This window comes from Ceratocystis lukuohia (assembly GCF_044167205.1).
Source record: "Ceratocystis lukuohia strain C4212 chromosome Unknown Supercontig6_pilon, whole genome shotgun sequence".
NCBI classification, from domain to species: domain Eukaryota; kingdom Fungi; phylum Ascomycota; class Sordariomycetes; order Microascales; family Ceratocystidaceae; genus Ceratocystis; species Ceratocystis lukuohia.
The window spans coordinates 2,486,249-2,597,811 of record NW_027263525.1 but is presented as its reverse complement, the minus strand read 5'-3'; the positions used below and the strand labels follow the sequence as shown (position 1 = coordinate 2,597,811).

General features: G+C 49.2%; 22 protein-coding genes across 22 annotated transcripts; 11 read left to right on the top strand and 11 right to left on the bottom strand.

The window, feature by feature from the left end:
* Positions 1-4,257: 4,257 nt before the first annotated feature.
* Positions 4,258-5,632, bottom strand: HOO65_060614 (putative C2H2-type zinc-finger transcription factor orf8; the record flags this gene model as incomplete). Its single annotated transcript, XM_071003903.1, has 3 exons — positions 4,258-4,855; positions 5,023-5,088; positions 5,172-5,632. The coding sequence occupies 3 exons, from the start codon at positions 5,630-5,632 to the stop codon at positions 4,258-4,260; spliced, it is 1,125 nt and encodes a 374-aa protein (XP_070857964.1).
* Positions 5,633-28,174: 22,542 nt separating this feature from the next.
* HOO65_060613 (RNA-directed DNA polymerase from mobile element jockey) lies at positions 28,175-33,288 on the bottom strand (the record flags this gene model as incomplete). Its single annotated transcript, XM_071003596.1, has 2 exons — positions 28,175-31,611; positions 32,145-33,288. The coding sequence occupies 2 exons, from the start codon at positions 33,286-33,288 to the stop codon at positions 28,175-28,177; spliced, it is 4,581 nt and encodes a 1,526-aa protein (XP_070857963.1).
* Positions 33,289-39,338: 6,050 nt separating this feature from the next.
* HOO65_060612 (V-type ATPase assembly factor pkr1) lies at positions 39,339-39,956 on the top strand (the record flags this gene model as incomplete). Its single annotated transcript, XM_071001173.1, has 1 exon — positions 39,339-39,956. The coding sequence occupies one exon, from the start codon at positions 39,339-39,341 to the stop codon at positions 39,954-39,956; it is 618 nt and encodes a 205-aa protein (XP_070857962.1).
* A 1,695-nt stretch (positions 39,957-41,651) lies between these two features.
* HOO65_060611 (Phosphoglucomutase) lies at positions 41,652-43,623 on the top strand (the record flags this gene model as incomplete). The annotated part of the gene is made up of 4 exons (XM_071003783.1): positions 41,652-41,704; positions 41,830-41,927; positions 42,010-42,213; positions 42,317-43,623. The coding sequence occupies 4 exons, from the start codon at positions 41,652-41,654 to the stop codon at positions 43,621-43,623; spliced, it is 1,662 nt and encodes a 553-aa protein (XP_070857961.1).
* Positions 43,624-44,458: 835 nt separating this feature from the next.
* HOO65_060610 (protein-tyrosine phosphatase) lies at positions 44,459-46,667 on the bottom strand (the record flags this gene model as incomplete). The annotated part of the gene is made up of 3 exons (XM_071003736.1): positions 44,459-46,020; positions 46,086-46,400; positions 46,616-46,667. The coding sequence occupies 3 exons, from the start codon at positions 46,665-46,667 to the stop codon at positions 44,459-44,461; spliced, it is 1,929 nt and encodes a 642-aa protein (XP_070857960.1).
* Positions 46,668-49,444: 2,777 nt separating this feature from the next.
* Positions 49,445-50,401, top strand: HOO65_060609 (Transcription factor Pcc1; the record flags this gene model as incomplete). Its single annotated transcript, XM_071004001.1, has 2 exons — positions 49,445-49,503; positions 49,984-50,401. The coding sequence occupies 2 exons, from the start codon at positions 49,445-49,447 to the stop codon at positions 50,399-50,401; spliced, it is 477 nt and encodes a 158-aa protein (XP_070857959.1).
* Positions 50,402-51,023: 622 nt separating this feature from the next.
* HOO65_060608 (Phosphorus acquisition-controlling protein) lies at positions 51,024-53,391 on the bottom strand (the record flags this gene model as incomplete). Its single annotated transcript, XM_071003719.1, has 2 exons — positions 51,024-52,478; positions 52,747-53,391. 2 exons carry the CDS (start codon positions 53,389-53,391, stop codon positions 51,024-51,026), a joined length of 2,100 nt encoding a protein of 699 aa, XP_070857958.1.
* Positions 53,392-57,012: 3,621 nt separating this feature from the next.
* Positions 57,013-61,460, bottom strand: HOO65_060607 (Autophagy-related protein 11; the record flags this gene model as incomplete). Its single annotated transcript, XM_071003615.1, has 2 exons — positions 57,013-61,186; positions 61,390-61,460. 2 exons carry the CDS (start codon positions 61,458-61,460, stop codon positions 57,013-57,015), a joined length of 4,245 nt encoding a protein of 1,414 aa, XP_070857957.1.
* A 9,836-nt stretch (positions 61,461-71,296) lies between these two features.
* Positions 71,297-71,677, top strand: HOO65_060606 (Non-histone chromosomal protein 6; the record flags this gene model as incomplete). The annotated part of the gene is made up of 2 exons (XM_071004097.1): positions 71,297-71,575; positions 71,624-71,677. 2 exons carry the CDS (start codon positions 71,297-71,299, stop codon positions 71,675-71,677), a joined length of 333 nt encoding a protein of 110 aa, XP_070857956.1.
* Positions 71,678-77,651: 5,974 nt separating this feature from the next.
* HOO65_060605 (uncharacterized protein) lies at positions 77,652-79,778 on the top strand (the record flags this gene model as incomplete). Its single annotated transcript, XM_071003749.1, has 7 exons — positions 77,652-78,174; positions 78,235-78,296; positions 78,382-78,452; positions 78,721-78,983; positions 79,057-79,168; positions 79,245-79,375; positions 79,549-79,778. 7 exons carry the CDS (start codon positions 77,652-77,654, stop codon positions 79,776-79,778), a joined length of 1,392 nt encoding a protein of 463 aa, XP_070857955.1.
* Positions 79,779-80,378: 600 nt separating this feature from the next.
* HOO65_060604 (uncharacterized protein) lies at positions 80,379-80,900 on the bottom strand (the record flags this gene model as incomplete). Its single annotated transcript, XM_071001172.1, has 1 exon — positions 80,379-80,900. One exon carries the CDS (start codon positions 80,898-80,900, stop codon positions 80,379-80,381), a length of 522 nt encoding a protein of 173 aa, XP_070857954.1.
* A 1,358-nt stretch (positions 80,901-82,258) lies between these two features.
* On the bottom strand, positions 82,259-83,602 carry HOO65_060603 (Nucleotide exchange factor SIL1; the record flags this gene model as incomplete). The annotated part of the gene is made up of 1 exon (XM_071001171.1): positions 82,259-83,602. One exon carries the CDS (start codon positions 83,600-83,602, stop codon positions 82,259-82,261), a length of 1,344 nt encoding a protein of 447 aa, XP_070857953.1.
* An 843-nt stretch (positions 83,603-84,445) lies between these two features.
* Positions 84,446-85,350, top strand: HOO65_060602 (NADH ubiquinone reductase H+-translocating; the record flags this gene model as incomplete). Its single annotated transcript, XM_071004012.1, has 3 exons — positions 84,446-84,583; positions 84,854-85,095; positions 85,203-85,350. 3 exons carry the CDS (start codon positions 84,446-84,448, stop codon positions 85,348-85,350), a joined length of 528 nt encoding a protein of 175 aa, XP_070857952.1.
* Positions 85,351-86,001: 651 nt separating this feature from the next.
* Positions 86,002-89,728, bottom strand: HOO65_060601 (40S ribosomal protein S15; the record flags this gene model as incomplete). Its single annotated transcript, XM_071003631.1, has 6 exons — positions 86,002-86,071; positions 86,166-86,462; positions 86,815-86,891; positions 87,159-87,297; positions 87,600-89,226; positions 89,341-89,728. 6 exons carry the CDS (start codon positions 89,726-89,728, stop codon positions 86,002-86,004), a joined length of 2,598 nt encoding a protein of 865 aa, XP_070857951.1.
* Positions 89,729-90,478: 750 nt separating this feature from the next.
* Positions 90,479-92,106, top strand: HOO65_060600 (3-keto-steroid reductase; the record flags this gene model as incomplete). Its single annotated transcript, XM_071003843.1, has 3 exons — positions 90,479-90,546; positions 90,605-91,184; positions 91,297-92,106. 3 exons carry the CDS (start codon positions 90,479-90,481, stop codon positions 92,104-92,106), a joined length of 1,458 nt encoding a protein of 485 aa, XP_070857950.1.
* A 350-nt stretch (positions 92,107-92,456) lies between these two features.
* Positions 92,457-94,154, bottom strand: HOO65_060599 (Major facilitator superfamily domain-containing protein 7; the record flags this gene model as incomplete). Its single annotated transcript, XM_071003826.1, has 3 exons — positions 92,457-93,263; positions 93,336-93,797; positions 93,867-94,154. The coding sequence occupies 3 exons, from the start codon at positions 94,152-94,154 to the stop codon at positions 92,457-92,459; spliced, it is 1,557 nt and encodes a 518-aa protein (XP_070857949.1).
* Positions 94,155-96,153: 1,999 nt separating this feature from the next.
* On the top strand, positions 96,154-97,971 carry HOO65_060598 (ArfGap-domain-containing protein; the record flags this gene model as incomplete). Its single annotated transcript, XM_071003798.1, has 2 exons — positions 96,154-96,271; positions 96,377-97,971. 2 exons carry the CDS (start codon positions 96,154-96,156, stop codon positions 97,969-97,971), a joined length of 1,713 nt encoding a protein of 570 aa, XP_070857948.1.
* A 482-nt stretch (positions 97,972-98,453) lies between these two features.
* On the bottom strand, positions 98,454-98,832 carry HOO65_060597 (Protein transport protein sft1; the record flags this gene model as incomplete). The annotated part of the gene is made up of 2 exons (XM_071004098.1): positions 98,454-98,582; positions 98,698-98,832. The coding sequence occupies 2 exons, from the start codon at positions 98,830-98,832 to the stop codon at positions 98,454-98,456; spliced, it is 264 nt and encodes an 87-aa protein (XP_070857947.1).
* Positions 98,833-100,243: 1,411 nt separating this feature from the next.
* On the top strand, positions 100,244-101,716 carry HOO65_060596 (SH3 domain-containing protein; the record flags this gene model as incomplete). Its single annotated transcript, XM_071003880.1, has 4 exons — positions 100,244-100,280; positions 100,351-100,454; positions 100,572-101,557; positions 101,653-101,716. The coding sequence occupies 4 exons, from the start codon at positions 100,244-100,246 to the stop codon at positions 101,714-101,716; spliced, it is 1,191 nt and encodes a 396-aa protein (XP_070857946.1).
* Positions 101,717-102,395: 679 nt separating this feature from the next.
* HOO65_060595 (Protein MAM3) lies at positions 102,396-104,775 on the bottom strand (the record flags this gene model as incomplete). The annotated part of the gene is made up of 4 exons (XM_071003716.1): positions 102,396-102,883; positions 102,938-103,422; positions 103,537-104,433; positions 104,522-104,775. 4 exons carry the CDS (start codon positions 104,773-104,775, stop codon positions 102,396-102,398), a joined length of 2,124 nt encoding a protein of 707 aa, XP_070857945.1.
* A 2,187-nt stretch (positions 104,776-106,962) lies between these two features.
* Positions 106,963-108,331, top strand: HOO65_060594 (Lactoylglutathione lyase; the record flags this gene model as incomplete). The annotated part of the gene is made up of 5 exons (XM_071003905.1): positions 106,963-107,009; positions 107,177-107,205; positions 107,318-107,754; positions 107,820-108,093; positions 108,156-108,331. The coding sequence occupies 5 exons, from the start codon at positions 106,963-106,965 to the stop codon at positions 108,329-108,331; spliced, it is 963 nt and encodes a 320-aa protein (XP_070857944.1).
* Positions 108,332-110,466: 2,135 nt separating this feature from the next.
* HOO65_060593 (methionine-R-sulfoxide reductase B2) lies at positions 110,467-110,966 on the top strand (the record flags this gene model as incomplete). Its single annotated transcript, XM_071004085.1, has 2 exons — positions 110,467-110,521; positions 110,608-110,966. 2 exons carry the CDS (start codon positions 110,467-110,469, stop codon positions 110,964-110,966), a joined length of 414 nt encoding a protein of 137 aa, XP_070857943.1.
* Between the last annotated feature and the right edge of the window lie 597 nt (positions 110,967-111,563).

Below are 111,563 nucleotides of genomic sequence, written 5' to 3'. Positions count from 1 at the left end.
GTAGATCGAGACAAACAGCGGCTGCCAGCATTTGCGCCCAGCCACAACGTTATAGTTCATACACGAGGTCGCTCTGGAGACTGGAAGACTTGTCTCGAGGACAGCAATAACGCGTTCGAAGAAGAAGGAGAAGAAAAAGAGACTGAAGGGCAAAGGGGGGATAGAAAATAGAGGAAGCAAACGAGGGGCGTCATGGCAAGGTCTCTGGGAAGTCTCATCTACATCTTAGCGAGCCAAGCTTGCATTTGTCCTGCTGGCTATGGCTAGTGATTAGCGAGTATCGCTATAAAAAGAGGGAGGGAGGGAAGGAGGGAGAATAGAACAGGATAGAATGCCCTGGTTTACTACATCGTGGTGGTGCCATTTCTCGGACAGCCCATCTACCTCCCCAGTCCAGGCCCTAACACTGAGCATTTTAAGGGCAGCACAAGCCTACACAGCACTACATTCTAACCTGCAAGCTCATAGCTACTGATGCAGGCTCTAAGATTTTGCGACGTTGTATGTTGCATACACAACGTGGCTCGGAATAAAAGCTAGACCATCCATAGTCTTCTTCCCAGCCCCGTTTACAGATTCACGAATGAGGGGTTAGTTTGGACGTCACGAGCCTCGGGCACTCGCTCTCTATCCCTCTCTCCCCTCTGTTTGCCCAGTTGCACGCCTGCTTGAATGGCTGTTTTCAGTAGCGAAGCTACCATCTCCCCCGTACTTGTCTTGCTCCTCGCCCATTTTCTTACGCGGGCACAGGCACAGCCAGGAGCAGGAACTAATGATAAAGCCGGGTTGGGCGATTGGCAACCCATCGGCAAGTGCCTCCAAGGTACCCCCCTCCCCTCCCCTCCCCCTCCCATACTATGGGTTGACGATTGTTGAGCCTGTTTAGCCTCAAAGGAGAGACTAAGTGAGAGACTAGAGTGAATACTATAGCAAGGGACGGCAGTCGCTAGGCTAGCATGCTCTAGTTCCAGCTTCGCCAGAGACTTTGAAGCGAGTTAGTGTTGGCCTAGGCGGCAGATCAAGTGAAGTTAGCAATATATCTGCCTTCCTTTGCTACGATAAAGGACGGCTTGTATTTGAGCCAAGTAAGGCATTGCTTAGCCTGACTGTTAGTAAAGAATCCTTCGCAGATTCCAGGACATGGGGTGAGGGGCGAGGAGCCTCGCTTCCAGCTAGTTTGGAGCTCTGATATATGCACTAGCTCTATGCTGCTATGGCACAAATGGGTCTAATATAGTATGCTGTATGTCGGGTAAAATGGACCGTCTTCAATCCTTGACAGCAAAGTTGCGAGAGAGTCATCTCGAGCCAATCTTGCACAGGGAACTCACCGTCAACTCCCCAACCCTTGTGATAGAATCTCCAAGAAGCACTAGGAAGTAGCCAGCTGAGACTAATTAATACTGCACACAGCAGCATGTGCAAAACCTACTTAGTCCTATACCAACAGGTAGAACAGGACGGAAAGAAAGAAAGACAAGGGCGAGCCAACAGCGTCCAAGCCTTTGCTCAACAACAAAGCAGTATAAGGGAGAACTCAATACTTGGCCCTTATTGTCCTTTTCTATTCCCTTCCTCCCTTCCTCGCTTTCAGGCCATATCGGCCGTGAGCCCTGCCAGGCCAAAGCATCTTTGTAGGAAGCGGGACGGCCTCTTGAGCACCGACAAGCACAGGAGGGAAAAAAAAAGGGAAAAAAAAAAGAAAAAAAGAGAGAAAATAACAAAGGTGCTGTTATGGTGTGCTATGGACATGTCAATATTCTCCTTTCTTACCTTCTTACCTATCTTTATGTTTGTGCATCAGCATCACGGCGAGAATGGGAAAACGGGCACAGATCACGTTGAAGCGGAGACCAAAGCGAAGCCAAGACAAGACAAGGCCAGAGGGCATCATTTGGCCCTGATTTGGGTCGATTCTAGCCGGTTTGGCCTGCCACTGTAGATGTACATTGCTGCTCACCGCTTCTATTCACAACGGCCGTCATTCGTGCAGACCAAGATGGCATAGAAGCAGAGTCAGCCTAAATTAACCAGCCTAAGAAGAACAGGTGACGACACAACCACACAACCACACCAACCATCAACCAACCATCAACCAACGCAACCAAAGCAATAACACGACACAAGACAACACGACAACACGACATAACCTCGTTTATAGGAGGAGCACCAGGCGTGGGTGGGCCGCCGCAAAGAGGAAATAAAAGAAAAAAGAACCACGGTCACGCACACCCCAACAAGAGTGGAGGTGGGCAAGAAAAAAAAAGGCAACATGAAGAAGGGGGTGTTACTAGCTAGTAGTAGCAAGGGGGGGGGGGGGAGGGGTGGCACGTTCTCTCGATGCTGCTTTTTGTTCGATGGTAGAGAGAGGAGACGGAGAAAAAAGAGAAGAGCGAGAGGACTCTCCCCCCTCACCTTCTGTCTCCCCATCATCCGGCCGACTATTGGCTCTCTACAAACTGAACACACGGAATAACAAGAAACATGATCACGTCACGGACGGTAGCACCACTACAGCTCTGAGCCACACAGGAGGCAAGCAAAAAAATAGAAAAAAAAAACACAGAAGCAAGCTGCCCTGGAGCCACAAGCAGAGGCGAGGGCCCAGAGGCTAGGCAGAGAGAAGAGGGGAGAGGAAGAAAGAGGAACAGAGAGGAACAGAGGAGCAGAGAGGAAGGGGGAAGGAAGAGAGAAAGAAGCAGAGCCAAAGCCAGAGAGGCCCGTCAACCAGTCACAGGAACACTAGCACAAGGAACGGCTACCGACATCAACAGTCCCGAAGAGACAACCAAGACTCCACTTCCATTTCCACTCGCATTTTCATTTGCACTTTCTTTTACGTCTACCGTTGTAGCCAGCCTGTGATCCAAGGCCGTGGCAAAGAGCAACCGCAAGAAAAGCAGGGGGGGGGGGCAAGACAATAGGGCGGAAGGCAGGTCTAACGGTGCGGACAAAGATCCTGTAGAACCGTCATAGCAAAAGGCTTGTTCAATTGTCCATAGACAGCAAACGAGCGAGCAGGCGGCTGGCCCCTGTGTGCGTAGATAGAGATAAGGCTATACTATACATATGCCGACTTTACACCTAATAACGGTACGATTGCAAGAGTCTGTGCTATGAGCACATACACACATACCACAATAACACATACACACGCGCACACAAACGTCCTGGCATAGACATACACATGTGTGTACACTCGTATATTCATCTCTTTTATTTGACTCTTCTACCAACTACGCATTTTCGTTTCCTGTCTGTGCAGCAACTAAAGGAGCTTACTTAAACCTCAACAAGCTTCCCCAAAGGTTGAGAAGGGATAGAGAGGGGGGGGGGGGGAGAAGGACCGCTCAGGCAGGCCTGTCACCGTGCTTTTTTTTCGATTATAGCTACGCACGCCAGAAAGCAAGAGGGAAGCCAGGACATCCAGCAGGAATAAAAGAAGCCAATGGCAAAAGCTCCAACAGGAGGAGAGGGGGGGGGAAGGCTCGTAGGGACGACAGCCTAGACAGATATCCATCTCGACATGTTAATACGCCGAGTAGGCCGCTCTGGTTGAATAAAGGAACAAAGGCTCCCTATAATGCAGCGTGTCTTGTCTATCACGTTGTGCCCCTGCTCCAAGCCGCGCAGACTGCATCGGACAAGACACCAAGTTTTCCTTTTTGGTTTTTTATGTATGAATATATTTTTCTTGTACCAAAAAATAAAATAAAAGCAAAAACACCATCACCACCAGCGACAAGCCCCCGAATCACGTACAAAACAAATCCAGAAACAAAAAAAGAAAGCAAAACATAACGAAACTAAGCAGGGTAACGAAGAAAGCATAAAACGCAGCCACATGCCAAGTACCCTCCCATGTATATACAGACGCCCAGGTAAGGAAAGGAAGTTTAGGAGGGTGAAAGATAGAGATGGAGGGTCAGAGAAGATAGTAAGGAAAGATTTTAAGAGAAACGAAAAAAAGAAAAAAAAAGTACAAAAATATTGGCAATGCAATCAAGATCTCAAAGATGTATGTATGTGTATCACCAAGTTAAAAGGGAAAAGAGAGAAAAAGAAGGAGGAAGGTGGTGTGGAAGAGCCCAGATATCATGGACAAGAAGAAGGGTAAGAAAAAGGTGCCCCGAGTAACTAGATTGCATAAGCATCATGATAAGTTTTTTTTTCTTTTGCGGATGTCATAGTAGAGAGGCAGAGCATTCTAACTGTGATATAAAGCCAAGCTAGCAAGAAAATGCTTTCACTACCACTCTACTGCTGCGGCTGCTGCTGCTGCTGCTGCGGCTGTTGACCCTGAGAAGGGGGCTGTTGCTGAGAAGGGGGCTGCTGGCCCTGAGCCTGTGCTTGCGTCTGGGCAGGCTGGCCCGCAGGCTGGTTGGTGCTAGACGCAGTGCTACCGTTCGGCACGGGCGGATTAGGGCTTCTCTTTTTGCATTTGTCATGTAGCAGGTGGCCATTTCTCGCCGTCGTGCGCGTAAACTCGGCGCCACAGTTGGGGCACGTAGCCTTTGCTGCTTGGCCGCTCTTCTCACGCTGGTGTCTAAGCAGGTTGCTGAAGGTCGAGAACTGACGGCCGTTGCAGCCATGCTCCCAGCATTGAGGCTTGGGCCGCGTCTGTACCACACGCACGTGGTTGTTGTTGTTGGCTTCGGCAGCGCCCATGTGCGGAGGTGGCGCTACGGGGTGAGGGTGTGCCCCATGAGGGTGTACATGGCCGCTGTGGGTGTGGCTATGCCCATGAGGTGAGGGCTGCGGCATGCTAGGCGACATCATGGACGGAACAGCGCCGTACATCATGCTAGCATTAGGGTCCATGGGAATGTTGGACGGGGGAGGGTGACGGCCACGACTGAGGGTGGGGTGTGTTATGTTAGCTTGTGGGACACAGCAAGATTGAGGCGCATAGTGGGTGAGACAAAGCGATGAGCGGCGATAGACAGGGGGGATAGAACTGGTGTTTGACCAGAAACCATCAGGAAGCAAGAGAAACAAAGCAAAATGGGGACAGAAACTCACGCATATGAAGACTGGGGGTGTTGCTGGAAGCCAGAGTAGTCCATGGGCATGCCATAAGTCGATTGCCTAATGGATTTTCCGTGTTAGACTCGCAAAAGAAATAATAAAAGACAAAAAAAAGCAATTCGTAGTAGTGTATGCAAGCTTACATGTGCGGCGACTGGTACTGGTAATGCGACTGCCCCTCAGCCAAAGGAGGACTGTATGGGTGGAGATAGCTAGGACTCTGCATTGGAGCTCCCGAGTTCTCACCCATCATAGGCATGGAGCCAGTAGCAGGCGCACCAGCAGGGCTACCCGAGTAAACAGACCCAAGCCCGGCGCTAGGAGGGCCGCCGGGCATGTCGTTTCCATAAGGGTTGCTGTTCGCACGCCGTATCCGCGACGTTGTCTTACTATCACGGCGAACCTGGTTCTGCTGGCGCTTCAGCTCACGCTGCTCGGGTGTCATGCCAGCTCTGGGCGGGCTAGACGTCACGGATCTCGATGTGGTGGGAGGCGGGGTGATGCTAGAGTCCGAAGTGGTGTGGGGAGGGCCAGAGGGCGGCTGTTGTTGCTGTTGTTGTTGTGGGTGATGACTGCCGTGGCCCTGGGGGATGTGGTGGTTCATCATGTGGCTATGGGATGCATCATTTGAGGGAGGCACTACAGGTAGAGGGGAAACAAGGCCCCAGTCAGCAATGGGTTGCTTGTTTATACAGCGGGTGGAGGGGGGGTGTGCACGCCGTTTGTTGTTGGCAGGTGTCAACAGAGGGGATGGTGGACAAAAAAACAAAAGATAGAGATGAAGATGAGGACGAAAACAACAAGAGGAAGGAAGAAAGGGCAAGATTTAACATACTCTGTGACCAAGGCGCGTATCCTGATTGGCGGTTGCTCATGGTGGCGAAGCTAGAGTCGTAGTGAAGAGTTGCTAAGCTACAGACCAAGAAAAAAGGAAAGAAAAAAAGTCAGTATAAACAGCTCCCGTATTACATTGCAAAACAACATTGCAAAACAGATGGGAAGAGCGCCGCGGCTCACCTCATACTGGAATTAAGTTGGTGGTTGTTGGTCACGATGGATATTTGTTATGGGATTTCCGGCGGGGTGGGTTGAGGGTGGGGGGACAGACACAAGTCAAAAAAGGCCTGCAACTGCTCCTCTAGTTTAAAAGGGACTATCGAGGTCGAAGAGGCTTGAATCCCAAGACTGGAGGATTATAAGCCAAGCAGGGCTTTCAAAAGAAAAATGAAAGACAGATGGGAGGCGAAAGGCGGGAAAACGAAAATGGCGGACAGGCGGAATGAAAAAGAAAAAAAAAAAAAGTATACGTAAAGCTGAACGTTGCCGGTAGCGCGAGAGGGGGCGAAGAGGTTCAGCCTTAGAGAATACAAGAGTACGGAAAAGGGCGTTTATAATGTATATGCGTCGTCCTTGCTTTTTTTTCCTTACAGTTGCTATGGGGAGGCACAAAAAGGAAAAGAAAATAGGAAAAGAAAAAGAAGAAGAAGAAGAAAAGAGTAAATAACCAATAAAATAACAGCGAGATAGATTGGGCGTAGAGGGACCTTCTAGGGAGGACGTCTATTGCGGGACTGTTGATGAGGAAAGCGCCGGATGTGGTAGCTACGATATCAGATTCGAAGACCAAGTCGGATTAGAAAGCGTCGATCGAGACAGGCAGGTACGCAGAGAAATTTAATCCAATGCAGTAGCTGTCGTTTTTTATCTGCCGATGGATTGTGGTAGTTGCTTCTGACAAGGGACGAAGAAAGAGATAAGAACAACAACAAAAAGAAAAGGGAAGGAGCAGTAAATATGAGACGGTGAAATGGCTGTCTTTGATTTGGGAGCGTGCAGCAACAACGGGAAAAGATAGCAGAGCTCAAGAACTCTTCAGATCCAAAGCCACAAGATGGGGGGGGGGGGGGGGGAGGATGGGGGGACGGCAAAACGGACAAGAAAAAAACGACCGCAGCTCCAAAAACGCGAGAAGAGTCAATAGGCCGTTTAATGTGCCTAGGAAAGAAAAGAAAAAGAGGGGAAAAGGAAAGAAGAGCGTGATCACGACACAGATAGATAGGTAGGTGGGTGCCTGGGGAAAGGAAAATGATGGATAAAAGAAAACGAGGTTGCTAAATCGTGATGAAGTAGATGGAAGGAGGAAGGAGAAGAGGGATCGAGCGGATTATATGTTAACTTTAAGTCAAGTCTTCACGTTATGAAGTAGGTTTGTGTCTTTCGCTCTCCCTCTAACTAAGAGCACACACCCCTGGGGTGAAAAACAACGGGGGTGTGGTCTTGTGTCGAGGAAGGGCTTTCATAATGGTCTTGCCGTAGCGCTTCTAACCTTGCCTCCGACGCTTTAAGACCAAGTCTTCAAAAAATCAGACCAACCCAAGAAGGCAGATCGCTTTTTACTCTTCGCGCCTCACAGATAAAGAGAATTAAAAAACAGATTGGGCTGTTTTTTATTCTCAGTATTTTTCTGTGATTTTTCGTCCTTTAATCGGGCCAGTTTATATACATTTTATGTGGTTTTTTTTTTTTGCCTTTCTCCTCTCTCTCCTTACTAAGGTCTTGCCTCGCCTTTTTTTTTTTTTCCCACACCAAGCACACAGTATAATATGTAATCAGTCTGCTTGGGTAAAAGAGTAAATAAGCAGTGGAAACAACGGTCTGTCTCCTCACTTCCTTTTAATTCTCTGTCTATGGCCTGTATTTATGTACTGTACTATTTACTCAATATCAGACGACAAGAATAACGCACCTCTTGACCCAACGTCAACCTAAGCTGAAAAAGAGCAAAACATACAACACAAAACGAGAAACAAGCATACAAACACAGATACAGACAGGATTAAAAGTAGCCGGCTTTTTCCTTTGTACACCACCGTTAACTCGGCTATTGCTATCACCCACAACCTCTTCCACCTCAAGGGAGAGGGCCAGTAGAAGTTGGCGGGAACGGGGCCGGGGGGGGAGGGGGGGAAGAAACCCAGGGAACCATGGATGACTCAAGGAAGAAAATAAGGGCAGCCTGTAACCTGTAAGCCAGCTCTTGTGTTTCTGGTATAAAGGAATCAAGACAAAGATGGGGGGGGGGGGGGTGGTATGGTATATGGGAACGCTCAAGAAGACACAACAACAACATTATTATCATTAACAGCCACATAAAAGAGAGCCCTAAGTCTCAAGCCAGGCCGAGCGAGTGACAACAAGGAAAAGCCGTAGGCAGGCTCGGGCACATAGCTAATGACAGAGTTAGAACCAGACAGGAAGTCAGCCCGAGCTGGCGGTTTTATCGAGGCTAAAGCTAGACAGCAAAAAGAATAGTAAAATAAAAAAAGAGGTGATTCGTTCCTGGCGTAGGTCCGAAGGTTAGCGCTTTTGCGTACATCTCTCCGGCTCTTTCTTTGTTTTTCTTCCTCTAGATTCAAAATGAAAAGGTTGAACAGGCAGCCTTCCCTCCATCTCTCCGATAACTTCATGTGTACATGTTGTGAACTTATGGGCAACACTAGCCTAGCTTGGATGGGATTCTCTAGGCTGGAAGGATAGAAGCCCACTAGAGAAAGCGCCGAGAACGGTAGATCTTGGATGCGTGTGAATATGGAGAGACAGACCCGTGGCTTCGGTTAGGTCTATATGTGACGGATAGGAGAGAATCAGAGAGATACAGGGAGAGAGAGGGGGGATGTGTCAAGAGAGCAGCGAAGTTGGTGATGGGCGAAAACTCTGGGCATAAAAGAAGAGACAAGGCTAGAGAAGTGACGCAGGATGAACGACACTCCAATCTTGTCCTTCTCCCGGGCTGAAGGAGCATCCAATCCGCATGTATTGGAGAGTCTCAGGCTTGTCCGTGGCCACAGTTATTATCGTCAACAGAGCAAGCAGCAAGCCAGGGCCTTAATCTAGCAACCCAACATGCAGGGCCTCTCCCTCCCTTCTCTGTTCACGGCAACTTAGCTTGGCCTCATCATTTACGGCAGCATTCCGGTCTCAACATTGTAGCAGGGCATGTCAACCCAAGCCAGGCCAGGCCAGGCCAGGACAGACCAAAGCCCCCCCCCCCCCCCCCCCTTTCCCCTCCACCTTTCCCTTCACCCATGGTGCTTCTCTTCTCTCTTCTCTTCAGCTCGGACAAGCCAGTAACGTGCAAGGTGCCTTGATACGCCACTTGACAGCTTAGATCTCCAGCCAACTGACCTCCACTCGACTTGTTGCTAAAAAATCTCCATTCTAAGGGGTCCTTCCCTCGTTTCTTCCTGGCCTCGCCGACCCTGGTGATGGTTCCTGAGCCGTCCCACCCAGCAGGACTTCGGTTTAGCGTTAGAGGCACAAGGTGGCGAAACATGGTGCATTTTAGACCATATCGCGACGGCTCTAATGCTGTTAGAGATGCCAAAAGAGCCTTTTGGTTGGTCAATGGCCCATTAGATAGGCGTGCCTGGTTTTTTGAGTTTTTTTTTTTTTCCGTACCGCTTAGTTCATAGGCCTCTTTAACCCAACGCGAAAGGACAGGCTCAAACGTCATTGGTTTGAACTGGCTAGCACTATTTAGTGCTGCGACTAGCAAGGCGTTTCTAGTCAAGCCAGCTAGGCCAGTCAGGCCCCAATTCAGGAACACATTGCTCCAGCTCTTCCTTGTGCTTCTACGCGATGGTTTTTGTCTAGCCCAGTCCGTAGTTTAAACTGTGAACCCTAATTAGTGCACGATCGTGACTTCCGATGAAATTCAGCAATGTCCCATGTGTTTATCCGGCATTTACCCGGACAATGATGTAACCCTTGTGGCGGAGTTTGGTAGTGCACCATCTTATAATCTCACATGAGGCAACCTATTCTTCGAGAAATAGGTAGTGGAAGAATGCTATAGAATCGCGGCAATGACGACTTGCATCTACTAATGAGAAATATAAACAGGCCGGTCATCTTGTTGCCTCGTTTCGGCCAGGTCCTAAGTCATGCCCGGAGAAAGTTAGACAGGCCTTTTGTCCTAGACTGGAGACAAGGCGCTTCTTATTTTCTCTTCCGTATCTCCCTCCCGCCAGTCCTGTCTTGTTCATTTATCTCCAGGCCTGTATATCTCTGAAAGAGACACACGTTTGGCCTGGTCTTGGCCAAGTAGCGTGTGTCGTTTTAAGTGGGGTTAGGGTTAGCTACTAACATCGTAGCATTAAGGTTAGAATAACATGTGCCCACGTACATACGAACGGTACATAACACATACCACTTGCATTGATCAGTGTGCCAACCGCTGGAATCCCGTTTCGAGTATTCAAATAGCCACCGACAAGCACAGCGAGATTCCCTCCTCCTCCCTCCTCTTCTACTTGATGCTTGATGCCCGTCAGGAGAAAACATGACAAGTCAAAAGCTGCTCATTCCACTGATGGCCACAATAAAAGAAATCTTGATCAGCGCCAGGCGTTACCAGGGGCCAAGGCTTTTCTGCTTAAAACAGAAGCAAGACCGAATTATATATAACAAGTTGGGCAATCGCCCCTCCATCTCCCTCAGCCTTGAAATTGATAAGCTTTTTTTCTGTCTTCTCACCTCCCAGGAACCTTGCATGTTCTTCGACTTTTCTGTCTTCTCTGTAGGTCGTTGCGTTTCTTTTGCCTGTTATTCTCTCGTTTTGTTTGTTTCTGATACAGCTGAAGGCGTAGTTATTAGTAGTGCAGGGCTCATTTCTGGGCACATACCCAATTGTAATTTTAGTCTTTTTTTTTTTTTTTTTTTTCTTTTTTTTCTTTTTTTCTTTTCCTTTCCAATAACCTTGTCGTAAGAAATCTTCAACTAAAAACCACCACCAGCTTCGATTGGACAATCGGGCTTCGGACCGGGTATTTGGAGTTAGATAATGCAAGTGGCTTTTCAAGCCGTTGATAATGACACTTGTCTGTTATCGACCTTCCTTCTTTTTGCGTAGGACGCCCGCTCCTGCTTCCACTTGTTTCTATTTAGCAAAACACGTAAGCGGCGTGTACGGATCAAAGAGATCCCGAGTCTACTAAGCAGCTGACCGACCTTTGGTGCTTACAATGCCCGGGATGAGCGATGTTGGGGTATGAATAAATAATTGAGTGAGGCAACACTGTCTGTCCAGCACGAGTAATACTCCGTACAAGACTTGCCCGTCAGCAAGTAATAGCTATGATGACCTAGTGCGCCCATTACACAGAGGGAAAAAAAAAATTGAAACAAGTTCAAGGAAATCTAGGCTTGCCCTGTAGACGTTTGTGGGACGAACAAGTCTCCCGGCTTGTTGGAATGTCTTTAGTAACGACTGCAACTGGCTGCAACTCGAAAAACATACGGTCTCTGTTTGTGAAACTTCATGCCTAACAACACCTCTTGAAGAAAGCACGATGTAGAAAAAGAAAGAATAAAAAAGGAAAGACGAAAAGTCGAAAGAAACGATGCAAAGTTAATGCGCCACACAAGAAAACCCAATATTCGATATACCAGAGAATGATGACTAGCACAGAGAGGGGCCTGGGATTCTACGGTCTCTTCTCTTCCTCGCCACCATCTTTCTGTCCACAAATATATGGGAGTTTTTTTTCTCTGTGATACTCCCTTTGCAGGAGAAGGACATGTTGTCGGTCCATGAAGGAACAGGCTCCTTCTCCTTTGTTCTTTTATTTGAGTGTCACGTATCCTCCCCTCGTCTCAGTTTGTTGTACCCTCCATCTTTTGCTGGATTTCTGCATGGGATTTTGAGGATGGGACACTGACAAGTGGCAAGGCTGCGTGGATGGCCTCGAGACTCTGGAAGGAACGGAGACAGGTTCCAAGGGAAGCAATGTTAATATTTGCCTTGCATTGTAGAGGAAGCAGTGCGCCGGTTTCAGTGATAGTAGCTTGCTTCTGTATGTTTATTTCTGGCTTGTCCTCTCCTGGTTTTCTGCCAAAATTATTCTGATAGCTATATTATTTTCTCATTCATTGGTCTCTGGCTCTTCTTGTGTCGATTGTAAATAATTATCCGCCTAAAGCTCAAGTCTCCCCTTTCATCTTATGCAAAGTTATTATCCAGGCCAACTTCCCCATACTGAGCTTGCCTGCCCTGGGCCAAAATAACTTGACAGAACCAAAGAACCAATACAATAGGAACGCAGTTGGCAAGCACATTCAAGGCAGGAATGGAACACAGACAACCAGATAGAAAGAAGAAAACAAAAAAGAAAAGAATAAAAAAAAAAGAAATAGGAAAAAATACATTAAAAATAAAAGAGGCAACTGCTTTGCCCTACCCTACCTGCCCTGTCTTTTCATCGAGTCGTGATCCACCATTCTTCTCCCCCCCCCCCCCCCTCCATCCCCAGTTTCTTGTTTCTAGCAGCTGCCAATTTCAGTTGTTTAAGTTTTTTCAAGGTCAAAATGAGTCTTTTGGGAAGGAATGGCAGTCTCCGAGGGAGGATGCCACCGAAATTAAGGATATAAGTAATGGCTCCCCTGTATATAACCCTGCGCAAATTGTAATTAACCCTAAATATATTGATATCTCATTTACGAGGAACATCGTATAGCATTTTCAAGACCAAGACAATCAAATGAGAAACAATCCGGCCAGAAGGACTAATTATTTCCTATCTCGGAAGTCATGGCCGTTCTCATTTTATAGATGGCCTCTAGGCGAGCTATTCTCCGGGCTCTCGCTTAGAGGCTCTCTTGGACTTTGAACAGGTAGGGAAAAAGATCCCACTCAAGGCCCAACTATTCGCCTTTGTCTCTCCGGCCGAGTTCTTGAAAGCTCCGTTGTCTTTAAACTGTGACGTCCGACACCACACTGAAAGAAGGGCAACATCAGTACCCAGCCCTGGGTGGGATTCCAGCACAAGCCAGGCTACCTAACATGGCTTGAGGTCAGAGCAACTTCTGAAATGGCGCCTTTTGCTTTGGCCCCTACCCTAGCTCTCGGCCTGGCTTTCTTGCCCATGAGTGGTATTAGCAGGGTGTCGAATCCCATAATCATCAGAAGGTTTGCGGAAGAGGAGCCTGGGTTTCTAGCAATCTGGCAGGGCACTAGCCACCCACCTACCCACCCACGCTTTGAGCTCGAGTAGAAGAGGGGGGGGGGGGGGGGGAGGAACTGGGGCAAAAAAACAGAACAAGACCCAACAGAGGAATCTTTGTTCCTTCGAGATCTTGTCTACTACTGAAGCTTGAGATCCGGTTGGCTGTGGAAAGTGTATTCGCTATAAGCTGTATCACACAGACGTTGGCTCAAGTGGCTCCTCTAGGAACGGGGCAGGTAGAGTTATGTTTGAGTTCCCGGATATTTTCTCTTTATTGCCCCCTCTCACTATTTCTTTTGGGAGATGTTACTGTATCTAGCAGCGGCTAGATTATATTGTATTGCAGGTATAGAGACAAGAACGCACACAAGCTAGCCCCTCCTCTCCCCCTCCTCCCCCATTTATGTTTGGACCTTAGCCGGCGGGTTGGCTATTAATCGTCTTTTCATCGAAACCTAAAGCGTGGGTGGGAGAGAGAAGAAAGGGCCTTAGAACAACAACCACAAGCCACGTGTAGCAAGACTTGACTCTAGTTGGGCAATAAGAGAAGCAAGAAGCATTATGTTTGCAGATGGGAATTCGCTAGCTAGTCAGCCAAAGGACCACATTGTGGCCTAGCCATACCTTGGTCTTTTGCTATAACCTTTTGATCTGACTTGATTATGGGCTAGATTGGGTTGGAATGGGATTAGGTCGGTCAGCAAAACCGCGATAAACTCCGTGGCGAGGAGGAGGATGGGGTCTGCCAAAACCGCCTTGATATAATAGATGGAGGTAAATTTCCTTGTTGAGACATAATAGACAATATCCGGTGATTTCTTTTTATCTTTTTTTTCTTTTTCTTTTAGGGCAGCGGAAAAGAGAAGAGAAGACAGAAAGGTAGAGACTTGACTTTGTCTAGCATAGCACCTGTTGAAACGGCCCTTCTCTGGGGCTTTGAAGGAATATTGGCCTGAGTGTTTCGATGTTCATGTTCTCTCTTTATGGTGAACATTGGCCCCAAGTTCCCACCTGCCCCTTCCCTACGCTAGTGTGGGTGTTGGTGCACGGATATTCAATACTTTGACCTTGTATTTCCTCTTTGTGCTAGTATAGCCTAGCGTTATATTCTTTCCGTCCAGCTCTCTTCAGGAGCCTCTTCCTACCGGGTGTTGGTAGCATATTCTTTGCTATTTTCTCTCTCTTGCGAGACTTGGGGGCTGGTGTAATAGAAAGGGAAATAGGAGTGTAGAAGTGAGCGTGCAAGGCAATGTGATGTAAGAGAGAAGGAGAGAGAGAGAGAGAGAGAGAGAGAGAGAGAAAGAGAAAGAGAGGGAAACGAAGGAAGGGGTACGTGCGTCTGGAAGTCGTCATGTGTGGTTGGTAGGTACATGAGCAAGTGATCACATGCACAGAGGGAAAGCTACTGGTGGGGCATTGTGAAAGACAGGACTGTTGAGCAGAGGCCCTGAGGGGTGGCTGAATGAACACATCATACGTACATACACACACATACATGCACATGTACAGATGTGGAGAGGAGGCAGAGCATAATTGCGAGAAGGGAAAGAGCAATTATTATTTGGACACATGCACATCTCGGTGTTTCATATCTAGCATCAGCATCTTAGCTATTGTCATAATACAGCTAGATCACCATTTGCCAATTGAATGTGCTAAGAAGAACAGTGCCACCTGCTGATCAAATCATAGTCAGCTAGGTCTGGCATCAACATTTGGAACTGGGGTGGGGGGGGGGTTAAAAGAGATACAAGAAGGGAGAGGAGAGAGAGAGAGAGAGAGAGAGAGCGAGAGCGAGAGCGAGGGAGATAGAGTTACATAACAGCATACCACACCACAAACACAACTTAGAAAGCCTGGATAAAGCATGCTAGGGAGACAATAAGTGTCTTGAGGGCTAGACGAGCATAGCATGGCTGAGGAGATGTGATCCCTGCAACTGATGAAAAAGGACATCGCTCAAGTTGAAAGCGTCAATTTGGTTCCAGCCCAAAAGCCACTGACGAACGAGTAACATGCGTATAGAAGCAATAGGATCATATTGGGCTTCTGTGTTCGGCGCTGCTCTTTGCCGTTATGGGCCAAGCCTAGCCCAACCTCCTTGACACACCTCTCTATTTATGTCGGTCTTCATTTCCTCGGTGTGTGCGCGATGTGTGTGTCTGTTCCAAGTTGAGAAATGAAGGGTTGAGAGCTGCATTTGAGACCGGTGTGCACATACACGTCTGAAGCGGATTTATATTGTATGTTGTGTAGCAGGTCAGGTAGGATAGGCTGGCGATGAGAAGGACTCAGGGAAGGATGAAGAAGCAATAGTTTCCCATGTTCTTTTTTAGATTCGCCAGAGGGCAAGCAAAAAAAAAAAGAGTCTTCCCACCGGGATGGATTGAGGGAATAGGCAAGATGGGAACTTGGGGTCAAGCCTGGGGCTTGTCAGGCAAGAGTTCACAGCACACAGACAGCTTGACCACCGTTAAGAAGGTGGCATCCTTTAAGCACGACACAAAGAAAGAGGCGGCCTAGCAAACTTGTTTGGTGAACCTGAAGTAGATGTGATAATGTGTAGATTGTAAATAACGAGATCATTCTGGATGGCCTCTTCCCCACCTGGCTGGGTTCATTGCCTTTGATTTCCATTGGCGTCATATGGGAGCCTTTGCTCTCGCCCCCTTCTTCTGCATCTCGCTAATGAGAATGAGCAGGTGAGAAAAAACACACGCAAGCACGAGACCTCAGCTTCTATTTCGCCGTTTGGATGTATTTTTTTTATTATTATTTTATTTTTCATATCTATTTTTTTTTAATTCGAGGCAATGAAGGGGGGAGGGGCTGGGTTAGTTTTGGCACTGCCTCACAAGTTTCCCGTTTCTCCTAGCCAAAACGAAGAAGATAAACGACTACTATCTGCGCGCGCATCTCTTCTGATACTATTGCTACCAGCTCACACACATAACCGTTAGACAGCGGGCCAGGGCTTCTCTCGTAATAATATATTAGCGACTGCCGAAAGCCACGTCTGTGAAATTGAGGCGGACAAGGGAGAAAAGAGAGAGAGAAAGAGAAAGAGAGAGAGAACTTGGAGGAAGGAAGAGGGGGCATAGGCAAGGATGCCCCAGAGGAGGCGAAAGAAGCATAACATACGTCTTGTTTTGCCTGTCTGTTCTGGACTTGTGTCTGATGTTATATGTGAGGATTATTAACGAGACACCCTAGGTAGCTAGGGCAGAGAAGATTTGCTGCTGAAAATTTGCACATGAGAAAAACCCCGCCTTCCCCTCCTCAAGCAAGAAGATAAGAAGAGTCTATTGAAAATTGGACTGGCGGTGTACCATAAGATCGGAGAAAAAAAAGCTGAGGTGAAAGGATATGCCTGGTTCAAAGTTTATTTATTGCGTTGTTAAGTAGGCTATGACACGCCCAAAAGTCTTCAACATGCAAATAGGAAAAGAAAATTGAAGAATTGAGTCGAATTATATGTCCGCCGGCTAGGACAAGACGGTGAGGTCAATAAAGATAAATCCGTAAAATTACACATGTACAATTATTATTTCTGGACACTTTTTTTTTATTCTTCAATTTACCTTTTTTTCTTAAAAATATCACTTTATTCGGCCTCAAGGACTCGGTCTGATTAGGGCTAGATACTCGACTCGATACTCGGGCTAGGACTCGGAGCTGGATTGAGCCGGCGGAAAAGGTAGTTGCTTCATTTGGGTTGAGTCCTGGTCCACACCTGCCTTTTTTATGCTCCGCTCTTTACTGGCTCTAGCTCTGGCTCTGACTCTGACTCTGAGTCCGTCTCTGACTTGTCTGCCACCCCCCTCCATCTTACACCGGCGGGAGCTCTGATGCCTGGTATATAAATCTACGGTAATTTGCATTTTTTTTCTTGAAAACGTTCTCATGTTTCTTGGTTGTTGCAGAGCGAAACGGCCGGCCTTTTTATTTATCTACTTATTTTCTTTTTTTTTCTTAGTGTCCAACACTACTATAACGGCCCGAGTCCCAGAAAGTTGGGAACTTATTTTTTATCAGAAGGCTGGGAATAGTAGTCAAGCGTTGGGTTTAGGGGTCAGAAGAAGTAGCAAGACTAGATTCGAAGCTCCTGTCCCTTCTATCCTGGGGCTGATGGGAGAGTTTCCTCGCCAAGATGCATAATAAAAAAGCCAATAATAATCACACGATAACTGGTTTGCACCCCTACTAGTCTAGAACACATCTCCCTTGTTCTACTGGCAGTAGACTTATAGAGAAGAATGAGAAGAACAACAAGAAGAAGACAAAAATGCTGCCAGCGAGTGAAGGTGCAAGCCTCAGGGACCTTTGACTACTACCAAGATGCCGATCCAAGACAACTGCCCAAACTGGACGGGGTATACGAGCAGAAGAGGGAAACCCTCCGGGGCGTGTCTACAGATACGAATGGTCAGGCTGAGCCTTGCCTTTGAGGGGAGGGAGAGAAAGAGAGAACTAGAGTGAAAGAAAGAAAAAAAATGGGCATGCATACAACAGGGCTTAGTTGCTGTCCAAGCAAAAGGACGCGTATACCCTTGACAACTATGCAGATGTGGCTGTTACGGTGGTGGCGTCAACCTCTTCTACTTTATCTTCCCACAGTTTTGTTTTTCAATTTTTTATTTTATTTCAAGGGTCTGTTTTCGGAGCTCGGAACAATCACCTAAGGGAAGCACAGGTGGCCCAGCTGTGAGAAACCTGCCCAGCCTAGTATCAGAAACGAAGCAAGAAACAACGAGATGGAAGGAGGAGGAAACTATGGCCAGAAGACAGGAAGCAGGAGTGGGACGCATTGCCGGATAAAGAGTACATTTTAAGTTCAGGATTTTGGAAAGCAATAAAAAGCCAGCTATCAAGACGTCATCCCACAGACAGCCAGGTTTTTTTGATCTTGGGCTGGGAGAGGAGAGAAGAGAAGAGAAGAGAACGAGCGAGAGCCCTTCCTTGTTTTGCTTGGCCTGGGCTCTTTTGGTTCCGCCCACCTTCTTGATATTAGTGTAGTTATTCCGGCCCATTCACCCAATATATCCTTATATATTCTAGAATCCAGATTTGCAAGGTATACTAGCAGCTTCGAGTAACGTAGCAAGTAGAATAAGCCAAGCAGGAGCGTATCTCCACCTCCGGCCTATCGTGGCCCTGAGCGTAAAAAGAATATGGAAAGTGCCGCATGTTAAGTGTTTCCTTCTTCCTTCAGGCCGCAGACGACAAACATGAGGATCAATTAACCTCAATCATCCCGATTCTGTCTTGCTCGTTTCTGCCTTTCTTCCCTCATGTCTGTCTTTCTTGCAGCTATAGAATGTTGTGTTGGTGGAATGCTTCTTTCAAGGGGCAGAAGGGGGAGGGGAGGAGGAGGAGGAGGAGGAGGAAAAGGAAGAGGAAGAAGGACTGAGAAGGAGGTCTACCGATCTCTCTCCCTCAGCAGTACCTCCGTTAAGCAGCACACACACACACACACACACACACACACACGTCCACACAAGCTCTCCTTAGTTTGGCTTGTCAGACAGATTGTGTTTCTCCTTCCGGGCTCCTGGGTCAAAAAAAGCCCCTGCTCTCACATGTCCAATCCCAGCGGAATCCTGCTCCTTGTGAAGCCAGAGCCAAGGTGTTACGATGGAGCCTTTGACGACATATCAGGATATTAGGGAAGAGTTAGAGTAAGAGAAGAAGAAGAGAGCGCCAGTGAGTTCCTTAAGAAGGGGGCTTCAAGTCAGGGAGGACAGGAGAACGGCCTAGAACCTTCCGGAGCTTACTCTCCATTTTTGGTATGAACCCGGTCTCGGTGCTGTTTTGAGCAAGCTCTTTCTTGGGACCAACCAAAAGTACAGTAGCAGGCGATTAAGTAGCCATGTAGTTAACAGACATATCATAGGCTGTTGATGCTCTTATCACAGCACCCTGTAGACAAGGATAGTGCTTTTGACTAACCATCTCCTTCTTCTCTCCTCTCTTTGCTTGTTTATTCGTTTCCCGGTCCTTTTCACCGAATGGATACTGGCGCTTCTTCCTTTCGAAGCTATCCTGGACGTAGCCATGGCGAGAATATTGATTGAGGGGAGGGGAGGGGAGGGGAGGGGAGGGGAGGGGATAGAGAACTAACGATATAGTAAGAGCGAGAGAAGGCACAGAAAAATATATCCTTTCGTTGTTTTTTGTAGACATTAAGTTTCAGTCATGCAGAGTTTTTTTCTTTTTTTTTTTTTTTTTTCTAGTGATTTAACTTGCATGATAGTAGGCGGGTATGATGGTGGAAAGACGTGAAGCTCTACTAACGCCGATGTATCGTCTTTTCTTTTCATCCTCTTCGTCTTGCTTTCTTTCCTTCTTCTTCTTGGAGGTCAGGGTGTTTCCTCCCTCGTTTCCCCTTCTTTCTTTCCTTCTCGCTGCCTTTCTTCCGCCTTGTTCTCTCACCACGTCATTGGCCTGCTCTTTGCTCTGTGCCGCCACCTCCTGACATTTTGTCTTATGCACGGGTTTTATTGGAGAAAAAGAGACACGCCCCTCTAACCCCGGCTATATCCCAACCCACATCCCCTCCTTCTTGTCATGGCCCATGGTCTGAGCCAAGGATCCAGGGTTCATGTGTTTGGTGACTGAGAGAATTTGACGTGCTGATGAATTTGAGTGTGGGTCGCATTCGGCCGTGAAAACTCTTGATCAAGCGGACAAGTCTTTCTGGAGCTAGGGTAGGTAGGGGGTAGGGTGGCAGGTAGAAGGGCAAGGAGTTGTTGGTGTCTGTGGTCCTGTGTGTCTGTCTGTGTTTGTGCTTGTGCTTGTGCTTGTGCTTGTGCTTGTGCTTGTGGTGGATACTAGAATATGGGGTCTATTACTTATGTACATGCATATGCCTATATTGTATATATGCATACTGTACACGCACACACACACACACACACACACACTCATTCACACATCTGATCTCCATTACTGGAATCGTCATGTTTGAAAAGTGCGATGGCTGGGCGGCGGGGAGAGGCAATGAAACAATTTTCTTTTCGGGGAAAAGAACCATAAAAAAGACTTAAAGACAAAGTCATACGGACACGCAATGGAAGTAGCGCCTTCTATACTTCTTTTTTTGTCTTTCTCCCAAGTCTCCTAATAATGCCGACACCTGCGTACACGCAAACGCACTTCTCGTGTCTCCCCTCACTCTCTGGCTTGGCTAAAACGGGCAGAGCAAGTGGACGAGCGGCATAAACACTAGAGAAAGCCAAACGACAGTAAACCCCATGTTCCCTATTATAGCGGAGTTGCATTAAGAACACCGGCAGCGAGCCAACAAACAGTGTCATGTTACAGTCGCAGGTAAAATTCCGGAGTCATATTGCGGCCGCTGGTGCTGCATGTTAAACTGGAAGTGTATGTATATGTACATAAGAGCGGCACAGTGACTAAACACTATAATGCTGTTCTCCAAACGGGCACCATGTGTAGCAGTAATGCAGTAGTAACGAGACACGCAAATGGACGGAAACAAAGAGAAACGAGTCGATGTGTAGGTACAGTGCATAACACAGTAACTGATCCATAGATGTTTCCTTCTTTTGTTAGAGTCACAGTCTTATCACCAACACAATAATAAGTCACGATTGAGCTTAGCGGTAAATAAATCACGAGAATGGAAAAGAATACGACATGAAAAGCCGGAAAATTAAGTAAATTCCAAGTTAATTGGGCACAAGTGGCAAGGCTTGAGGTGAGGAGAAAGGTATATCCGACATCCGGAAGAGCAAAGGTAACTTCCAAGTTGTCTACATAGCAGCCGGCTTAACATGTCAGGCGATGACAAATACTGTGCACAAGTAAACGACTGGGAGCAAGTAATTACGAGATGATATAATTGAATTTTATTGGGCTGTTGCCTGCTAATGACTCGAGTAAGACGACTAGAACGGGGATAGAAGGGCCATGAACCGCAGTTGCCTACTTATGCTGTTGCCCTTCTAATTCTTGAGAACCAAGAAACAAAGAACTTGTACCATACAGTACAGTTACATCACTTTTTTTTTTTTTTTTTTTTTTCTCTCATTGTGTTTGGAGGCTAATTGTCGGATAAACATGACTGGCCGAATTGCGCTCGAGGCAAATCGGCGAGGTTCTTTCCCTCTGTAAAAGATAGGAAAACAACCTCACGTCTCTACGGGCGGCTCCTTCCCTGCGTTCAATCATACGATAATTGGCTTTGAGACAAGACAACATTGAAATTGAGCACTTTTTACCGGGTGCAATGGACAGACGAGGGCGAGCAAGAGGTTGTGGCTGTATTATCATTTTAGTTACAGAATAGCCGGAAACAAGTGGCTAGTACAGTATGGGAAGGACAAGGACGTTGCATGGGAAAGGCCCTCTAACACTTGCCGGATCACTTTGCCGGCTATTCCAGTGATGCTATCTCGTTTTTTTTGTCCAATTTTCTTCTTTTTTTATCACCTGTCTTCGTCAGATAAATATGTATTAGGCCTAGGCCATATCTAGGGTAAACTAACGTAAACGCCTACGAGAAAAGAAAAAGAAAGCCAAGACTAGGCTGGGACTCGAGCTCTTTCTCCTCCTTGAGCTCTTGACGCTTTACTCCCTTGTTCCCTTGTTCCCTTGCTCCCTTGCTCCCTTCCTCCCTTGCTCCCTTACTTCACCATGGCCTCTCGAACCTTGGGTCTTGGCCTATGTCTTGGCCTTGACTCGAGGACCGGGATATCAGAGATCTTTGCAGCTTGGACTTGGTCGGGCCAGGCCAGAGTTACATTGGCGCATCGCATCGCATCAGTGGGGCGGGCAACTCAGCAAAGTTGAAGTCCAAGTCTTGGCTAGGTCATATTCAAGTCGAGCTAGTCTAGCCAGTCAAGGGTTTGCGCTTCTATCGCTCTATACCACAACAAGGAGTATGGATGTATGTATGTGTGTACTGCAGAGAAAGTAGGGCACAACTGCAGGGTTGTTAGTCCGGCTAGATCGGCCTTGCACTATCTGTGTATGAATACATAATTGTTCATACACTTTTACTCAATTATTCCTCGAGCCACCAGAAGAAATGAGAAACCCTTGGTGGGCTAACGCCATTGGCGATCCTCACCCACTCATTCATCATCCTTCCCCTCTCGCTTTCCCACTTTCTTTCTCTTTTCTCCACGTATAGTACCCGCAAGGTGGGGGGCTCAAGAGACAGACAGAGGAAGAGAGAGACCCACCTCATAAATGCTTGTTGTATTCAAATTCGCTTTGGTTTTTTCCGCACCGAGTCCATGCCCTTGTCCTAATTGATTTCTTTTTTTTTTTTCTTTTTCCTTTTCCTTCTTCTTTCATCGACGAGGTAAATTCGCTGTAGCGAAGAGGCGAAGAAGGGACTAGGGGAGGGAGGGGCTGCTCTCTTTCTTTCCTCATGCAAGCGGATTGTTAGGGCCATTGCCTGTTTGTAGCATCTTCGGGGAGCTTTTCGACAAATAGTGATAGTGTATATGCACGAATATATCGTGATGACACAACTATTATGCCTTGGATTCATGCCCTTCTTCATACACAGCGCAGACACCAATCGCTCTGGTTTATGTGTTGCTTGTCTCCTCCTCGGTTCTATATTTTGTTTTCATTGCTAGCCCTTGGCTTTTTCTCTCGTTTGTATTGTACCCCCCCCCCCCTTCTTCTTCATAGGGCTAGCAAACCTGGTTGAAAGGATCAGGCTCTCCTTGAGAGCTGACCTGCTTGGCTAAGCCTATCATTTCCTATTTTCTTCTGTTCTTGTTTCCTGTTGCATATTAGTCCTAAACTTGAAACCTGGCCTTGGGCTTCAGGTCGATGACCACGTCCGTCAACTCCACTCTCCTGCTTTCATGCTTCCCCACTATCAATGTATCTAGATGGGGTGCAGGTGCGGGTGTTAGTTGTTAGTTGTTGGTTCGTGATTACTTGTTGGCTGCAATTTTGCAAGTTGTGTGTCATTGACCAGGACCGGAAACCGAAGACCCCCCAAGGCTTTAAAAATACTGTGCTTTGGTATCTCTTCTTCTCTCTTCCTCTGGAAATTTCCATGTCCAGCCATGTATGACGTTGTGACTGTGACCCGAGGGCTTTGCTATTGTTGGCTTTAGCTCCAGCCATTTTCGGCACTCATTGATAGTGATTGCCGCCTAGCCTTTTGTTTTCAGTTTCGTTATTTATTTCTTGCCCCTAAGTAATGATGTAGTATCTCCTCCCTTGCTCGAATCCCTAGCTTGATGCAAGCAGAACATAGCCCAGCTAGCTTGTGCACGCACATCACATATAAGAAATCCAAATGGAAGCCACTGTCGGCGACGGTATGTTCCTCAGCTGGCTCTCTCTTCTTGATAACCCCTCCCCCGCCCCTTTCTATATTGGGCTCATTGATCGGGTCTCTTCATTTCTGAAGTTTGGGCTTGGGAAAAATTGATACAAAGGCCACCGTTTTGCAGGCCTCGTCTCGGTATCCTAACATGGATAAGGCACATTAAAAAACATCGTTGCACTTTGGACGGGTCTCTTCTGACTTGAGGGGCCCGCCCCCTCACCTTCTTCTCGTCCTCTGTCTCCGTTTTTCGCTCACAGGATGGATAGGAAATGCACACTAGGTTATGCGCTACCTCTAGGTGCGCTGTTGCACTGCAGCACCTGCAATGCAACAATAACTAGACTGCGATGGGCATAGAAAAAAACTACCTGTCATATTATGTTGGTGAATTGGCCCGAGAGTGAGAGTGGATGAGAGCGAAAGTGGAAGAAAGAGAGGGAAAGCAACACCATCACCATAACTTCGTAGAAGCACTGACATCTATGTCGTCTTGTCTTCTGCTCTTTTCCCTTGCTCCCCCCGCCTCTCTTTCTCTTCTTTTCTCTCTTCTCTCTCCTTCCGAATTTGTCTACTCCGATGTACGCATCTTGAATCAAAGAAGAACCAAAGATAGAAAAAAGGCTCCTTATAGTACAGACCCTTCCCCCCAAGGCCTGGCTAAGCTCTATTCATCTAGTTGGGACTGGGCCAGCAGCCTAATTGACATGTTGCAGGCTAGTCGACTTGAGCAAATAGCGACTGTTCTATCTAGAAGTGTTACATTTGTGTACATGTGTACGTATGTATACACACGCACATTGGACGCATACGGTGTCATGATTGCCACAGGACTCGAGATCTTGTGACCTTGCTGCATATATTGACTGGTTATTTGCTGAAAAATGGGGTGTCTTTGTGCAAAAGCAGCTCACCATACCCACTCTCACATGCAATGCAATGCACACACACCACAAAACACGCATTCACTCAACCTGGCCTGCAACTAGACCTGCATTATTTGCTTCGCCCCCCTTCCCCTCTCTTTGTCTCTGTCTCGTCTCTATTAGAGCTGTGTTGGTAACAATGCATCTATATCACTATCGTCACCATCATCACACCACAATCTAGCAAAGAATCCTATTTATCCAGCTCACGTAGATCATCATGGGTTGTCTCATTGACAAGGCAAGCTTTCCCATTGGCGCATATTTCGAGTTTAAAAAGACACCGCTTGTAGATACTAGCAGGCTTACGTGCTGCATCAGTCACATTGAGAACCGAAGTTGCATCTATGGTGGGTGTTATCAGTGTTGTAATGACGGGTTGAGCTTTATAGCCTTCAATGCTTTTTGAGTCAGATTAAGAGGGGAAGAAGGGGAGAAAAAGAAAAACCCCAAACGAGATATCTAGTGAGAGATGTATTGTGCATATAGCGCGACCAGCCTTGCTAGAAAGACCCGAATGGCGTGACTGCTGATATGGTAGCCAAGTTGGGCGGATATAGTAATGGACAGATACAGAACACCTCTCCCTCCCCCCTAGGGAGCAGCGGCTTTCCTACGCCAAGGATGGGGTGTATGGCGGGCTTACAGGCAGCAACAGCAATAACGATGGAGAAAGAGAAAGTGAGAATCAACGCAGGTGATCCCCCCTCTCCCCCCCACAAAGAGACGACCATGAGAGACCCAAGCAAGGCAATGAGCTGCATTAGAAAAGGGATAATGAGAAAACGGCCTGTGTCTTGCGCCCACTCCCACAGAGTCAACTGCCACATGGCTAGGCCCAAAGGATTAGGAGGAGAGGCTGTGAAAAGAAAAAGAAAAAAAAAGAAAAAGAAAAAAGACGCATGAAACTGCAGTGTGTTGTGGAGTGAGTGGGTGGAGATTCTTTTTCTAGGCAAGCGTTTGGGTATGCTCATGTACAAACAGATAAACATGCTGCATGTTGATTGATGCCTTTTGGAGACGTGGGACGGAGACAAGGCGGCGTAGAGCTGAAGTAGAGGAACACATGTTACCAAACAACATTTGCCTCCATGATCACCAAGGCCCCACACTGTAGCCTGGTCACCATGTATTGCATTTGGGTGTAGCAGAGGGGACGTGATGTGAATAACCGGCTGCTTGATCATCGTCTAACCACTTCCATTCTGTGAATCACAGAGGGCGTGCAACCGCTAGTGTTGACGCGCGGGAGTCTATTTTAAATACTGGAGTGTCTTTTATAGGCTTGAAACGCGTCAGTATCATGATTGGCGATCTCAGCTTAGCTGTGATGGAGCATTGCGTGTTTGGAAGTCGGCTATAAAAACATGTATTGAACAGCTGGCAAGATGCGGGGTAGGGTGTATCGTAGGTAGACTGTCTGGATCCGGGTCTGGAATAGCGTCTTTATTTTGGTCAAATCTGATGACTACTTGGGCCTTGGGTAGAGACCGCCGCAGATGCTGATATTGGAAGAAAGTTGACCATGTGCGTACTAGTAGCATATCTTTGTGTTACTAGCCAGGTTGAAACCGACAGTAGCATAGATCATACTCAAACACAACAGTCTTATGCCAAAATAAAAATACGAAACCCAAAACCAGGTAAGTTGTGGGATAGTGACGTAGTGACACCTGAACCTCAAGGTCATGATGCTGATACAAACTAGCTCTTGTGTAACAAAGACCCGCCACTAGCAAAAATGGGCAAAAAAGGACATACAACACTGGGGATTCTCATGTGGTCACCCACCATAATACTAGTCCAGCGCTTTGTAGTTTAACTAGGGGAGAGCGGACGGGATCCCGTGTTTTCTACAAGCTATGGTCGTATGTTGGCAAAATCGTGAGTTATTGTGTGCTATAACAGAGGGCTTTTACGGTGTGATGGACAAAAAAAAGTAAGATCGAGATACATACAACACCGAGGATTCGCATGTGGTCACCCACCATACTACTGGTTCGGCGCTCTGTGGCTTGACTAAGGGGGAGCAGACGGGACCCCGTATTTTCCACAGGCTATGGTCGTATGTTGTTGTTGTTGTTGTTGTTGTATTTATTCTCTACCTAAAACTATCTAAGCTTGACCTGTTAGGAAGCCAGGGACTGGTAACGGAACACCGCTTCAGCCTTGCAGGAGCACGGAGATGGAGAAGAGACCAGCTACGTCTCGACTACGAAGGGTGGTGGAAAGAACAAAAAGGATACCGTCCGCTTGGAACCGGCGTCTCCACTGAACCCCCCTTCCGCAACTCCCGCTACAAAGGGCTGACTAGAATAGAGCTGGGCCACATCCTCGCGGCTAGAACTGGCGATGGAGACTTCGACAGATACCACGAGCGATGGGGACACAACTGCCCACTTGGATGCAGAGCCTGCAACCAAGCCAAGGAACGAGGACACTGGTGGACCTGCAAGGCACTACCCAGACCATGGAGCCAAAGGTTCGCGGACAAGCTCCTTAAAAACACGAAAGCGACAAGTTATGTCGCCAACGTGCTTCGCCGCAACCTAATGCTCCTTAAAGAGAAACAACAACCCGAGCCCGAGCTGAGCTGTCTGGACACCACAGAGGCAGCCCCCCCTCAAGAAACGCGTAGAGGCAGGTCACTGCCACCGCAGACGACAGGGGAGCGACCACAACCAGGGCAGCCTAGGATGACACAACCAACTCCACGACAGCAAGGGCAACAACGAAGAAGGGGACGAGGAGGGCGAAGTTGAGGGAGAATGGAAGGGGAAGAGAGAAGAGATAGGAGGAGGAAACGTTCGCAGGACAGGAAGGAGATGTCGAGGAGGGCTCCGTGAGAAGGTGTGGAGGGAGCTCTGCTACCAACCACCAGCAGAACGGGAAAAATATTAAAAATGATGCGGCAGCAGCCATGCATACGGAAGGACAAAACCGCTGTACTCTGCCGGGGCCTACCCCCGTGCCGATAGCCGGCGGCCTTTTAGACTAGATTACACGCGGTCGTCGCAGACCAAAAATACCTGGAACCCCGCAGGCACGCCCTAGGGCAATGCTGGACAGAGAGCCATCCTGGCCCAAGCGCCGGACCCTAAAAAGTCATAGGAGGCGCCCGAAATCCAAGCAAACCTGCAATTGCTGACCGCCCAGGAGGAGTCACGGGAAGCTGACATCAGCCAACGGCTCCTGTCCGGAATATGCCGTCGTATTACCGCGAAATAATTGGTAGGTAGACGTAAAATAATACAATACAATACAATATCTAAGCTTGACCTGCGTCGTGGCTCCGTGGATCTCTATGACGTGGGATCAGATCAAGAAAAATGTAGGTTTTTCGAGTCCAGACTTCTCGATTCGGCCGTAAGAAGACTGCTTTTTCGGTCGCCGTATATGGGCCTGTGTAGGTCATCAATCCGTCCTCCAATCCCGGTCACCAGCGGTGCCATAGGGATCTTTTGTTCGGGTCGATTACCTGACAGGTGAAGAGCAAAGCGGGAAGGAAAGATAAGAGCAAAAGGAACAAAAGCAGAAATGGAAAGCATTGAGGCAAACACATTTTCAAGCAGTCAAGCAGCAAAGAGCGAGATTGGGTGAAGGTTTGTGCAAGTAATAGATTTCCAGAGGGTGTTGAATGCGAGGGGAGTGGTTCCCTATGGGGAGAACCAACGGCTGTGTCAGAGGTGGGGAGAGGGGGGGGGGGGGGTTCGTCATCCGACTTTATCTCACCTAGCGGAAGCAGAGGGGAGCGGAGGCGGGCCGGGGTGAACGTCAGGTACTCGGCACTTTTCATTGGGGAGACTTCTGTCGGGAGTGGGATTTTTTTTTTTTTTTTCCTGGTGTCTTTAGAGTTAGTTGGGGCGGTTCACGCCACTGTTAGTTTTCTTTGATTGTCATGTCGGGCTTGACCGTTTGGCAATCGCGCCGATCAGAGACGTTCTGCCTTTGGAAGAGAGCAGCAACTTCTGCACGAAGGTATGGCTCCATGGTTTTGAGTTTTTCCGGCAGGTCCACTCGTGGGTTTCTTTCTTGTCGCTGCCACATCTGTGGCAGTGATTGCGAGTGACCGGGTGATTCATCCTTCGGTGGTATGCTGCGAAGTCACCGTGTCCTGATATCGCTGCCAGGATCTTTCCCTGGTGCTTGCGGGGGCCTTCTGGAACGCCCAGCTTGTCTGGGTGGGGGAATTCCATGAGTTTCCTGGTGGCATGGTGTACAACCGTTTTCTGATCCTTGAACCAGGCTTTGTGTGCTTGGTGGAGGTCCTCTCTCAGCCATCTCTTAGCTCTCGCTAGCGACATGGTATATTCAAAGACTTCCACTGCAGCACTTTTAGCAAGGGCATCAGCTTTTTCATTGCCTTCAATTCCCCTGTGACCTGGGACCCAGATGCAGTGTACCTCGAGTGAGGGGTGCTGCGCTCTAAGGTTCTGTGCTGTTTGCCTGGCCCTGTCGACGTCGAATTGAGATGTTCCCACTTTCCTCTGCATGGAGTTCATTCGCGTCGTCGCTGCCTGGTTGTCTGTGCAGATCCAGATGGTCCTGCTGTGCGTGAGGTGCCACTGTTTCAGACTCTCTAGTCCGTGCTTGATCGCTCGGATTTCGGCGTCTGCTACCTCTGTCCATCTCCCGCAGGACCATCCCCCTTCGGTGATGCAGTTTCCCTCGCTCTCTGCCCACCAGCCTGCTCCTGTCCAGCCGTTTTCCAGTTTAGAGCCGTCCGTGTACAGCCAGATGTCTGTTGGCGGACACCTTGCTTTCCAGGCGAGGTGGCTCTCTGCCGCTTCTTCCTTCTGGAGCCCTTCTGTTTTTGCCCCGTCTGGGGGAACTGATGTTGGGGGCGGGTTGACACACAGTGGGCCATACCTGGGGAGGGGCTTCGGGAGGAGTCTCAGTATTTCCTTCTGGTGTTTGCAGTCCTTCAGATCATACAGTGGGTGTGCTGTATCCAGTGAGTGCCACCTGACTGCTTCCCTCTTGACTGATGCGTCCAGTGTGATTTCTGCTGGTGGGCAGTTCGCTGCCATGTGTATAAGGGCCGTGGGAGTAGTGCGGTAGGCCGGGAGGGCGACTAGGAGTGCTCTTCTAAGAGGCTTTCCCAGCTTCTTCGATTTGCCTTTGTTGCCGCGTTGCTCTGGTTTCCACCAAGTTGCTGCCGCGTATGTCATAGTCGCCATGATTCCGGATTTGACTACCTGGACTAATTGTTTCACGGGGGCGCCGTGTCTACAGCCTCTGAGGATCGAGAGGCTGTTTACTGACTTTTCCATTCTTCCCGCTATCTCGTTCACGTGTGCTGTGAATTTGAGTCTCCTGTCGAAGCGGACTCCCAGCCATTTGAGTGAGCCGTTTCTAGGGGTGGCCTTAATCACAGGCGCTCCAGTCAGTTCCAAGTCTGGGTTGTCTTGGGTGCGTTTCCTTGTCATGTGTAACAGCTGCGACTTCTTGTGGTCCAGTTGAAGCCCGTTGTCTGTGCACCACCCAATGGTGTACTCCATGACTACTCTCAGGTCCCTGATGCAGTTCTCCCAGGTTCTGCCTTTTATCAGCCAGAGCCCGTCGTCCATATATCCTCTCAGGTAGTTGCTCCAGCTGTAGTATAACGGCGCCATGAATAGCATGTACAGGATTGGTGAGATTGGCGACCCTTGTGGGAGGCTTCCGCTCGTGTTTCCTGGTGGCTCTGTGGTGTCGTCCAGCGTTATCTGTGAGGTCCTCGATTCCAAAAAGGATTGAACCCATTTGCAAACGTGACCTGGCCATCCTTGCCCTTGGAGTCTCCTGACCATCCTGTTGGGGAGGATGCCGTCGAAGGCTCCCCGTATGTCGAAGGACAAGATTGAGGTTAGTTCTCCTCTTTCCATGTTTTCCTTGATCTCGTTTACCAAGGCGAGCGTTAGATCCGATGCTGCTCTTTTGGGGAGGGCGCATGCGTAGTTCCCGCAGAAAAGTCCTTTCAGCATCGCCTCATGGGTCAGTCTCTTGGCTATGGCCCTTTCCAGAGCTTTGCCTAGAGTCGGAAGCAGAGAGATGAGTCGGTATGATTTCGGGTCAGATCTATCCCTTTTTCCGGGCTTTGGGAGTGCGATCAGTTTGGCTTCCTTGAAACATGTTGGATGGATGCCCCTACGTAGGCATCCGTTGAATAGGTCTGTTATGAGATTTCCCAGGGCTGGCCAGCTCATCGCCAGGAGTTTGTTCTGGATGCCGTCATTTCCGGGGGCGGTGTTTAGCGGCTTTCTGATGGCGCTCTCGACTTCTGCCTTGGAGAGGGGTTGCCACGCTTCCCCCCTGTCGCCCTGCACCTCTGGTCGGTCGAGATCGGGGAGACCGCTCCCTGTAAGATGTGCTTCTCTCAGGGTTCGGATCTTGTCTTGTGGATCTGTGTGGGTTACACTATCCACAATTATTGCCTGGGACCGGGTTTTCTGTGGGCGGGAAAGCCACTTCGCTGCCTTGTGGGCTGCGGCCTGGGAGGTCATGTTTGCTGTCAGATTCTGGTAGAACTCCTTGGAGGCTTTCCAGATGGCCCTTGACAGGTCCTTTTTGGCTTCTGCGTGCTGGAGTCTGGCTACGTCGAGTTCCGTGTCGAGGTTCGTGGCTCCGGCCTTCAACATCCACTGGAGGGACCTCAGTGTCCTTCCGGTTTCAGTTGCGGCACGTTTCTTGTCGTGGCATGACTCGTTCCACCATTTGTATCCCGAGCCTGTGACTCTCTTCTGGGGTGTCGTGGCCTCGAAGGCGTCTTGCAGAACCCGAGTTATCTCCTTTGCCGTCGACTCCAGTGATCTGTCATGGTTTTGCCAGTTTTCAGGGAGGGTGCCTACCAGCGCTCTTGCCTTTGTCCCACAAGCTTCGATGAATGTCTCCTTGTCTGTGTCTTTGAGGCGTCTTGTGGAGTATGTTGGTCCTCTGGCGTGCGATGCGATGATCGAGATCTCCTGTGGGGAGTGGTCGCTTCCGCACTCCAGAGCGCCTGCCATTTGGTATCGCTTCACCTTGTTCCAGATGTTGGCTGCGACCAGTGTCAAGTCTAGGACCCCTCCTCCGTCATGGGTGGAGAGGCCATTGTCGTTAGCGCAGATTAGTCTCTTTCTCTCAATCCATTCTACCAGCTGTTCTGCTTTCGAACTGTTCCGGGTTATCGTGTCGTCCCACATCTGGTGGTGCAGGTTGAAGTCTCCCATGATTAAAGTGTTATCTAGCCGAGTACCTATCGTTGTCAGCATGTCCACAGCTTCGTTTGGTCTTACACTGCTTCCCCCGGCGTTGTATATCCCGATTACCGAGAAAGCGTCGTCACCTCGCTGTGCTGTGACTGCGCTGATATCTGGGTGTGTGGGTATATTTCCGGAGGTGAAGATGTTGAACGTTGAGTTTTTTCTGACAAAGCTTATTGCCCGTCTCCTTGTCTCTCCCTCTGTTACTTGTTCCGTCAGTGTGAACTGGGGGTGCAGTGATGTTCGGTCTAACCTGCACGGTGGTTCTTGGATGAGAACTATGTCCGCCCCCCTGGAGTAAGCTGTCTGCAAAATGCTCTTCTGTGCACTGGGCGTGCGTCGAACGTTTGCTTGGATCACCTTTAGCTGTTTCTCGTTGCCGTGGATTCGCCCATAGGGTTCACCTCTCATTCAAGGGGGGGTTGCCCGGCCTGGGCCCTGCTTGGAGTACCTTGCTCACTGGAGGTCTTGTTGCTTTCCGTTGCTTTGTTTTCTTGGTGTTCGCTCAAGCGGTGTGGCCCGCGGCACGTTTTGCACCTCAGTGGATAATTGCAGTTTTTGGTTTGGTGAGTGCGGCCACAGCGGTCGCACTGCGGGGGTGGGCGGGGTGTGCCGTGCGAGCTACGGACTACCCGGGTCAGACCTAGGATTTCCATGGTGCGGGGGATCTTTTCCGGCTTGTGTACTGCCACTCTGAGGCCTTTCATCGTTGGGTCCCGCTCGTATTCTCTCCAAACCATACTTTTGACCGTCCCCCCAAAAGCTTCCTGGACCTCTTTTCTCACATCCTCCAGCGAGGTACGACGTGAGACCAGCTTATTGTTTTCCACTGTGTTGATAGTGGCAGGGATATTGGGGATTACGAATTTCTCCCAGATAGATTCCATCTCCAATTCGGCCGCGCTGAGGAAATTTCCAATCCTTTCCTTCATTTCTCTGTCAAGGGTGCCGTCTTTCAGGGTGATCGCTAGGCCTGTTCTGGTCTCTGTTACCTTGGCCACCTTGTCTTGTCCTTTGAAGATTACCTGGTTCAGTCTTTGTCTCGTGACTGAGGTATTCACTTTTCTCCACTTGGAGTCCTCGTAGAGCGTTGCCAAGTAGCGGTTTCCCACGTTTGTGTCAAGAGGCTTTGCCTGTGGTTTTCCTGTATCGGTGGGTTTGGCTGGGATCGCTGGTGTGGCTGTTTCCTTGCCGGAGGCGGCCTTTTGGGCCCAGGTCATTTGTGTGTCAGTTTGCTGACTTTTGGCCTTGTGGGTGGGCTGCGTCCTTGCTTGGCTGGGGGTCGTGCCAGCCAGGTTTAGGCGGAGCCTTTTGGCGACCAACTCCTTGACTTCCTTTAGGAGGTAGTCGACCTCCAGGCGTGCTGTTTGGTCGTTCTTGTCTAGGCCCGGGTTTACCTCGAAGTTGTCCAGAGCCAGCATAAGGGCCGCGGCACCTCTTTTTTTTGCCTCTCTTTCCTTGTTTGCTTCCTTCCATACGGTGTCCAGCAGCTTGCTGAAGCTACCTTTCGGTTTTTTTGCCCCATTGTCTGTGGGGGTCGGGTCTGTGGTGGTGGTTCCAGTAGTTGTTGCGGCGGCATCCGTTGCGGCTGGGCTCTGTTGTTGAGCGACCGAGCCTGGTGTCTGGAGGGGGACTTCCTTCTCGTTAGGGGGTTCTTCTCGAGGGTGGTCGGGGGCGGTGACGGTTAGGGGGCGTAAGGGGGGCATCTGGGAGGGAGGGTCGGGTGGGTGGGGAGACGCAGCCTTGCAAGGCTGACGCGTCTGATCTACCATGTCGGTGTCCTCCATGGTAGAAGGGCGTGTTTTGGGGGTAATTCTGCGATGGGTTCTCAAAAAAAAAACAAATGAATTAATTATTTAATGCACTTATTTGGCTAGTTGCGCCCGTAAATCTGTATATGGTCGTATGTTGGAAAAAACGGCCCCAATCAATGTCTATAAGGGCCTGCAAAAGCTGACCGCACATCAGCTGCTTCTGTGTGACCAAGACAGAGCGGAAACGAGCAACAAGCCAACTTGGGAGCAATAGCGCTTTGCTCGTCAAAACTCTATAGTGAACCCTGCAGAGGGTTAATTCTGCCCGGTAGCTAGTCCGGCGTCGTTTGATTTCTGCGATTCCCGTACACGTTAAAGATACTCAAGCTCAAGTTTAGGCACACCGGCTGCGTCAACTTGCAGCGAAATAGCAACAGGTGGGCGTAGTATAATACAATAACAGTACATGCACAGCAGGCTAGCCGGAACGCGAGGAGGGCGATAAGCTAGCTACGTATTGTGTAGGGCTAGCGGCGGAAAGAGTAGCAAGAATGTTGCCCACTTCAACACCAACGTACTCTCCTGGGGCCAGAGCTTTATGCTGACGGTTGGCGATTAAGTAGAGTTTAGGGTGGCACAAGCAAAAAGAAAAAAAAAACGAAATTGATCTGCAATTGCTAGCTACTCGAGAGTAGTATTAGAAGATGACATCACCCAAGCCGCTTCCGCCTAGCAGAATACACTGTCGTATTGTCAGGTGATATACACCTAGTGTTAAAAGGCATTGAGGACAGAGGTCAGGGTACAGAGCGCGGAGTCTATAGTGAGCCCATTTATGTCACACAAGAGTGCGCCTGGTATGTTGAACATGACATTGGATAGGGCCTCGAATAGAGAAAGGAAACAGAAAAAAAAAAGCCAAACGTTACATGTGCTTGAGCCAAAGCCGCATAATCCGAATCTGTGGTGCAAACAAGGCGTTATCGGATATGAAAATACCTCTAGGCGCTGGCTTGTTAATAGGTGCCTAGAGCCGCCACGAACTCTTATAATACAGGAACTACAGTATTCTCATGATTTACATCATCTATGAGCAGTTTGATCCCGGAATTTGGAGGCTGGGGCGTAAGCTAGATAGCACGAGACTATGATAAAGGGTAGCAATGGGGGCGTAAGCCTCTTTAGAGGTGGTAATCTGGAGCACTTTTAGGAAATCGGCTGACTTGTTCAGGTAGTTGGTTTGTAGTTCTTCTTACCCCGCGAAAACAGTGAAACAATTCGGTCATATGCATAGCAGACTCTACTGACGGATCAAGACGCTGCAACATTGCCAGGCCGAGGAAAGTACCACCTACTGTGTCTCCGACTGTAGTATATTTTAGGCCTCAAAGGCTTATTGAAGACTAGTAACATATGGGGGGTAAGATGTGGCGTTACTGTGCAGGGCTAGAAGGTTGTTGCTAGTGCATGTAAGTTGATCATGGAAAACTACACTTCGCTCCCTTAGGACAGCATAACTGGGGTGAGGTCTGCTGGGAGCCAAGTTGCTACGGCTAAAGGCAAGATGGCTTGCCATGCTGGAGGAGTGGAATTGTTCGGTATGACAACTGAAATCCTGCTACTAGCCTGTGGCTACGTTATAATCTATCATGCGGCACAAAGACTAGTGGCCTAGTATTAGGTGTGCCAGCCGCTGAAGCCTGTAAGGAAAAGCAAACGCAACTTGGTAGCTTTCCTCCGCTACGTCAGTCACAGCTATCCGAGAGGGTGTGCTTCAGAAAGATGGCTAACCTAAAGCTATTTGAGGCTATGGGCATGGCTAAAGATGACGCTGCAAAGTCGCCGAAAACTTGACATGCCAGTTGGCGATCCAAGAACACGTTGAATCGCATCGTTCATCGACGCCCCTGTTGGAAGCTGCAACTAATTACTCTCCAATAACAAAGGAGAAAACAGCAAATACGGCTACGTGGATCTACACACAGCGGACTACACAATGGGATACTTTCTTAGAGAGATGAGAAGAAATCTGTGATCTTTCGTCCCCTGGTTACCCGTTTGCTTCCCAGCCCGTAGTTCTATCTCAACACTAGATGGAACACGGCAAGCCCAAACCTGATCCTGCTGGCGGCGAAGCCGTGTTTTGCAGTTGTCGGCATACAGCCGTGGAAGGAATGGTCAAACACCTCTCAGAGAAGGTATATAACGGCTCGCCCCTCGCTATCAAGGCATCCTAGAATCCAAAGCTGCATAAATATTGAGAACGCAGATGCATCGCTATTCTGGCCGTATGGCGCAAACATCTGCAGGTGCTGATGCTGGTGCAACACAGCCCTCCGAACGGCCTGTTAACGTCACCTGCCGGAAAGCACAGGCAAAGGCAACCGAGCAGACCAGCTTTGTATATACAGCGCTTCCAACCATGGAAAGATCCCCCCTTACACGATCGGGTACGGGCCACCACCCAGGCTGGCTTAGGACTAGCTTGTCACATGGCCGGACTCGGATTTATAGCCAGCTCGCGATGTAATTAACCGGGATGGTAAGAGCCGCGAGTTTGCTTGAAACAGCTCGCCAGTGCTGTTGTTACCCAGGCGTTTTCCCTGCATGATGAGCAAGGGAACTCAGTATGGGCATGTATGTACAAGGGGGGGGGGCTCTTGTTTCCCTCAACATTGGAGACGATTCTTTCTGTGTTCCCAAACTTGATTTCGAGGAAGGCTGTGAGACACGCTTGCATTGTGCATCTGTTGCACAAGTCTTTGCCATTGTTCTCTAGCCCACTCGATCAACACAAACACCCCTACTGCAGGCTTGGCAAAATACGGCTCCAAGTCTCTACGTTTAGTGTGTGGGGGATGTGATGGCGTATTGGGGAGAATCCCGGAGACAGTACGCAAAGAAAAACGCGCATCACCCTATAAACTACAGCTTTGAAAGGGATCTAACATGCTTCCTCTCCGGACAGTCTCGGTGGCAGCCTACAGAGCGGATCACGAAATCCGACAAGTCACGGCGACGACAACCATGCCTGCGATGATATTCCCTCACCCACCGCAGACTACACTAGGAGATAGATCAGCGGCCCCGAGAGATACCCCGTTAAGCAAGCAAAAATGTGGCAGCGGAGCTTAGAAAGGACAGTCAACCCGTCAGCAAGGAATCCAAAACAGGCTATCCTGCACCCACGGGCGCCTAAACAAATCGGCGCTTGGTGACCCAATGGACCAAGAGTCTCCTGATTCCGTCCATCCTCCATTCCCCCCGCTCTCCTCCCATAGTTGATCTCATTGAACCTTGGTGCTATGATGGTGATATTTTTACACACTATCTGCTTATGAGTTACGCTGGACAGCCAGCCTTCAAGTATATCAAACAGGCCAAAGCAGACACCATCGGCGAGATCACCCCCGTGCTTACCGCACTCTACAAGTACTAGGCTCCTCGCTGCGATGCCGAGCTACGCAATATTATCTACGACGTGCGTGCTAGCATGAGTATGGCTGTGAGTCTAGAGCGGGCAAGAGTTAGCCCCTGCCAACCTCTCAGCACTATCAGCTCTTGTATTTAGCGCTGGAAGGCAAAGCGGACACTGATCAAGGAGAGAAACTATAGCCTTTCACCCAAGAACTACAGGTATCCATTGCAAATAAGCTTGTAGAGAGGTGTCTAGAGCCGCAGCGAGAGCCATATTGCAGCGACTCGGCTATCTTCGATGGTGGAACGGGGCGGTGGTGCTTATAAAAGAACAGATAGAAAACACAATGCCTAATATATTCCTGCCTCCACAAGCACTCTATGGAAAACAACAATTGGTAATCTAGATCCTAGACGCCATTTCTAAAGCTGGAAAGCTAACTTCACACCAACCAATATCAGGCCATGGCAAGGGGATAACAGCAATCACCAAGTTTCTGAAGGCTCAAGTTTAAGCCCAACAGCCTGAATATGGGAGAAAAATGGATAAACACTGCCTACGCAACTGGCTAATATAGAGTAGAAATCCATCACCACTGCGTACCCACAGGTGAGCACTCTTTTCCGGCTTCCTCTCGTCGTAGGTCTGCAGAAGAGGAAGAAAGTAGGGGTGTGTCTGAAGCCAAAACACAAGAGGGCTGTGGAAATGCAGAGGGGGCATGCATCTGAACAGTAAATGTAAGCATCTAGCCCGATAGGTGAAATCGCTAATGCATAAATGGGCCCAGGCACGATATACATTGCAATGCACTCACTATGCAACGCCCTTTTGCCGGTAATATCTAAGCACCTCTTGAGAGCCTATACCCGCCCAATGCACCAGCGGAAACTTTCTAACAACCCTTATGCAGTAACACTACATTTTTGGATCCCACATGCTATCTATCATAATCTAGATGTCATACGATCGCCACTATGCTAGATAATCTGCCGATATTATGCCTGTGCTAGGATTACACGCCTGTCGTTCGTTTGTACCACCGTTTCACGCTTCTCGGGCATCTTCCCAACCAACTAGAGAGCCACTCCTCTGGTAGTGGCTCTTAAGCCTACTGTACATAAAAGCAAGAGACTGGGTAAAGAGCAGGGCTGCTCAGGTAGTTCCCGTGCCTTGGAATAGACTATACTTCTTTCCTGCTACTTGGGTGGTTTCTAATGGCTATAGACTGCCGCCCCGCTGCGTTAGAGCAAGCCTGGATCTTCTATATCAAGGAGTCGCCGAACCCTTGACTTTATAGCGGTTTACTGTCATTCGTGTTGATGACTTCTCCATCTAACACAAAACTCGGCTCTCAAGTTCACCAATCGCCAGGCCAATTCTTTGCCCTCTTTGGCGAAGAGCGCCTCTACGGCGGCGAGCTGCATAGTATGACATTGTATGGTCTCTGATGGACGGTTCCAAGTATTTTCCAAGATCTCGATTACATGACTCCTAACTAAACTATTGATGTTAGCAGATAGCACCTATTCTAGAAGCAGCTCGCAGCATAAACACAATGAGAGAAGAGATATACAGCAGTTGGCGATATCTCCGGCATAGACGGCAACCCTTCTTGCTTAACAAACGGGATCTCGGGCAAAGTGAGAGATGACATAGCCCGAGGCTGCAAATCGCGGTATTACAGCGTCTACGAAAGCCAAAACTCTCAGTGCCAATTTCCAGACGAAAAGCGAGTCTATCTGGGGCTCATCGAGACGAAATGTTCAAGTGTGGTGTCTGTAGGGTTGATAACCCTACAATATATGAGGCTCCACAAATACGGCTACGATATAGCCAGTCTTAAACCAGCATGAAATCGTGGGGAATCATCACGAACTAGCCTTTTCTTATGCTTTCCCATTGTCGTCTTCATCTCAAGGCACTTTCTCATCTGAACCAGATATTTGGCACAGTTCCTCTTTTTTTTTTGCCAAAGCTTACAGCCTCCAAACTTCTTTCGCCATCCATCTTCTGATCTATTGAACATCTTGGGCCTTGCTATTCCTTGCTCTACTTTGCTGTTCCCCTCACCAAAAAAGCCGCTATCCGCTAGCCGACATTTGCTGCCATATTTTCACCACTTTCAGCTAAACCACAGCGACGATCGCAAAGACGAACATTTTTTCCGTATTCTTTGCTTAAAAGTTGAACTAGATCTGGCATTATTCTTACCAGCCCTCCCTGTTGTACGCGCCTTTCCCTTTCTCCCTTCCATGTCTTTTTTGATGGAGGAGGGGGATGCCATAATTACTATGACAGAGACGTCATAGCCCCCAAGACCGCGTTAATCTTGACCTCGCCTTGTTTCTTGTCTGCCATACTGACTCTTCGTTCTTCTGCTTTCATGTCTAGTGCCACCCACTTTCGTTTCTTCATTGCTGTGCCTAGTCGTAGTCGTGCCCATCGGTTTCGTCGCCTCTCTGCCTAACCAACTAGCTCTGCATTACGCAACACCGTGCCACACACTTTCCCGCCCTTCCTAATTGATTAGTCTCTATTCACAAGAGACTCTTGTCTCCCAATCGAACATCCATACCGAAACTGGCTGATTCTCTGTCCGCAAACCCTTATCTGAACCAAACCCGGCCATATATCCTCCTCTCCTTGCACTCCCTCGATACCTGTCATGGCCTCCTTTGTTGTAGAACTATGGGAGTCCATTTTCACTCCCGGCCCAACTCCCGTGCTACTTAAAGCCACCAATGCAACATTTGCTGCCTTGCAACTCCTGCTACTCCTTTTGTTACTGAGCACTTATAGCATCCACTTTGTCGCACTCTCCATAATATCTGGAGGTCTCTGGTGGGCTATTAACTGGTTTGCGGCCGAGCTTGCTATCCACCAGGCCCAAGAAGATGCCAAGTTGAAACAGCAGCAGCAGCATCAAGAACACCGACGCTCTAGCGGGCTACCAGACGAACCTAGTGCCAACAACACTCAGCCGCCACCCAGTGATGCTGATGACGACACCGAGGTCGATGAGGCTACCCCCGCGCTCGTACGAGTAGAAACGCCAATCTCAACGCCGCCTGCCACTTTCGTGCCAAAAGAGGATAAGGCACCCCCGCTTGTATTGATCGGCCAGACCCAGGATGCAGACAAGCCAACGCTCAATAGCCGGAATGTTGAGCCAGCCCCTATGACTGGAGAGCTGAAGCAGCGTCTAGATACGTCGGGAAACCATTCCAGTGCCAGCACTGAGGACGAGTGGGAGCGTGTATCGGAGTATGAAAAGGATAAGTAAAGGGTTATTAATGTACATGCGTGATGCATGTGCATACGGTGGCTCGGGGGTTACCTTGTTCTTCTTGATGTGCATTTGTTCCCATTTTGACTTCGGACGCTAAACTAGACATGTTTGATGAATAAATGACGATAGAAACAAACAAGTTGGCCACTTGCTATCTTATAACTAAGGAGGATTGTGTCTTGTATGCCCTACATACTATGGACACTGAGGCGGCAATGAGACACGATATCCCGCATGCTTCCTGCGTTTTATCTCCTGTATACAAGCTGATTCTAGACAGCCCCGCTCCCTTTCTCACCTCTGTATCAATTGCGATTGTACGAGTAGCACAGCCTCTCTTGTTCTGGACATAGATATAATAGCGATCGTCTCTTTATTGTGGGGGAAAGGGAGGGGCTAGAATGCTGTAGATTGCTGTGGCTGGAGGGTAGGCTTTTATGCAACAAAAATCCAAGTATACCACGTCCTTTTCCTTGTTTCTATGAAATGCTATACTGCTAAGTTGTTGCTGTCCCCCCCCTTGGCCCGGGGATAAACCCCATTCAGCTGGCCTAGCAAGCTATGTTTCAGGGACTCTCCACATAGTGCTGTATCAAAATTATTATCACGTCGCGGCAACCAATCTACCTATCGCTCCAGAAAAGGGATGATGCATGAGTGGTGATATATTGATGAGCTGCATCGCATTGGGCTCAATAAGTCGCATCAGGTCTGGGCTCCTTACATGCAGTCGAAAACCCATGCATATATTGCAGCAATGCGCATTGATTGCACTGAGAGCTCAGCATGCTAGGTATCTGCAAGTATCCCAAACAAACAACAAACTACGTGTGTGCCTACTCAGGCAGGCTTAATAGGGAACACATATCCTAGGAATAAAGAGAATGAGATTGTTTGTTGACTCTAAGTGTTTCCCAGCATGTCAATCATTCAAAGGTTGTGATGACTAAGCGAAAATACCCCACTCCGTCTCTACTGACCGCAGCTCCGGGGCTGACAGGCCCACTTAAACCCGGTTGATGAAGGTGGGACGAAGGGGAGGGGCAACTGGAGAAGTACAGAACAGGCAATGCCAGAGGTAAAAAAATAAAAAATAAAAAAAGGGCCGTAACAGAGGGAAGCACTGTTGTTTCATGCCGTATCCCAATAGGTTTTTCTATTCCGCTTCTTTTCGAAAAAGAAAATTTAATGGAAAAAAGAAAGGAAGACCCGCTAAACCGTGGTGAGGCCGTCCCCCTCATTTTTCTTTCTCATAAAAATTCCAACTGGAGCTTCCCTGCAGCCCAAAGCCAGAGCTTACCCCAGTAGCTACTCAGAGCTCATCCCTTCCTTCCCTTAGCCTTGCCCCTCCTCCCTCCCCCCTTTACCTTCTTGCATTGTCATCCTGAACAAGCAATTGCCAAAACGCAACTGCCACATTGAAAGAGGGGCCCCAGTCAATCCAGGCAAGTACCTTATTTAGTCTTGTACATTTCTAGGCCTATTGAAATTGTCTTGCTTGGTTAGCAGTTGCTCTTTTGGTGAGCTCTCGAGGAACTGTCCCCTCTATTATTTATTTGAACCTTAATTCAGCTTGTTTTTCTTTTTCTTCTTCCCCTTCCTCTATTCCTTTCCTTTCCTTTCTCTTTCTTCTCTCCCAACAGCATCTAACTTCTTCGTCTTAATCCTTGCTATCTTAATTTCATCACGATGAGTGTCAAGACCGTTGAATTCTCTCCTTTCCAGGACCAGAAGCCCGGAACGTATGTTGCTTCGATCCCCTTCCCCTCCTCTCCCATCATAGCCATCGTAGCTGCTTCTCTGGGCTATTCCTACCAACTTGGTGCACATGGCTAACTCAAAGCTCGATGGTGTTTTCCTGCTATAGCTCTGGCCTTCGCAAAAAGGTCGTCGTTTTCCAAAAGCCTCACTACAGCGAAGCCTTCGTTGCTAGTATCCTGCTGTCTATTCCCGAGGGTGCTCAGGGTAAGAGTGAAACTTCTACGTTCTAAGCTTTGCTTTTCTAGCCAGCCCGTCACTAATCCCCTCTTTTTTTCGCATCATCTAGACGCCTTCCTCGTCATTGGTGGCGATGGTCGCTACTGGAACCCCGAGGTGATCCAGCTGATCGCCAAGATCGGTGCTGCTTATGGTGTCAAGAAACTGCTGATCGGCCAGAACGGCATTCTGTCCACCCCCGCTGCCAGCCATGTCATCCGCAAGCGCAAGGCTACCGGTGGTATCTTGCTGACTGCCAGCCACAACCCTGGTGGTAAGTCCTTTACCTGGGTTTTTTTTTCCTTGTAGCCCCTTGGATCCGTGCTAGGATTGTTCTTGTCTTTCTCTAACTTGCGCGTCTTTCCCTGCCACAATAGGCCCTACCAACGACTTTGGCATCAAGTACAACTTGGCTAATGGTGGTCCGGCTCCCGAATCCGTCACCAACAAGATCTACGAGGTTTCCAAGACTCTCACCAGCTACAAGATTGCTGACATCCCTGATGTTGATATTGCCACCATTGGCACCAAAACCTATGGCTCTCTCGAAGTTGAGATTATCGACAGCACTGCCGACTATGTCCAGATGCTTAAGGATATCTTTGACTTTGATGTCATCCGCAGCTTCTTCAGCTCCCACCCCGAGTTCCGTGTTCTGTTTGATGGCATGCACGGAGTCACCGGTCCCTACGGCCGGGCTATCTTTGAGACGGAACTTGGCCTGACTGGCGCAACCCAGAACTGTTTCCCCGCTCCTGACTTTAATGGTGGCCACCCCGACCCCAACTTGACGTATGCTCACGAGCTAGTTGAGGCTGTCGAAAAGAATCAGATTCCCTTCGGTGCTGCCTCGGATGGTGATGGTGACCGCAACATGATTTACGGAGCGGGTGCCTTTGTCTCCCCCGGTGACTCGCTCGCCATTATTGCCCACCACGCGCAGCTGATTCCGTACTTCCGCGAGAAGGGCGTCTTTGGCCTGGCCCGTTCCATGCCTACCTCAGGAGCTGTCGACCTGGTAGCCAAGAAGCAGGGTCTGAACAGCTACGAGGTGCCCACTGGTTGGAAGTTCTTCTGTGCCCTATTTGATGCCGACAAGTTGTCAATTTGCGGCGAGGAGTCATTCGGTACTGGTTCTAACCACATCCGTGAGAAGGATGGCCTGTGGGCCATTGTCGCCTGGCTGAACATCATCGCCGGTCTCGGTGTCAAGAACCCCGGTGTTACCCCTAGCATCAAGCAAATCCAGCAAGACTTCTGGGCTGAGTACGGCCGTACCTTCTTCACTCGCTATGACTACGAAGATGTTGACTCAGAGGGCGCCAACAAGGTTGTTGGTGTGCTCAAAGAGCTGGTTGCTAATCCCTCGTTTGTTGGCTCTACCATTGATGGCCGCACTGTGACCGAGGCCGGCAACTTCTCGTACACGGATCTCGACGGCTCTGTCTCAGCTAACCAGGGCCTATATGCCCGCTTCTCATCAGGCAGTCGGATTGTCGTTCGCCTGTCGGGCACTGGATCATCAGGGGCTACAATCCGCCTGTACATTGAACAGTACAGCTCAGATCCCGCTACGTATGCTCAGGATGCTCAGGAGTTCCTGGCGCCCGAGATCAAGTTTGCCACAGACCTACTCAAGTTCAAGGAGTTTGTTGGCCGTGACGAACCAGACGTCAAGACCTAGATAAATGGGAAAAGAAGACAGGGAGGGAGGGACATGTGATAAAATGAAAGTAAGCAGCACTTTGGTTGAATAAGTCTTGACGAGGACAAGCATATAGTTAATAAAGACACATAAAACTCGAGAATTGCAAGGAGTGGCATTACCGATGTGTGGAAATAATGACGTCATATTTAATGCATCACATAATATCACAGTAGAAATGCAACAAGAAAAAAGAGGATGAAGAAAAAAGACATAATATAATGAAGACTTGTCAAAAACAACCCATTGAACTCCGTCATACCAAACCCCAAAAAGGGTAAACAATGTGCAGAAGGCACAGAAAGAAAAATAAAACAAAGAGACATACACATACTAGCCCCCATAGAAACAATAGCTTTGTCTCCTTCCAAAGCCGGGGGAGGAGGGCGGCGGGTATCTCATCGCCTGCTTACCATATGAGCAAAACTAACATAGCAATATGCAGTCGAGGTTATCCTGTCTGTAGAGAAAGGGGGTCTAAGAGAAGTATATCCTTAGAGATATTGAGGCGTGATGCGCACATTGAGCGTGTGCAACGCCAAAAGCAAAAAAAAAAAAACATCATGACAAGATTCCGCCGGTCGTAGCAGAAGAGAAAAGATAAACGAAGAAAGAGAATAAAAAAGTACGTTGGCCGTAAGAGAGGGTAGCAATGCATGATATAAAACACAAAGTCGTCCGGTTCAAAATCATCGATAAGCAGAAAACAGAGCAAAGCAACAACACCCAAGGAACACGAGATTATGTCCAGGCTTCATCGTAGATCCCAGGAAGACACCGTCGTGACCATGGCCCTGGCTGGGGACTGGGATTTCTAAGCACCAGTGGCTGAGACCTTGCGAGCTGTGGCAGCCGCCGTTGCCGAGGTAGCGACGTTTCCTATACTACCAACTCGGCCGCTCGTTTTCCGAACTCCCGACCCTTCTTTTGACCGCAGGGCGGAATCAGACCCTGTTGTTCTCTTGGAAGAGCGGACCTTGGCCAATGGTCTAGAGTTGATGTTTTCAGTGTCATGAGATGCGTCGTTGTCAATTCCCTTATATGCCGATGCCGTTTGAGCGCCATTTGCTGCCACAGCATTGGCAATGCGGGTACTGGCGGGTCGAGTTCTTGTTTGCTCGGTTGATGATCTAGTTGCGTGCGAGGGGGAGGGCTGGTTGGATGACTTGCGATGGGACTTCATTCTAAGATGGGCCTCTTCGTCAGATTCAGCCGCAGGACGTGCTTGCTTAACAGACGAAGCGGCCTCGGCAGCATTCTGCAAAGCGGCTTCCTTTTCATTAGTCTGCGAGTTGCCCTGTCTCTGGTGAGGATTATGGCGGTCGCCAATGCGGGCAGTCTTGCGGGGCTGACCAGGCGTAGGCGCAGGCAGATAATCGTCCTGTGCAGCCACATTACTTCTGTCATCAACCTCGCTGAGAGGAGTGCGACTAGAAGGGCTACGGTTAGGTGGGGGTGTCTGTGCTGTTTGGTGGCGAGAGGTCTTCGGCACGGAGCGAATAGGTGTGCTCGGAACAGCGGCAGATTGGGACATTCCAATCTCACGGCGAAGCTTAGCTTCTATGCGCTCTTCAATACGCCACTCGCGGAAAGTCCCCTGGTTCAGGTGCAGCCAATGTTGCTGGGGACCAACAACCATTCCAGGGCGCATAAAGCGCATGAAAGCGATGACTTCGTTCGCAGTGAAACCATAGCGATAGATGAGGTAGGCGCCGATCAAGCAGCCAGTACGGCCCAGACCAGCCTTGCAGTGGACAGCAATAGCCTTTTTCTTCACCGTGATCATCTCATGAGCCATACGGATAAATCTGCGGACAATTCTAAGCGGCGGGCATGTACCGTCGCTGAACACCATGTCAATGTGCTGAATGCCCAAAGCCTCAAAGTACGAGGGCGAGTACAGATGCGAGTTGAGCCGCACAACTAGACCAATGTTGTTGGTAGAGAAGTGCGCCAGGACATTCTGGAATGGCTCGTCCAAGTTGGGGTGGACAAATATCTCTTCTAGGGAGCGGGGGAGGGCCTCGTATAGACGCGAGCCCTCTGGGAAGCGGACAGCGGGGCTGCTTTGCGGCGAGGCGAAAGCAAGGAAGTCGGGGGTAATCCAGTTGAAGTCGCCATTCTCAACACGCTCGAACATTTCATACAGATCAGGATCAAACCGATGCAAGTCAATGCATCTAGATTCCTTGGCCTTCCACACACCATAGACAACGTCCTGGACGGTCAGGGCGTAATCTGCCTGGGAGTAGCCAGCATCACGGAAGGGCATCAGCGGAGGCTCAATCTGGGCGAAAGGACCCAGGGCTAAGTGCGGATGCCAATTTTGGATAAGCACCATGTAGCAAGCCAGCAAGCAGGCAGCATTCGCACGACCTGGACGGTTGTTAGCATCAGACTGTGGCAAGCAAGTCCAGGATTCAGAGAGCGGGGATATTTACTTCTCGGATCAGGTTTGGTCCAGTATACAATAGGGCATTCGTTGCCCTCCAGTTCTTCCATGATTTTGTGAAAAGACAGGGCAAACCGGTACAAATGACTAATGTGCAACGGGCCAAAGTCATGGAAAAAAGCATTGTACAGGAGCTCATCATCCATATTGAAGTAGAATGGCGACTTGTGGACTCTGGGCGGCGGCTTAGGGGCAGCTTTTCGTGAAGGAGAACGGCGAGAAATCTCGGGAGATTCTTGATCAGGGTAAACGAACGGGGTGTTTTCTTTGGGCTTCACATGGTAAGAAGCGAGGAAAAAGCGATCTAGACCACAGGAAAAGGTTAACAATGGCCTCAGCGGTAATGAATAGCCAATACTTGGTTTGGCAAACAGCCAGATCTCGTAGATCCAAAGCAGTTTTCAGCGACCACGCCTTTGGATCGGGGCTTTCCTTAAGAATCCCGGGCACAATCAAGCGCCCAGGTTGCAATTGGGGAAGCGCGAAAGAAGCTAATTGAGGACTGGTAATAGAACATACCAGGAATTATCGCGACCGCCTGGTCGACGTGGTGACTTGCGGAGGCGGACATTGCGATTCTTGAGAGTTGTCGATGTTTATGCTTGATTCTCTGGAGCAAAATTTAAGAAAAAGAGAAGAAAAAGGGAGTCGTCAAAGACCAACAAGTCTTGTTTTCCGTAAATATTTCTGGTTGAGCAAATAGACAGACTCGGGCGACCAGCTGGTTGGTTTGTTTATTCCGAGCGAACGATGATTGGTGGAGACGAACAATAAAGAAGTCCACTAAAAACAACAGCCAAATTAGAAACAAGCTCGGTTGGCTAGGTGAGGCTGCGATGAAAACAGAACCAGAGGGCAGGCTGGGATAAGCAGAGAGGCGACGCGGTAGCCGTACAATATAAGACCCAATCGACGATAACAGCGACAGTGGTGGGAGATGATTAAACGATGATGGAAAATACGATAGGCAGACTGCAGACAGGAGGCAGCAAGGAGGCGCTCTGATAAGTTGAAGATGTTTATGGGATGGGAACAACCAGCAAGCACAACAGAGGCAACACACACACACGAACACAGAAAGGAGGAAAGAAAAAAGGAAAAAGGAAAAATGCAGAAGCTCGACAAGTCGTCCTGGACAATCCAAAGGGCAGAACGCCAGCCTTTTGTTCCTGTGTCAATTGTTTTGGGTCCGGGGTGTAGTCGCAAGCACAAACACAAGCACAAGCGGCAAAAACACAAGCAAGGCCAGCGAGAGAACAAAAAGAAGCTCAATGGGCGGGCCATGGACCAAATGAGCAGAACAAAAACAAATAACAAGCACAGGAACAACAAAGCCCAAAGTACGCTGATGGGATGGATTTGGCCGGGGATGCGCTATGTTGCTGCTATTGGCGTGTTGGTATGAGAGGATGCCAGGGGCTCCTCTGGCCCCAGTGCAGGCAGAGATCCCCCAAAACAACGGTGCTGGCTGCTGGGCCTACAGCGGTCCTTCAGGCGCTGACAGGCCTGAAAACTCGGTCCTATAGCATTGACTATAGCGCACTAGGATGCACGAAGCCTGTCTAGCTTGTCATGCAGGGCTCGGACCAGCTGCAGAACACCCAGCGAGACAAGACCAGAAAGTAAACAAACCCGCCGCCGACATTTTCTTGCTTCATGGCCGTGATGCTTGACAAAACTTGGGTTTCTTGCTAGCCAAAGCGCCCTCGATCTGCGAAGCAAGAAAATAGGCTGAAAATTTTCGCGAGGCTGAAAAAAAAAAGGAGCCCCGCACGATGTCCTGATGGTCGAAAGTAGCAAGTGCAGCAAGCCACCAGCGCAGCCTCTCCAGACTCGACCTCCTTCCCAACAGTGCCCTCAGCGGCGCCGCTTGTCTCTCGAGCTTGCCTTTCCCTTTCCTGCACTTCTGCACTTCTACAATCCTCCAAGCAACTCCTGGAACAGCTCCTAGCAAGAGCGTTCTTTGTGCGTCAAATATCCAGACAAGCAGCACTGGTTGCTATTACTACGTCTTGTTTATTTGCATAGTGTTTGCAGGGGGCCATGCCTTGGACATCAAGTCAAGTAGCACTGACAATTTTACTGCCAAAAAAAATCAGGGTGGCTTGTCTCTTGTCAATGAATAAAATGCCCTATCTTCCTCGTCCTTCGTCCTGCTTGCTTGTCCCAGTCCGCCGCACACACCGTCTTCTCTCTCTCCTTGCCCTGGATCGTCAGAGAAGCCAAAGGGAAAGCATGCCCCCTTGCTTCTTCATGTCTAGAGTAAGACCCTTCTATAGATGTTGCTATGGAAACACACCATCCAAGTGACGGGCCCTAGTGGCGGACCGCTTTTATGTGGGGCTTGTCTCCGTACTTCAGTCCATGACCCCTGCTGCTGGCAAGGGCAACAGCCAGCCCATAAGAGAAAAACAAAAGAAAATCCCAAGAGAAAAATAGAGATGCAGTAGAGGGCCGGTCAGGACCGTACTGGTTCTTCTGGCCCTTGTTGTGCAGTCACCAGCCAACCGCCCACTTTGTACCTACCTGTTTTGTTGCTGCCCCCCGTTGCTGGGGTGCGGGCGGCGCTTGAAGCTCATTCGCCCCTCTTTTCTCCCGCTTCTTGCTGGCCGACGTGCTGTTTCCGCCTGACCGCCTTTGTCCAATGCCACACCGAAACACTTACCCTACTAAAGGCGTGGCGTTTAAGTTGTGCCATGTTCGCCGCTGCCTCTACATCTGCGGCCTGCGCAACCCACGGTTCTAGCCTAAATCGGGCAACTTCTGTTCCTAGCTTGTGGAACGAGATGCTCAGGCAAATGGGGTTGTCGACTCCAAAACCTGGCCGCCCAGAGGCCAGGCATGCCATGCCCTCTCTCTCCCCTCTCCCCTCTCCCCTCTTTCACCCCTTGGCGAATTCCCGAGCGCCCTCTCTTCAGCCCCAAATCGGCCGCTTCCCGTCAAGCCCTTCCCATCTGATCCAGCAGCCGCTTAGTCCAGGCTGATTTTTCCAAGAGTCCCCAGAGCAATTCCAGAAACCTCTGAGCCGCCAATGGGCCCACATTTGGCTTGATTAACCCCAAGTTAACCCTGACAAGGGCACAGCCATTTGCCTCTGAATCATAGTCTCCCAACAATTTCTGTAGTATCGCCTGAACTTACATCTTGATGTTGACATTCTAGATTACTTGGAAAGACAGCCCCTGCCAGAAGCGAAGCGAAGCTAAGCAAAAAGCCGAGGCCTGTATCGAGGCCAATCATTCGTTCCCGGGAAGCCGTTCATCTGCTTCTTATCGGCGCAGCTCAAATTCTCCTCTCTTGCCTTGCTTCTCCGCTTTTGCTCTGTGGCGCCAACTCATGATCTCAACCATGGCTGCCACTACAACTACTGCCGCTGTTGCTGCCAACCCTTCTTTTCCCTGTGCCGTGTAAGTAAAGCTAGGCGCATTTGTCCCCCCTCCATTTCCCTCTCCAGGCCTTTTGTTTCTTACCAACTTGTCATAAAACCCAGTCATAAAACATCCATCCACCTAGATCAAGTCGTTTATACTGCAAGATCTCCCTCTTCTTTACCCTATCTGCTATTGCATTGGCCTTTTTCATGTGACCTCTTCGGGATAACCAGCCAGCCATGTTTGAGCCTTCTTTTTCTCCCTTGCTTTGCTCCTCCTTATTCGCCATGTTGCTCGTTCTTTTTGCTTCTTTTTAGCATTTCTTTTGCATCATGCTCCGGGTTCCTGCTTCTCTATTCTGTCCCACTTACAGCTGCACACTTGCAGTGTAATGACTGCAGCTACTGGCCGCAAACTTGCCCTTAAGCGCTTTTGGGCGGCGGTTGTAGGAAATGCTTGATCTTGGCTGAGACTTGACGCCTTCTTTGTGCCCCTATCTTGTACTACCATGAACAGCCCCATGTCTCCATCTTCACAGCGCTTGCGCAACACCTTACCAATCCAACCAGTCTTGTTTGCGTTTACGTATACACAAAGTATACACACGCACGACCATCAACTACAAGCTAACCCGATTTACCCCTTCCTCTCTTCTCTTCGTTTCCCCGCGAGCAGGTCTCTATCTATTCCTTTCCCGACCCCGCGTCTGGCCGATGTAGCACTCAGAGCCATCTCAGTCGACCCCGAGCTTTCCCCGCTAGTTAACCGCCAGATGAGCACGCAAAACGCCGTGCTCAAGGTTGATTACCGCGCAACCACCAACCGGATGCTGCGTGTAGCCACTAATTCGTTCATGGCCAGTCTAGCTCTCGTCATCGAGGTCATGGAAAAGATGGACGAGGACGTCCTGGACCAGACTGCTTCGGCGGCATGAGGTGGCTGCCATATGCCTTGGCAATGGTGCGGAGCTTTGATACTTTCTTATTGCATATCAGTGGAGAAGTAGAGGGAAGTCAAGGTTCAGGATTCCTATCGCCCCAGACGGAAATAGAACACAACACACACCTTGAGCCTTAGCAGCGTTCCACTTCCACTACTGGTGCTAGCTATCCACTCACGTATCTTGATTGGTGCACCGCATCCAAATACTAAAGCAACGTAGCCCTACTTAGGCTTACTAGGTGCTAGGCCATGACATCACATGCTGTTGAACCGAGCAGGCGCAAAGTAGACTAATCAATGTATATCACGTTGTCAGGTATCTATCTCATCCCCCCCATTACTCGTATAATCGTGGGGAGTCTACCCGCATTTAAATGAAAGACCTAGATCCCAAAATCCAAGTATAAAACTATATATAGAACAAAAATGTAGCTGGCCGAGAGATTCAGTGAGTAATGGATCAAGAAGAAGACGAGCAAAAAATGCAAAATCAAATAGCTAGCCGCCCAAGAAACGAGGAACCGAACAGAAAAGGAAAAAAGGAAGAAGAAAAAGCAAAAGCAACAAACCGACCCACCCTCGCCATGCTAACTTTTATGGGGGCTTGGACTTGTCTAGTCGGTCTTCTCCATAACATCGGAATCACCATTTTCAATGCCACTCTCCCGGAGCCTGCGCTCTGCCTCTGCCGCGCGGCGATTTGCGGCGGCAACCTCCTCTTTAAGCTGCTTTATATACTCAATCGCCATTTCAACCGTGCTAGCCTTGCTGCTTGGCGTCGCAGCAGGCAGCTTGCCAGCATCCTTTGGATCGCCGTCGCCAGAGTCCTCCTTTGGCGGTGGCGCTGGAAGAAGAGTGGCTATCTCCTGTAGCGCGGAGTTGATGCGGTTGCGACGGCCTTGCTCAGCAATCTTGTGTGACGTTCTTTTGGAGGTAAGATTTGTCGACAATTCGCTGGGGTAGGTCACGCCAGGAACATTGTTACCCTCCAGAATGTTTTGGTAATTTGATTTAGTAGTCAGCAAGCGCGAGGCTGCATCTTCTGCGCCGTTCGGCAGCAGGGGCTTGATGTGCGGTGAAATCTTGGGAAGGAGAGCAGGCGAAGCCTGTACAGAGTTTGGGCGTTTGGAACCCCGGACAGCAAGAAGTGGGGTTTTCCGAGGGTTGGGCGTTGTCCCTGGGTTTGCAGGGAGCATTTGCGGACTCTGGGAGGTGATTGCTGTACTCTGAGGTTTGGTAAACATAGGCGAGGATGGTTGCGAGACAGCTGGTTGTCTTGCAGTATTATCTATGACATTGTTGTTGTGCATGTGAGTATCAACATCAGAAGCACTGGCATTGTTGTGGAAGGAAGCCGAATCAGGCAATCTAAATGCATCAACGGGCCCATTAGAAGTGATGGATTCGGGAACCATAGTAGGCGTGCGGCTGGCTTTAGAAGCAGGCAACTTCATAAGCGAAGCAGGCGTTGCAGGAGCGGGACGCCCATTAGATAGTGACCTAGTCGGGTCTGACTTGGGGTTTTGAGGTTGGATAAAGGGAGAGGCACTCCCCGATTTGGCCCGCGGTAGAGGAGGCAAAGGCGGCGGCGGCATGTCGGATAAAGCCTCGGGCGAGACTGAAGCATTTTCTTCGGGTTCTTCAATCTGAGAACGGACTAGCTTCGCGTTGGTGCCCTCCTCAGCCTCATCAAGAACTTGGGCCGCAATGGAAGGGTTGGTGGCTGCGGCTGAAGTAACGTTGATCCGGCGGCGCTGGGGCTTGACAATTGGGGACTGGCGCACGTTGGTCTTGGGACGAGGCGCCTTAGTAGGGGCCTTGGTAGAGACCTTGCGCAGCTTCTTTGAAGAAGGTTCGGGAGCATTCCAGTCATCGGCGCGGTCGACTGGCGAGTTAGACGAGGTTCCAAGATGGCGAATGTCGGTGAATATGCTACTGTCATTCTGGGCGTGCAGGGCGGGTGAAGTGAGGGGGCTAAAATAGTTGGCGGCAACAGAAAAGGCGACATCGACGGAGAACTGAGATTCAAGCGGAGTTACAGCCGGTGAGACAAGAGGAGTGAAGTCGGACTAAAATGAGTGTTAGTGACACCAGCATTAAACACCAGGGCAAGTTAAATATAAGCATTATACATGAGTATGTATAAAATAATGCCATGTGGGGTGGGATCTGCAGGCCGCAACAGGGGGGAGTAAGAGAGGGGAAAGGAAGGGACAAGAAAGAGGACAGGAGGGGAAAGGAAGGGACAAGAGGACAGGAGGACAACAGAACAGAAAATAGAACAGGTGGAGGCAAATATCAAGCGCGGCGAAGGCGCATAGCAAAATTATGACGTACATCTTGCGGCTGGTCCTTGAGTTGGCTGAATCGGCTGTCAAATACAGATGGCTGGATATCCGTAGAGCAATAGTAGTGATTGCCATTGCCAGCAGCCAGTTCCAGGCTTTGGGGAGTAGGCGGGACCTGGTGGGGGCTAAAGTATGAAGCCATAGCCTGGGGATGTTGAATCTGTTGTTGCTGCTGCTGCTGCTGCTGCTGTTGTTGTTGTTGTTGTTGCTGTCGTTGTTGATGTTGGGCCTTTGCCTGTTCTTGGAGGATTTGGCGTTGTTGCTGGAGGCGCTGCTGCTGCAAGTATTGTATCCTAGCATCTATTTCGGTGATGACGTCGTTGGGGCCCGAAGGCATCATCTGGGCGGGGATGGACGAATGGCCATGTGTTGAGGTGGTCATGGGGTCCATCTGCGACTGTGCCATGGCGGCAGGATTGGCGGGTGAAATGAGAGACTGGGCATGCTCACTACCAGTCATGGCGGTGTCAATAGACCCAGCAGATGGAGGCAGCATGGCGTAGTCAAAGTTCATGGTATCGGGGAGCGATCCCAGAGTGCCCATATTGAGGAACTGTTGGAACTCATCGTCGGGATTTGAGTGCTGTGGTGGTTGACCTTGGGGATTCCAATGTGGGGTTCCGAGCATATCCATCGCGGGCGGGGAGAGAGCAGTGCCACGCAGTTGAGAGCAGCAAGAGAAGAATATTCAACTGGGGATACGGTCCAGGGATGGCAGAGATGCCTGCAGTTGAGCGATGTCGAGGTCAATGGAAGGTGACACTGGAAGCTACCAAGTTCAGGCCTTGGGGTGTGAAGCGGCGGATTGGACAGCGATATAGGTGTGTGTGTTTTTTTTTCGGGATCTCGACGAAGCGAGGCGCAAAAAGGCCAGAGGCAAAGTATTGATGACGAGCGATGTTGATTAGCTTGGCGATAGTGACAATCGTCGTAGTTTTATTGTTGGGTATCGACGAATTTGGCGAATAGACGCAGAGGCTGAGCCAGCGGGGGGGGAGACGAAGAAAAAAAGTAAAAAGAGAGAGGATGGCGGACGACAGCCAAGGCCCAAAAAGCCAATGCAATCGATGCGTGCACAGAGAGAAGAAGAGAAGAGAAGATAATGTAAAGGATTAATGACATGCGTTATCGCCGCTGGTTAAGACTTAGCGCGACTTGAGCCTGGGGGCTTGTCTATTCTGTATTCTGTTGAGTGGGGAAGAGAGAAGACGTGAAGTTGAAGATTTGACAGAGCACCCAGTAGAAACTCGACAAGGGCTGTTGATTATGTTCAAGAAATGAAGAACAAGAAAAGTAAGAAAAAAAAAAAAAGAATATTCAAAGCCAAGGTCGCCGCCCTCTGGCATTTTCTTTTCATAGAGACTAGCGCAAATTTGACGCTAAAATAAAGGCAATAAAAAACGAAAATTAATTTGGCAATTAATATGGGAATTATCGCCTGGCAAAATAGAAACCTCGGGGCTCTCGCTCAACGCAGCCCGCCCATTCTCTGGCTGTTCATCGCCTTTCCCTTCTACTTTTGAGAACCCTGAACAGATAGCTATTCTAGGGTTAGTTCCATCAAAGTTTCACAGCCCAAGATCCAGTGTAGGATTGAAGCCCCGCCATTCCCTGATTTATTGCCTGTTCTATTTCTTGGGTTACATTCAACTGACCCGGCCTAGAATCCGGCCCAGGCCCGGCCTAGAAAACAGGTCCGTTTAGCTGTCTAGGCTTTTTCCCTTCCTTTTGCTTCCTTTTCATTGGCCTTGGATGTAGACCCTGCATCTACAGGCTAGGGCTGCTGGGCTGTCTAGAGAAGGGCGAGCGGCGTGTAGTGTAGTGTGCGTGTAGTGTGCGTGTAGTAGTACATGTACGTTGCCCATACGTGCATGCTTGCTTGTTTGTATCTACGTATTCGTGTATACATGCGCATGCTATACATTCTTGCCCGTCTACACTTGCACGAGATGTACTTCTCATGCACTGCCCCAAACATACAGCAAGGCCGTTGTCGGCCTGTCGAGTTCCTCTCCTTCCTCCCTCCCTTGCTTTCCCAAACCTTCTCCCCCCCCCCTCCCCAACACCATCGCCTGTTTGTTGAGATGAAGAGCTGCCGCGTCGCGCCGTCGCCCTCGTTTTCGCTTCTGATAAGTTACGAGAGAAAAATAGCCAGCCAGCGAAAGCTCACCTGAAGATTGCCCGGAGCTAGTTCCATAGTGCCATGCGAGAGCTATGTCGTATAGTTGCGATGATACCTCGCCTTCCCGTTGACATTTCACCCAGGCTGATCCAACTCTCGACTCGGCCATTTGTCGACAGCCCAGCCCCAGTAGCCCGAGTTAGAGAAAAGCCTATTAGCCGATGTAGTATCAAAAGCATCAAATTTGGGGGGGGGGGGCTTGCTTAGTCTATAGTAAGAGGGGCTACGCCTCCCCCCGTAGTAAAGCTTCTTCGCTCCAGTGCTAGCTGCAAATCTGCAACAAGTTCTTCAAGTCTCAAGTCTCGAGTCTTGAATCCCAAGTTCCAGAAGACTGGCATTCCTAGCTCAAGGCACGTTGTTCAGCGCCTTTCTCTGATTGGCTACACATGGTTTAAACGCAGGGACAGGGAGGAGACGGACTGGAAAGCTTGTTTTCAGAAGATACAAGGGAAGGGCAAAGAGAGAATAAAAATTATATATATATGAATGATGAGAGAATGGGAGTGCGAGGATGAGGGAAAACATATGACCTTTGCGCGTTCCGTTCTTAGTGCCATCGTCGTCCATCACGTATAGTTTGCTGAACAAAATGAAGAGAAAAAATAAGGTAGTTTCCACAAGAACACAGGTGTGGCGCCATTCTGTGGCGTATTTTATAATAAATGCCTTGGCTGAGCCTCAATTGAGGCACTATGTGCAACCCCAAACTTAGCTTCAACAAAGCTTAGCCAGGTCCAACGACCAGTATGAACAGCCAATTTCCAGTCCTACCCCCATTGGTCCTGTCCATCCGTCTGCGCTTCGCCGCCCCGTCAAGTTAAAAATAAGTAACCAAAGAGACAAGGAAATATGGAACATGTCCATGGCCATAGTGACGTATTGGAACGCCCGATGCATACAGCCAGTCAGTCCTCTTGCTTGGATCGGTCAAGACTGGGACCCCGCCAAGTCTCGGGGCTTTGCCTTGGCCTGCCTCGTCCATCTATATGTATCATTCCCTTGGCGTACCAGGCTTATTGCCGTCGTTGCGCCTACAATTGCTGGCCGGATACCCGCAAGAACCGTATATTGGTGCTTGCTGCATGCATGCTTCTTGCGGCATCCCTAAGCAGCGGATGCTACCTGCGTCATAGAGCCACGCCATTCGAACTTTCTTCTTCTCCGTCACTGCCCCCCGCCCCCCTCTTCTTTATTCCAGTAGTTCTCCACTTTGATAAAAACAATGCAAGTGATTACACACATACACACACACATGCATGCAGCGAGTTCTCCCGTTGCCGCATTCCTTTCTTTTCTAGAAGCGTCCTCCTCCCCCCTTTTCCCCTTGCTGCCCTTCTAGAAGAGCGCAGGTCTACTTTCCATCCTTCCTTCTTATTCTCTCAAGCCAAAAGAACACAGCCATCCATCAACCTGCACAGTGGCAATATTAGAAGCAAGTCACGGTATCTCGGATGGCTCCAGCTTCTCGGGTGAATGCAACAGTTGGGCAATTGGGCCAAGACCCAATGCAAATCTGTAAATCTGCAAATCTTTAAAATCTGTCTACGTCTTGGTGGCCGCAACTGCGTAGCTCTCTGTGCGTCTATAGTAAAATTAGGGCGTCCATTGATACGTCCATACCTGTAAGGGCTGAGTGTTGATGGTGCATTAGATGAGACAAGACAATCACATGTAAAAAGAATATCAACAAAAGAAAGAATCAGTATAAAACAAAGCAAATCAAATCAACGCAAAGCCCCAAAGCCATTGTAAAGATAGCTGCCATTGCAAGGCATCTGCCCGTAGCAAGGGAACAAAACCGCCCGGAACTCCTGATACGCTGGCGCAGTAGAAGAAACAGTTAAAAAGAAAAAAAAAGAGAGAAATGGGGGAATGAAACAAAAGAAGAAAGGACAAAAGCTAGAAATGGCCCTGCGAGAGACAAATCTGTAACTAAAAGAAAAAAAAAAAAAGAAAAAAAACCAGAACAAAAAAAAAGAAACCCCAAGTACAGGAACAAAGGAAACGGTAAAAACAAAGAGAGATTTGAAAAAAAAATTCCCAAGAAAACAAGAGTAAAAAAAAGAGAGACCCTCAAGGCCCCATCAAAGAATCTATCACATCACGCACTCCGCGGTGACCTCTTCTGCTACTTGCCGCGGCCCCGTCCACCAAGGCTGATGGCGAAGATCCAAGTGCGGTATTCTCGCTTCTCCGGGCAGCTCCAGCCATGCCACTACTTCCAGCTTCGTCATTATTTGTGGCTGTAGCTATAGCTCCGGATGTGGATGCCGTCGCTACCACAGGTGAGAGCACTCTAGGAGACATGACACCTGGGGACGTGACGTCTTTAATCGAGTTGGTCTCGCTTGCCAGCGCACTACCCTTGAGTAAGCTCGTGCCTCCACCCGCACTGCCACTACCGCTTCCAATCAATGGGAAGGCCTTTCGCGAGCTGTTGCTGCTACGCCGGCTTTCAAGATTACGTGACAGCGTCTTGCTCACGCCCTCAATGCCATTGTTGATAGAACGGCGTTTATCTTTGCTAGATTTAGTAGTGTGTATGTGGAGGTCTGCAACGGCAGAGACCTTGCTGCCAGCAACTGTCGACTTGCCCAAGCCTGGGGTTGATGGCGCACCAGGCTTGTCCTCGTGGGCATCAATCAGATACCAATGAAGTCCATCAGACAATTGAAACGGATTGTCATTCTCTTCATTCGTGGTAACCGAATCTGCGTCTCCATTGGCGTTCTGTAGGCTCCTAGACAGGTCGACAACACGTTCCTGGACCCGTGTGATGCGGGCAACAATCCATTCGCGTGTACGAAGCCGGTGCGAATCCTGTTCACGAAGAAAGTAGTGTGGAAAGCCCACATTGAAGGCAGCCCAGGCTCCTGATGTCTGGTTGCGTGTGGGCAAGAACAGCGCGAGATCGCCCTCCTTAAAATTCTTAAAGGCAATTTTCTCATGTGCTTCCTTCTGCATAACGTGGGCCTTGTCACGATATGCCCGTGCATCTCGCTGAAACTTGCGGGCAAGATGCTCCATATCCTTTAGTCGGCGATAGACAGTCTCGGTAAAGGTTTCCATGTCAAAACCTCCCAGAGAGTTTATGAAGGCAGAGTATTTCTCCGACTCCACATTGGCATCACTGTTGTTCATCCAGTAGATCTGGTCAAGATCCTCGCCTTCCAGCCCACTCCTGGTAGTCATGGCTGATGCTTGGCGAACCAAGGATGGCGTAGCCAAGCTTTCATTAGGATTGACAAGTTGAGCTGTCGATCGCTCAGATCGGGGAATCCGTTGTACAGACATTGTTGCACCCTCACGTGTGACGACGAATCCAAGCCGCTCCAATAGACGTACAAGACGGTCGTTCTGAGTATAGATACGTTTTGTGAGGTCTTTGGCCTTCTCCGTGCGGATTTGGAAGAGGCTATCGAGGGAGTCGTACTTTGCCTGCGACACGCTGAATTTCTCTCGAAGGCACCGCAGTTCCTCTTCAAGCCTCCCGACCTGCGATTGTCTGCGAGCAAGCTCTTCTTTGAGAAGTCTTGACTTCTTCTCATCTTCTTCGAGCTTCCTCTGGAGGGACTCGGAACCAGTCTCTCCGTCAGAAATGCGGACACGCAGTTCCCTAATTTCTTTGCGGCCCTGCTCCAGCTCGGCCTCTGTAGCCTCCGACTTGGCCTTCTCCTCAGCAAGAGATTCTCGCAATTGGTCCGATGCCGCTTCCATATCCACAAGTTTCTTGCTAGACTCCGCTACAGATGCTCTTAGCTGCTTGTTTGTAGATTGGGTCTGGTCAAGCTCGGACTGGAGAACTGAAATGTCGTTCTCAATAGTCTTGACTCTACCGATTATCTCGGATGCCTTGGACAAAAGATTATCAGTGAGGTCACACCGGTCAGTTGGAAGCTCGGCACCAGGCAAAAGTTCGCGGTAAAGATCATCAAGAACGCGATTCTGCAGTTCGGTAGTTGATGTCTCGGCACTAAGCTTCTTGGCAAATCCTTTGTTTTCTTCCTGGAGAGTTTGGATCTGCTTTTGCATTGTGTCCATTGTCTCGCGCTGCAGTCGTGTTTCTGTTCGTAGGTACTCAATCTGGCCATCGTACTTGAGCTTTTCGTCATGACGACCCTTACGCTCTTTCTCCAGGTCATCTGATAGGCTGTGAACACGCTCATCGTACGTTGCCTTTTCGTTTTCCCGAGACATTCCAAAATTTTCCATATAATCTTCAGTCTCTTCTAGCTTTTCGCGCAGCATGTTGGCCTCAGACAGAAGCGATCGGCGTTCTTCATTAAACTCGCGCTTGAGTGCCTCAAGATTGTCGAAAAGGTCCTTTTTGGTTGAGTTTGAGTCTTCTGACTGCTTTCTGAGAACCTCGGTCTCATTGTTCAATGCAGCGATGGTCTTTTGTTGAAGCTCTGTCTTTTCCCGTTCTGACGCCAGTTCTTCTTTGAGCTGTTCCAGTTGCGCCACAAGTGCGGAATCAGCATGTTCTGTTGTCGAAAGTCTCCGGCTCTCTAGTCGCGGCGATCCCTTATTATAGAGGTCCAGACTGGAAAATGGCTGTGAGCGTGCCTGGTTCTGGCGGTGTAGAAGATCTTCAAGGCGCTTAATCCGACTTTCAGCAGTCATAGCCTTGCTCTCAAGCCTCACTTTATCATCCTGAAGAGACCGAATAAGATCCTCGTCACCGCGAATGAGCAGGCCCGAGAATCCCATGGACGTCTCGTGCAAGCTTCCGTTCTTGAAGGCTTTAATGCGCTTAACTTGCTGACGCGTAGGTGCGTTAAGGTCACCCAGGAGCTTTTGGATGTCTTCGAGGATTGCCAGATCACCACCGTTATCACCGAAAACAGTAATAAATGCTTCCAGATCTCTTTTAGTAAGTTCCGGCCAGTTCTCCTGGCCGCCCTGAAGGTTAACCTCCATTCCCATAGCAGGCGAATCCACCTTGTCAACCCGGTAAGTGCTCCCAACCATCTTAGCCCACTTCCGCCTGCGCTTGGTCTCTTCGTCTTGAAACATGGCCATGGTATTTGCCAAGTTGGCTGAATCGGTGGTTATCTTCTCTTTCCACTCGCGCCGACGAACAGCTTCAGCTATGAATGACGAGTACATGTATGGGAGCTGGTGAATAAGACGCAAGTAGTCGAATGTTGCCATATCATCTTCAGTCTCACCTAACCGAGCCATTGAATTCTTTAAGCGCTGTAATAAAGAAACTACCTCGGTGATTGTACGCATAAACACGCCACATTCAATAGCTATAGCGTTTCGGTTCTCGGTTACATAGAGGAGAAGGTCAGACAGCTCGGTTGCCCGCTTTGCAAGGGTGGGAAGAAGTTTGTCGGTATGAGTAAGGGCAGTTCTTGAGATTTGCGCCAAGTCCTTGGGAGACCCTGATAGCGGCAGGATCGTTTGGTAGTCTGTGTCTATTTTCTTGGAGATAGACTGAACGGCTTCCAGTATCCCTCTAGATTCGTCGCTTCGCGTCAATATAGAACGGCTCAACAAACTTTCGAAAGACCCACTAAGCTCTCTGAAGCGATCTATCATGTTGAGGGCATCGTTATCAACAGCTTCTATGTAGCTTTTGAGTCTCTCCAAAGCTTTCATAGCAGACCGTCCTACACGTCGTGATATCTCGGGCTCCAGCAGATCTTCGAGTGTAGTTTTCGCATTTTGTTGTATTTGCTTTCCGGTCATAAAAGAAACCATCTCAGGTAGTGTCGGCACTGAGCGTGCGATTTTTAGGTGTTTTTCTCGCTCTGTTGCAAGCATTTCGTTCTCTTTCAGCGCGCCTGGAGACCATTTCTTGAGCTCCTCGTATCGAGATTGTAGTGGCTTAATCGAAATGTCGAGATTCATTAGGGCGACGTCGATACACTGGACAGTAACGTCAATTTCACGGAACCGATCAAACGCCAAAGAGTCAAGGCGCTCGCAATCGGCAGTGATCTTGAGTCCCCACTCTTGCCGCTTGCGATAAAGCTCCTTCCATGACGCTATCGATTTGATGTCATGGATTGAGTTTGGAGGTTCAAATACTTCGAATGCATCTGGTTGGGGAGCCTGGGATATTAACGGCGAGATATTCGGGGTCTTGGACGAAGAAACACGGGTGTCATAGATGAAGAACTCAGTTTCAAGGTGGAGACTTTGTGTCTTGGCACTGCGTCCTGTCCGCGTGAGGGCAACAAGGTTGGAAGTCGGTATAGAAGTAGCGTGCGATACCCAACTCTTGAAGTCATCAATACTAAAGTCACCCCATACATATGATGTCAGCTTTATATCACTATGTGATATCGATATTGCGATGCTTCAGGCATGGACGGCGCACTGGTAATTTTACTACCAACCTGCGCTCTGAAAAGAGACGGAAAAAAAACAAGCAAAAATGAAGAAAAAAAATGACGAAGATGACGACGACGATGACGACGAGAGCTTTGCAGTACGTACCTCACGAAACGGGATGTGTCCGCTACGAGCTTCAAACCACTATGGGCGATGAATACATCCAAAGTTGACATGCTGCGACGACATTTCCTGACGTGTTGAAGAAGCTTTGGACTATGTGCAAATAAATAACGGGAGCGAGCGCATAAAATACAACACAGCAGATAAGCAAATGAACCTGGCTAGAATAAGGGAGTGCCGCAGAAAGCTTGCTCGTTAATCGCATACAGGTCGGATTGATAAGATGGGGCGAGAAGGGGGATGTTGGCTTGGAGAAAAAGAGAAGTTCAAGCTGTGGCTGGTACCGGAAGGCCTGATTGAAGATTCGAGATACCAAAAAAGAAGAACAAAAACGCCATGTAGTTGGCAGAAAACAAAGGCTTTCAACAGAGATGTGACCCTCGATGAACTGGCTCTACAGGCTGCAACGTCGATGATGTCGATGAGCCTAAGCTAATTTGGACAAACAGCAGGAAACAGTAGTGTAGTCTAACCCGAATGCAATGTGATCTGGGCCAACCCTGATTATCCCTGTCAGGAAAAAGGCAGTCAGATGTTTCCTAACTCCCCCTAGACGCACACTGTGGCGACCCGACCCTACATGCGCTCCCCCTCTTCCTCTATGCGCCCCCTCCCTTTTTTTTGGATTATCTAATCAATTTATTTGCTTATATAATCAGGATTTGCTATGTGGGCATCACATTTTACGCACTCTGGTTGGCTTTAACTTACAGGTACAAGCCCCACAAAGGCGGTGAAGCTTATGCACTAACAGCCAGCCAAAACTCGAGGATTCTTTACAAGTAACAACACTACAGCTGCTGTGAATTTCTTCTTCTGGAAGGGCCAATTCACAGCCTTTGTCTCTATAATGTTTATTTTAGCTGTCTCCTGTAGATGTCAGCTACGCCCCTTCTTCCCGTACTGAGAAGATTATCCCCCAGCTCCCAGGCGACCTCGGCCTCTACACAGTCATCCTCCGCCTTACTCCAGTCCAAATATGCCATCATCTCCTCCTTGGTCCACTCTCTCAAACCAGCTGAAGTAGTGCAATACTTTAATCACTTAGTTACGCATGAAGTTTCCGGTATAGGCAACTGGCTGTCATGAGTTTGTTTTCCTGAGCAGGGGCTGGCTGGCATCATAGTCTTAAAAAATCATATTTCAGTGTAATGACTGAAGTCTTCAAGACAATGAATATCCCTTCCTTTCTACATTCCTTTGTGGAAAGATCAGTCATAGGATTGGCCACCGTGAAAGGTACATTGGCAAAATCCCAGAGCATGGAATGCACTAACAGAAATATTTACAGCCAACCATAGTGCAAAAAACCTGATGCCCACATAAGCCTGAATGCCCATGTAGTAATTGCCAAAACAAGGGGGCGCGCATGTAGTCGTCGCCATATGTATTTTAAGGTCTACATAAGCGTACAGTAGTGTGCACCTATCGGGCCCCAAATGCATATAATGCGGCGCTGTCCATGACCCAGAAGATTCTCTACCACAAAAATCAACACCAAAATCAGCACTCAAAGCGAAATGGACACCTTCCCAGAAGACAGCCTCCCTCCCGAGGGCTTTTTCGAGTCACGCGATGCCTTATTTGCGTCAATTAACTCGCATGCAAAGTCTCGAGGCTACGCCTTCACAACACAGAGATCTATCCGCGAGAAAAATGGCTTTTTGAAAGTCTACTACGCGTGCGACCGTAGCCGCCGACCACCTTCTTTGGAAAGATTAAGTGAAAGAAAGAGAAAAACGTGTACGCGTATGACGAATTGCCCCTTTTCAGTCCTCGTTAAAGAGTCTAGCAAAGGCTGGACTCTAAAACACCGTCCTGAAGCACGCTTCGCCGTCCATAACCACGGACCAAGCTTACACCCGTCTGCCCACCCTGTCCACCGGACACTCCCGCCTACACCATACCTAAAAGCCCTCTCGAACGCTGGCCTCACAATACATGAGATACAGGCGATCGTACGGGAGAAAGGCTTCCTAGGTACACGTCAAGACATCTATAACCGTATGGCTGACTTGCGCTAAGACTCTCGCCAAGGCGAAAGCCCAATTCATGCACTTGTGAGCCAACTTGGAAAAAAAGGCTTCTGGAGCCGTGTACAGTACGGGCCAGATGGGCATGTAACAGCTTATTTTTCGCACACCTCGATTCTCTCGCTTACCTCCGAGCATACCCTGAAATCCTTCTCCTCAGCTACACATATAAGACAAACAAATGTAATATGCCACTCCTCGATATGGCTGGCGTTGATGCTATCGCCTTTGCATTTTTAAGCGGCGAGACTGAAGAAGACTATACATGGGCCCTTCAGCAGTTAAAGGAATTATACGAGCAGTGCAATGGAGTCTTTCCGTCAGTTATCTTGACAGATCGGTGCCTTGCCGTCATGGATACAGTTGTGTTCCCGATTATCAATTCCCCAACTGAAGAGATGAACGAAGAACGCCTGAAAGAGTTGGAGAAGAAATACGCCTCAACGAACCTTCAGAAAGTTGGGTATATCAAGGAGAGATGGCTTCTACCGTTCAAGGAGAAGCTTGTTGCTGCATGGGTTGATCAACAGGCACATTTTGGGAATACATATACTTCCCGTGTCGAAGGAATCCATGCGCTTCTTAAATCGTACCTCCGGAGGTCAACATTTGACCAGCATGGAAGGGAATTCGGCTTGCATTAACCAACCAACTTTCTGAGCTAGAATCTAGCCAAGTGAGACAGCAGATTCGTACGCCCCTTGAGCTCGACAAGGCTATATATAGGGCTGTACAAGGCTGGGTCTCATACGAAGCATTGCGAAAGGTCGAAGAGCAGCGACCGCTACATCACGGGCTCCCTTGTGTACATGTACTGGCTGAACGCTAAGGCGAACCTCTTCTTCTCCAAGACTTTCATCCACATTGGCACTTAGTACGTACGTAACGGGGCTCCAATTCACCTTCTAGAGCCTCATCTTATAGAGCCCAAAGCGATGAAGAGCATTCTTCCACTATCAAGTACAAAGCGTGAGCCGAGTGGATTCGAGGTCGTCACAACGACACGGACTAAACGCCCAAGTCAATGTGCAGCATGTGATGGCATTAGCCACATAAGGACCTCTAGATCATGCCCACAACGTTATACAGATATAGTACAGATTGATTAAATTAGTGCTGATTTTGGTGGCGGAGAGTCTTTTTGGTGATGCAGGACAGTAGACGTTAAATATATTCAAATCAAATTGGTGATGCAAGACAGCGCACCGTTAAATGCATTTGTAAATGTTATGCAAGCGATTTTGTCTAATGGCAGCCTTAGTAAGGTAACCCTAGTGCTCAGACCCTGTTCCTTATCATGTCAACTCTAACGATGAACATGAACATTGTCGATAAAAACTACAAATGTCTATACAAGCACTCCTGTTTGCATTGACTTGTTTTCAAATCTCTCCCCCCCCCCCCCCCTACGAAAAGTCTCCAATAGTTCCATCGTGAAAAAAGGACATGGAAGGACAGGATGATATGGACATCACTGTCCCGTCGGATGAGCCGCTCCAACTGTCGACAGACGAGGAAAAGGTTCTAAAACTTTATGATCAATTAGACAGACTCAGGCTGGAGATAGCCATTATCAAGGCCCAGAAAGCCCATTCTCTGTCGAGCTCAAACTCAAACTCAAAACGTAAGAAAGAACGTCTCTAATAGTGTGGTGTTTTTACCTTGTTCTTGTGATGAATTCCGATTGTTAACATAGATGGCCTCCTGGAAACCCGTAGTCAGTGCAGGTACCTCGGTAGAAGAGGTAAGGGAGTGCAAGGAGAAGCTTCTCAAGGCCAAGTCACGATATGCGGTCCAAAAAGAAGTGGTTGATAGCGTCTTGATGATGTATCCTATTTTGAAGGCTGTTCACCAAGGCACGTTTTGCTCGCCAATCGAGCGGTAAGTTTCAAGGCCCTTCCTGACCTTTGTTCAGCATGTAGAGAAGCAATGCTCCTCCTAACAAACACCAAACCAACAGCGACTTGACTCCATACCTAATTGATCGCGATGCTGCGTCTGTTGAAGTGTCGAAAAAGTCGACAGGAATCCAATCAGCCCTGGAAGAAGCAGCCATCGTACAAGGCAGAGTTCTCAAGGCATGGAGCGAGAACGCGAGCTTGGCATCAGACGTTCACAAGCTGGCTCGCGAAATTGGACAGCAAAAGGAGGACCCTTTGAACGTAGCCGATGGTGACAACGAACTTGACCAGCTCAAAACCGATCTCAAGATTAGCCGGCAAAAATGGTTGGTCATGAAGGGCACTGCCAGTGCGGTTGTGGCGGGCAGTGGTATCGATTGGGCACGAGATCCTGAGCTGATGGAAATTGTGTTAGATCCTGAGGATATGGACTTGCACAAATGATCGTGATTGAGGTGAAAATAAAGTTCACCATCATGCGTTGTTAGGGTTGAAACATAACCCTGAAATTTAGTTGTAGCCTCACGAACAAAATATACTGGCATACTACTATATAGTCCACTAAAAAAAAAGAAAAGATCACCTGGCAGCACCCAAGTTTGAAAAAGTAGCCTCTAAAAGTATACATGTTCTAAAAAAGTCACGATAGATTGTAGTGTTGACCCATAAAAAAATGCTCTAGCAATTTTGGGCTGTTAAAGAGAGAGAGAGCTGGCACAGGTGTGAGGGACGTCTGGGGGATAAGAGGAGAGTCTGGAAGCACACAATCAGCCAGAAAACGCGCGACAAAGCAGGTGCTTACACTAAAATGACAGGGCCCCCCTAACGAAACGGGAAGTGAGAAGTTACTTTCCTCCAAAAAGGAAAAAAAAAAAAAAAGAGGTCAAGGGGAAATGCCGGGCTAGAGGGGGACTCCTATTAAATTCAGCAGTACGTACCAATGAAAAACCAGAGAAAGAGGGAAAAGAGGCGTGTACTATAGTGTGCTGCACCGCACAGGCCCGCGTTCAGGGAAGAAGAATGTACGTGTTGTTGCAAAAGGGAAAGAGGATATGCGTAACTAAGGAAGGAAGACGGGAGAAAAAAAGGCAGACCTAGGCCATCAAAGACAAGGGCAAATTTCAGTAGTTGCCGCGCCTACGGTATGATGCGTAGTAGGTATCATGTACACAGTACTGTATACATGGTGAGTACATACATGACTTGCTGAAGCTGGAGTTGTGGAACGAAGGAGTGGTACGTACCTAGTACTTGCCATGGTGTGTACATGAGAAATTTGTCTATCTACATCAGGCTGGTTTCTTTAAGCACAGCAGGAATCACATATGTACTGTACTAAACAAAATTTTGCGTGATGCAAAAGAGCCCCGTGACCAAGACCATGATTACCGTGCGGCGTATTGGCTGCTTTGATTATTTGAGAGAAGATATTCTTTACTCTAAACCATGTACAACACAACATGGGCAATTTCTTTGGATAAATTAGGTACTCGCTGCGGTAGACTTGACGTGGGAAATCAGAATACATGTGGCATTAGAGATTGACATTGGATTATTAAAGTATGATGAAAGCAGCAGGTTTCCAATTCTCATGCTTATCAGACAAGCCTGGGACACGTTTAGTCCTGACCGTGTGAAAAAAAGGAGAATGGTGCAGGTTTCCAGTAGAGCACTACCTAGAGCGGAATCTTCTTGTGGCTTCTTGAAGATATCCATACGGCTTGGCCTTTACACATTTGCCGTTATCTGGAACAAGGGCCAATGCATGCATCAAGTTACTGAAGGAGGGGAGGGGGGGCAGTTAGCAAAGGTCCTTTTACCCAAGCCTGCACTAGTACTACGAGAAGCTGCGTTACAAAGTACTGCTACCAAGTATCAAGGTAGATGGTACATCAGCCCCGAGTACCCACTGCGCGAATTTTGCACATGAGAGTACATTTACGCCCGCTTTAGTCGATGTACCCCCCCTTTTCTAATTAGAGTAGCCTATTATGGGGAGATTTTTGTATGGCCCAAGTAAATGCTGAGCAGACTTTTTGTACTGTGCCGTTGTATGTGTAATATGAATGGGACTTGTACCTACAGTACTTGGATACGAGCAAAAGTCACAAGGTTCCCCAAGATATAAAAGAAAAAGAAAAAAAAAAGACCGACTGGCCGACAAAGGGAAAACCAAAGCAAGGCGTTATAACTAGGGTAAAAGGGAAACGAAGACAGAAATGGACAGAAAGACCCAATATCTGCATTGAGTTCCAGAGCGGCCAAGTATCAGATTGCGAAGTCTCGGCTTCTAAATCCTAATAAAGACAGAGTGCAGCGTTAGTATGTACAGTACATATACGCAGAAGTTACATGTGTACATACATACATCATACATACATACATCTGCTACAGTTTCGGTGCTAATGTAACTTGACCTTTCCAAGAACAAGTCCAGGCCAGTGCCTCGCTGTGTGTGTGTGTGTACGCGTGTGCATTGATGGTTGCATGAGAACGTTTGTGGCAGAGCAAAAGAAAAAGAATTACCACAGCAAGAGAGGCCCCAGCCAGGCATGACATAAAATATGCAGCATAATAGCCAAGGGCCACGATTTCTCTTTCTTCACTGCCTTGCTTGTGCTTTAGTCCCAGACAGCTAACGGCTTTCTCATACGATTCTAGCAGGACTAGGGGGAGTGGAGGGATGTAGGCCATGCAGGAAATAGAAGAACCGGGTAAAGGCAAGACAAAACTAGCCAACAACTGTGTTGCTAATTTGATGCCGCTATGCTAGCCGCCTGAGCCTGCTTGTGTTGCGCCCCCCCTTCGAGTCCCCTTTGGCTAGCTTTTCATGCACTTGGGCGGCTTTTGGCCTTGTCTTGGGTGTTGGATACAAGCAAGCAAATTGGCAAAGATAAAGAGATGCAGATATGCAAGCTGAGCAGGAGAAAAGGGATGTGAAAGAGGGTGTGTGGTGTGTGTGCATTCATTGCAGGCGATTGTAGCTGGATTGGTTTCCTAGGTAATAAGAAAGCACTGACAACATCACACAAGCCGCTTCATTTCGGTGACTGGCTTGCAGGCGAGCTGCAAAATGGAAGACATGTGAGAATGAAAAACACAAGCACTGTGAGGCAAGTGAGCAGTAATATCGTGATAATAAGAGTTATCTTGTTTGGCTTTGTATGGTTGCTAGGGTTTCTACGGGGGTTGGGGCTGTTGCTGTAGTGAGTGCACGAGTAGGGCGAGGAAAATGGGGTTCAACCCTAGTCAAGCTCTGCCTCAATCTCCTCAAGAGTGAAGGGAGGATATAGATGAGCAGACTTGATTGTCAATTCCAGGCGTAAGCAAGCAGAACAAGCAGCAGGGTGTGGGGCCTTGAATTCAGTTGAGCCAATAGCAGGCCATGGGGGGACCTTGTGGCTATCATTATTTACATTCACCCACACACCGAGTGGACAGTACGAATTAGTTGCATCTAGGACTGAAAGAAGAAGGGAAAGAGGAGGAAAAAAAGACAAGATGTGAAGTGGGCCAGACATGTGCTTGCTACCTGCGCTTCCTTGCTTCAAAAAATTCCAAGTTCATGTCGTGTTGGAGAGCAAGTCACAGTGTGGTGTATGTGCTTGCCCCTTTGATTGTCTTTCTGTGCCTCTGGTCTCGCCCTTCATAAACGTAGGGCGAGCAGGAAAGCAATCAGAGGGGAAAGGCGTGCTGCGCTGTTGCTGTTGCTGTTGGACTTGGGCTGTGCGTTGTGGTGCTGCTGGTTGCCCCTCTCCCTTCCCAAAAGAGCACATGCAAAGTCAAGCCATGGAAAGGGAGGGGGGAGGGAGGGATGTAGTGCTCTGGAAGTAGAAAGTAGTAGGTACAAGTTGTAGATATGGTGCATGTACACACTGCAGGTATAGTAGCGCCACGGTACGTATGCTACGGGTAAGTGAGCTTAGTTGCATGTATAGTACATGGCCAACATAGTGCACTGTTTGCCCAGCCCCCAGAGCCAGCCAAAATCAGGAGTGAGGGACCACATTCACATAAACGGCAGGCGGAGCAGGGCAGGCGGGTTAGAGCCCCATAGCCAAGCAGGCATTTCTTAATGTGTGAGAATGTGATAACAGTGTCTGAGAAAGTGGAGCAGCTTTTTGATTGGGGAGAATTGGGGAGAGGCGTGCAAGCAAGAGGAAGGCAAGGGGCAAGGTGCAAGGTGAGGAAAGGAAGAGGAATTGGCCAGTCCCCCTTTTCCAGGTCTATGTCGTTGTTCTTGGGTACTATACCCATTTGCTATAAGGCGTACTTCAAGACGGCCGGACCAGTAGGCAGGCAAGTTCATGGACGAATAGTCCAGGGAGCAATGCGTGCTCTTCTTTTGTTTAGTATTTTGAATGGGCAGTGAGTGCATGGGAGTGCAGTGGAGTGTAGTGGAGTGCAGTGGAGTGCAGTGGAGTGAAGTGTAGTGCAGTGCAGCAGAGGGTGCTGTAGTGACATGCAGCGAGGGTACTGTAGTGCAAGTGCAGTGCAGTGTTAGCTTGGTAAGGCTACAAGGAGACACATATGGGCGAGTGAGTGCAGGCCAGTGGTTAGGTTTAGGCAGTGCTAGCAGATAGCAGACAGAGTGCTAGTGGGCTATGTGCTACTGCTGGGCGTGCACAGTGCGCCGGCGAGTTGGGCTTGCTTCCAGCAGGTATTTTGGGCTGTTCTTGACGGGACTGGGGGTGGGAAGGGGGGAGCAGGTGAGAGGGGAGAGAGAGAAGAACAAGAAAGAGGGAAAGGGAAAAGGGCAAGCACAGACAGACACGGCCAAATTTTTTGAGCCAGAATCACGTACAGTGCGAGCTTCAGCACCGACTGTGAAGTTACTACCGCGACAAACACAGGCTGGGCTGGGGAGGGGAGGGGGGGGGGGCGTGGGCAAGAAGTAACCAGGAAGGAGGAGCGAAAAGAGAAGAGCCAGAGCGAGCCCACTTAATCAGCCGTCCATAGTAAAAAGGCGCCTTCAGCCCTCCCCCATACATTTTTTCCCTCTCTTCTTCACTCATACAATTTTCCCATACAATCTTGCACAGCAAACTGCCAGCCCAAAGGTGAGTTACTTGGCTTTTGCAGAGCCCCCCACCAAAACACAAGTCACTTTTGGCCTGCATTTTCCCTTGGCCGCTTTTTTTTTTTTCCTCTTGCAGAGACCTTCACTTGGGTATCGCAATCCATTCACTGTCGCCTTATTATTCCCATTTATCGCCCACACACATTTTGCGACTTGCGCTTTGCGACCTGCAAATTTCCCACACAACGGCGAAATAGCACCACGCACAACGTCCAAGTCATTGGTCAAAGAAATCAGCGATCGTCAACCACGCACAAAACAGGAGCTTGAAGTGAAAATAATTTTTAATTTTTTAATTTTTACTTCTGCTTGGCTGCTGCAAGTGGCGATTGCGATTCTTGGTCGCTCCCCTTACAATCGCTTTATTTATTCTTGGCTCTCGAGCTCGTCGCGCCAGCAACACAGGGCTAACATGCGCTATAGAATCTCTGCCGAATTTCTCTGAAATCTTTCGCGCATCGCTTTTTGAATCATTTTTCTCTCATTTTTACGGTATGTTAAAGTCCTCGTCTTCTTTCTGTCAGAATCGAGTCAACAGGCCAAATCCGGCCCTCCGGCTCGGCACATGTCAAGCTCTTTTGCGTGCATTCGCCTGTCCCACTGAGTCTTGCAAGCCTGGGTTGGTGTCTGTCAGTGCGCGCGCAAAAGCTCCGTCTGTCTTCTGCTTCTTGCCAGGGGTGTGTTAGTCGCGTGTTTCCACTTACACCACGCGCTCAACTGCAACACCCCAGTCTTGATGGCAGAGTCAAGGCCGGCCCCAGACGCCTGTCTGGCTCGACTCTATCATTTGTGCATCAAATATCGCTATGAAGGAAACTCCCACATAACTAATGCCTGCGCGCTCAATATAGACCAACCCTTTTACACTTTTCAAAATGCCCAAGGCCTCCACTGCTAAGCGCGGAACCAAGGTCGAGAAGACCCGCAGAAAGAAGGACCCCAACGCCCCCAAGCGTGGTCTCTCTGCCTACATGTTCTTTGCCAATGAGCAGCGCGACAACGTGCGCGAGGAGAACCCCGGTATCAGCTTCGGCCAGGTTGGCAAGCTTCTGGGTGAGCGCTGGAAGGCCCTTAACGAGAAGCAGCGCACTCCCTACGAGTCCAAGGCCGCTGCTGACAAGAAGCGCTACGAGGACGAGAAGCAGGCTTACAATGTAAGTGTTCTTGCCTAAGAATAGGCGTCAGAACGCCTTGGAACCAAGTGCGAGACTAACCATTTCTGTCAAAAGGCTGCTGCTGAGGAGGATTCTTCTTAAACATCCCGCGATGGAGGACAAAGCAAAAATTGCAGCCTCAGTAGCGTCTTCTCTCCCGTCATTGTCCATGCATCATATAATGGACTTCTGGCAGAAGCAACATGTGTCGAGCGACCACATCCTAGACAACGCTTGGCACATGGGCAGATGAGAGCAGAGCGGTTGGACCACAACCTCTTACCCATCCCCACACACACTCTATACCCTCGCAATCTCTCTTAACTCACTTTTTACTCACGCTCATTCGGTCACATGGTCATGGGCGGACAGGCAAGGAAGGCTAACCGGAAGGCGGGGTTTTGGGAAATCGGGATTTGTTGCTGCGTTTTGTCTTTTTTTGTTATTCCCGGTCCCTCTTTGCTTGTCCCTCAGACTCTTGGTGTTATCGGGAGGGGTTTGATTGCCATGTGACTGTTTCCTTGTCTCCCTCACACATTTTTTTTTTTTTTTCTTACTCTGTCCCCTTGGGTTTTTCTGCGGCCTTGTTTTTCATGTTTGTCTTTTTCCGGGTTCCTATGATCGCTCTGCGCCTGTACGCCTTCTTCATTTTATCTCGTCCTTGTTTTATTGTTGTACGACTTCATTTCTTACATCTCTCTCATCACATGCTCTCACATACACACTCTCTATGTTCTTTATTCGGGCGGCGGTGGCTTTCAAATGTCGAGGATATATCGACTCCGGGATGGATCGGATGGCCTTTTAGCTTTAGCTGTAATTGAGTATTTCTTCTCTATTGATAGGACTTTGGGAATGTGACTTGACTGTCGTAGGTGTGGCCACGCGACTGTTGGTGTGACTGCGTTTCTGCGAGCTCGCCTTGTAAGTGCCGATCGAAAGTATGGTAAAGCGGCTTGAGTGGTGTCAGGGTGAGGAGTTTTTTGATCGCGATTGGCTTGCCAACAGAGTTATCTGGCTAAACCGACTCTCTTTTAGCGTAGATATCGGCCTGCTGGTCGGCAGAACCCCATGGTGCGTGTGATGTATGCAACAATGGGGGTGGGCTTGGGTTGGAGCGCAAGGCCCAGCCATACGAGGTTTGGGCCAACCAAACTAAGCAAGCCAACAAGGATGAGCAAGCAGGACCGCCGGATTGGACAAGCTCGGATGGCATGGTATGGATGCATGAGATAGACGAATAGATGGAATGAGCCATCTGCCGGCGCCAAATCAAGGCCACGCTGCATCCATGCAAAAGAAAAAAAAACGCAGACTGGCCGACCAAGACGCCACGGGTTTCTGGGGCGCCTAGGGGTGCTAGTCGAGCTGAAGTCAAGCCCAAAGTGCCACTGTAGTAATGGCATGGGATGCGTAGCCCGGGCATGGCGTTAGCGTACATACACAGTACATAGCCCGCCCGCATAGCACATGTGGCTCTGTCATTTCTGCATGGATGCATGGCACTATAAACTGTGCAATAAGTCTGGCTGTCATCGGCGATGATGCGACGGGTGTTCTAGTAGAGCACTGGGGAGCTTCCAGTGTGAAAGAAAGGTCGACCAAAGTTTCATGGAGGATAGTGTGGTTGGTGGGGAAAGGGAAGAGGGAGGGGAGGAGAGAGAGAGGGGGAGAAAGAGAAAGAGATAGAGAGGGAGAGAGGCAGAGAGGAGAAGGAAAAGGAGGAGAGAGAGAAGGAGAAAGAGAAAGAGAAAGAGAAAGAGAAAGAGGAAGGGGGGAAGAGAAAGAGAGAACGAGGAAGAGGGATGGCGGAGAAGAGTGTCCGCTCCGCGGGTCTTCCCGACGTTCAAACGATAGAGATCCCGGACAGCAGTGGAAAAGGGTTGTTTTGGCAGGCTAAGCTGGCGGCTAGCGTTCACCACCACCACCACCACCACCAAGTTGCCATCCTTCTTGCCCAAGTATCCTTACCCGAGGGTTGTCCATCTTGTTGGGAGCTGCGGATAGAGTGAGCAACGGGCTGGCGTTACACAGAAACAGGAGGAAGACATGGCGTCATCATATTGAGTCCTTGTCTCTTTCTTCTAGGCAGCGGTCGCGGCATCGTCTCGCCACTCTATTCCTTGTCTGCTGTTGCTTTGTGGCTGCCTTTTGGCCTGTTTATTTTGTTTGCTATGTTTGCAGGATTACGTGTGTGCGTGCTTACTTGTTTGCCTCTATCTTTCTGTCGCCAAGATGTTTGGCCTGCACAATGCAATGAATGGGGGCTCACTCTAACCCCTCTACCCCCCCAATCTAATACTGGATAGCAGCAACAAAGATTTGCTGCCGCTTGCTAGAAACTCCAACAAAGAGAATGCCTGCTATCTTCCTGCCCCTTCCCGTCTCCGTGTACGGCCAGTTTTGCTGTGGCCTTGTGGTGTCTTCTGCATGACTTGTACTCTGGTTCTTTGTCTCTTCCTTCGTGAGATAGCCAGGCCAGGCGTGTGTGTACGTTAAGGTTGCGGCATTGGAGAGCAAGCGAGCAGTGGCGGTGATGAGGGCCTTGGTCTATCTCACGACTCTTTGTCTTTGTCTTTGTCTATCTGTCCATCTGTCCGTCCCTCTATGTCCTGCGCGATAAGCTGAGCTGCATCTCTATGTATGTATTCTGCGGGTTTACTGTGCATCTGTTGGGCACAAATGCAATCAATCGATATGGGGTGTGATTGCTCGCTCAGCTAGAGAGGAGAAACACAGAAACAGGACTTGGAGCGGGGAAGGGAAAACTAGAGCATTGTGTCTCGGCTCCGGACAGGCTGGCAGGCTTGTTATTATTGTTGGCTTAGCTTATCTGGTATCCTGATCTTGACCTTCTTTCACCCCCCCTCCCATTAACATTACGTCAAAACGGGGTAGAAGGAGAAGAGGAGAAGGAGCGGATACAGAAGTGGGAGAAGCGAAACTAAGAGACACTGCAGCATATCTGCCCGCCTTGTCTCTTGGACTGCTGCTGCTATATTCTCAAACATACGCATACGGGTATCTAGTATTGCTTTGATGACTTGTTGATTGTTGCTGGCGCTAAGGCTGTCCAATAAGATGAAAGGGTTTCTGACTTGTTGTCTCTTTACGGGCTTTCCTCTCTTTTCTTTCTTTTTTCTTTTTTTACCCTTCTGTATACCCTGGTGTCATGGGCTTGTGCATCTGCATTTGCAGTAGAATGCTTTCGGTCACCTCCATTGCCGATCTCTGCTACTAGGCGGCGCCACATTGACGCCACTGCGTTTCCGTCTTGTTGGATGCCGAGGTGAGGCAGCTAGGCAGGAGAGGCAGTAGTGCAGGCAGATGTAGCTGTGGACAGAGAGATCTCTTGTCACCTATTGCTTGGCTGCAGAAAGAGCTATAAGCGAGTATATTGGTGGTGGTGCAACCAGGGGAGGAGGCAGAGAATAAGGACCAGATGAGGCTTTACTGACGTGAACTCTAAGACGACAACTGGGTTAATGGGCAAAGGCATGGGGGGGGGGGGGGGGGGACGAGTGTGAGAGTTTGTGTGCATATATGCGGGATGCAGTATGTGTGCGACGGGCTTGGGTGGCGGTCAAGGCCAAGCGGAAGAAGAGGAACAAGGCAAACACTTGATACTGCTTGCTCTCTGTCCAGTGCTGGTACGAGACAGCAGACAGAAAAGGCGGTTACGGGCAATACCAGAGACGACACTGGCTGGCTGGCTGGCTGCGCGGTGCAGCAAATGGGAAACGGAGAGGAGCACGCGCTAGGAGGAGGAGGAGGAGGAGGAGGAGGAGGAGGGGGGGATACGACAGAAACTGCTGATGCATGTTGAACAGAGAGCACCTTGGTGGTTTTGCCTTTTATTTTCCCCTTCTATTGTCGCTCCCGCGGGCTCTGGTCTGTACAACCATACGGCCTGCGAATAGCTCCCGCGAACGAAGCAGGAATATATGTTTGTTTTGTGTTGTCAGTGGGACATTGTCTTGTCTTGTCCTGTGCTACGTGGCTGTCTCACTGGCGGGGAGAGAGAGAGCAAAGAGATGGAGACGATTTAGCGCGGGGAAAACAGGGAGGGATAGAAGGAGGGGAAGGGCAAGGGGTACCCAAGCAGTCCTATAAGCCTCTCCGCTCTGTTAATCCTGGTCTCACCGGCTGCGATGGTCGAAGGCCAGGAAGCTGGACTGGCCTGGGCTGGGCTGGGCTGGGCTAGCTGGCCCTAAGGATGGACACTTATGTTTTGTGGCACTTAGGGCCTAATGAGACAAGAGGCGTGGCCAGGAAAGAAGAAGAGACATAGAAGAAGGGGCCGTGTGCATTGTAAGAAGAAGAGACGCTGCTTTAGTTTATTTATTTTATTGTTTGAAAACAAGGGAGGAAAGGCACTGTACAGCTGTACCTTTGTAGCATAGCAAACACACAGTGTGTATGACAGTGCGCACACGTAAACACACTGGCACTCGCACCTCATCTACCTGACGTTAATGCAACCCATAAATTTTGTAGCTGTCTTTGCATATTGTCTGCGTTGTCTGCATGCGTGTTTACGAGGGCTAGGATTCGGACTTTTGAGAAGAGTATGTATGTGTCTGGGCCGTTGCGCGTGTGTATTGATATTGATATCTAGGGCCAGATATGCTGTATATACATAAATGCGCACCTACACACACCACACCTATGCACGCCTATGCGTGTATAGGGCACATATACATATCTGTATCGGGAGCCATCTTATGGGGGACTGGCCCCATTGCCCGCCAGCCAGCGAGGAAACCTCAGTAGCGACTGGCAGACGGGGACCCAAGCAAAAAATCTGTTGCTGCTCTGGTTCTAGCTGCATTGGGCCCTTGGATAGTGCCTCCGTTCAGTGATGGGCACGGAGGAGTTCATCGGCCTAGCAGCACATCGTCGTAATAGGAGCGAGGGCATGGCTACTACAGTGAAGGGCACGATAAGGAGGGCTGGGGTGCGTCTTATCGTTATAGACCACAGTGAAAAATGGCCTAATCAACTCGCTTGCCCACCCCCCCCCCCAAAAAAAAAAAGAAGCAGAAACAGGCCAGAATCTAACCCCGCTACAAGAAGCACATGTTGCCCTAAGCATGGCACCACAGTGAGGTAGACAGAGAGCAGCGGGTCTGGAGATCTGTCAGTACCCGTCCCTAAGTGAGCCGTAGCCATAGGAGGCGACTGAGGCACGCAGTACCAAGAGGGAAAGCGGCGGATATAGAAGGCCTAGCCCGGGCCAGCCAAGTGATGCCGCTTGTGGTGACGTCTCCTCTTCTCGCACACTGCTCTTTTGGCTTTCCCATTCTGTTTCTGGCTGCGTACTGCCTCTTTGCCTCGTTGGTCTTCCCTTTAGACCCAACTTCTTGGTTCCACCACCTCTTGTTCATACCGGTAAACGAGCCATCTTCGCAACCCCTACGCCCCTCCCCTCCCCCTCGACTCTGTTTGCCTGCGTCTTGTCTTCCTTTTCCTCTTCATTCCCCTCTCGCTCCTTCTCCCCCCCCTTCTACCTCCACCCCTCTGATTGCTCTCTGCCCCCTCCCCCCCCCACTTGTGTCATCTTCTGGTCTCGTTGACTCGGCCCTTGATTTAGCTGCTACTGTCCAGCTCGGCCGGAATCACCGTGTTTATTATGCACTGCCGCTTGCCTATTCCAAGTCTCCTTGGCTTGTCTCTTTCTTTGTCCTACTATCGCTCTGTCTCTTTGTCTAACGGCGATATTGCGTCGTGCACACATGGATAGAGGGGAATGAGGCGAGCAATCGAGAGTAGTGTTTGCGGTTGCAGATATATGCCTTGCCCTCTCCCCCTTCCTTTGCACCTCTTTCTCTTTCGGCCGCCCCCTCTCTCTGTATCTTTCTCCGCCTTCTTCTCTTTGCTTCCCCAGAGACATCCTTGGCCTTCGCTCTCGCATTCATTTAATTAATCCTTTCACGCACCAGCTATCTACTTGTATATCCCCGTGCTTCTGTTTCTATCCGTACCCATCTTTTGTCTGTATTGCCCTTTGTATCTCCCTTTTCCCGTGTCTCTCCTCCCTCTGCCTCACTTGTTGTCTCGCACTCTATTGCACACAATGGAGCCGGCCACTGAGTACAACAAATACCACGATGTCCGCCTAATCTTCGGATGCCACATCGAAAATATGCACTGCATCACTGTAGCCAGTATGCTGAACAATCTGGCCGAGCATGTTGACCTGAAAGATGGTGTCATGTACCTCCGAGCCCTCGTCGACCTCGTAAACCAAACTGCTAGCTTGCTCTACCGCCTCGGGGAGTACGTCTGGACTTACAGAGTGCACAGAGGCCCGCAAATCTTGCCGTATCTGCAAATATTTCTGCCGAGTCTGCGCAAGACTCTAGTTGACATTGGTGACTTCTACAGGGACAGCAGGTACACCAAGAGCAAGAGATGGCGCTGCATGTACCACCACATGACCGAGGACGTCCACATGTCACTACCGCGGCGCTTCGAGCTGTATAATAACTTCCTTGGTGCCTTGTCCGAGTTCCTGCTCCAGCATATCTCCTTGGAGCTGAGCAGACTGGAAAGCCTCAAGGAATGCATTCTCACCCTTCGCAAGGGTCAAAAGATTGGTACGATTGAGACCTCTGATGAAGATTGATATTGAGATTGACTACTAATTCGTTGCGTAGACCCTCCGCTCGAGCCAATGGATGAGCTGGCTGGGCCGGGCATAGCACAGAGATGGGGTGGAGTGAGTCGAGCATGTTTTTTTTTCCCCTTGTTCTTTTTTTATGCCTTCACCTTCGAAGATGAATTGTACTGAGACATGACATTAGGACCTCCATTGGGCCGAAAAGATCTTCACTATGTCGCTGCACTCACGAACACCGCTCAAGGGCTCCATGACGTAAGTCAACCTAGGCTTGGCGAAGGGACGGCCGAAAAAAAAAAAGAAAACCATGACAGAATACCAAGGAACAATACTAACAGCGTGTATGCAGATCTGTGGCCTCAGATATCTCTTCATCGTCGTCTAAATTGCCACTAATTTCTATGGGTTCTAAAGTTCTGTTTCGGAGGTAAGACAACAGAAGAACCCATCAATACACAAGACGCAAATAAAGACAGTTTCACAAGTTGCTCTAAGCTGATACTAGTCTGCTGACACTCGACAGGGAATTCAACGCCGGCCGTCTGATACTCACTGCGCACATCGAAAACAATAGTAAACAGCTGCCCGTCTTCACGTGCCGCAATTACAAGAATGGCCAGGCTATATCTTCTGTCCGCAGCTTGCATGAGGTTAATGTGCAGCGCCACGGCAAAGATATTCGCCATGGCTTGACCCAGCCGCTCAACTCGCTGTGCGTGAGATACTTTTCCAGATCCAGAAGACGCCTGGATACATGGATGATCCTAACATTTGACAACTGGGAAGGTGAGTGACGAGGAAAAAGTATCCGAGAGGGAATAAGCTTCGTTTAGCTAACAATATGGGCCGTATCTTCTAGAGTTGGTGCTCATGTGGACAACATGCCATGTACTCAAATGCCTCAGCAACCCGAAGCCTAGAATGACGATGGAGGAGTTTCAGCTTGACGGCGAAGAAGAGCTGTTTCAAGGGTAAGTTGTGGCGTGAGCGGAAACAAACAAGACAAGAGGGTACCGTACTGACAGATAGCTACCCATGCTGTTCTAGCGTCATCATCGATGCCAATGGCGTATACAGATCTCTCTGTGTTCTCGAGGAGACCAAGACTGGCGGTCGCCGCCTGTACTGTGCTGTGTATGAAGGCCCCCAGATACGATGCACAATATGGACAGCCTTCAGTAAGTTTCCCGTTCCCTTTCTTGTCGTATGCATGCGTTGCATTTGAAGCGGGTTGTCTATCGTTATTATAGTGGGACCAATGAGGCAGATTCCGACGTCTGTCACAGAGTTACACGAGAAGCGGGGTCGGGAGACACGATTAAAAACCCTAATACTAACCAACCCACAACAGTTACACACGTCTGTAGGTCTCCAACTTGGCTGGAGCAAAGGTCGGATCGCCGCGTATATCTCAAGGATTTACAACTCTACGTTTTTTCGAATGATTTTAATGAGCAGGCCTACCGCAGAACACCGGGCGGTGTGTTCCAGGTGGACTTCCGTTCTGAGGATGGTGAGTTGACGCTTCCTGTTGCTTCGTACCTGGGCCTTGTCTGCCTGTTGAGGAAGACGCAGTGCTAACATTTCGTGGACAGCCTGCAAGCACTTTGTAGCTTTGCTGGCCCCTCAGCAAGACGCGAAGATGCTGGGGGCTTCATAAGGGGAAAACTGGTGATTTGGATTTATTGGTTGCTGGTTGTTGTTTGTCTGGCGCTTGCCACTTGTCGCTGCTGGATTGTTTGTTCGGCTTGTTATTCTACCGGTGGTTCTTCATGGAATTGGGCCTCGCGCTTTCATTACTCCCAGAGGCCTCTCCCACGGTGTGTTCCGATATCAAAGAAGTAAATTGACTGTATCTGTGTGTGGATAGATGTATATATGTGAGTAAGTACATGAAAAGAAAAAAACAGTTGACACACCATTGTGCCGTCATCCCGAGATGAATAGAAAAAACCCCAAAAAAAGAAAGTAAGAAACGCTGTGCAAATACCGACGATAGAAGAGAAGGAAAGGGAGGGAAAAAAGAAACAAGAAACAAGTACTGGAGTCAGAAACCATCATGGGTTGGCTTATATGTAGAACATGGGCATGCGGGGACAGAAGAGATAGGCGACACAGACGGGAGCGCATATGAAAGTGCAACCAAGAGCTCATGCGCATATCCACTCTTCATTCGCTCCCTCAGACGTGACTTTGAATGCTGCAGCCCATTGGCGACACCCCCAGTCTTTTGCTGGACTGGCCGCGCTCTTGGTCATACTCTGTGGTTGGAGGCGAGCCCATGGCTGAAACTGTCTTTTTGATGCTATTTTTCAAACGGCGGCTACGTGAGTCGTCGATAGGGACTGCAGTGGGCGCAGCAGCACTCCTGCTATTGCTATCGTTAGTAGAGGCCGTGACCGTTGCATCTGAGCCAACAGACGAAGCGGATGAATAAGAAGAGGGTGATTTCTTGCCCAGGAAGAAGCCTGCTATAGAGCTTGAGCTTAGCCCGGGACCCGAGTTTACGGCTGGAGATGAGCCGACGATGGTAGTTGCAGTTGAGGACAGTGATGCAGCAACCGACTCAGCATTCATGCTTGGGGCTGCACTCGAGGTAGAAATTGCCGAAGATGTGCGTGTCACTTGGGGGCCGGATGACGTCGTAGCCATCATGGAGCCGTCGTCGATCTTGGCAGCTGAAAGAGTGGCGGGATTGGACATGGGAAATAGGGCAGAGGGCAGAGGGCAAAGGGCAAAGGGCAAAGGGCAGAGGTTAAGCAAGTAGGCGGGCGGACGAGGCCGGGCGGGGATGGTGGGAACAATAGAGGAGGAGAGACAGAAAAGCGAGGAGAGACGATTTCTTTTAGGTGATGGCACTATTTTGTTTAATTTTGGTTGATATACTGCCCAGGAATAAAAGAAGCAAAATAAAGAACAAAGAGCTCAGAGGAAGTCAAGAAGGAGGACGGACTGGTAATGTGATGCGATAAGCTGGAAAACAAAGAAAGGCGACTAAGAATAAAGTGGAGAATGTTGCACGTGAAAGCAGAAAGATAGACGATATAGAGAAAATCGGAAAAAAAAAAAAAAAAAAAAAAGAAAACCCCCCCAAGACCAAATAGGCATGTAGGCCGCCGATAAGAGCAGAGAACGACAAGTCCGCTTTGTTAGGCTGGTGGGCGGGCGCTGATCCGACCAGCTGCTGATTCGAGTTAGGCTGGGGTTGGATCTTACAGGCCCTGTTTCTAGGCCTTGAGCTGCAAACTTTAGGCCCTGAGAAGGGCTCTGCCACAGGGGGAGAAGGGAAGGGAGCGGAGCAGGAGGAGTATGTGTGGTCGTGGTATAGGGGCTTGTTCTTCTCGTATAGACAAATATCTAAGTACTGGCAGACAAGAACAAGACTCTTTTTCTCCCTCCCTCTGGCCATGGCTCCCGCTTTATACAAGCACAAGAGCCGCCCGTCGCGACAGCCGAGTTAAAGCAACCACGTTCCATTATGAAACGCGCCCGGCCCAAAGGCTTCGGCCACTAGGCTGTGCACTACGAGTTGCCATGCGAGAAACTGGTTCAGTACAATCACAAACGGATGAACTTGGCTGGCTGACTGACAAGCTTTCATCAACGTCCCCCACACCAAGTGGTTATCCCCCTCTGTATGTGCATCACGGCCCCTATAGCAGAGCCCGCTAGAAATTAATTCGCCTGGAGTCTAGAACTCTCCATGGCCATTGGCTGGTCCGCTCTACACCTCAGTCACAAAGGAGCAACCCCCTCTTCATCGCTGTCTCTGTCTGACAACGTGCATCAACTTCACGTGCCCGGTCTATGTGGATTGGCGTATTTGTATATCTACGCGTTGTGAATTACATTCAAACATATCTATCTCTACTTCTGCTGCCACTAGACCCTCACGGGCGACTGTAGCTAGACAACTAGAGGGGAAGTGAAGGAGAAAAAAGTGAAAAGGGGATAGGGAAAAAAAAAAGAGAAATGAAACAGGAAAAGAAATGACAAAACAATCGCTAACTGCATATGGTGGTCGCAGACGCCCCCATCCTCCTCTCACCCGCTCATCACAGCTACAGCTCCTCCTGGATCTCCTCAATCCCTTCATCGTCTTCATAGTGCTTAAGCGTCTTTTCATGGCCAGCGCCATGCTTGCGCTCTCTCTTGAGCGCATCGCTGAGCGCCTTGCTCCAGTGGTCCTTGTGGCGTCTGTTTCTGTGCATGATGCGCTCCACGTGGTAGTCCCAGCAGCCCTCACTGGTCTCTGTCGCCTTAGCCCGGCAAACTTCTGATGCCTTGCTCTTCTCCACCGGCTCGGCCAGTGGCCACTGGCCCCGCAGAGCGCCCATATCTTCATCTAGGAACGTGTCTAGAACCACCTGTCCCACACGGCGCTGTGCCTGGACCAGCTCGGGCTCCTCGCGTATCAAAATCTGCAGGAAGTGTCTCATGCCACCGCTAGCCAAGAACGCAGCCCGGAATCTGCCGTCCTGGAGAAGACCGCTGTAAATGTTCACCACGGTGCGTGTGCGATGAGCTGACCTTCTGATTTCATCTGGCGTCGATCCCAGAGAGGTCGTGGGGGCAAGAATCGGCTGTGAAAACACCTTGTCCAACAACGGTCCCCGGCCAACTCCGCACGTGTGCATCATCAGACGGTCCCATTTGGCCATCACCTCCTTCAGCGCCTTGGGGTTGTTCTGCAGGGCCCCGCCAAGAACATAGCTGGCCGCCTGGTCACGCGGGTAGTTATCTAGGGAGACTCCAGCCGAAGGCGGATCAAGCGAGAAGCACATGAGCGCCGCAACAGTGTCATAGTCCGAGGTCATCAGCTCGCCGTAGTATACGTCATGCGAAATATCCTCGAGGGATTCTAGAGCCGCATCTAGAGCTGCATTGCCCTCGGTATCGCCCTTGTGAAGCATATTAAGCGCCGTGAAGATGTTGTCGGCTTGCGGGAGGGCCTTCTTGGAGACATTGTCGCCGGGGTTGTAGTAGCCTACCATGGGGCCATCCACTACCGTTGTGTCGTGGTGATCTTCAGACGGCTCGACGGTCAAGACGCTGTGTTCATCAACCAGAACGGCCTTGAGGCTTTCATCATCACGATCATCCTCTGGATGGTTGATCTTGGCCTCGTTCATGCCAGTGGCCAGATTCATCCGCACGTAAAGTCCTGGTGGTAGCTGTTGATCGTCATGCACAATCTGGAACTCCTCTGTAGGCACAAAGATCTTGGGGTAGCAATCTGAGGGGTTTGAGGTGTGGCAAATAAGGTCATGATGCAAAACGGCTTGATCGCGGTGTAGCGGTGAGGCGTTGGCGAGAATCGAGGGCACCAGAGCGAGCATCAGCTTGGCTCCTAGCCTCTTGGAGGTAGACTGACGGCCGTTTAGTCTTAGTGGGCGATAAAGCATTTTGATTTTCTTTTTGCGTTGAACGAAATTTGAAATTGTTGTGGTCTGGAGTAAGTGAACAAATGGAAATAGGGGAAATTCAAAAACTGAACCATAAAGTCACGCAGATAAAGAAAAAGAAAACAAACCTTAATAAATCTCCTAATGACCAAAGTCCAGATCTCGATTTTAACACCTACCATCTAAGTTGGCCTGTGTTTTCGACCATCTATGCGGTCACGTGAGTGTTAGAGACGCTAGGATCCATTATCCAAGCCAAGAACGTCAGTGCTGTGCTCGTTTTTGTGCCGCATCGACAAATTTGATACACATCTTCGGCTATTCCAGAATATGAGGAGTCGTTTGGATCCAAAAATATCCATATGAGGCGCTCATACGATATAGAGGTTGGCGCAGCAGAATAGAAGGTATCATGTGGCATAGGGGCGGTTAGGCGATAATTTTTCCTAAGCCGCGCATCAAGGGAAAAAAAAACACACGCTGTGATGCTTCTGCTTCTGCTGCTGTGAGTTAACTTCATGAACTCATGTGCAGTAGCGAGCAGTGATGAGCAATGACAAGCATTCACAGTAATAAGAGGAAAGGCGCAAGCAACGCAGGGGACGATGCACAATGTTTTATCACACTAAGCCCCGCTTCTTTCTGTGCACTATTACCCGAACAATACCCGAAGAAGTAGCCAATGGCAGCCCGGCTAAATCCAGCTTCAACTGACGACCCTGTGAGACTAAATTCCACGATAATAGCCCTCAATTCCACTGTCCAGCTCCCACAACCAAGGCACCAATTGCTTCCGCCGCCTAGAATCTACGAGTCTTCTTCCGCCTCCACCGCATATTTGCCATGCTCGCTGTACGCCAGAGGGCTGTGCGTTTGGCACTGCGTGCCCGCCCTGTCCGCAGCCAGCAGCGTCACTCGTCGAGTCACGGTCACGAACACGCCCACCATGAACACGCCGCCCCGGTGAACGAGTCTTTCGGTGTATGTACCTCCAACTAGAGCCCTTCTACCTACTGCTTGGCCCTCGTTCCCGGGCATACCTGCCTCTGACGGGGGCTGAGGTCGTTGTCGGGGCCGGCTTCCTCCGTCTCTGCCGGGCTTATTGGCGCCCCACGGGGCGGGAACATGGCTCATCCTAGGCCTAGATCCGCCAAGGGAGCCGGATGAAGACACTGGCCTCCTAGGCAGTCGCAATGGATAGCGCTACGTCGAACCTTGTACGCGCATCAGCTGCTAACTAACTCTATCTAGCCCGGCTTTTATATGCTTGCTGCCGCCCTGCCGGCCGGAATTACCCTGTACCAGCTATCCCAGCCTGATGCTAATGGCACTCAGCCGGCAATCACCCGCTATCTGCAGCAGTACATGGCCTTGGGAGACCTGTGGGAGGAACGCAACAAGGGCCACGTTGCAGCCGTTGAGGAGGCTGCGCGCGATCGGCTGCTGTTCTTCCACCAGCCCCGGCCCCACCACTACGAAGTTCGCGAGATTGAGTACGTTGCTTCATGAACCCCTTTCCCAACACCATTCTAGCACCGAGCGGTGGACACGTTTCTTCGTACCCACATTGAAGACTTGCTGACTCATATGTCCGCAACAGGTCTCTTTTTGCTGGCTCACAACGTTGTGTGCCGCCTAGCATGAACGTCAATCTGGACAAGGTCACCGAACACTATAGAAACCTACATCATGAGGACGAGGCACGCAAAGCCAGAGCTTTGGCTTCTAAAGCTGCCGCTAGTGCTTAGTAAAGCTTTGCTCCCTTTCACCTCACTTGTTGTGCAACATCCATTACAGAACTACAGACACACAATACATGCCGCCAGTTAGCTGCATCTCCACCAGTAACCGTTTATATTATTACTCTGCTACACACTTCCATAGCTCTTGGGCAGACAACACAGACAGACAAACGACATGGGAAGCGACCTCTAGTAGATTTCCTTTGAATCTTGGAGAATCGCTAGCTAGGGCTTGGTTTCCGTCCTTCAATACTATCATCGTCATGTGCAAAACCTCTTCCACCTTGCCTACAAGTGGATGCTCCCTTTATAACCCTTTTCAGATATTGATAGGGTTTGTCAAGCTTCTCATTATCCCCTTAGCTTCAATTCTTCTCTTTTGCATGTACTGAAGCCAATACTGGAGACATAAGACGCAAAAAAAGAGATGTCATAAATATACAGCCACCCGCCAGGATAAGTCCTAGAACCTGAACTATATTTGGCATGTGCCCATATAAACTAGCATTGTCACTTTCGTTACTGTCATTTGAACTATCGTAACTTTTTTTTGATTCATTTGTCACGAAGGCATCCCAAACCATGTGCATTTGCCCCGTGTGACCTTGCGAGATAATGCAGAAACCTCCAACCCTTCCAGAAACACCACGCAAACATTTACTTGAGGGGAATGAAACGCGAAGAGTGGGTGGCACCGATACCGGGGCGACCGTGCTTGACGGGCTTGCTGTAAGCTGGTTAGTAACTTGAAGACTTGGCTTAGAGCCTACGCCGACTAAAAGCAGCACAAGATGACTGAGAGAGAGAGGGATAATACGTACTAAGAGATAGAGAACTCACCCAGGTAGTGACCAACCATCTCAGGCTTGACCTCGACCTGGTTGAACTCCTTGCCGGAGTAGATACCAATGACGGAACCAATCATCTCGGGGACGACCAGCATGTTACGGAGATGGGTCTTGACGGGCTCGGGCTTCTCGTTGGGCTCAGCCTCCTGCTTGGCCTTGCGCAGCTTCTTGATCAGACCCATGGGGCGGCGCTTCAGACCACGGTTGATCCGGCGGCGGGCACGGGCGTGAACGATCTTGCGGAGCTCATCGGAGCTCAGGTCCAGAAGGCTATAGAGAAAAAAAAGTAAAAAAAGTCAGCTCATTTCTGGTCTACATAGACAAGGAGGGAGGGTGTGAAATGGTGGGAGGGCCGCGCTAATTATATCAAGTTTAATCCCGCAACCAGAAATATGGCAACACTTCAGCCTTTGGTGGTGTTGGCCCCATGTCTCATGCCTTCTAACCATCAAACACTTGTCCATAGTCTTGTCATAAATGATAGACCAAGGTTGATAGGTCGTTACATGAAACTCGGCGGCACCGTTGCAAGATCGGATTAAAAAGCGCGGCGAGTCGAAGAGAAGAGTGTAATCGGAGAGAGTTTGCTATATAAGCAGGAAAAGAAAAAGGCACAACGTACGCATCAAGGTCGACACCGCGGTAGGAGAACTTGCGGAAAGTTCTCTTGCGCTTGATCTCAGCAGCCTCAACGGCGTTCTGTAGACGCAAGAGTAGTTAGCCAGCTGCGCCATAATCTCACATTGCATTGCTGCAATTATTTACGACTTTGTGTGTTCGTGTGTCTATGGGTATTTAAATCGCGAGATAATAGGTCGTTGAACATTCGTTGGATGTGAGTGTCCAGTGGTCCAATATCGATTGATTTTATTTTGGGAAGTTTCGGGTGGGAAACAGAATGAGGATGGTATGATCGGGTTCGAGAGAGGATGATGGAGAGCATCAAGAATATGGGATAGCACATACGTATTCGTCGTCAGCCATTTTTGCGGATGTGTTGTGTGGTGAATACGATTTCCGATTGACGATGTCGCGAACTGCGTTATGACGGGTCGTGGTGGATAGACTTGCAATAGGGAAACGACTGGGAATTTCGCCTTCAGGGCTTTAGTGCCCTCTAGTGTTCCCACACGTGATTTTGTGCTTTGTGGGAAGGAAACTGGGGACTTTGTGTGTAAGATCCACACTAAGTGAGCTGATAAGAGCGTCAGTCCGAACGATAAGATAAGATAAACGCCTCAGTTGAAAAGTGGGGTGGAGACGTGGCGTTGCTGATATTAATGGGTGGGCGTACTAATATACCATGTATTCATCTATCTCAACTCAATAGTTTCTAAATTTGTGTCCCGGCACCTCTTTTTAAGAGAGCATCTACTAGTGCTGTGGAACACCCCAACGCGCACATACAGGCCATTTTCAGCAGCCCTGTGAAGAACAAGGCCTCGGAGGTTGTTTGAGTCACATTCTAGACTCGCCAACTCGAGGTCTTTACTAAGATCCAGGGCAACGGGGCTTTGGAGCAATGGGAGAATGCACAGAGACCCAATATCGTAATCCCCAATCAAGCCGTCAAATTTGACCGAGATAAAGGCCAGGCTCCTTCGTCTATACTGCAAGTTGAGGAGGTGGCGTTCTTGGCTCTTGATGTACATATCATCCTCAAAACATGAAGATAGACTTACAAGCTTGCCATGAAGCACAATGTACCCACCGGTAATGGCTCCGAAGGGGTTGGAACCAGGAGTGGCTGTCCGCACATCCCATTCTCGAGCACCCTCTTGACATGGCTCATACGTTTCCACGTTGGGCATCCACCAGCAATCGCCACCCTGGTTGACGTCTCGCATCCAGCTCCAGGAAGGGATTATACCAGTTTTCGTGTCGTCCGTACGGACAATGTTGGATTCATCAGTAGAGACAGGAAATCGGAGTTGGCTGGCTAGGGCTGAAGCTTCTAGCTGTTTAATGAGGGCAGAGAGGTTATGCTGCGGCTGTTCTTGTTCCCACGAAATATCAGTAATGAATGTTTGCCTCCAGTTTCCAGCAACAAAGTCACTTGCGGCGAACCCCATAATATATGCGAACTCATTTGCTAAGCCGGACAAAGCGGGAAGCCTATCACTGGCGACAGTGAGACCCTTGTTTTGGTAGCGCTGAGCTATGCCGTACCACTGAGTAGCGGCCTTGGCCAAGTTTTTTGTGTCAGCGATTTTAGTGAAGGCAAGTTTTATGTCTTGCTGCACTCGCTGGTTGATGCCCTCAAGCTTAACAGCGTGAGATGGAGATTTGAAGTAAACATTAGGAGCCCCAAAAATAATCAGTCGTTTAGATAGACATTGCTCCTGGAAGACCCAACCACGGCTAGCCCAATAGCTATTATTGATGTCATCCCTGTACTGCATTTCCAGGGTTTTAGCATTTTCATCGTCCTTGCTGATGCTGAGATACCCCTGGACTTGAGATGGATCGGTAGATGGAGTCAAGGGAATGTTAAGCAGCGTAGGAGCAGATGATTCCAAAGCAGCCAGGCGGCTTCTATCCAGGAAACTCTGGTGACAGGATGTTGTATTAGCAGCACAGATTGTGGCAAACGAGAACTTGTAGATAAGGGCCATCTGGGAACCTTCTTGTTCCCAATCTTTGCAGTCGTCCTGGATGATACAAAGTGCATCTACCCATAGATATGGTATGTCTAAATGACAGCAAACTGTAATTGCATCTTTCACAGTGTCTGGAAGCTGTTCAAATGGGATGTTGTTCATATACTCGTCAAACATTTCGCGTGTAGTCTTGAGCTGGGCACTGGCTGACTCGGGGCTGTTTCCCCAGGAGTAGCTCAGAGTTGCATAATAAGGCCAACCTCCCTTATCTGCAAGCTCAGCCAACACACCATCTCTGAGACTAAGGTGAAGGCTGCCCGATGACTTGAAGTCTCGGATATTTAACAGGCGGTTAGGCACAAACTTTTTATGGTTGAGTTCATGATTAGTAGCCTGGAGCTCTCGACGGAGGTCCCGGATCACCCATGGGTTATCTCCACGCGTGTAGAGATGGAGATTGGAGGAATCTAGAGATACCCGGGTCGCACTAGCTTCTGAGCCGTTAGTTTGATGCCAGAATCATGACTTGGGGGGGTATCAATACTCACAATGGTGAAGCGCACATTGGTATACTTGATAAGTGTCGACTGGGTTCCGGTTATGGGTTATAAAATCAAAATCCAAACAGAAAGTGCCGCGCTCAGCATCACGAAAGATCTTGACTACCACTTCTTCCGAAGCAACTTGGCCATCCTTGACTTGGACAACATTTTGTAGGAGAAACGAGCAGAAAGAACACGCCCCAACTGTTTTGTCGTCACTGTCGTTTAAACGCGTAGGATAGTCCTGATCAAAGTAGATCTTGATTTGAGATGGCTCATATCCACCAAACCCGGCAGCATCTGGCGAAGGTTGAGCTGCTAGATTGGCTAGAGCATTGTCACTGAGATTCTGGACAAGTGAGGAGCATGTCCTACAGAAGTTGTGAAGAGTCATTATTGTGCCCACTAGGAAGCAATAGTTTGGTGCCGTGTTAAAAAAGGTGGTTTCCGGCTTACCAGCTGAGGGTCTCAACTACAGCCGGAAAGCAAACACAATTATACTCATACGATTAACGAGAAATCGCCCTTTTCCCATTTCTAAGCATCGGTGAGTCTGCACAGACCTAGGGACTTGTCACATTCCCCCGCTCACATCTCCTAATTTCTGCATAATGTTATAATGTGTGCGCATGGCATGGTGGTGGCTTGCGCAAAAAGAGACGGAGTAGCACGATGTCTTGTGTTGGCCAAGTGAAAATAGCTCGGTTTTGAAAGCCAACCAAGACTCCGTTGATATTGGCTAGATAGTAGGGGAAGATGGTAGACTGAGTAGCTGCCTCGCTTCATTAATAATAACCTTATTAGATAGGGATTTTCTATCCATGTATATGTGCGTGCGCCGCGCCAATACCATATATCATCAACGCCTAGGGCTGATTTCTGAATTATAATACATGATGGTTAAGGGCACAAAGGGAATAGGAAGCACTAAATCTATTAGATACCCTTTGAGTTCTTAGGCTTTCCAACCCATGCTAACCCTAGAGCAACAACTTGGGCTCCACTCCTTTGTTGTGCGTACTCTTCATCCAGGGCCTTTTTTCAACACTACAAACATCACATGCAAATCGTCATACCAGGCCACCGCTCTAGATCCTGCCGTGTCTTTACTTAACTTGTCTTATTAGCCTCTACATACTGAATCATGTCTGCGCCTTGGGACTCAGTGTCTCTACAAGACTTACTAGTTGTGCTTGTCACAGGCGCAAACAGGTAGGTAAACCTTCATATCTTCCCTTCCCCTTATTTGTCTCCCTACCCTCTTACGTAGAAGACAGACCTTGAATGGTGCTGACCGCGTCTTCTACAGTGGAATTGGCCTTGGAATCGGCCAAAAGCTTATTGATGACTTTCTCGCTCAGCGTTCTAGCTCGTCGCACCTTATTCTGATCCCAACTACACGAAGCCCCTCTAAGTCTCGTGAGACTGTCACTACCCTACGTGCTTATTTGACTGTTGCCGCCAAGAACTTTGCAGCAAAGTCATCTGCAACAGACCCGGAAACTTCAGCCAAGATCATTGATAGCGTGCGTCAACGCGTCCACATTGTCAGTATCCAGCTGGACCTGTGTGATCTAAAAAACGTTTACCGTGCTGCGCAGACGCTTGTATCTGGACGCGTGAGCAACCCGCCATCCATTGATGGCACACCAGATGCACTGACAGACGTCCGCATCCCAAAACTCGACTCGGTAATCTTCAATGCAGGCTTTGGTGGCTGGACGGGCATCGAATGGGTAAAAATGATCAAATGCGTGTGGAGAGAAGGCATACTGGCGTCGTGCACCTGGCCTGATTACAAAGCGGCTTCACCAGGCGATGTGATTACCCAGAGAGGAGCCACTGGCGAGGTGAGTTTATCTTTGGCTAGGTTGACATGTCTTTGTTGTGGGATAGTAGCTTGCCAACTATATTCTTTTTTTAAATACAACCTTGAAATCCTAACATCAGAATGTTCTATAGATTATCGACGAACCAAAACTCGGCACCGTCTTTTGCTCCAATGTCTTTGGCCATTATGCGTTCGGCCACCAACTTGTGCCGCTTCTTAGCCGGGGAAATTCTGGAGAGACTCCCGGGCGCATCATCTGGACTAGCAGCATTGAGCCACAAGCCGAAAGTCTATCTTTTGATGACATCCAAGGCGTGGCTTCGCCGGCTCCCTACGAAAGCTCTAAACGACTAACAGATTTGCTTGCCATTACTCACACGCTTCCCAGCGTCAGCCCCATGGCCGACTCATACTTTACGGATGACAGAGCCGACAGTAACATGCATCAAAAGGCCAAACCGACCATGTACGTTACCCACCCCGGCGTGGTTGCTTCTCCGCTATTCCCTCTGGCATCCTGGATGTTCCATCTCTACCGTCTCACCATGTACTTGTGTCGTATTTTTGGTTCCCCCTGGCACCCTGTCGAGGCATATGCCGGTGCAACTGCAGCCGTATGGCTAGTCTTGATTTCACAGAAATCTTTGGACCAAGTGCAAGCTCAGCAGACAAAGTGGGGGACGGCTGCTAGCCCAACAGGGAAAACTTATGTGAAGCCGACAGAAGTCGATGGATGGGGATGGAACTCGAAAAGCCTAACTGCGGAAGAGGTCCGGAAAGAGATTGCAGAGCCCAATCTTATGCGAATGGCGGTGGGCAGACATCCGCAAGCCACAGACGCTACTAAAGAGAGTAGGATGAAGATCGAAGAGGAAGGGGCTCGTATATGGCGCGAAATGGAGGACCTGCGTGTGAAATGGGAGGCCATACTAGATCTTTGAAGAGACGGCCTGCTGTGTATTCTAGCAACTGACCATGGCTACTGCATGGCACAGCTGTTTTCGTGATTATTCAAAGCAGGCCCACCCAAGCTTGCAGTGCATATGCTGTGTCGTGGGGGCGAATTTGCCCGTGCTTTCTCCCGAAGCACGGACGGCGGGATTCGTAAGGTCAGACATCTTAGCAACATAATATTAGTAGCTAAGTAGCGACACGTAATTTCAATAGGGGTCTAAAAGCCCTCATAATATAGCAGAACGAAGCCAAGCAAAATGAAGCTGTAAGTAGATGAAACAGGTATGCACGCAAGCAGCGGATCACCCATTACGAAAGACGACCAACTTCAAGCTTGCTATACTGCGCCTTCCTGTATATTACCCGAGCCTCGGCCCGGCACAAAACCGTCGGAGGTGACCTGACCGTGGAAAATTTCGTTGGACCTGTTGCGACGCAAGAGGTTGCTAGTGTCCCGGCCAAACAGGCCGATACACATGGGCAACGGGACAACAATAATGCTAATTACAGCCTGGAAAATCAGACTCTTTTTCATGTGGTTCGGCGGACTAGCATTGTCTCCCGCTTCAAGCGCATCGCTAATGACGATAAAGCATGCACCGAGCAACTGCCCTAAAGACCAAGCTAGTGTCGATGTCACTTCAGAGCCAACGGGATAACTCAGTTCAGCCAAGAACTCAAGCGCTACAGGGATAACGCTAAATGAAGCTGCACCAAGTATCCCGAGCACAATATACGGACCAACCAGCTTGCGAGTCTCTGGCATCCAAATGAAAACAATGTACATAGTAGCGATGATAGGCACAGCGCACCTCAGAGCAGGCAGGAACTTTTTATGGCGGTCGAAAATAGGCGACGTAATGGCTGAGCATACCAGGCCAGCCACGATAAGGACAGCGCCGCCAATGCCAGCATCATCTTCGGAGATGCCATACGGCTCAAGAATCTGATTTAGCAAAGACGAAATGTTGTTAAAGAGACCGACGTAAGTTGCAAAGGGAATCAGAACAAGCCAGATTTCTACAGAGCTAGAAATATGACGCAGTGAGTCGCTTAGGTTAGGGCGCTCGACAATTGAAGTGTGTGATACGGGAGTGGGCGGTTTGGCAGGGATGAAAAACGTGGGAATGCTTGCGACAGTAGCCTAACAGAAATACAAGTCAGTATGAGGTGCAGAGGTTTACATCATGTGGCTTCTCAGGGCGGGTCGACTCACTATTATCGAAACATAGAGCACCGCATCAGAAATATCGCCAGGTTCCTTTACCCACATAGGAGTGATAAGCTGTGCCAAAGCTGCACCCAGTGGATTCGAAAGTGTCGCTATTGCCGTGGCTACCACTCGGCCCTTCTCGGTAAACCACATGTCAGAGTAGGTTGTTGGTGCAGACAAAATAAACGGCTGAGCGAGGCCAATTAACACTTGCGATACCACTACTAATGAGTATGTTCCGCCGTCTCTCGAGTGTGAGCTAGCATAGCGCACCCAGTTTCCCACAAGCAATAGTGCTGACGCAGCCATAAATGAAGGCTTAGGTCCCAGATGCAGCAGCTTTATAGTAAAGGGTGCGCAGAGGCAGTAGGAGAACTGGTAGGATATAGAAAGCCAGTTGACGCCAGTTTTGCTCGTGCTGTAGTATTTAGCCGCATGATCTGAGACAGGCGCAAAGAGAAGCCACTATAGATGAGTATTATTAGTGTGAGCAAATATTTTCTTTTTCTCATAGACCAAAGGCAAAGGACTTACTCCCCAATTTACTGCCAGATTTAGCAAAAACATCTGGAACATTCCCAACCAGCGCCTTCGATACGTCTTGAATACTATGTCATGGCTAATCCCATGACTCCGACTATCTGGCGTTCTATTGCGCTCTACCAATTCATGGGCGCCCGTTTCAGGGATACCTTCTTTGTTGAATAGACTCGAAGGCGACTGAAAGGGCGATGGAGACTGGGCGGGGGCTGAAGCAGGAACAGCCGATTCGGTGTCCATTTTTATGTAGGCTGCACCAGGGGTCTTCTTGAGAGAAGCCATGATGCTGGATATAAGTAGAGGGGGTTCGGGTTTTGAAGGGGGCCCGGAAGGACTAGTCGAGAGGATAGATGTAGACAGTGAAATTAACAATATGAGAAAAAGACAGATGGGAAAAAATAAAGAAAGAGAGCCTTAGTGTGTCTTGTGAAAGAAATAAGAAACAAAAACATGAAAAAAAAAGTAAGTCTGAAAGTTTCTTGGCTCGAGCTCACGGAAGAGGAAACGTGAAGGGGAAACAGTAAATACCCCTAGTCCTAGCTAATAAACCACAAACACAGCCAGAAACATCAGGGTGGTTACAAGACAGGACCAAGATAAAGACGAGGGGGCAGGTATTGGACATGTATATGTACTTGTGCAGTAGATGTGTACTTGGGGTATATAAGGTTGTTTTGCGTTAAACCAAAAAGACGGTATGTATCATCCGCACGGATAGGCACAATGTTGTAGGTTTGCGACCCCCAAGGACATGGAAACAGGCAAAAGACAGGAGGATTCGTGACAAGCACATCTAGCCCAGAAAGGCGCAAAAGGTCAAGGGCTGGACCAAGAAGTTGAGAAACGACAAGGAGAAAAGAAGACGATGCAAACGGGGGCCTGACAGGGGTAGCGGGGGGAGAAAAGAGGAAGAAGAAAGGAAAGGAGAAAAGAACAATGCGAATTGCATGAAAGAATGAGAACAAAAAGAGCAAGGACAGAATGGAACAGAACAAAACAAGATAAAGCAAAGCAAAGCGAAGCAAAGCAGATAGTATGCGAATGTAAAGGGGAAAGAATTTCAGGCGCAAGAAAGCGGACGATGTCATATATATGCCACGACGAACTCGACTTGGGTAATTACTCCATTGGGACACCCGAAAAAAACCAAGAAAGCGTGGCAAGCTGCAACCACCAAGATAGGCAAACTTAGCCCTATAAAAGGCAGTCGAGAGACAGCGCCTTCCCAGTGCTGTGAAAGTTAGGCTGAAGATTAAAGCTTCGGCCGTTGAGAAACGATCGAAAAACTATAGCAGGTGCGTGCGCGTCTATGGTTCTTTTCTTATCCTCCCTTTCTTTTTTTCGGGGCTTCCTTCTTCAAGGCCCAAGCCAAGGAGCTACTACTTCGTAGACGAGTAATGCACGACGGGAAGAAAAAGCGGGCTGTACTATATGCTGGCGTTGGTACTAAATACTTTTAGATATACAAGAGCAATGTATCTGTTTGTACCCGCCGCAATTGACCTATTAATTTGGTTGTTACGGCATCCCGCGGCCGATCACAGGTTGCTGTTGCCTTTTTTGAGTTGCTCCACTCAGCTTGTCCCCTCTTGCTTTCTCTCCTTCCTGCCCCTCTTTTCCCGAGACGTCTTGTCGGGAGTCATTTTGAGACACAGTCACTTGTTCCACAGCCACGACGCCATTACTACGAAACGCTAACCTGACCTAGCTGAGCCTGGGCCTTCTTTAACCCTTGTACAACATAGGGTTACAACGCTCAAGCTTAACCCTTGCCCATCTGTTTGAGATTCTAACCTGGGTATTGCACTGTCTCTTTGTGTATGTGTCTTTTCCCTTTCCTCATTTCTCTACTTGCCTTCTTCTATCGCAACTTTCAAGCGGCTACATAGTTAATCTCACTGGTTTATCCTAATCTCCATTCCTCGACTCATCTGGCTGATTGCAGTCGTTACTGCTCGCAACTGCTTTCTTGCTCTTATTTTTCCAACGAGCTCTGTTCATCAGTCATCAGTCAGGCCTCCTTTTCGGCCTGAAGTTTTCCTTGAACCAGGGGCCCTCCCTTGCCGCTTTGTTGCGCTCTGGTCTTTCTGTGACAAAGCAATCTTGATATCAAAAGCAATCCGATAACAGTTGTAACATTCTGTTGCTCGTCTTTGTACCCCATCGTCAGAACCGGCACCCCCCCTATTTTCTATTCCGACAGCCCCCGCTCAATCCGAACAGACATAACCAAAGCCATACTATACTCTCGATTTACTGTATTCTCTTGCCATTTGTCGACATGTCTCGTCGCTCGCAAAACCCCGCTGCTGAGCGGATAGCCCAGAACCAACAGACCATTAAGAGCCTCCTGAAGCTGGAATGCAACAAAGTATGCGCTGATTGCAAGCGCAACAAGCGTGAGTAGCCGATTCTCTTGATTTTGCTTTTTGCTTTTATTGTTGCGTGTCTGCTGGCTGAGCATCTGTGACATTTGCATCTATGTACTGACTATGTATGTGAAGACCCCAGATGGGCTAGCTGGAACATTGGCATATTCATTTGCATCCGTTGCTCTGGCATCCACCGTAGCATGGGCACGCACATCAGCCGCGTCAAGTCTGTCGACCTCGATTCCTGGACCGACGAACAGGTAGCAAGTGTACTAGCCTGGGGCAATGCCCGCGCGAACAAATACTGGGAGACTAAACTGGCTGCTGGCCATGTGCCTTCGGAGAACAAGATCGAGAACTTTATCCGTACCAAGTACGAGCTGAAGCGCTGGGCTATGGATGGCCCACGTCCCGACCCTGCTAGTTTGGATGTTGATGGCGACGAGGACATTCCATTGAGCCTTGTTAAGGAGAAGCATAACATTGAGCGCAAGGAATCGATAAGAAAGGCATCCGTTGGCCAGTCCTCTGCACCAGCTGCCCGCAAAGCTGCCCCTCCCCCACCTCAGGTTGACCTGATAGGCGGCGAAAGCCCATCGCCCATCCCACCGGCTGCTGTTCCAGCCAAGGCAACGGCCAAGACGTCTGCTGCGAAACCCTCGGGCGGCCGAGATTCACTTCTTGGTCTTGACTTCTTTGGTGATGCCACATCTACTCCTTCGCGCCCTTCGTCTACGTCAAACACCGGCTCGGGCGGTGCACAGTCCCGTCCTGATCTGAAGCAGTCTATCCTATCTCTTTATGCCTCAGCCCCCCGTACTCAGCCTGCTGCCGCTGCACAACCTGCTGCTGCCACCGCCGCTGGTGGCTTTGGCGGCATGGGGTCTCCTGCACATCAAAGTCAGGCCTCGTTTGGCGGCTTGAATGATGCCTTTGGTGGCCTTAATTTTGGAGGTGCCTCTGCTCCCACAACGGCAGCGGCACCTATTCCTCCCCCCAAGCCCGTTGATCCCTTTGCTAGTTTTGGTTTGGGTAGTTCCAAGTCCCCTGCTCAGGCTTCCAGTAACAGTGCATTCTCGAACCTTGGCGGGGGTAGCTTTTTTGATACCAAACCTGCAGCTACTGCACCTTCCCATACTGCCAAACAGCCATCCTTCAGCGGATTTGGTGACTTTGCATCTCCCGCCGCGGCCTCTTCTTCCAAACCAGCTCAGCCGTCTGCAATGGGCGACCTCTTTGATTTGTCCACTCCGTCTCCTGCTGCCACCTCTGCTGTTTCACAGCCTATGTCATCAGCATCAGCCTTTAATTTGACGTCATCTGCTTCCAAGTCCCCTGCCGCCGCCCCTGCAACCACTACATCGTTTAATGTTGGTGGGACTAACAGTGCCTTGTCTGGCTCTGATGTGTGGGGGAACAATGCTTGGGGTTCTGAGTCGAAGACAGAGACCGCAAAGCCTGCGGCGACGCCGTCAGGGTCGGCAGCTCCGGCTACCAATGACTTTGGCTGGGGGTCTGCTGCTAGCTCGTCATTTGCATCAACAAGCATTGTTCCTGGCGCGACAGGCGGGTTTGCGCCGACGCCCAAGGTGGCTGCTGATGAAGAATTTGGCGGCTGGGCTAGTAATAACACGCCCACAACCTCTACGACGATGTCTGGCGGAAACAAGGGCTTTGGCGCATCCACAGGGGGCGACAGTGACCTGTTTTCGAACGTGTGGCAGTGAGCTTTGTTTTCTGTTTTCTTGACAGGCAAAATGGGGCCAGCGGGGGGGGATACTTTGTAGGCAGAGATGGTGTATTAATGTATAGTGAGGCTGGCCTTTTATAAATAAGAATAAAGAACATGATTTCCACATTCACAGACTAGATATAGGGCAGACAAGGTTTTGAAGATGAGGCTGTATAAAAGATAAAAGATGAGGAGACACTGGCAAAGAAGAAGGCGGCTAGACTTGTGGTACGAGAAAGCATGAAGAGAAACAAAGTAGTTGAAGCAGACAGAAGCAAAGTAAAACGCCGAGTCCAATGCTATAGCGGACGAGGATATAATCCAAGAGTAGAAACGAAGAGAAAAAAAAGGGCAGAAACGAAGACAAAGGGGCAGGAAAACAAGTACGATGCAGAACAGAGATGAGAGAGGTGTGGGAATTCGCGACGTAAGAAAACCGGGGGTTCGGGCCGTGCTTTTTTGTCCGCCCTCTCCGATTTAGAAGAACATCTTCGAGAGGTAATATAAGATCATGAAGAAGGCGATTATCAGACCCGATAGCTTGAAAATGGCCACCTTATTGCCGGAGGCGGCCATGCGAGTGAGACGAGTCGCGGAGCCCTTGAGCTGGGAGGTCATTGAGGAGAAGGTATCGTTCTAGGAAGCGGGAGGAAAATGCGATGGTTGGTTAGCAAAAAGAAGGGAGAGTAACATGGCCTCGAGGGCTGGTGACAACACTCACGCTTGAGTCGATCACATCCTGTGATCGCGCATGATCGTAGATGTCGACGGTAACGCTGCGAAGCGCGGAAACCTTTGCGCTGAGATCATTGAGGCGTTCGTTGTTCTGGCGTTCTCGCTCATAGGCTTCCGACATGGTGGGCGGGATTAAATATAGATGGGCCGGACGGGATGCAGAGTGTACGGGTCGAGAGTGAGCGAGAGCGATGGGAAACAGACGACAGCGATTGCTGGTGGGGATCAGTTGAGCCTTGCTTAGAAGGTGTCGTGGTTGATTGAGTGGTGTGTATGGTATGGTATGGTATGCCTACGAAAGCAGAGTCGGCGTACGAATAGAAAAGAAGGAGAGGGAAAAAGAGCCAAAGCGAGAAACAGTAACAGGCGAAAAAGAACCAAGGCGAGACCTGGCTGACTTGGGACAGCTTGTTCTGTGTGTGGGTTAATGTACACTAAAGTCCGGCCCTGGGTTCGCTTGTGTTGCAAGTTTCCAGGAGCCTTGTTCCTCTCCTTTGATTTGTCTCAGAAAATGCGGGTGGGAGCGCCACAGCATGGTTGAGCAGATTGGGCTTTGGCTTGGGTATGACGTAGGAGTGTGGCACAGGAGGGGAGTGTAAGTGTGGCGCTGGTAGCGGGGAGTAAGTACCTTAGTTCAAGGGAAAGAAGTAAGCTAGGTAGGTAGCTTATTATGCCAGACCCCGCGCATCTAGGTTGAGAGAAACCGAATTGGACGTTGAATAAGCAAAGAGAGGCATAGGCAAAATTTAAACGAGGGCACACATACGTAACCAACTGTCCTGCTGGTATGTATGTATGTATGTACCGGGACCTTCCATTTTGCGATAGAGAGATATTCCAGGATTTCCTGGAAGCACAGCCTTCAATCTTCTGCTTTTTTTTCAATCCTTCATTGTTTGTTTATACATATTGTAGACCTTACAGCCTTGTCTTTTTCTCCATCCATATTTGGCTGCGGAGCGACGAATATAAAAGAAATCGCGGAATCTTTGCTTGAATTTTATTACTCTGAATCTACCTTTCTCTCGATTCCATCTTCGATTCTATTACGCTGTTAGTTATTATCAGGAGCCTCCCGCGCCCACGCACAAACCCGGTCTCTCCGCATCGCATCAACAAAACGCCCAGACACCTTTTTTACTGGTATTTTCATCGTTGCTGTGCGAGCTTTGTTCAACTTCTTTTAGGCATAATAAAGGAAACGAAGCCAAAAAGCTGTTATAGTTCAAGGAAATATATTGCTAGATCCGAGAGGCTACACGAGGATACTTGCTTGGCTGTTTGCATCACAGCTTGTTTTTTTCCCTTCGTTTCTCTCCTCTTTTTTTTTTTCCTCCCATCTTTATATCTTTTTAACAAAATCAAGATACCCACCCCACGTTCGTCATCGCATTTATCTCTCTATCGCCTTTCCTTCTCTTCCTGTTTCCCCGCCTTATTTTCTTGCTTTCTTTTGCCGCGGGCTCCTCTTCCCGCATAGCTCCTTGTCGCTGCTCCATCTTCTCTGTCTTGCTCTCGCGCGTCATATCATCATGGGTCTTCATAATCCTTTGCCGTCGTCGCTTTCGTGTAAGTTTCATCTCTCTCCCTCTTTTCCCTTTTTGTCCTCCTCGTTTCGTTGCACTAACATTTCACCCAGCTGAGTGCAAAAAGTGCGGGAAAATCCTCTCCTCGTTTGTCGATCCGCGTCAGTCTTTCGGTCCCGACAAAATCATCCCCGCTTCCATTCTCGCCAGAGCTCAGGTACGGACGACCAACCCCCAAGAAATTGAATCCCTTTTTTCGTTCTTGTTCGCTTTTGCTGTCTATGCCTCCGGCTCACTCACTGTCTAACTGTCCCTCCTTCCGCCCCCCCCTTAGGGTCTCGCCATCCTTACTGTCATTAAGGCTGGATTCCTCGGCTCAGCTCGCTTTGGTAGCGGCCTTGTTGTCGCACGTCTTCCCAATGGTAGCTGGAGCGCCCCCAGTGCTATAGCGACCGCCGGCGCTGGCTTTGGCGGTCAGGTTGGGTTCGAAATTACCGACTTTGTATTCATTCTCAATGATTCTAGCGCCGTTCGTACCTTTGCCCAGGCTGGCTCGCTTACCCTTGGAGGCAATGTTTCCATTGCAGCTGGGCCCATCGGTCGTAATGCTGAGGCTGCCGGCGCTGCCTCTCTCAAAGGCGTGGCCGGTGTCTTTGCTTACTCTAAGACCAAGGGCCTTTTTGCTGGCGTTTCCCTCGAGGGTTCCGCGATCATTGAACGTAGCGATGCCAACGAAAAACTTTATGGCCAGCGCCTTACTGCCATGCAACTGCTGACTGGCGCAGTACCACCGCCTCCCCAGGCTGCTCCGCTCATGAACATGCTGTCATCGCGCATTTTTGCCGGTGCTGGCGGCGACAGCACCATGTATAACGAGAACCCGAACTACGACTATCGCAACAATAGCGACAACTTTTCTCAGTCTGGCGGCTTCAACCGGCCATCGCGCGCAAGCACGTGGCAGGATCCCATATACGATCGCCCTAACTTTAGCCAGTCTCAGCAGAAACAGCAAACTGGCGTCGGCGCAAATAGCGGGAACCTTACGCGCAGCAGCACCGTGTCATCAACTCGCGACGCTTCTATCAACCCGTTCCCGCGCACAAATACTGGAAGCACGCTGGGGTCGTCGGCGGCTGCAGCAGCAGCCCGCAAGCCAGCACCACCCAAGCCTAACCTGAGCGCCAAGTCGGCCTTGATGAAGAAGAATGAGGCAGTAGCCATGTTCAGCTTTGAGGCAGACCAGCCAGGCGACTTGGGGTTCAAGAAGGGCGACGTCATCACGGTGTTAAAGAAGACAGATAGTGACAATGACTGGTGGTGGGTTCTTCTCCTACTTTCTATTTTCTTCCTTTTTCCTTTTTGCTCTTGAAATGTGGGAACCTAAACTAACTTGTTTTCTTTCCTTTCTCTAGGACTGGCATGATCGGCAACCGCCACGGTATATTTCCTAGCAACTATGTCAAGATGATGGAGTAGAGATGCGGTCAAAAACTTGGACAGAGCAACTTGGGGGTGGGGGGTGACAGTGCTCTAGATATTCTCGGTGTACTTGCTGTATTTTCTTTCGTTTCTCTCCTAAGTTCTTTCCTATCTTCCTATCTTCTTGTCTCCTTGTTTTTTTTTTCATTTTCTCTTTTCCTTGTCCATGCCCCTCGAGTTCCCCGTTTCAAGATTTGATAGCCTAACCTGTTTATGAAGACGTTTTCTTTCCCCTTTCTTGTGTTACTGATCAAGGAAATATTGATACCTATGCAAGTTGTATACATAGCATCAAGCCTAAAAATGACGTCATCCACTCAAGAAACAAAAGACAATAAATAAAGCAATGGACTCTTGCACATTAGACCTTCATGGCTGAACACGATCAAACGGGGATTCAAGAATCAGCTTCAAGGTCAAAGGTCACAGCAATGCAAAATAAATACAAAAAAGGCGAATTAGAGATCTGCGAGCCAACCATGACGTCATCAACCCGACAAGACAAGGAAGGTCTATGGAATCGGAATAAAGCTTTAGTAGCTATGTGTATTTCGCACTCCCATGCTTGATAGAAAAATGAGGCCTATCTTGCCTGTTTGTCTCGTTTAAATTTCCGGGTTCCGGTACTCACCCCATTCCCTTGCTGCTTTTTCCCGCCCTATCTGCCGACTATAATTTATTTATTTGTCTTCTTCTTCTTCTTCTTGTTCTTCTTTTTACTCGATGTAATACTATCTGCTGCCCCCGACGTGGCATTAACACCACTAGCGTCTGTGGTGGAAAGGAGCGCACGACTCTCGTTATCCGAGTCCCCTTCGTTTCCTGAACCATCACGCCCCGTGCTTAGAGACGCCGTGGCCATGCTCCCTGAGGGCACCTTGCCACTTGCGGCCTCATCACCAGAGCTGGATGTGTGAATGACAATTTTGCGCACACCGCCAGTCTCAATAATGCTTTCTGTGATGACACCACCAGGAGTGCGGTAGATGTTGAGCTCGGGGCTGTGACTGCCGGAGCCAGCAGAGGACGACGACAAGCGCTTGGCCGGGGGAGTTGTTGGTGACTTGGAAGTTGGAGGTTGTGCGTGCATAGAAGTGGGAATTTCTATTTCAATTTTACTGGGTTGCACATCGGCGTAGGTATTTGTGCTGTTGCCTTTGACATCTACCTTAATGTTGCTAGCAGTACTAGTTACATTAGTGTAGGCCAATGGCATACCTTGTACAGCGCTAGACAGAAGAGGAGTGCGTTCGTCATTACCCACGTTTTCTTCTTCCTGTCTATGCTCGTGTTCGGCGTGCTGGTTGGATATAACAGGGCGCATAGCAGGAGAGCCGAGGACGTGCTTGATTTTGACCGAAGCTAGTTTGGTATCCTTGGGATTCGTGGCAGGGTTCGAAGGACCGAGGTGCTTGAGCTGTTGACGCATTTCATCAAGGTTTGCTTTGACGGCAACAGGGATCAAGCCAGGACGGCCGTCGCTGGAGGGAGCGCGCATCATAAAGGTTGCAGTAACTGGCCTAGGGCTGTTTGAGAGCTCCGAAGCGATGATAGCATCCTCTGCTGTAAGATTAGTGTTTAGAGCATGGAAATCGGCGGCTTCGATAGGTTCCTGACGATTAATGCGGGCCTTGGGGGCCGGAGTAAGACGACGGATAGCTTTGTGGACATCAATGTACACATCAGACTCATCAATGATTTCCCTAGGGCGGAGGATGAGTGTTAGTAGAGTGAGTGGCAAGAATACAATAGGTAGAATAGGTAGGCGATAAAATCCCTGAAAATACGAGGGGGGGGGGGTTTCAAAAAGAACTTACTCTCCAATGAGCTCTTCAATAACATCCTCCAGGGTTACGACACCCATGGCGCCATGATCCTCCCCGGGGCAAGCGGACACGACAACCATGTGCGATTTGCCTTCTTGAAAGAAGTTGACAATGTCTAGGCAGCTTGTCTCGGGTCGCGTTTCCGGCAAGGTAGCAAGCGGGAAGTCGGAAACGCGACTACAGTCTTCGGGATCGTAGGTGATGAGGATTTTGACAAGCAGCATACCAACAAAGTTTCTAGGGCTGCCAGGGGCATGGATGGGGATACGCGAGTAACCAGCTGATAGAATGCGGTCCATGGTGCGCTCATCAAGAATAGTATCTTCAGACATGATAAAAACGTCGTCCATGGGCGTCATGACGTCGCGTACTGGCTTGTCCTTGAGATCCAAAACAGCGCTGATGATTGTGACCTCATCAGCATTGAGGCGATTTGAAACATCACCAAGCGTCTGGTGCAGATTAACCAACTGTTTTAAGCCGCTCTTCTTGTATACAGTGGGATGATCCTCGCCCAGAATCCAGTCCAAAAGCTTAGCGATAGGCCAAGACAACGGCGCCATGAGCCACATCATAACAAGCACAGGTTTTGCCATGAAGCCACCAATCTGGAGGCCGAAGCGAACGCAGATGGACTGTGGAAGCACCTCGCCAAAGATGACAATGAGAGCAGTACTGCCGATAACCGCAGCTACACCACCACCAAGGCAGCGGTCCAAAACCACGGGCAGAGTTTCGTTGACAATGACATTGGACAGCAGCAAGGTCACTAGCACCCAATGTTTGCCGCGCTTTAAGAGATCGTATACACGTTGAGCGTTTTTGTTTTGAGGTTCGGAGGCATCGCCGGCGAGGACCTGGAGATAAACGTCATCTTGGCCCATGAGGCTGAAGAGAAAGACGCAGGGATAACCGGTTAGCGGGAACGACCGAGCAGAAATAGCGTCTGGTTGTAGAAAGAAATGGAATCACTCACGCAATGGTCAAGCCAGCAAAGGCTCCTCCAGCAAGCACAAGGATTGCCGAGAAAATGTAGAGCGCAACAAGATCACCGCCTTCAACGGGCCCTTCTTCCTCCACGGCGCGAGCTGAAAGCTTTGAATTTATTACCGGCGCAGCAGCAGCAAAGACTGAATGGAACAAAAGGCGCGTCATAGAGAGGACAGAGCCTCGGGTGGCCGAAAGCGTCCCAACGGCACGGGAACGGCCTCGCATGTTTCCAAGAAGCATGAGGGCAAATAGACCAATCTATGTAGAAGATGATACTTCAACTTGACGATAAAAAGAGAAAAAAAAAACACGGCTTACTAACGCTCAAGGGAAAGCCGGCGACACTCAAATACAATCACAATGAGGAGACAAGAGCGAGGCAAAAAGGGCCAATGGCTGGACTATAGTGACAATGGCGGCCAAGAAGCAAGGGAACAGACGGAAGCAGACAGAAGGACGAGGTCTAAACAAGCGGAAGAGGGTGAAAATAAAGCGAATGCGAGCCGTATAAATAAAAGCTGAAGGTCCGAGAAAAATAAAATGGCCAATATAGCAGATGATAACAAAGCAAGCAAGAATAGCAGAGAGATGCCTAGTAGCGCGGGGCCTTCGATTGGACGGATTGGAATTGGAAGTGCACAGACAGTGAGACAAGTTAGAATAAGAGAAAATAAGCAAAAGGAGGATAAATACAAAAGGCCGAATTGATACTTGGTTTTACTGGGAAAAGGGAAAAAGGGCAAACGAAAAGCCGCGATAGTTGAGTTAATGAGATGGAGAGAAAAAAAGAGAACAAAAACAGGAAAAAAAAAAGAGACTAAAAATTAGAAAGAAAAGAATTGAAAAAGAGAAAAAGAGGGAAAAAAAACGGAATGCAACATGGTGACAAGGGACAGGCATTCGCCATCAAGTCGCGTAATAGCCTCTCAGCAGGGCAGCCGGGACAGTGCCACCGTTCTTATGCCCACGGTCCTTCCGCCAAGCTTACACAAGCTAACACAGTGCGATTATTGATTTGCCATTCTGCCAAGGGCTAGGCACGTCTGACAAAATGCAGCAGTAGCCAGCTGCACTCAGGTTTGGGAACGCACTTCTTGATAAGGCTCTTTCCTCTGTAGCTGTGTATGCTGTGTATGTCTCTACTAACCCGCCTGTTTGAAGGGAGGGGACAAAAGAAGGAACAATGAACTGCTATGTGCAGAGGTCAGTTTCAGAGGGTCTTTTTGCTCTATTTTTACAGGGGTTCTTTGTTTTCTGTCTCTTAAAGTAACATCCAGCCGCTTGTCTACCAACATTAGGACGGGTGGATGAATAACTAAATCGAAGTGGGTGGTTATTTGCCACTTGGAGCAGCTTGCTTCTCCGACAGGCCCAATTAACAAAGTATCAGCTTATATCCCCCGCAGTAAGGTACTGTACTAGTCCTGTTGTCTTAGTGCAGCTACGGGCTAGTAGTAAATAGGTAATAGTGGCCGTGTAATAAGAAAAGAGAGTGAGTGCTAATGGGAGTAGTTGAGACACAGCAAAAGCTGCTTGCACCATCTAAATACATGTAAGTGCGCACTGCAGAATTAGAATGTACATGTGCGTACTAGTGCTAATGTGCCTCATGTACCTCATGCTACACTTGCATGGATGTACGTCCATGTAAAGAAGGAAGCAGCGGCCGCGACTTGCCGCTAGTGACAACAGCCGCAGCAGTAGCATCGAAGTACCATACAAGTACAGGCATCAGCCTTTGCAAGCACGGTGGATACACAAAAATACAACAACTACATCCCACTCATCCGTCCATTCCCTCGCCATCTCACCCAGGCAATTTCCCTCTAAATTCACTCATATAGAGGCGCTTTCCAACTCTGTACACTTTGCTTTAGCATGTATCTCCCCTTCCTCCCTTCCTTGCTCCTTCTCTTAACTTGGGTGAGCTCTGTCGTCATGATCCCCATAATACGGCAGGCCAATCCTAAGCTACGAATAGTGGGGCGGGGCCGTTAACCTTTATTTTCTCCTAGCATTAGCTTGCTTCTTCTTTTCTCCTCCGTTTCTAAACTCCCGTTTTTAAAACCCCGGCCGAACTTGATAGCCTACCTCACGAAAATCACGCTAATTCATCAACAGCATCACACGTCACAGGTTAATTGCTACATCCCCTGATCATCTTGTCCTTGTTTCCTGCGCTCCCCTCTTCTGTTTGTTCCCCTTTTCCCTTGGGTCTTTCCCCTCCCCCTCTCTCACGTTTAATGAATGGCTCGTCCGGCTGTGCGGCTAGTTCCTACACTAACCCACAACTTCTTCGGCCTTTCTCGCTTAGCCTCACGAGTTGCTCTACAGCCGCCTCTCTTGGTTGCTGGCTTGTCTCCCCTCTCTAGCCATCTAGCCCATCGCCGTTTCGAAAGGTCTCTGCATTGGCACAGCTTTGCAACCATGGCCGGAACTACTGATGTTAAAAACTACAAACTCAATCATTCTATGTGAGTGTGACAAGCCTGTGTCTTTCAGAGGGACACTGTTCTCGGCCTACGTCGCCTTTCGCCTAGAACCGGGGAAACCACAGAAACCCGTCTATATTCCCTATCCATTCACTCACTGCGCGCAGTGCTCACTACACTCGCTAAATCACTTCATGCTTGTTGTTTAGGATTCGAGTAAAAGACCCCAAGAAGTCACGTACGTTTTACCTGCGATTTCTATTTTGTTAATGATGTCATCGTTGCGGCTTGTCCATCCACTATCATACAACTAAGCTAACCTTGTTTCGATCCGTCTACTCTAAACTTAGTTAAGTTCTACGAATTCCTGGGAATGAAGGTCGTTAAGACCCTCAAATTCCCCGACGCCAAGTTTGATCTCTACTTTCTCGGCTACGACAACCCTGGCTCACTTTCTTACGGGAATAACACCTTTGACAGAGAGGGCCTAATTGAACTCACTCACAACTACGGCACTGAAAACGACGCCGAGTATAAGCTCAACAATGGCAATGCTGAGCCCCACCGTGGTTTTGGCCATGTTTGTATCAGTGTTGATAACATCCAGGCCGCCTGTCAACGCCTGGAAGATGCCGGTTACCAGTTCAAAAAGAAACTGACTGATGGCACCATGAAGAATATTGCCTTTGCTTTGGATCCTGATGGCTACTGGGTTGAAGTCATTGGCCAAAAGCCTCTGGAGGAGTCTGCAGCATTGACCTCTACTGACGTCAACACCTATCGAATGGTAAATTTTCCTATCCCCTTTTCCTCTCGAACCCCTCCCCCCTCTAACAACCTTTTCCATTCCAGAACCATACCATGATCCGGGTCAAGGATGCCGAAAAGTCACTCAAGTGGTATCAGGAAATTCTCGGAATGACCCTGCTTCGCACCCATGAGTCCCCTAAGTCTGGCTTCAATCTATATTTTTTGGGATACACTGATACCCAGCCTCTTGCTACTGATGGATCGACCCACGGACGCGAGGGTATTCTTGAGCTTACCTGGAACTATGGCACTGAGAAGGATGATGCCTTCTCCTATCACAACGGCAACGACCAGCCTCAGGGTTTTGGTCATATATGTAGGTCTCTCAGTTGCGTCGACAGACCTGTTAACAGCACTTACTGACTCTGTGGTTTTTAGGCATTACTGTTGATGATATCGAAGCTGCCTGCGAGCGCTTTGAGTCCAACAATTGCAAGTGGAAGAAGCGCTTGACTGATGGCCGCATGAACAACGTCGCCTTCCTCCTGGATCCTGATAACTACTGGGTTGAGGTGTTGCAGAATGAGCGCTACTCAGGCAAGTCCAACTTCTGAGTATGTACACAAAGTGAATGACGAGTAAACTAGTGGAAACATGACAATGTTTCCTATATATCTTATTATATAATTAAGCCTAGACTTGAAAAGTGCCCTCCTTGCCATGTCTGCAAGCAACCGCAGAAATTGTCTTGGAAGCCACACCTTGTTGATTGTTGTATTACCACGACGCAAAACCCCCTGCTTGTCTCAGTACTGATCGTCTAATATTCTGTCAGTCTTGACCTCCTAGCCCTTGTTTCTAGCTGCTTGTCGGTGAGCTTTTGTTTAGGGAAAACCACAGACGAGATTGCGCAAACCACACATTTGTACAGCATTTCTGCATAATCCTTGCGCATCTTGCTTCTTTGGTAACGCATAAATCGCATGATGATCTTGACCAAAACAATCCTAGCCTGGCCCAAGGGTACCCGGAGCATCGGACATACGTTTTCAGTGTTGGCATCCAGGGGCACAGATGGCTGGGCGACGTCCTCTGAGATGCCCGCCAGCGATAGCGGCACCAAAAAGAGGCGGCCGGCTTCAAGACTTGGCGTGTCGATGTGGTTGGTTGTGTATTGAATTACTTTCGTTGAAAGATCGCGCGGATGCGACGGCGGCTTCGATGTAAGTGAAAATTCGGCCGAGGGAAAGAGACCGTGGAACTCAGCGATGGCCCGGGCCTCGGCCAGGTGGTGGTCGGGAATAAGATATATATTGACCTGAAGAAATCAGGTCAGCGCGCCCCCAACACTTTCCATTTCATTTTGCCGGTTGATCCGTATCGCAGGCTATCAGAGGGGAAAGAAAGTATGAAAAGAGCCAAAGGAAAACTCACATTTGGAAAACACAGGCTTCGCACCATCTGCGGCAGATCGGCATCCAACTCAATCAGCACAATACCCTCAACCGCAAAATCGCGGTACATGCGTCGCAGCCTCTCGTGTGTGCTAGAACGCCGGGTATGGGACCGCGGACTCGTCATACAACTCGTCCTAGTCACGGTACTTGGACTGTACCGCGCCCGCGATACAACGAATTTGCGAGGATTAATGTTGGCACTATGCGCATCGCTCTGACTATTGCCGTGGCTATGGCTACGACTAAGGCTTGAGCTATACGTACTTTTCGAGTGTGGCGCCTGCGGCACGATGCTAGTACTTCTGTTGTACTTGGACGAATTTGTCGGGGTCGCAAGATTTGATGAGATTTGGGTTGACATTGTGCGGCTTTGTGGGAGAAGAAACTGGATGAGGTATGAAATGAAACTGAAAGAAAAGAAAGATTGAGCTAGCTTTTGGGAATCGGTATTAAAAAGCCGGGCTACGTGGGGAAAAGTTATGAGGCGTGGCCTTGGCTGTCCTATATATGTGCACGTGTGCTGTTTGGTTGAAGCCAGTGTAGGCTCAGGGTTCAGCTCAGCCTTGTTTTCACCTCGGGTTTTATGCTCTAGGGGGGAGGGAAGAAGCAAGAAACGCCATGTGTGCCACGGATGAGGGGTGTACATACATCGCCAAACAGGGCGGGCTTTATTTTTTCTCTCCTCTACGCCGTAAGGCAAAAGTCGGACGCTGTGCTGTAAGCTAAGGCAGGGAGGGAGGGCTTCTTTTGCGCCAGATATACTATACGGTTGCCATGTCAGCATAGCTGCGACTCCTGGTATTTAGTCACCAAGCGAAGCCTAAATACCCAAATAGACAGCATTGCAGAAAAGCAGAGTTGCGTTGTCAGGTACGTACCGTACATGATGCAGATTGCAGATCTCGTCTAAGTAAGCTCCATGCATGGTGTCACAAGGGTTAATGTGAAGGCCTGAACCCTGTCCGCTGACTAATACACTGACAGCGCTATGCCTGTAACAGATGCGTCCTAAAACGTCATTCCTACCTTTTGACTCCGCCATTTGCAAGAAGCTGAGATTCTCATCTCAGGAATACAGGACCAATAAGTGTACCCTACCTTATATCCACGACCATATGTCTTTGATCCCTCGTGTAGCGTCTTACACATCCCGTATATCGTGTATTCGTGCTTTACTGAGACCTTCCCCCCTTCCATGCTCGCCTGTTGTGCTGTCGTCTTATACCTCTAGACCGCCAGTGTATATGCTCTCGTCGATGCGAACTTTCTTTTCGGCTAGTTCTACTCCTCCAATGACGTTCCCAGACAAACGCAGCGATGAAAAGTGGCGTGCTGTTCTGAGCCCTGGTATGTGTTATGTGTATTCGCTCCATATCAGGCGGTCTATTCCGTCGTTTTTCCTTCCACAGACTAACTAAACTTCACCCTGCTAGAGCAATTCCGCATCCTCCGTGAGAAGGGCACCGAGCGCCCCGGAACTGGCGAATACGACTCGCACCACCCATCAACCGGTGTCTACACATGTGCTGGCTGCTCAGCACCGCTGTACCGAGCCTCACACAAGTTCAAAAGCGGCTGTGGCTGGCCGGCCTACTTCGACTCCATCCCCGGCGCTGTCGTGCGCCATGAGGATCGCTCGCTGGGAATGACCCGGACGGAAATCATGTGTAGTAACTGCGGGGGTCACCTGGGCCATGTGTTCAAGGGCGAGGGCTATCCAACGCCAACTAACGAGAGGCACTGCGTGAACAGCGTGAGCTTGCGGTTTACTGAAGATGAGAAGAAGGTGTAGACTATGGCCGGTGACTAGCTAAAGCGATGCAGTTCCTCTGGTTGCTAGGCATCTAGTGTCTGATATTTTATTATGTGTATTATATTTAAATTGAAACACGCACCATGTCTGGTGCCCGTCCCTGTACTGTAAGGGTTCTAGAAAGCTTCAGAATAGTCGTTCACTTAGGTGCATACATAAGAATAGTCATCGCCCTTTCTTCTCCTATCTGAAGCTATCACAAACACACTAAGAAATACCACCAGTTATCCATTCCACTATCGTCAACCAGTCCTCACGCTAGCTGCAAGGCATCTAAGTTAGTTTTACCCAACATGCCAAGTCGCAAATTTCAGGAGGGTCACCGCATCACTCGATCCAAAACCAGCACAAATACCAACACTGCAATCACACTCACAGTTGAAATATCCGCTGTGCCTTCTATATTTCATTGGCTACGCGCTTTGCCCTCAAAAGCAAAAGACTTTGTCGATCCCTCGACAATGCAAATGCCGCTAGACCCTCTGGGCGCGAGAGATTTCTCCGGCTCGAACAGTTCTTCAAGCACAGAGAGGCCATTAAGCCCGCTCTACTCGCATAAGCCCTTCCTTGATAGGA